The sequence below is a fragment of the Crassostrea angulata genome, chromosome 3 (assembly GCF_025612915.1).
Source record: "Crassostrea angulata isolate pt1a10 chromosome 3, ASM2561291v2, whole genome shotgun sequence".
Classification (NCBI taxonomy): Eukaryota; Metazoa; Mollusca; class Bivalvia; order Ostreida; family Ostreidae; genus Magallana; species Magallana angulata.
This window is the reverse complement of record NC_069113.1, coordinates 53,256,472-53,400,025: the sequence shown is the minus strand read 5'-3', so window position 1 is coordinate 53,400,025 and position 143,554 is coordinate 53,256,472. Positions and strand designations below refer to the sequence as shown.

General features: G+C 35.9%; 15 protein-coding genes and 1 pseudogene across 21 annotated transcripts; 8 read left to right on the top strand and 8 right to left on the bottom strand.

Annotated features, from left to right (window-relative positions):
* Positions 1–20,956: 20,956 nt before the first annotated feature.
* On the bottom strand, positions 20,957–24,588 carry LOC128178681 (uncharacterized). 2 transcript variants are annotated; one of them, XM_052845955.1, is made up of 2 exons: positions 24,411–24,588; positions 20,957–22,514 (listed from the first exon to the last, which is right to left on the bottom strand). In XM_052845955.1, exon 2 carries the CDS (start codon positions 22,503–22,505, stop codon positions 22,032–22,034), a length of 474 nt encoding a protein of 157 aa, XP_052701915.1. In that variant the 5' UTR covers positions 22,506–22,514; positions 24,411–24,588; the 3' UTR covers positions 20,957–22,031. The 2 variants fall into 2 exon arrangements, with proteins under 2 accessions (XP_052701915.1, XP_052701914.1); XM_052845954.1 differs by lacking the exon at positions 24,411–24,588 and adding an exon at positions 22,808–22,925 and having other exon boundaries at positions 20,962–22,514.
* A 10,151-nt stretch (positions 24,589–34,739) lies between these two features.
* LOC128178673 (uncharacterized) lies at positions 34,740–39,067 on the bottom strand. 2 transcript variants are annotated; one of them, XM_052845942.1, is made up of 2 exons: positions 38,993–39,044; positions 34,740–36,793 (listed from the first exon to the last, which is right to left on the bottom strand). In XM_052845942.1, exon 2 carries the CDS (start codon positions 36,751–36,753, stop codon positions 35,677–35,679), a length of 1,077 nt encoding a protein of 358 aa, XP_052701902.1. In that variant the 5' UTR covers positions 36,754–36,793; positions 38,993–39,044; the 3' UTR covers positions 34,740–35,676. The 2 variants fall into 2 exon arrangements, with proteins under 2 accessions (XP_052701902.1, XP_052701901.1); XM_052845941.1 differs by having other exon boundaries at positions 34,741–36,793; positions 38,997–39,067.
* Positions 39,068–40,370: 1,303 nt separating this feature from the next.
* On the bottom strand, positions 40,371–44,418 carry LOC128178676 (uncharacterized). Of its 2 annotated transcripts, XM_052845946.1 has the most exons (3): positions 44,269–44,371; positions 44,035–44,102; positions 40,371–43,044 (listed from the first exon to the last, which is right to left on the bottom strand). In XM_052845946.1, the coding sequence occupies exon 3, from the start codon at positions 42,991–42,993 to the stop codon at positions 42,040–42,042; it is 954 nt and encodes a 317-aa protein (XP_052701906.1). In that variant the 5' UTR covers positions 42,994–43,044; positions 44,035–44,102; positions 44,269–44,371; the 3' UTR covers positions 40,371–42,039. The 2 variants fall into 2 exon arrangements, with proteins under 2 accessions (XP_052701906.1, XP_052701905.1); XM_052845945.1 differs by lacking the exon at positions 44,035–44,102 and having other exon boundaries at positions 40,372–43,044; positions 44,269–44,418.
* A 920-nt stretch (positions 44,419–45,338) lies between these two features.
* LOC128178665 (dolichol kinase-like) lies at positions 45,339–51,667 on the bottom strand. Its single transcript, XM_052845934.1, has 12 exons — positions 51,459–51,667; positions 50,904–51,033; positions 50,362–50,432; positions 50,084–50,224; positions 49,441–49,604; positions 48,842–48,898; positions 48,388–48,582; positions 47,961–48,173; positions 47,466–47,619; positions 47,207–47,317; positions 47,043–47,120; positions 45,339–46,694 (listed from the first exon to the last, which is right to left on the bottom strand). Exons 1-12 carry the CDS (start codon positions 51,565–51,567, stop codon positions 46,549–46,551), a joined length of 1,569 nt encoding a protein of 522 aa, XP_052701894.1. The 5' UTR covers positions 51,568–51,667; the 3' UTR covers positions 45,339–46,548.
* Positions 51,668–52,656: 989 nt separating this feature from the next.
* On the top strand, positions 52,657–58,059 carry LOC128178678 (type I iodothyronine deiodinase-like). The gene is made up of 2 exons (XM_052845949.1): positions 52,657–52,762; positions 56,305–58,059. Exon 2 carries the CDS (start codon positions 56,305–56,307, stop codon positions 57,037–57,039), a length of 735 nt encoding a protein of 244 aa, XP_052701909.1. The 5' UTR covers positions 52,657–52,762; the 3' UTR covers positions 57,040–58,059.
* A 1,321-nt stretch (positions 58,060–59,380) lies between these two features.
* On the bottom strand, positions 59,381–65,368 carry LOC128178660 (uncharacterized). 2 transcript variants are annotated; one of them, XM_052845927.1, is made up of 3 exons: positions 64,816–65,368; positions 62,775–62,889; positions 59,381–61,931 (listed from the first exon to the last, which is right to left on the bottom strand). In XM_052845927.1, exons 2-3 carry the CDS (start codon positions 62,881–62,883, stop codon positions 59,851–59,853), a joined length of 2,190 nt encoding a protein of 729 aa, XP_052701887.1. In that variant the 5' UTR covers positions 62,884–62,889; positions 64,816–65,368; the 3' UTR covers positions 59,381–59,850. The 2 variants fall into 2 exon arrangements, with proteins under 2 accessions (XP_052701887.1, XP_052701888.1); XM_052845928.1 differs by lacking the exon at positions 64,816–65,368 and adding an exon at positions 63,268–63,288.
* Positions 65,369–68,533: 3,165 nt separating this feature from the next.
* Positions 68,534–76,538, top strand: LOC128178674 (guanine nucleotide-binding protein subunit beta-5-like). Its single transcript, XM_052845943.1, has 10 exons — positions 68,534–68,867; positions 69,325–69,461; positions 70,150–70,191; positions 70,311–70,387; positions 70,834–70,960; positions 71,663–71,806; positions 71,914–72,054; positions 72,301–72,397; positions 72,857–73,023; positions 74,634–76,538. The coding sequence occupies exons 1-10, from the start codon at positions 68,747–68,749 to the stop codon at positions 74,643–74,645; spliced, it is 1,065 nt and encodes a 354-aa protein (XP_052701903.1). The 5' UTR covers positions 68,534–68,746; the 3' UTR covers positions 74,646–76,538.
* A 554-nt stretch (positions 76,539–77,092) lies between these two features.
* On the top strand, positions 77,093–82,636 carry LOC128178669 (probable ATP-dependent RNA helicase DDX49). Its single transcript, XM_052845937.1, has 12 exons — positions 77,093–77,300; positions 78,262–78,385; positions 78,592–78,677; positions 78,766–78,887; positions 79,126–79,304; positions 79,472–79,612; positions 79,746–79,898; positions 80,127–80,224; positions 80,615–80,689; positions 81,063–81,151; positions 81,310–81,381; positions 81,864–82,636. The coding sequence occupies exons 1-12, from the start codon at positions 77,144–77,146 to the stop codon at positions 81,960–81,962; spliced, it is 1,395 nt and encodes a 464-aa protein (XP_052701897.1). The 5' UTR covers positions 77,093–77,143; the 3' UTR covers positions 81,963–82,636.
* A 419-nt stretch (positions 82,637–83,055) lies between these two features.
* On the top strand, positions 83,056–92,999 carry LOC128178664 (ATP-dependent Clp protease ATP-binding subunit ClpX-like). The gene is made up of 10 exons (XM_052845932.1): positions 83,056–83,461; positions 85,010–85,243; positions 85,392–85,519; positions 86,098–86,254; positions 87,008–87,169; positions 88,394–88,558; positions 90,265–90,539; positions 90,945–91,223; positions 91,722–91,814; positions 92,175–92,999. The coding sequence occupies exons 1-10, from the start codon at positions 83,377–83,379 to the stop codon at positions 92,340–92,342; spliced, it is 1,746 nt and encodes a 581-aa protein (XP_052701892.1). The 5' UTR covers positions 83,056–83,376; the 3' UTR covers positions 92,343–92,999.
* Positions 93,000–93,034: 35 nt separating this feature from the next.
* On the bottom strand, positions 93,035–96,792 carry LOC128178677 (protein fem-1 homolog B-like). The gene is given in 4 exon segments (XM_052845948.1): positions 93,035–93,299; positions 93,302–93,946; positions 94,459–94,569; positions 96,685–96,792. Coding segments are annotated over 3 exon segments (876 nt in total). The 5' UTR covers positions 94,520–94,569; positions 96,685–96,792; the 3' UTR covers positions 93,035–93,129.
* A 1,672-nt stretch (positions 96,793–98,464) lies between these two features.
* On the top strand, positions 98,465–101,125 carry LOC128178662 (uncharacterized). The gene has a single exon (XM_052845930.1). The coding sequence runs from the start codon at positions 98,606–98,608 to the stop codon at positions 100,670–100,672; it is 2,067 nt and encodes a 688-aa protein (XP_052701890.1). The 5' UTR covers positions 98,465–98,605; the 3' UTR covers positions 100,673–101,125.
* Positions 101,126–102,055: 930 nt separating this feature from the next.
* LOC128178661 (acid-sensing ion channel 1A-like) lies at positions 102,056–110,235 on the top strand. The gene is made up of 10 exons (XM_052845929.1): positions 102,056–103,640; positions 105,946–106,019; positions 107,531–107,694; positions 107,823–107,879; positions 107,986–108,094; positions 108,227–108,299; positions 108,445–108,561; positions 108,663–108,738; positions 108,818–108,948; positions 109,532–110,235. Exons 1-10 carry the CDS (start codon positions 102,832–102,834, stop codon positions 110,100–110,102), a joined length of 2,181 nt encoding a protein of 726 aa, XP_052701889.1. The 5' UTR covers positions 102,056–102,831; the 3' UTR covers positions 110,103–110,235.
* Positions 107,035–114,432, bottom strand: LOC128178680 (UPF0235 protein C15orf40 homolog). 3 transcript variants are annotated; one of them, XM_052845953.1, is made up of 5 exons: positions 114,287–114,432; positions 110,950–111,082; positions 110,537–110,664; positions 110,331–110,441; positions 107,035–107,685 (listed from the first exon to the last, which is right to left on the bottom strand). In XM_052845953.1, exons 1-4 carry the CDS (start codon positions 114,353–114,355, stop codon positions 110,346–110,348), a joined length of 426 nt encoding a protein of 141 aa, XP_052701913.1. In that variant the 5' UTR covers positions 114,356–114,432; the 3' UTR covers positions 107,035–107,685; positions 110,331–110,345. The 3 variants fall into 3 exon arrangements, with proteins under 3 accessions (XP_052701913.1, XP_052701912.1, XP_052701911.1); XM_052845952.1 differs by having other exon boundaries at positions 110,344–110,441; positions 114,169–114,410; XM_052845951.1 differs by having other exon boundaries at positions 114,169–114,409.
* Positions 114,433–114,531: 99 nt separating this feature from the next.
* Positions 114,532–116,255, top strand: LOC128178682 (nuclear receptor 2C2-associated protein-like). The gene is made up of 4 exons (XM_052845957.1): positions 114,532–114,688; positions 114,882–114,972; positions 115,250–115,423; positions 116,136–116,255. The coding sequence occupies exons 1-4, from the start codon at positions 114,651–114,653 to the stop codon at positions 116,253–116,255; spliced, it is 423 nt and encodes a 140-aa protein (XP_052701917.1). The 5' UTR covers positions 114,532–114,650.
* On the bottom strand, positions 115,462–131,984 carry LOC128178679 (uncharacterized). Its single transcript, XM_052845950.1, has 9 exons — positions 131,858–131,984; positions 127,075–127,154; positions 124,858–124,903; positions 123,976–124,047; positions 123,631–123,720; positions 122,972–123,035; positions 122,657–122,708; positions 122,126–122,213; positions 115,462–116,748 (listed from the first exon to the last, which is right to left on the bottom strand). The coding sequence occupies exons 2-9, from the start codon at positions 127,145–127,147 to the stop codon at positions 116,598–116,600; spliced, it is 636 nt and encodes a 211-aa protein (XP_052701910.1). The 5' UTR covers positions 127,148–127,154; positions 131,858–131,984; the 3' UTR covers positions 115,462–116,597.
* Positions 128,691–130,933, top strand: LOC128178666 (uncharacterized; annotated as a pseudogene).
* Positions 131,985–143,554: the final 11,570 nt, after the last annotated feature.

Here is a 143,554-nt window from a genome sequence, read left to right as displayed (position 1 = left end):
AGTAAACGTCATCCTTAAGGCGGCCAATAAAAATATCGGCAAAGTTTTGTGATGAAAACATGTATACTTTAGTTCAACTGGCATGTCCTTTTTAAAAACAATAACAGTCAGTCAAATGCAATATATTTCTAAAATATATATATAACAGTACAATAGTTTATGGTCACAGTGGTCACGTGATATGGCAGTCGCATTGAACAAGCAAATGTACATGTATTTGTGGTTTTGAGGTCATTAAAAAAACTCAATATTGCAAGGGCATATTCATCATTTCAAAATTCACAACTGAATTATAAAATAACTTGATGTTATATTGTAGATTTTGAAAAACGTTGCGAACTTTTTAAGATAAGATTATTTGTTAGTAGATACCGTAATTTATAATGCATATGTTGAATAATTTTGAAGGTCACAGGGTTAATTTCATTAAAAAAATAATTAATTTGTAAGATTTTACAAGGATCTTAGAAGTTTTAAGTTACATAGCATATTTCAAATTCACATGTAAAAGTTTGTCAGGATCACGTAAGTGTATGCCCTTGCAATAAAGTGATATATTTAGGTACTTAGCTTTAAGACATACGATTTTTCATAAAAACAAAAAACAAAAAACAAAAACCCAATGTTTCCTCTTTACACGATGCATACTTATAACAAAATGAAAATAAGACTACATAGGATTCTACTAAAATAATGTTAAACAATATTCATTTATAATCTTCCATTAATCTATGATATTTATTTTTCTTCGCTAAAAAAACTGCATGATAGCCTTCGATGACTTAACTCAATGCATCTTTTGAAGCATATGACGTCATATTTTGTAGAACAGCGAGAACGACATCTCGCTTATTTTTCAGTGTGTATGATATAACGGACATCAAAATTGTAAGTAATATCATTTGTTGTTTTCAATTAAAAGATTAGTTTAAATTAATTTTGCTAATAAATAAATTAATAAGAACTTTCGAGGTTTGTAATACACTGTAATGTCATAATGCACATTCCCCGTACCGTTTGTCTGAACGGAATTTATTGACAGCCTTAACTGTGCTTCGTTGGCGATGAATTTCATTAGAATGTAGTGCATTGTCACATGTAAGAAAAAAAATTGTTTAGTTATTATTATCTTAAAAATCCAAACACCTTAAAATTTAGAACACTTATGTCATCTTCAAATCACGTAATACTTATGAAAATGTGTACTTTGATTAGAAAAATATTAGATTTGGTCGGTCATCCTGAGAAACAACTATAAAAAAAAAATTCATTGTTTACATTATTCTGTTTCTCTTTTGTAAATCCTGCTATTCTTATACTTTTGTATATAATTCTTCTGCACCTCACGTAATATCATATGTTATGAGTGAAAATAAATGAACTTAAACTTGGAGGGAGGGGCCAAGTTTTAAGAAAGGAATAGTTATGAGTTAAAGATTTTTGCCTTTTCATAAAACTAATCAAGCAGCTTTTAATTGCTGTAACATGAACATTTCAGTCGTTGTTTTCGGTCAACCTCAATCGAACACTCTGGACAGTCTGCAGTGACTTCGTCATGAATGAGTGCATTTGGTCTATTTTGTCTAGTCCTTGTAAAAAGTCCGAGCATACGCGTATTCATGATTTCCTATTCACAAAATCACACTACAGTGTCTCGACCGAAGAGAAGTCCGAATTTTAAAGCTTATTCGGTAAATAGCTCATATTTTCGGACAGCGGATGACCTTAAAAAGAAATTGGGTATCTTCTGTGGCGACACCAAGAGAAAAATTTCAAAACTAAAACGAGAAAAAAGAAAAACTGGTGGTGGTAATTTGCCTGCTGATTGTTTTGTGACACCTTTAGAGGACAAGATCCAGTCAATTTTTGGAGAAACTGCGATATCAGGGATAGACGGGGGCATCGACACTCTTATTGTAGACAATGAGCAAAGTTGGTTTCATATAATTTATATTAAGATTATTCAAAGTTTGAAATAATTGATCGTCCAATGCATCATACAAAACAAATACGATAAATTTAGAACATAATGCTACATATTTTAGAATGCGTTCTTTTTAGGAAGACATACTTTCATACAGACCTTAATAAAATGAATTTGATGTCATTGTAACAAACGTGTATTTAATAAAATAAACAAAAGGATTAAACCAAAGGCAAATCATAGGTTGAACATATCCACATCATATGCAAAACTCGCGTATCCTTATATATATTTACGAAGGTAATGATGATGAAATTATATGCACGTACTTTTCTGAATCTAAATTAGTATGTGGTTTATTTCAGGATGACTCCAATGATATGCAAGGAAGATGTGGGCTCATCAGATCAGTAGCCCCAGCAGATGAGGAGTTACCGAAATCATCAGCAAAATTAAACTCTTCTCTGAACGATACACCAACATCAAGTTCTATCAAACCTACATCAACAATCATAAGTGGTAATACTAATTATATATGCATGCATTAGATTTAATTATTTAAAGTATGGTATTCTAATATTGATACCTGCAAGCATATTTATAAACTTTTTGTTACCTTTATTTGTATAACGCAAGTTCAAAGTTTTGTTCAATAAAATTATCAATTACATACGTTTATTATCAAAACCGATTTGGTTTGACTTTGCCTATAGCGTCACGATCATTTCTGTCAGCTACGTCATGCATAAATTATACACGCCGCCGGTGTGAAAAGTTAAACTATATGATTGGTTAACTCCTATTTTTAGGCCGAGTTATCAGTATACGCTTATGCAATGCCAGAGCTGAAGGATTTCTCAGAACAGTTTATTTCCCCTCAATATTATTCATTCAAAATCGACTATCCCGTATGTTTAAATTCTGTGCTAAACTCTCTCTCTCTCTCTCTCTCTCTCTCTCTCTCTCTCTCTCTCTCTCTCTCTCTCTCTCTCTCTCTGTGTGAAAACGGGCGTTAAACCATAGCCTCAAGCTACGGTCCAGAGTACGGCGTTATAAAAAATATAATATTTAAAAGTTGCATGTGCTAAGCGTTCATTTCATGTAAATACCGTAAATGTATAATGCACATGTATTACCTACTAACTTGCCAGTCAAAGTGATAGGTATAAAAACTTCCTCGATTTCTACACCTTTCGATCGGCAATCGACAGTCAATAAAAGTATTGAACGATGGTGTGAAAGAACGAGACGGAAGTGGAGAGTGCAAGGAGGTTTGTACATGTGCGTCTTCATTAGGCAAGTGTCCGATTCGTTTCTCTTCTGTTGCCCTATCACTTTCGGTGAAAATATATATACTAAAATATCCACAAACCATTTACTGCAGATTTCTTTATTTTACCTGTCTCTGAACCCCCGATCACCCGCTCCATACATGAACACTGGTTTGTTTACATACATAAAAAATACAGTTCTTGATCCGCTTTCCGAGTACGGTTAAAGGTTGTTTAATAGGAGAAAGTTTGGGGCGGGTAAAGCTACAATTATTAACAGTAGTAAACTAAATGAAGAATTATTTAAATGGATTATTTGCACAAAATGTGGTATGGTATGATGTAAATATTTTTAAAAAATAGTGTTATTTTTATACGCGGCAAATTGCCGTAAAGTTTTTTTTGTTCATGTAAGTATTGTATGCACTGTAGCTTTATATTTTCTAACCCAAAATTTTTACACAGAGCTACAGTTTTATGTGTTATGTACCGTATGTATTGTTTTATCACAAGTGTACACTTTCGAAAAATAGCCCAATTTCGACAGTCACGAGTACCCATGTGAATTTTTCATTCTCTGATATGTTGTTGTTCTGTCCGTGCATAATTTTGTCTTATTTAACCAGCAGCCAATCAGCGGTAAGCTGAATCCACCAATAAAAAAACTGTGGTTAAGGTGCGGGTATTGTTTATGTATTACGTAGCTGAAAAAGTTGAATGCGACGCGATCGGAAAAGTCAAACCAAATCGGTTTTAGTAATAAGGGGAATGTGCGGCCATCTTGAACATTTGAGGATAAAAATGTAAACACTTCTTGAACTGGCTTGGTTCTGTTCGAAACTGGCAAAAAATGTTGCCAAAAGATAAAAAAGCTTTGAATATGAAGTCTTACATGTCATGCCTTTTTAATCACTTAGAACAATTGTGGAACTGCGCAGCTACATGTACAGACTTATTTTAAAAATCTGAAAAATATGAAGGAGGTTTATTGGTGCCCTCTCTACAACCATTTGTTGAGAAAAAGTCTAAGTTTGACAGTTAAGTTGTAACTGTCTCGAAGTAGGGTGTCCTATTCTTTAGATGGGCTGCCAAAACTATCAATTTCCACAATATATATTTGTCTGTGTTTATGGAGGTACATGAAGATATATTTTCATTAAAATATAACGTATACTAGTACTTTTTTAATTTAAGACAATCACTTTTTGGACCCCTACCCCACTTCTAAAAAGAAGATACTTTAATTTATTACTATAAAACTGAAAAACAACCCATAAAACTAACACAAGACAGGTAAAGAGGTGTATGTGAAATTCAACACGGATTGTTTTGAATTTAGATAACTTTTTTGTATAAAAATATAACGTCAATGTCAATGTGACACAGGAGTTCTAAGTATGGATTTTTCTTGTTCTTAAAAATAGATCCCATGCCGACTGATGAAAATATGATACCCTTTTTTTGAGGCAAAGTAACAACTTACATGTGCAAGATTCAAAGGTTTTTTTTTCTTAACAAATGGTTATAGAGAGGACACCAATGAACCCCCTTCATATTTTTTTCAGATTTTTAAATCTTCAAAATAAGTCTATAGCTGCGCAGTTCGACAGCTGTTTTAAGTGATAAAAAGGCATTGTCCTGTCCTTGTATGCATAATTTACATACAAAACAACACGTAGAATCTAATATTTATTGCCTTTATATTTTTTTAATAGTTTTGGTCAGTTTCGGGCAAAAACAAGCAAGTTCAAGAAATGTTTATATTCTTATCCTTAAATGTACAAAATAGCCACACATCCCTCTGAATAGCAACTTTCTAATTGCTTGCATACAATATATTCATGATTCCTTATCTTTTTCATCATCAAAAAAAAGTATGATTGATATAACGCCATCACTAAAGCTGTTAAAAGTTAAAAAAAAAAAAAGATTCGAGATAGAGAAGAATAAGCTGAAAGTTGAAAAAAAGAGGCTGCATATTGAAGAACAAAGGCTCGTTATTGAACAAACAAGATTGCAGTTGGAGCAAGAGAAACACAGCATAAAACTTCGTTAGCTTGGAATCATTCCAACTGCCTCAGTCACTTCCCAGCAATAAATTTATAACTCAGCTATGAATGCTAATTCTTAAAATTCAAGAAGAATATGTACAAGTTTATATACGACTTTCTGTACGCAAAATGTTTCATACCGTAATGCATGAAATAATAGAAATATGCTGCATAAAATCTGGCTGCGATCAGATGCCTTCTGTTTTCTGTTCCATCATTCAGTGTTCCACGATACACAGTCATTTCCGTCATTAATAAGAATTCTTCTTCTAGATCTTGGACTTTATTATCAATGCAGATATTGTGAAAAAACTGCAGTTACCACTATGATATTGCAGGCTCTTTCAGGCGAGAACTGAAGTGCATCTCCTGGTGTGTTCACACAACAAAACCGCATTTTCCACATTCCAAAACAACTTTCAATGACGTTTCTTGTTCTCGCATGTGCCATATTATAGAAATTTTCTTCGGGGTTGTTAGGTTTAAGACAGGTTTAAGCAAATATGGCCTAATGGGATATCAACTATCACCTTAAAGCCGTCCTCTTGGTATTTTCTTGTTTTCAAAAAGTTGGCAAAGTATATTGTTCCATACAAATTAACCATGGGATGATCCCGGCCATTTAGCTTTTTAAATTAATAAACTTTAATTTGGCATCACAGACAGCCATAGTGTTAATTGACTGATAGTTTTTCATGTTAACAAATACATTTCCATAAAAAGACGGGGACTTAATTCCAACATGTGTCTCGTCTATTGCGCTTATGACATTTGGAAACCCACATGTTTTCTGAGAAATCAAACATGGTATTTGTAATTGCAGTCTCGTTGTTGGGTAACTTAATATATCTTGGGACTTCTTTTTACTAAGGATATAGACACTTCCCTTACAATCCTTGATATGCTAGCTTTACTTATACCACATCTTCGCTAGCCAAGGGTTTTCGGTCCGCTTTGCTCCCCATAAACCCTTGGCGGATTTCATTATGAAAACTCGGTGACAGGCTCCGCTTTATGATTGGCTGCAGCTGCGAGTAGCTGATCCAATCACAGTGCATGTAAATATAAACTTTAAAAGAAAACAATCGAGTACAGTGCTTCTCCAACGATGGTCTAACCAGATCGCTTTAAAACCTACATATATCTATTTTACTGGGATTGAACATGTAGCTCTACATACTTGTCAAGGCTCGCGTGATCAGCATGGGAAGTAAACATGGCAAATGTAGAAGTTGCCTATCCCTTTAGTATATATACGTCCCTGCTTATGGTTATTGCTTTTAAAGATTCAATGATCTTTGTTTTATTTAATATCTTTGGTCCGCAATATTCACGACAGCGATACCTGTTTTTATGGCATGAAAACTTTCATATACATGTAAATCGGCGACTTTCTCACTCTGGTCCTTACAAAACACGATGAATAAAACAATCTGTGCTTTCCCTTCGTTATTACTTAATTCGTATTTAACATGTTTAATAGCATCGTTAATTATGTTCCGACATTCGGTAGTCAGCATGTTTTTAAGTTGTATTAATACTGTAGTGTGTATATAACCCGTTGTTTAATTCGATTAAAATGTAAATATGCAAGGGGCGCAACTCAAGTTGCTCGCTAGATAGCGCCACCACATCACAGAGTTTTCATAATGAAATCCGCCAAGGGTTTACGGGGAGCAAAGTGGACCGAAAACCCTTGGCTAGCGAAGATGCTTATACCATGGAGATCCACAGTAACTGTCTGGAAATTCCAGGTAGCGAACAAACGTAAAGCAGTCGTGACCTGCAGGGATGGTGGCAGCCAATGTGACCTTCTTGTTGGCCTTGTGATATTGTTTTCTATCACCCGGCATATGTCCAGAATCAAATGACGAGGAAGTCTAAACTTTGATATTATTTCACGATCATCTGTGTAATCCAATGAGTTCTTTCTGTCCCTAAATACTCTTTTCTTCGTAAAAGATTCCTACAATTTTTATGGCATAGGCAGCCGCCATATTTAGTTTGTTCCTAAGACATTAATTTACCTTATCTAAAGTTGAGACAGAACTTAGGAATAGTTTAAGATAAAACGAGATTTGTGAAACGGATAAGTAATGAACTTAGGAAAAAGTTCTTTCCTATGATATAACTTAGTCCTAAGTAGGCTTTGTGAAAAAGGCACCGGAGACAAAATCATTTATGCATCTGTTTCACTATATAATGTTTGGAAAATATACATGCCTTTCAAACTATAGGGAAATCATGGCTAGCTTTGTACGTTTTTTTTTTCACATTATAGCATTAAGGAAATCTAGCTGGCCACACTTTTTCACGCTGTTGAGAAACCTATTATTATGGTGGCATATCTCTGCCCCTTCTGTGCAATTTATTTTTCTATCAAATATGTCGACATGCAAGATAGTTATGTCAACATTCAACAAAACTATGTTGACATGCAAAAAAAATCAAATGAGAATTATAAAAAAATCTCAAAAAATCTCAAATATCGCCCACATGTGACATCCAGGAAGCTAGATGCTACTTATTTATGTCGACATGCAACTATATATTATTTATGTTAACATGCGAGATAAATATGTTGACATGCAACTTACTTATGTCGACATGCAAGATAAATATGTTGACATGCAAGATAAATATGTCGACATGCAAAATGCAACTTATTCATGTTAACGTGCAACTTTATTATGTTTACATGCAAGACGAGTATGTTGAAATGCGACACATTTATGTCAACATGCAACTTGAATATGTTCACATGCAACTTTTTAGTTGCATGTCAACATATTTATCTCACATGTGAACATAACTAAGTTGCATGTCAAAATATTATCTTGCATGTCAAGATAACTAAGTTGCATGTTAACATAAATAAGAAGCATGTTAACATAACTAAGTTGCATATCAACATAAATAAGTAATAGTGAACATAATAACTAAGTTGCATGTTGACATCAATAAGTTTCATGTCAACATGTTTATCTTGCATGTTAACATAGATAAGTTGCATGTCGACATAGATAAAAAGCAACTAGCATCTTAGATGTCAGATGTGAGCGATATTTGAGATTTTTTTATAATTCTTATTTGATTGCAATTTTCTTGCATGTTGACATAATTATGTTGTATGTTGACATAACTATCTTGCATGTCAAAATATTTATCTTGTATGTCGACAAATTTGATAGAAAAATAACTTACACGCAGGGGGCAAAGATATGCCGCCATATATTATAGCTTTGAACGTTTGTTTAACACTAAATCTAGCTGGCTCTGCTTTTTCATTCTTTAGGGAAATCTACATGTAGCTTTGCACTTTTTTTTTTACTAATAATACCTGTAGCATTAGGGGTATTCAGCTGGACACGCTTTTTCACGCTAAAATCTTACTGGGCAAGCCTTTTTACAACATACAGAAACCTAGCTTGGCGCGCTTTTCTTCGATGGAAAAATTATGCAAAAGAAATTTAACGCCTTAATTGCTTTTCTCTTGTATCGGCATTTTGCAATGTGTTTCGTACGGAAGCCCTGTGAGGACATTGACTTACTTCTTAATTGTTATGAGCCCTGGAAGAAGATTGTTATGACTTATTTATTTTGACTTAATTACCATTTGATAAGACTGTAATGAATAAATATAACACGTGGCGGTGGCGTACCGTTCGACTTGGACACTGACAATACTAGTTTCAGCGAAGAAGATTGGTTTATATATATAAAGAATATTTTTTATGCACCCGAGACATATATTGGTTTTGAATATTCAATCTGTAATTCCGTCACTGCCATGTGCCAACAAACTTCAACTTTCTTTTAGAATAACTATACAGTAAAATTTTGTATGAAAACCGAAATATTTTTACACCGGTCTTTATTTTTGCCCATTTTGAGGGCCAAAAAAAATATTCTCTACATGAATTTTAATGGGTAAGATTAAAAAACTGTTATCATACTTTAACCTCGAGATTGGTATTCCAGGACATATGTGAATGCATTGTGTTAAAAACAAATTCATCTTATTATTCTTTCAAATTTTTAAAAATCTAGGTTTGCTGACTTTCTCGGGATAAAAAAAGAAGTAACTGTTGTGCTATATATTATCAAAACCGCTTTGGTTGCATTTTTCCTATAGCGTCACGATCATTTCTATCAGCTACGTCATGCATAAATAATACGCGCCGCCGTTGTGAGAACTTTATAATTGGCCAACTCCTTTTCTTAGGCGGAGTTATCAGTACACGCTTATGCAATGCCAGAGCTGAAGGATTTCTCAGAACAGTTCATTTTCCCCCAATATGGAGTCATTATCGACTATCCCCTTTGGTTAAATTCCGTGCAAATCTCTCTCTCTCTCTCTCTCTCTCTCTCTCTCTCTCTCTCTCTCTCTGTAAGCGGGTGTTCAACCATAGTCTCAAGCTACGGTCCAGAGTACGGCGTTTAACAAAATACATGTATATTTAAAAATTGCATGCGCTCCGCGTTCATTCAATGTATATACCGTAAATGTATAATGTACATGTTTTACCTACTAACTCATCAGTCGAAGTGAGATAATGAATTCCTTGATTTCTACACCTTTCGACCGGCAATCGACAGTCAATAAACGAATTGAACCATGATATGAAAGAACTTGAGACGGAAGTGGAAAGCGAAAGGGGTGTACATGTGCGTCTTCATTAGACAAATATCCCTATTGGTTTTTAGCTCACCTGAGCTGAAAGCTCAAGTGAGCTATTCTGATCACATTTTGTCTGTCGTCCGTCTGTCCGTCTGTCCGTCCGTCTGTCTGTCTGTCCGTAAACTTTTCACATTTTCAACATCTTCTCAAGAACTACTTGGCCAATTTCAACCAAACTTGGCACAAATCATCCTTAGGCAAAGGGGATTCAAAGTTGTGAAAATTAAGGGCCACACCCGTTTTCAAGGGGAGATAATTAGAAATTAATGAAAAATTTCGAGAAATTTTCAAAAATCTTCTTCTCAAGAACCAGAAAGCCAGGAAAGCTGAAACTTGTGTGGAAGCATCCTCAGGTAGTGTAGATTCAAAGTTGTGAAATTCATGACCCCCGGGGGTAGGGTGGGGCCACAATGGGGGGTCGAAGTTTTACATAGGAATATATAGAGTAAATCTTTAAAAATCTTCTTCTCAGAAACTAATCAGCCAGGAAAGCTGAAACTTGTGTGGAAGCATCCTCAGGTAGTGTAGATTCAAAGTTGTGAAAATCATAACCCCTGGGGTTAGGTTGGGACCACAATGGGGGGTCGAAGTTTTACATAGGAATATATAGAGTAAATCTTTAAAAATCTTCTTCTCAGAAACTAATCAGCCAGGAAAGCTGAAACTTGTGTGGAAGCATCCTCAGGTAGTGTAGATTCAAAGTTGTGAAAAGGCCCCACCCCCGGGGGTAGGGTGGGGCCACAATGGGGGGGGGGGGTCGAAGTTTTACATAGGAATATATAGAGTAAATCTTTAAAAATCTTCTTCTCAGAAACTAATCAGCCAGGAAAGCTGAAACTTGTGTGGAAGCATCCTCAGGTAGTGTAGATTCAAAGTTGTGAAAATCATAACCCCTGGGGTTAGGTTGGGGCACAATGGGGGGTCGAAGTTTTACATATGAATATATAGAGTAAATCTTTAAAAATCTTCTTCTCAGAAACTAATCAGCCAGGAAAGCTGAAACTTGTGTGGAAGCATCCTCAGGTAGTGTAGATTCAAAGTTGTGAAAATCATGATCCCTGGGGTTAGGTTGGGGCCACAATGGGGGTCAAAGTTTTACATAGGAATATATAGAGTAAATCTTTAAAAATCTTCTTCTCAGTAACTAATCAGCCAGGAATGCTGAAACTTGTGTGGAAGCATCCTCAGGTAGTGTAGATTCAAAGTTGTGAAAATCATGACCCCTGGGGGTAGGGTGAGGCCACATTGGGGGGGGGGGGGGGTGTTAAAATTTTACATAGGAATATATAGAGTAAATCTTTAAAAATCTTCTTCTCAGAAACTAATCAGCCAGGAAAGCTGAAACTTGTGGGAAGTATCCTCAGGTAGTGTAGATTCAAAGTTGTGAAAATCATGACCCCTTGGGGTAGGGTGAGGCCACATGGGGGGGGGGTGTTAAAGTTTTACATAGGAATAAAGAGTAAATCTTTAAAAATCTTCTTCTCAGAAACTAATCAGCAAGATGATTCTTTTTAATTGTTAAGACTTTGGCTCCAGGACAATTCTTCGGCCTCACAAGAAGGTTCAGAGTTTGATGTAGCTAAATATCCCATATATAAACAATTGTAAAGGATCTTTTTGAGAACTGCAATACTCAACATGTGATATGACTATAAAATTGAAGCAAGCAGCTATTTTTTCATTAGAATCTTTTTGTATTACTGTTTTGGGTTATTGCCCTTGATTTATTGATTCTTGATTATTTTAATTAATGCATCCACTGTTAACCAATTAATGTGATGATTATTTTTATACAATAATAAATATTCAATGTATATAAGTTGTTCTGCATAAGTAGTTTTGGGTTAGGCTGGATTGGTTTGTTTATTTTTGATTTCCAATTTTTAGATACTATGAATTATTTTAGGCTGGCACATATATAGGGACAGTGTCTATTGCATTGCAATGAGTGACTGTTTGGGGTTAAACTTGAGCAGGTACGGAGAGATTGAGGGTGTTGACATCGTCTTCGTGTTTTTCTAACCAAAGATTCCGAATGTGTGGTCATTTCTGCCCTGTATCGCATTGATACAAGTGCGCGGTCATACCTGCTTGTATTGGTGGTGGTTGCGGCGGAGCACTAGTGTATGGTCATCCCTGCTGGTGTTCTGGCCTTTCTAGTGCAGTGTGCAGCACTCCCTGCGTTAGGTTGAGCTGTTGGCGCAAGTGTGAGGTCATCCCTGCTTGCATTATCTCTGCTTGCATTAACGTTGGTACCTGTTGAGTTGCGTAGGTGTGCGGTCATCCCTGCCTGCATAACGTATGTGCAGGAGCGGTGATTAAAGTCTGCTCTTGTAAATATTTTCAGCAATCAGGGCTATCCGAGTTCCAAGGGGGAAAAATGGATTTTATTTATACAGGATATACATGTATTAATGTACATTGTCCAGATTGTATTATGACTCCATTAAGCTGACTTTATCATACCTATTGTTCCTCAGGTGAGCGATGTGGCCCATGGGCCTCTTGTTTCTTCAGTTACCCTATCATCTTCGGTGTAAATATATATACTAGAATATCCCCGAACAATTTACTGCAAATTTCTTTATTTTACTTGTCTTTGAACCTCCATACACTGGCGTGGTTTCACTGGTTTGTTTATACATATAAAAATGACAGTTCTCAATCCGCTTCCCGAGTAAGCTAAAGGTTGTTTAGTACGAGAAAGTTTGGGGCAAGACTAACAGTAGTAAACTAAATGAAGAATTATTTAAATGGATTATTTGCACAAAATGTGGTATGATTTGATGTTAATATTTTTAAATAGCGTAATATCGTGCGCCGTAAATTGCAAGTTTTTCGTCAGTATCGTATGCACTGTACATGTAGCTTTTACTAACCCCAATTTCCCTCGTAGAGCTACAGCTATAATTGTACCGTAAATATGTTTTATCACAAGTGAACACAACCTCAATTTCGACACGAGTGAATTTTTCATTCTCTGATAAACTGTTGTTTTGTCCGTGCATAATTTAGTTTTGACCAGCAGCCAATCAGCGGTAAGCTGAATCCACCAATAAAAAAAAATGAATACCAAAAAAAAAAAGGAGTTCTGATATATAATTTTTTTTTTCATTTTTTCTCAACTTTGAATGCATGTATCTAGAGGGTTGAAGGTCCAGTAAACATTTTAAAATTATAAGCTCCCTTCCCTTTTGGAAAATTTAAAATATCAAATTCGCATAGTAAATTAACTGAGAAAAGACATCAGACCCAACGCCAACCTCCAGTAAAAAAATTGTTCCAAGCATTATTTTGGGTAAAATTGTAATAGGCTGTACTTTTAAGAATTATAAATTTTTACTATGCATACATATACAAGTTGGCTTGTACAGGAGAGAAATGAAAAATTAAAATAAAGTTAGAAATAGATCGAAAATAACAAAATGAACAAATAAGTATTAAGAATTAATAAATAACCAGTAAAGAATAAGTATTAACAGTTAAGAAATAAAAATTAACAATTAACTAGCAGGTATTAAGTAATAGGAGGTAAGTATTAAAAATTAATAAATAACAAGTAAGTATTAAATAACAACAAGTAAGTAAGAAGTACATGCAAGAAACAAGAAGTATAATTATACATGTAGCTCAAGTCCTACATATGTACCACAATTTTGATTTGATTGACTCTATGTTATGACGGAAGCATTAGATACATAATGTTATTGGTAGTGTCCATAAAAGGGAGCAGTGAGTGCTAAATTGTTAGGGTTTATGCTATCTAAACATGTGCGGAAAGGAATAACACGGATAGTTTAGTTTAGTTATATTTGCAGCAGTAACAAAATTAATGATCTGAAATGCCCTTGAACAAGTAATGAAACAGAAAATATTTTAGAAACAATGCCATTGAAAAGGTTCTACACACACGAACCAAATATTTGTACTAATCTTTTGTGATGGGTTAATACGTAGTATTTGAGAGCGTCGTTCAATTCAATGAATAATTCCAAAGATTCATAGGGATGAACTGGAATTTGAACATCGGGTTTTATTAAGTTCACAAGTTCTTTTAACTCTTCGCTACAAGTTTCGTTCGTCTTTCCTTACAAATTATATGTACATGTAATACAAACGTTAACATCTTCAGCATTCACAGGTGTTTTAGGGTGTTTGTCCGTCTGTCAATTCAGGCACAAAATTACAAGACATCTGGTTTACCAAAAGGCAGTTCAGCATATCCTCTCTGTGACTGAATTTTATAAGAATTCCTGTGATTTGCTATTCTATCCAAATCAGTATGAAAAGCGTGCATGAAGCAAAGTCACAGACACTCTTCCACAACTGGATTGTCCAAGTTGAACATTCTAGTATCCTTGATATCTTTAAATAGATTAATCAACCAATGAATCCCAAGCTTCTTAAGAACTTCCCACTACGCCTCTTTCTTTGGTTTGACGTACTTTTACCATCGAAAATGTTTAACACCAGCCATAGAGTCATTTGATGGAATCGAAAAAGAGGTTGCAAACAACTATAATAAGGCTTTTATGTTCTGTTCCCCTCTTCATCCGTAAAACTCTTGGAGCACGTTTTACATGATTTTAGCTTGAAATTCAAGAACAGTCTAATCAAATAATAACAATTAATTCATAATGAATAAGTCTTAACAATTAAGAAGTAAGTCAATATGTCCTTCCAGTGCTCATAACAATTAAGAAGTAAGTCAATGTCCTCCTAGGGCTTCCGTAGTTTCGGGTCAATGTGTTACTAATTCTTTTTTTTTTCCCGAAAATCCTAAACACTAAAAAATAGTTAACAAAAAATAAGAAAATAGATATTTTACAGATTTTGGTTGTTAAAAAAGAAAAGAAAAATCATCTCATAGATCCCCGACATTCATTACAATCTTCAGAAATGAACTTTACACGGCGGTACAATGTTTTGTCTTCATATCAACCATCTTCAACCACAATTGGGTCGATTGGCTTTAAGTTTATGACGTATCCACATTATACCGTTTTAAAAAAGATTTAACATGAACTAGTTTTTAACAAATCTTGAGGTACAACGAAGGAATTATCCAAACAATTTAATAAAAAAAATTCAATTTGAAAATTAATGACCCAACAAAAAATAAAAAAGAGCAAATATTATTTTTTTTAAACAACGACATCGTTTGTTTCAAAAATCATTCTTTTACAATCCATCAAATAATTTTAAAAGGTTGATGTAGCATTACACCTAATATTATAATTACCGCCTAAGGAAAAATACCCAATATATTTTACGATTTATATTTATACAATAACTTCACAAAGAATAATGTACCAGTTAAAAATACAAAAGATGAATGAGTTGATACACAAATTTCACAAAGATAATGCACACCATGTGAAATGATATAATAAATTAATTAATTACGCCAAGTGCTTGAGTGACTCTCAGCATACGTAATGACTACGCAATATCACAAGTAATAGTAGGGATCACCGGACAAACAATAGGATTAAACAAATCCTTTGATCTGCTCACGTACACGGCTACCGGGCGGAAGAGGTTATATCCATCAGTGACTCAACGACATCCTAAGACACTGTCTTAGCACATAAAGTCTTATCGCCTTCGTAAATGGGAGGTGTTTGTTGGTATGATGACTGAGAAATATAGACTGACGTAGTCCAACGCTGACGTCATGCACCAAATCACAGACAGCGGATGGGGACAACTACACAGTGTTGTAACACATATAAAACATTACACAACGGCTATTGCATATCAAGTGGAATTGGTTTTTAATTGATTTTGGCGTATCATGTTTCTTGAAATGCACAACACGTGTCGACGTGCATTTGTTCCTTTGAAGACTGAATCCGTTCAATTTTATATAATCCCAGCCTGTTGAATTGATCGACATATAACTGTAATCAACAACACAAAAAGCACTAGATACCTTCTATAAATCCATTGCATTTGATATTCACAAACAATAAAGATATCCAGTCTCACATACGAACTGTCAGTCCACCTGCTACATCTATATGGTATCTTAGGGTCTCTAGGTAATTCACTTTACCACCGTGTCGTAACTGGGGGGTGGCATAGAGGGATGGCTCATGATACTGTCATATGACGGGGGTGGGGCCGTGGGGGAGACGGAATCATCTCTGTGCCTGTTCTCATCCTCCATTCCCTGGCTGGATACAGCTGTGGGCCCAGGTGATGAGTTATAATCATCTAATGGAAGTGTTGGTAAGGTAGATTCGTTCGCGGGAGATGTCGTTGTGGAAGATACAATCGCTGGAGGCGATGGAGTGGGCGGGGTCTGTCTGTTTTGAGGGGGAGGAGCCGGTTGGCTCCGGTTTGGTGCGGTTCTTCTATTACCTCTGCTAGAACACGTGAATAAAATGAACAGAAAAATTCCCACACCAATCAACCAATTATAATTAAACTCCTCTTCATGGTGGGTCGGTGTTTCTCTCGTTGTGACATTGAGAAAGGCGGTGGAATTAACGAATGGATCTGTCGTTATCCGCATGCTTTAGTGGCAGGGGCACAATGTCTCTGTTAGCTGCATACGGATACATGCTGTAAGAATCATCATGATCTAGTTCATATGTCTCAGCCATGTAACACGTCCGTGTATAAATCCTAGATAACAACCTATATTCGTTATTTAATATTTATCATTTGAAACATAAAGCAAAATTTTCTAAATTTCCCCGTTACCTTACAAACATATTTATCGACTTTTAACATCACCTGTTTGAGGACAATGCACGTATAAAGTAGTTAAAATGATGTAACATAATATATAGATGTGCATGTGTAACGCTATGAATTGTACATGTACATTGTATGTATATTTACATTTGCAAATGAATCTTTGTTTTCCTTCGGACTGAAATGTCATATTTTCATTGGATTAAACATGGCACGTGATTGCGTCATATATCTCTATGTAGGTTCTTTGAGGATTAATATTAGGCAATATGACCGTCATTGCCCGCCGCCTCACCTACTCATCCCGATATTTCATATTATTTAACACAGAAATCGTGTTCAGTAAGTCCTTAAAACATTTAGAGTAGTGGCCCTTTGAAATTATTTTTAAAATTAGAGTAGCTGCCCTTTGAATATTGACGTCACATTGTTGTGTCTGGAGCAGAACAAAATAACAGCGTCTAAATTTGCTCAAATCTCTGCAGAGGTTTTAAAATTGAATAGCAACAAAACATTGTAAGTAGTATGGGTGAAGCAAAGATTTTTAAAGAAATAGCGGTGATCTACGCAAAGCCATGTACAAGATCTCGTCCAATTAAACTCATTAAACTCTTCAAAATTATCAATACCATCTTTCAAGTACGCTATTTGTGAATGAATATGTCGCTTGATAGTCCTCGGGAAAACAAAACACTTATTAAGTTAGTTACTGACTCACTTCAAAGGATTCGATCACATGACCAACCAAGTTCATATCCGGTGACCTTTTTAACATTGCTGTTTATTTCTTAAGTATACAGCGTGAGAATAGGATCTTGGTTAGAGAGGAGTTTTATCTTAAATACTGGTACTTCATTAACAGCAAACGAATGGTACCAGAAAGGTATCGACATACTAATTGATATATCAAGTTAATTTAGAGATATCACGTGTCCTGTCAGAATTATTTCGTTTACTGAATTTTACTTCATTAAAAAACAAATTTTATCGTGCACATAGCTTAATACAGTAAGAATTATAAATACAACCCCGCGAAGACCATGCAACGCCCACAGCAGTTTTAATTTAAAATTTTAAGGACGTTAAGGCCGTTTTTAAAAAATCACACACACACTTGTTTAATGTTTAGATAGATCTAAGCTGATAACTGTGGAGTTGACATAAATGTTACTTTGAAATAAACATGGGGAAATAGAAGTTATACTGGGGATTCCTTTGATCAAAGGTATCTCAATCTCAAAGCGTGCAAACCAAGACTTAATTAAACGAAATTATTTTTTTTCAACAAAAGATTTTTTTTTCATTTTCAGTTCACAACCAACAAATGTTTATTTAACAACTGTTGTAGCATGGTAAGTTGCTGACTATTATCTATTATTTTCCTCTGTACAGTTATATGTATTGGACTATACAAAGACATTGCGAATTCCTTTTTAAAAAATGCAACAGAAAAGCCCTCAACAATTAAGGCAGATGACATTGGATACTGTTGTCATTGGTTACTGGAAACAAAAGTCATAATATCACGATGGCCATATGAACATGAAGGTGGCGACATTGCAGAAAAAATACATATGTAATTTTTTTCTGCATTGATCGCTACCTTCATAACCCGCATAAAGCATCAAAGAAAGCATTTTATCACCTATACTCACTTCTTTCTTTTAACAAATTAATAAATTGGTTGAAAAACGTAAGTAAACATCACTAAGTTACTGGTAATGTACATAAGTACGTTAGCTGAAAGAAAGAGCCAAATTGTCTAATGTGGAAAGGACTATATATGATATGGACCTAAAATGGCCCCCTAAAATGAACATCATCATTTTACTATAATTCTTTGTTTTCTCAGTACAGATAACGTTATGTGTGTGATGTGTTTACATGATATTCATTTTGTTTCAAGTGCCCACAATTTAGAAATATGACATTGTAAAGACAACCTTTTCCCGCCATTTTTGCATTTTTAGCATAAACTGCTTGTTTTTAAGCAGTTCTTCCTTCTGAAAACATAGAGCACATGCTTGAACAAACAAAATATTTTAATCAGAGATGTATCTTGCCAAAATTAGTAATTGACAAAAAAATTTTACTTGTTCAAGCATGCGCTCTATATTTCCCATTCGTAAAAAAAATAAGAAAAATGTTAATTTTTTGGCTGATTTTGATTGAATTATAGAAATGACGTCACTTCTAACGTCATATGCTGACAATTAATGCAAATAAATCAATTAAATAGATGAAAAATATAATTATTTTACATCTACTCTTCTAAAAAATAAGTTAATATTTTATTGTACCTGAAACACTTAAAAATGGCGAATTATAGGAGTCAAATTTAACTCCTATCATATATAGTCCTATGACTCTGACATCGTCATGATAATTTAGTGCAGTTCGTGATTTTTGTTAGGTCGCTCTCAGAGTGACTGTTCCCATAGAGCTATGAATCAACTATAAGTTTCCGTGAGAAATATAGGGAATCTTACTCGGTAGAGGTAAATACAATGTATATACATGTACTGGTCAGAACATTTCGTTGCGACAACATGAGTTTATGAGGCTGTGTGGTCAACCAAAAAACCATCAGATCTACCTTAATTCTTTAGATGCTATGTCTTTATGTCAATAAACTGATAAATAAAAGAAATTCCATATAATCTGTGTTGTTTCGGTTTTTATTTATTTTTTAAGTTTTTAATTTTTTAATATATATTTATATGGAGCTCTTCCTTTTAAGAAGGTTAATATAGTGAAAAAATGGCCACGAACATCCAGCCCTCTTAACAGTCGGTGATATTTTAAACAGTGGCAGCCTCAGAAGCACTGCATCATATAAACAGTGGCTGTCTCAGACACACTGCTTCAAATAAATAGTGGCAGTCTCAGACGCACTGCAATATATAAACAGTGGCAGTCTCAGACGCACTGCATCATATAAACAGTGGCTGTCTCAGACACACTGCTTCAAATAAATAGTGGCAGTCTCAGACGCACTGCATCATATAAACAGTGGCAGTCTCAGACGCACTGCATCATATAAACAGTGGCAGTCTCAGACGCACTGCATCTTATAAATAGTGGCAGTCTCAGACGCACTGCATCATATAAACAGTGGCAGTCTCAGACGCACTGCTTCAAATAAATAGTGGCAGTCTCAGACGCACTGCATCATATTAACAGTGGCAGTCTCAGACGCACTGCTTCAAATAAATAGTGGCAGTCTCAGCCAGTCTCAGACACACTGCATCGTATAAACAGTCTGTGGCAGTCTCAGACGCAATGCATCATATAAACAGTGGCAGTCTCAGAAGCACTGCATTATATAAACAGTGGCAGTCTCAGAAGCACTGCATCATATAAACAGTGGCAGTCTCAGACGCACTGCTTCGAATAAATAGTGGCAGTCTCAGACGCACTGCATCATATAAACAGTGGCAGTCTCAGACGCACTGCATCATATAAACAGTGGCAGTCTCAGACGCACTGCATCTTATAAATAGTGGCAGTCTCAGACGCACTGCATCATATAAACAGTGGCAGCCTCAGAAGCACTGCATCATATAAACAGTGGCTGTCTCAGACACACTGCTTCAAATAAATAGTGGCAGTCTCAGACGCACTGCATCATATAAACAGTGGCAGTCTCAGACGCACTGCATCATATAAACAGTGGCAGTCTCAGACGCACTGCATCTTATAAATAGTGGCAGTCTCAGACGCACTGCATCATATAAACAGTGGCAGTCTCAGACGCACTGCTTCAAATAAATAGTGGCAGTCTCAGACGCACTGCATCATATAAACAGTGGCAGTCTCAGACGCACTGCTTCAAATAAATAGTGGCAGTCTCAGCCGATCTCAGACACACTGCATCGTATAAACAGTCTGTGGCAGTCTCAGACGCAATGCATCATATAAACAGTGGCAGTCTCAGAAGCACTGCATTATATAAACAGTGGCAGTCTCAGAAGCACTGCATCATATAAACGGTGGCTGTCTCAGACGCACTGCATCATATTGACAGTGGCAGTCTCAGACGCACTGCTTCAAATAAATAGTGGCAGTCTCAGAAGCACTGAAATATATAAACAGTGGCAGATTCAGACGCACTGCATCATATAAACAGTGGCAGTCTCAGACGCACTGCTTCAAATAAATAGTGGCAGTCTCAGTCGCACTGCATCATATAAACAGTGGCAGTCTCAGACGCACTGCTTCAAATAAATAGTGGCAGTCTCAGACAGTCTCAGAAGCACTGCATCGTATAAACAGTCTGTGGCAGTCTCAGACGCACTGCATCATATTAACAGTGGCAGTCTTAGAAGCACTGCTTCATATAGACACTGGCAGTCTCAGTCGCACTGCATCATAAAAACAGTGGCAGTCTCAGACGCACTGCTTCAAATAAATAGTGGCAGTCTCAGACAGTCTCAGACGCACTGCATCATATAAACAGTGGCAGTCTCAGACGCACTGCTTCAAATGAATAGTGGCAGTCTCAGACAGTCTCAGACGCACTGCATCGTATAAACAGTCTGTGGCAGTCTCAGACGCACTGCATCATATAAACAGTGGCAGTCTCAGACGCACTGCATCATATAAACAGTGGAAGTCTCAGACGCACTGCTTCAAATAAATAGTGGCAGTCTCAGACAGTCTCAGACGCACTGCATCGTATAAACAGTCTGTGGCAGTCTCAGACGCATTGCATCATATAAACAGTGGCAGTCTCAGACGCACTGCTTAATATAAACAGTGGCAGTCTCAGACGCACTGCGTCATATATGTAGAGATTTAATTAAACTTTTTGTATGGCACATATAAACAAAAACATTGCATTTCCAAAACAGAAAACTAAAGGAAGTGTTGTTTGTTTGGCGAATTGACCTGATACACAATTCAGCAGACATAACCAGAACTAATACATATGAGCATCACCTCACGGCTTCCTCATACCAGGTAACTAAAAGGTGGCTGCGGCGGTTTCCTCATAACTGGGGGGTGGATCTCAAGGCTTCCTCATAACAAGGGGGTGGATCTCAAGGCTGCCTCACAACTAGGGAGTGGATATCAAGGCTTCGTCATAACTAGGGGGTGGCTATGACGGTTTCCTCATAACTAGGGACCGGCTTTCTAGGCTTCGTCGTAACTTGGGGTGGATCTCAAGGCTTCCTCATAACAAGTAGGTGGATCTCAAGAATTGCTAACAACTAGTGAGTGGATGTCAAGGCTTCATCGTAACTAGAGGGTAGATCTTAAGGTTTCCTCATAACTAGGGACCGGCTTTCAATGCTTCGTCATAACTAGGGGGTGGCTATGGCGGTTTCGTCATAACTAGGGACCGGCTTTCAAGGCTTCGTCGTAGCTAGGGGGTGGATCTCGAGGGTTCCTTATAACTAAGGGGTGAATCTCAAGGCTTCCTCATAACTAGGGGGTGGATGTGAGGGATCTGTGACAATACTGTCATAAGATGGCGGAAGTGTCATGGTTGTTGGATCTATACGTTGATCGACAATTATGATGGACAGCCGCGATACAGGAATAGTAGGTGGCGTCTCGGCGCTTGAATTTCTTGAGTCACGATTAATTTCCGTGCGTCGACTGAATACACTTGTAATTGTTTCCAAACAGCGCCTAGACCTTGCCTTGCAGACACTACAGTCACAAGAGACAAAGTTCCGGCAACATGAACGATTCCTCAGTCTTTGCCTCGTACGCTCCAATATGTCACAAACAGATCGACTGGCAATGACCATGACAATGATACAGAAGATGATGCCGATCCAGCCCCCGTTCCACAGCCAGTTACTTTCTTCTGGTTGTTGGGTTGCTGGTTCGGTGGTGTTTAGAATATCACTTTTGGTCCGCATGTTGCTAGCCTATTCAGAACAAAAATAGTCGTTTATATTCTGTACTATATGTGAACAAAAATTTCTCTTTCACTAATCACAAATGAATTGCGAAATCTGCCAGATACTCAAAAGAACATAAGCCAAACAAATAAAGAGTTCAGAATTTAAATGTCATATTCAATCATCGTTAATCCTCACGTACACATGTCCTTATATCAACAAGAAACTTACAAGAAAATTAATTCCACATCTCTCCTAACCGTAATGTTTAGCGAGAAAAAAAGATACCGGATTCATAGAGAGTATTGGATGATACTTACCCAGTATGTTATGAAAATGGAGTCCAGAAACCATCGCAGTCTTAGCTTAGCATCAATTTAGCAAGACTTATTTTATACTTATGTACGTGATTTAAATGCCCCGTGTAGGGACTTGTCGGTAATTGTGCAAGTCTTGGTCACCATAAAGTTTTAAATAGGTGCTTGATTAATTTTATTGCAAAGTGAATTTAGGAGAACCTATCCCCACAATTTAGTAAAAATATTTTAAATACCAGGATGACATGTAAACCGATCTTCATTTCAAATATTTGTAGATCATGACCGGATTCTATCCGGAGATATTGTTGGGATGCAAGTGCTTAGAAATTTAGAAGTACAGATACTCAGGCTTAAAATGGGATATACCAATTGGAATCATCTCATATAATGCAAATTATGACATATCTTTGTTTACAGAAAATACGAAAAAAAATATTCAAGCTTAAGAAAGAATAAGATTCGGTAAGAAATGTAAAAAATCTTATTAAAATATTTTCAGTATTTATTCATCATATTTCGGGCAATTTACTTGCCTTTTTCGTCAATTTTTTTCTAAATTTGATTAGTTGTTCTCATAAATGAGACATGCAACATATACTGACATAATTTCATCGCAACAAAGTATCACGGCGGTTACTTTATCAGATTATGTCTTAACAGATGCGATTTGTGCAGCGGAATATGTCGAGATGTTTTAAGGTCTGTGGCTTATATAGGAGGTTGTAGGTATAGCTGCGAGGCAAATAAGAAACATGGCTTACAATGTCTCTCTTCGAGTCAAGTTCAGCTTTGAGCAATAATAATATTTATATCTGTCTTTTTCACCTCATGACTTCCTCATAACTAGGGGGTTGCTGTGAGGGGTCTGTTACAATACTGTATTAAGATAGAGGAAGTGTCATGGACGGGGCAGGGTCGACAATCACTGAAGACAGACGAGGAGCCGTGTCGGTAGGTGGCGCCTCGGTGTTTTTATTTCCGGTGGTACAGATGGACACAGACCACAATTATTTTTCCCTCTTATTCCTTTATACAAAAATAAATCATATAAAAAATCCCACCGGCTCAAATGAGTTCAAATACAGCATACCTATAGAATGACACTAGTCCAGCAACATATCCAAACTACAGGAAAATCAATCGAGAGGGGACTGAGATATGGCCCCTAAAATAACCCCTACCATGAAAAATTCACTTTTACTTTGGAATTTGTGTAAACATTGGCCTCTTTACACCCTATCTATTGCGCCTGTAAAGATAATTTTTCTAAATTTGTTCCTGCCTGTATTTTTTTTCAAACCTTCTTCTTTCCATCCATGCCATAAAAGGAACCAAATTCGACCATTTAGTACCCCTAGGAATTTTTGAAATAATACATACATTTTTAGAATGGAACTACTTGCGTGGTCAATGAGCACGGGGTAAAAATAGTGGTACGTGACCAGATACTTTCAGTGCGTCGACTAAGAGTATTTGTAACCATCCCCCACCAGCGCCTGATCCCTGACTCACAGACATCGCAGACACTTGCTGCCGCTTCACAATTACAACAGTTGCAAGAGCAGATAGGAACACTCACTCACCCAATCCAAACAGCACTTACATAGCACGGTACATCCACAGCACATCACTACCATCAATATGATGCCATATACACTTCCGTTCAGAAAAAAACGAGTCGTCCTCTGATTCTGGGGAATCTGATGGTGTGTTTAGAATATATGTTGTCGTCTCCATGACCCTAGTACTTAGTATGTGGGTAAACAAAAAGGATAAATTACTCTAGCTAACAAATATACTCCAAGGAGATACTGTAAGTAGTATCAGTATGGTGTCCGGATAGGGCCATTTGCGTTAGCGCGACATCGCGTTCAGGTAAACGAGACATCGCGCTAACACACAACACGCCGTCGCGCTAACGCAACTTTGCATAACACGCAGTCGCGCTAACACACAACACGCCGTCGCGCTAACGCAACTTTGCACAACACGCCGTCGCGCTAACACACAACACGCCGTCGCGCTAACGCAACTTTGCATAACACGCCGTCGCGCTAACACACAACACGCCGTCGCGCTAACGCAACTTTGCACAACACGCCGTCGCGCTAACACACAACACGCCGTCGTGCTAACACACAACACGCCGTCGCGCTAACACAACTTTGCATAACACGCCGTCGCGCTAACACACAACACGCCGTCGCGCTAACACAACTTTGCACAACACGCCGTCGCGCTAACGCAACTTTGCAAGTTTCACAGTCTAGTAGGAAGTCGTGTCCGGAAATATCAGACTGCACATGCTTAAAATATGTAGGCATGCACGCAAGCATGGATGAAAAATAAATAAAATGTACTTTGAAATACATATGCACATATATTATTTTCAATTATTATCAATACATATGAATAAAAATATAGTTACTAGTATGTCACTGTATAAGGATATGCTAGAGTGCATATACATTATTAATAAATCTACCAATTGATAAATTTAGCTTAAATATTTGATGTAATTAATTAATTAAGCAATGATAAATTAATAACATGTACATGTCACAAATTCATATTAGGTGCTTTGTATTTTACCAAAGCAAAGAAATTTTAAAATATCAGACTGCACATGCTTAAATATGTAGGCATGCACGCAAGCATGGATGAAAAATAAATAAAATGTACTTTGAAATACATATGCACATATATTATTTTCAATTATTATCAATACATATGAATAAAAATATAGTTACTAGTATGTCACTGTATAAGGATATGCTAGAGTTCATATACATTATTAATAAATCTACCAATTGATAAATTTAGCTTAAATATTTGATGCAATTAATTAATTTAGCAATGATAAATTTATAACATGTACATGTCACAAATTCATATTAGGTGCTCTGTATATTACCAAAGCAAAGAAATTTTAAAATGTAAAATTACAGGTATATAACATGTCACACTGGCGTCGGAAGCAAATTGAAAGTGGGGGCTAGACTGATCCTCAGAAATATTGAGAGAGAAAAACCTAATTCCCAAAATCATGAAAATCCTAATCCGTGGGGGTGGGGGGTTATGCCTTTTACTCCAACTTCTAAATATTTCAAACGTACGTTACGGAACAATTATGTTTCCTGCGAGAAAAAGTGGGGGGGGGGGGGGGGGGCTGAACCCTATATTCTGCTATGTTCCTAATGGTTAGGTATAACTTATCAAAAAAAAAGGGGGGGGGGGGTCCCCCCCCCCGGTTCCGACGCCTATGTGTCATGAATATATTATTGTTGATTTAATGAATTTTATTAAATATTTAAGATAAATGTATCAATTGGTAGATTTTATAATAATTCATATCCTTATACAGTGACACACTAGTAACTATATTTTTATTCATATGCATTGATAATAAATGAAAATAATATATATATTTCAAAGTACATTTTATTTATTTTTCATCCATACTTGCGTGCATGCCTACATATTTAAGCATGCGCAGTCTGATATTTCCGGACACGACTTCCTACTAGACTGTGAAACTTGCAAAGTTGCGTTAGCGCGACGGCGTGTTGTGCAAAGTTGTGTTAGCGCGACGGCGTGTTGTGTGTTAGCGCGACGGCGTGTTATGCAAAGTTGTGTTAGCGCGACGGCGTGTTGTGTGTTAGCGCGACGGCGTGTTGTGCAAAGTTGCGTTAGCGCGACGGCGTGTTGTGCAAATTTGCGTTAGCGCGACGGCGTGTTGTGTGTTAGCGCGACGGCGTGTTATGCAAAGTTGCGTTAGCGCGACGGCGTGTTGTGTGTTAGCGCGACGGCGTGTTGTGTGTTAGCGCGACGGCGTGTTGTGCAAAGTTGCGTTAGCGCGACGGCGTGTTGTGCAAAGTTGCGTTAGCGCGACGGCGTGTTGTACAAAGTTGCGTTAGCGCGACGGCGTGTTGTGTGTTAGCGCGACGGCGTGTTATGCAAAGTTGCGTTAGCGCGACGGCGTGTTGTGTGTTAGCGCGGTGTCTCGTTTACCTGAACGCGATGTCGCGCTAACGCAAATGGCCCTATCCGGACACCATATATCAGGCATGTAGCATCGTTTTTGAAAGTGGGGGGGCCAGACCCATCCAAAAAATCTTGACAAGCAAAAACAATAAAAAAAAAAAAAAAGGAAATTTAAATTTTCCAAAAATCTTAAAAATCCTAATCCGGGGGGGAGGGGGGGGGGGAGTATACTAAACTATCCTTCCCAAAAAAAGATTCTTCCCTACCAAAATTTTCTCCCCTCCAAATCATGATATTTCTTATCCGTGTGTGGGGGGGGGGGGGGGGGGGGGGAGGGGGGAGGTAACTTCAAATTGACTCCTCATCTCCTTATCATCATATCAATTTTTTACTTATTTCCAAAAAAGTGGGGGGGCCAACTCCATTTTAATTAATTTTTTTTATATGTAAATTTTAAAAAATTTGTTGCTGCGAGAAAAAATGGGGGGGGGGGCAGGCCCCCCTGCCCCCCCCCCCCCCTGATGCTACGTGCCTGGGTATTCCGTCAACATGGATGATTCTTCACTTGATCCTATATGTGCTCAAAACATTTTAATCTTACAATCTGATATCACACCATGTACCATGTTGGTACAACAATTGACCAATGTTCGGGAGTTTCGGTCTTTGATCCCCTTGGTGCATGTTTTTTTTTCATGACGCAATTTAGACTAATCAGCTGCTAAAAGGACCAATGTAAAAAATGAATGTTTATTTAAATTTGACAAGTTTTCTTTCATTTAGTTTATGATGGTCTAACGCGCCGTGGTCAGACAGGTTTACCAGTAATAGTTATAAGCCTCAAACTGTCCATTCTGTCAGATATTGAACAGTCCGCGGGCGCGTTAGAGCCGAGGACAATTCTGTCAGAATGGGCATTTAGAGGGCGTTTATTTAACTTAAAACATTTTTATTTCATTGTGTATGAACACCCCTGCTTCGATCATTTATTTGTCTGAAACTATCCAAAAAAAGTTAACAATAAGCATACGGCCAAAATAGATCATTGTGTGATTGGGTATGGACTCGGGCGTATTTAGATATACATGTAAGGGTAGGAATGTTGAAGCAAGGATATAACAATTTTTTGACAAAACTACTCGTGGCAAAGATAAACCGATTCAATATGTTCCTTAACAATATTATCAGCAAAAAGCAAAACTTGATTGAGAGTTATCCCAATACACCACATATAAGTAATAACAACAAAACAAAGAATTTCAAACTTTGTTTCTTGCTTGTAACTCAATATTTGACTTTCAAATTTTGACAAAGCAATAACAATACCCATATTAATCATTCTTTACATTAACAACAAAATTGAAAATTGAAAATTTTGAGCTTCAATCATGTATAGGTCCCTTTAAGTAATGCTGGTCACAAAAATACATAACGATGGCTCAATATGGTTTATGTACGAATAACCAGTATTATGTCAGGTAAAATTGTTCTTTGTGTAAATTTATATTAAAACGGCGTAGATCTTGTATGGTTAGGGAAAGCAGTTTTAGTGTATAAACTCCTTTTTCATCTCTGCATATACATGTATTATTTGGCCCTGAGGATGATCGATTTTGCGCTTCAATTCTTTGTTTCATGTCCTTTGATTTTCGTCGCAATTAAATAGCAAGATGATTTCAAATTAAATTCTGCACAGGTAATTTAAGACTTGTACAGATAAAAACTGAGGTCTGCAGCCAGCTTATGTGATGGTCTTAGGGATAGCTCTGAGCGAATGAAACATAGCGGATGTACCTTTAAGGAATCAATTTTTTCACCTCATGACTTCCTCATAACTAGGGGGTGGCTGTGAGGGGTCTGTAACAATACTATCATAAGACGGAGGAAGTGTCATGGACGGGGAAGGGTCGACAATCACTGAAGACAGACGAGGAGCCGTGTCGGTAGGTGGCGCCTCGGTGTTTGTATTGATTGTACTGTCATTAGTCTCGGTGCGTCGACCAAACGCATTTGTAATTGTTCCCAAGCAGCGCCTGGCCCCTGACTCACAGACACCACAGATGCCACAGACGCAGGAGACTTTGTTCAAACAGCGCTGTACACCCGACTCACAGTCACAGTTGCAGGAGGCGATATCCCGACAAGACAACTCTCTCGTCCGATCCATGAAGCACTTGCATAACCCGCTGCAAAAACAGAACACAAAGACGACAAATACGATGCCAAACAAGCCCTCGCCGTCTGAGTATGTTTCTTCGCCTGCTTCTGGGGTTTCTGATGATGTGTTTAGAATATATGTTGTCGTCTCCATGATTCTAGTCTGTGGGTCAACGAATGGATCATATACTCAAGCTAACGCACACTGCAGCCACCAAACAATTCCGTCACGAAGAACGGGTTTCTCACTTTAAACAATCCAGTATGTTCAGAGAATTGAATGCCATGCTTTGGACAGAAAATTATAGCACAAGGCCGAATCCAGTTCTGGTTCCAGATCTAGTTGCTTTGTTTTGGTCCTAGTGTGCTGGCTTAGCGATGTTAAGGATAACAGTCATGATCCGCATGGCAAAGCCTGCATGGCAATAAGTAAAAACAACAGAAAGGTTAGCATACAATTCGACCTGATATAGATGGAACGGAAATTCTACTTAAGTTGATAAAAAGTGCATACGGTATATAAATAGCGTATGTATGTTTAAGTTCCAGAAATATGTTAATAAAAGTAATGTGATAAACCTGAGTGTCTGCCCTTGGTCAGAGATATAAGTAAAGGTTTACTGCTGACCACAGTGCGTTAGATCATTAGTATGTTCTGATAAGGATGTGAATGCGCAGAGTCCGTGCGTATGAAGTGTTGGTGCTGGAAAGTACTTCGGTAGTGAACTATAGTCTGTTCCAATATATTTATGCAGCACATTTGGACGACGTTTAATAAAAATGCATACACATACAAAAAAAGTATCAATAAAAATACTAATGTGATAGAAGTACACTTACGTAGATTTATACCGAGAAAATCGTTATCACCCGGGTCCCTTTATGTCTGTAGCAATTCAAACATTTTTGAACGTGTATTGAAATATTATAAGCTAGAGATGCGATAAATCTTGGGATTTTTCATTATTGAATAAACATCGAACAAACCTTGAGGTATTTATGAATAACAAATCATTTAATATAATGTGCTATAACAATGTCTTGGGATGGAGTATAGGAGCGCCTCCTCTTTTTACAAAAGAATTAAAATATAAATGCCCGTAGATGTTAAACTGAAATTATTTGCAGCGAAATTTGTGACATAGATGTTTCATAAATTTGATATTAATTATAATTCATTATAAAAAAAGTTACGTAAAAGAAAAATTAAGTAATCAATCCTTCTGCCTTCTCTCTTTACAGAGATGAGTATACCTCTTCCGAGTTCTTTTTATATTGATTATTTGTTAAGATTGGGATAGTGCTCTTATATACAGATTGGGGTACATAATTCCCCACAGGTAGAGTTTGGAACACGCTAGTATATATACCATGGCAATGCCAACGTCAGGCGTACAATTCAAAACTAAGAATATGTTATCATCATACAAAGTCGGGGTAATATTTGACTACCCAATAACTATAGCTCTCGGTAATTAATCACATAGGTATTCTAAAACTTACATCATAATCAGTTGTAACAAACTGAAAGATAAGGAAGGGATTATAATTTTCAATGCCATTTTGTTTTACCGTACATGTATCAATAAGAAATTTACAAACAAGATCAGTCCAACTTTATGATAATAATAATTATAAGATGTTGGCAGATAAAGATACTCAGTTGATAAAACAGCGATGAGATGTCAATTTCCTGTAGCATTACTTACCCTCAGAGCTATCAAAATGGACACCGGAAATCATTGCCATTCTAGGCATCTATTTCGCAAGGTTTATTTCGAACGCAGGCGATTTAAAAGTCCCGTGTTGGGGCTTGTAAGTAATTATATAAGCAGATCTTGATCTCCACCGTGTTTTAAACGTGTATTTGTATGTTTAGTGTGATGAGTGGTGACTGTCCATTCGAGCGAAAACCATTCCCGGTGTGTGTCTGTTAAAGCAGTTCCATTCATGCATCTAAAGGGTGGGGGATCAGAAGTGTAGATACAAAGGGAAACCACAATGTTACACTCATACTCACCATGTTAAAAATAATATATTAGTAATTTTCGCGGGTACAAATAGCTTAAATAAACTCCTGATCAGTTTTTGAACAATGACACTGCGTGAAATAAGAATGAATTTTTATTTGAAATAATTACACTTCCATAATCAACTATCTAAATTAATTATGGTACAGCAAAATAAACATTTATTTTATTTTTATATTGATATAATAGCAGGTTACAACATTTGTGATAATCATTTTAATTTGATTAAAACTGTAAAACAAGAAAAAAGTTTTAAGGATATATTAGGATTTCCCATATTTACTGCCTTGTTCTGAAAATTTGTATTCATATTTCCTAATTATTCAATTCAGCACAATCCAAAGCAATAAAAGCATTGAAGTTAAAAAAAAATGAAATATTCAATATTTTTGTGCGCATAATCATATGTAATAGTATGTTTTAAATTTATAGCTTAATATCTTTAAAAGTGCTAACAATTGACGCAGAGCTTAAAGGGACCTAGACACGATTTTAGATCAAAATTTTAATTTTGATTTTTTATGTATAAAATTGTTTACATGCTCATTTTGAATGATTGACCAAAATTTAAATGTTTGTAGTCAAGTTATAAGAGAGATACAGTGGTAAGAATTCGCTGTTATGTAAACAAAGCTCGTGTCTTTTATTTTTTTTTTACAAATAATGAAAAGTATGGAATTACCATTATCAACTGAAGAAAGCAACATTTGATTGAAACTTATACCAAAAAAAGAAATATGTTAACAATAACAACACTCGAGTTTTGATTACAAAACAAAGAATTTCAAACTCTACATCTTGCTTATAACTCAAAATTTGACTTTCAAATTTTGACAAAGCATTAAAAATACCCATATTAACCATTCTAAACATTAAAATTGGAAAACCAAAATATATTTTTTTTAGCTCAAATCGTGTCTAAGTCCCTTTAAGATTAAACACTGATTACAATTTTGATTGAAATATGAGACTACACATGTAGTTGGTATCTTTGGTTTTAAGTTATCCGTCCTATTTTTTATTCACCTCCCAATCCCCTCATTTGTTCACGCTTTTTTCCAATTACAATGTTCACATTTGCTTAATTAGCAATACCAACTTTCATCATCGCCCGGAGTCTTAACTGCATTTGGTAGGAGCATATCACGTGACCAGAAGTGTTCTTGACAAACCATAGTAATTTCTCGGACCTTAACAATATGTGAATTAAATGCATATCACAAAATATAATTGTTTTGTGTCACGAAACATAGTTCTTTTTATTTACTTTAACAATGAAGTTGGAACACTTTGTTGGACTTTAGATCTCTCTGACAAAGAAAGCTAATTCATCTTGAAAGGTGTATCATTCGGTTGCAATACCAATTTTTAATGTTGTTTGATATACATAAATATTTGGTATAAATTGAAAATCATGACATGAAAAGCACCTGTTCTAGCTTCAACAAACCAAAGGAGATACTCTCTCGGCGTTGTAGTTCAGAGTCAATGACTCATTACGCGAGCGACAGACGACTCTGTTTCACCTCATGGCTTCCTCATAACTAGGAGGTGGCTGTGAGGGGTCTGTAACGATACTGTCATAAGACGGAGGAAGTGTCATGGACGGGGCAGGGTCGACAATCACTGAAAACAGACGAGGAGCCGTATCGGTAGGTGGCGCCTCGATGTTTGTATTTCCTGTGGTACAGTTACTTTCGGTGCGCCGACTAAAAGTATTTGTAATTCTCCCCCAGCATCGCCGCACCCCTGACTGACAGACGTCACAGACACTGCAGACGCAGGAGACCTTGTTCCAACAACGCCAGACAGTTGACTCACAATCACTTAAGCTGCAGGAGATGTTATCACAGCAAGAGCACCCCCTCGTCTGATCCCTAAAACTCGAATGTTTACAGATACACACACAGGAGATGACAATGAAAAATACCATGCCTAACAAAGATCCACTTAAGGAGAACAGTTCATTGTATTCCGGGGTTTCTGATGTGTTAATGTTTAGAATATCGGTGGTCGTCTCCATGTTGCCAACCTGAGGGTTAGAACAGCAATGTTACAACGTATATACTCTGACTAATATAAAAAAGACAATGGTTTGCACATACATTACATGTAAATTCTATGGCTTTAAGAATTAAAATACTAGTAGTATAGGTTTTTTTCATAGTTTTTGTATTACATATACAAAGTATTTTAAATAAAGAAAGAACACAAGACATTATTCAGGCATTTCTCGCTCTCTCTAAACAGAATGATATTCGGGATGTAATACAAAGTAATAGAAAGTTACTTTTTGATCTAAGTACTTACTATTTTTAGCCGTCCTTAACCAATATAAGTACAAAAAAGCATTAACATTCTCTGCGTTATTACGCGTCTTTTAGAGGGTTATTATGTGTTGATTTAAATGCCCTGTGTTAGGATTGGCAATCAAGCGGATCTCTGTTACAAGGCATTTTTTTTCCAATTTGTACGTTTGATTTGTAGAACAAGCGCGCTTTTTAAATATCACTAGACGTCTGATTAGCAACATGACTGTCCATACAAATAGTTAAGGTCAAAATAGTCCGAAATATCTGATGTTTTTCTGGCTTTTTAACGATTTTGACTGTTTAAATTAAAATTCGCCGCCTCCAACTTGAGGCGACATTCTCTGTTTACGAGGTTAATCAAATGTTTTACTCACAACATATTTATAAAACAATGATTTTACTGCATACAAATATTACTCTAATGGGTCCTTACATTCCTGAAAAAGGCAGTTGAACACATTGAAATCTCGCGAGAAAATAGGTCAACAACACCATAATTGTTTATCAGTGTGATTATCAAATTGTGCAGTAAAATTATATTCTAAGCTGTTTTAATTATTGAGTTCAAATTTAAATAAATATATATTTAAATCGAGTCAAGAACGCCGCTTCCACTTTTTTTTCAGTTTTCTTAATGGTGCCAGCTCTGACTTTTTTCGGGAATGTAAAGTATCGCAATCGTTAACAGAGCCAGGAAAACGCCAGATATTTCGGACTAAGGTCTAAATACCTCACTTGCTACCAATGAATATGCCTTGAATTTCTCAGATTGGCCTTTCACACGGTAAGAATGTTAGACGTCAAGAGCTAGGTAAGAGAAGTACAGAGTTATCATTGTTATAAAAAAAGGATTTATTTGCGCTCCTTGGATTCCAAACAAAAAAGAAAAAACTAAAAATATAAGAAATTTTTAAACTGTACATACGTCATCAGAGGTCTACTTGACCGGACGATAAGTATTTTCAGACACTGTGATATTATATGCGTATATATATAATATAAAGACGAAGCGGATATATATATATATATATATATATATATATATATATATATATATATATATATATATATATATATATATATATATATATATATATATAGACACACACACACACAAATGTATAAAGACGAAGGGGATTTCGTATGTCCGGTGACCCAGGTAAATAGGAAAACGAAGTCATTTTGAAATGAATGTCTATCGGAGAAATATGACGTCACGATATTTGTTCTTGCATTGCACGAAAAAATGTTTATTTTCCAAAGAAAAAAACGTACGTTACTCAGAGTGTGCGGATCTAGAGGAGAGTCGGAAGGATAGGGTAGGGGCCTCGGAAAAAAGCTAATTCGACCGAACAAATAGGATTTATTAATTTTTTTATCCGGCCCTTCCACGTTGCCGTATTCAAGAAAGTAAAACTCACCAACTTACAAATTACAGCCGCCTGTTGTTGATAAAGCATCTTATTCGGTGTTCTAGTTTTGAATTGGTTGCGGTGCACCGGGCAACCATACTAGTCGGGAATTCCACTTTTTGAAGATTTGTGCCCAATAACGGACTACAGTAATACAATGATATTGGTGTACACCTGGTACAAAGTGGTTCCTGCTGCATGGCGCTACTAAATTAAGCACTGTGATTAATCTTTCTTTACAAATGAACGAATAGCCAGTACAGAAACAAAATTCTAAAAGACTTCAAAGGTCAGCAATTTGGAGTAATTTTGAGAAACTTTCTTCAAAAATGACGGAAGTACGTTCAAGACATTGCGGCATATGCATCATTCCACAAATCATGATACTTTATTCATCATTCTTCTTAATGACATGCAATCAATTTTGGATATACACAAAATATTGAAAGGAAATGTCACATTGAATTGCGATCTACGATCATCTCCTCGTATAACATTGGCCTGTGTTCAGTTGTCTATTTATGAACCATCGTTACTGCTTACTATCAGTGCATGTGTTTGATATAGAAAGTATAATAATTTTTACCTAGCTCGATACCCGAACTTTCTAAAACGATTAAGTGATATATTATCTATAAATAATACTACTAGGTAGAAGTAGTACTCAATTGCCTCCCAAAACATCAGCTGCACATTAGTTTTTTGTTTTGCATAAGGCCCATGGGCCACATCACTAACCTGAGCAGCAATAGTCATAATGAAATCACATTTATGGAGTCATATACGAAATATCTGGACAATGTAGACAAATAGATTCTTATAAAAAAAAAATTCAAAATTTTCTCAAGATTGTTGAGCCCCTTTTGTAACGGGATAATTTCATAGTATTATCACATATTGAGTATTGCAGTTCATAAGAAGATCATTAAACATATGTTCATATATCTTTAAACACATTCATGTAAATGCACACATTATACTGTAGTATATTGAAAAAACAATGGAGGACCTAGGGTCACTGACGTGCGAGAATCGTCCTCGTTCACAAATGAATCAATAAAACGATCGTTTACTGGTGAGGATGGAGAGGAAATGGGTGATCTTCTAATGTTTGCATTGCTTGTAATGCTGCTAACTCCCACACCAAACACTTCGTCATAACTAGGGGGTGGTAGTGTTGGGTCAGTGACAATACTGTCATAGGAGGGAGGTGGAGGATCATGGGTAGAATATGCACGGTGAGAACTATCGGCATTTGGGAACGAATTGTCAGTTGGTGGCAATGGATCAGAGAAGGACGATGGTGCTCTGGTTGCATCATTGCTTGTAGTGCTGCTATTATCCATGAGTTGAAAATCCTCATAACTAGGAGGTGGCTGCGGGGGATTATTTACAATACTGTCAAAAAGCGCGGGAATTTCCTGAATAGAGTATGCATGTTGATAACTAATGGCATCTTCAGATTCATAGTCAGTGTGTGACAATATAATAGAGTCGGGAGATAGTGATCTAATGTTTGTATTACTTGTAGTACTGCCTCCGTCCATGCGTAGGAACTCCTCATAACTAGGAGGTGGATGAGAGGACGCGGGGACAACGCTGCCATAGGACGGCGGGGGAATATGTGTCGGGGATGGGTGAGAATAGTCCTCGTTCAGGGATGAATGTATTGAATGGTCGTCCAGCAGCAGACGATCGGGGGAAGACGTAACTGTAGGTGGCGCTTCAGTGTGTGCATTGTTCCTGCTATTCCTTCTGTCCCCTTCCCAGTATTCACGTACTCTACTTGCTAGTGCTTCCCTGCCTTGATGGATCCTTTTCAAACAAACACTGCAGTCGCAGGAGACATTATCACAGCATGTACATCTAACAGCGTCAAGAAGGAAGGACTTCATGCATTCACAGACGTTTCTCCCAGCTTTACAGCAGACAATACAAATAAATAACATCAAACCCGAGATGAACAAACTAGCGAGTGTGCTACCTGGGTCATAGTTGTCTTCTGAGGGGACAGTGACGTCCGATATATCGGTTGTTGTTCTGATAGCCATCTCGTAGCTAATCAAATGTGACACATTGGGCTACTCAGACCTGAAATTAAAGAAAACAAGAGAATGTTGTGAAATCTTAAAGGTTTACTTTTTGTGGAATCCTGGGACCCATTTTATCAAAAAGTCTAACATATACCGAAATTTAGGATAGGAGATAAAGCATATACCAACTCAAAGAAAGAGGGGAAAGAAGAACTTAGTAACTGGACAATGGATATAATAGGATATTTCAATGGATGGAATATACAAAGTACAATAACCGTTTAAAAAGTTTTCAAATGTGAAGTAAAAAAACCCATTAGAACTAAGGTGGTTGACGCAAATATTTTTTAAAAGTTTAAACAGTTATGAGGGTGGAACGGCCGTGGCCATTTTTACACTACATGAAAAGAGTTCTGTATAAAGATACTATAGTATAGAATAATATTCAAGTTTGAAAGTTACGTATTATATATATATATATATATATATATATATATATATATATATATATATATATATATATATATATATATATATATATATATATATATATATATATAAATTTTCTTGAGCAAATAATAGCTTTTAACGGTTATATCTAAACAATCAAAGAAGATCTGATGATTTTTTTTACAACCCAGCCTCTTTAATTATGGTAAGAAATGTTAAACCTCAGCCCGACTTCGACATTCTGGCCATCAGCCGACGCTTTGACCATTTGTTACACGACGGATAAACTAGAGGCCCGTGGGTAAGAGAGCTTATGTGAGCAACAGTGTCTTACTCTGAACTTATCCTGAACTAAATTCTATATGGTAGCGTTCAGATATCAACTACAGTACAAAACAATGGAAATATACCGGAGTATTATAATATTTTTTCATACAGGGTACATTTACAAAGATGTTATCATACACTGTGTAAATATTTTAAATTTCAATTCATTATTAATTTTTGGACTTGGATTTTCAGTTTATTAAAACCTAATCTAAAAATACAGGCGCAAACCCGGAGTTTTCTTTAAGGGGAGGGGGTTTGAGGAGAAAATTTGTCGCATGAAGTAAATGTATCTTTGTCTCAAGCCATTATCCAGAGCGGTTTGCGACAATGGAAGTGCATTTAGGCTTGCGGGATTTTTTTTCGGGGGGGGGGGGGGGATTGAGGGCCGCTTAGAGACCCAAAATATGTTCAGGAGTCTAGGGGTAAAGCCTTTAAAAGCTTTTAATTTTTTTCTAAATTTTTGGGAGTTTTTAGAATGAATTAAACAAAACTGTACTTGTATATTGTTTGATATATATTTAGAAATAAATTGCATTTTACGAAGGGTTTCATTCAAATAACAATGTATCTTGTATCTAATATCACGTAAAGACTATTGTTTTTTCTTTGATTTTTTTAAATACAGACCATGCATGTACGAAACACAAAACTATACATAGGAATTCAAATCCCATTTCAAGGCTTTATGAGAAAGAGGAGTCTGAGATGATCCAAATATGTATGATACTGACAGTATTATTTTCAGAAAATTGGCTATAGTTCTTTTAAAAAAATAAGGATGGGATACTATATATTTAAAACAACAAATTATAATTAAAATTATAATAAAACATCTATAGAAAAAATTCGACTTCTTGAATACTGACATCACAAGCTAAGGGTGTAAAGAAATATCCTACTGTTCTTTCAAGGATTGATTCTAGTGTTTGTAGGATACGTAAATTAATGGCCAATGATCTCATAAATATAATTGTTATTAGATATTGATATTAGATAGATTCACACTCTTTCCTTCTTTTCCTACCTCCCTCTTCTTTTTTTCCTCTTTTAAACACCCCCCCCCCCCCCCGGATCAGCCACTCGTATTCTTATAAAATCGTGTCCAAAAATTGAGAATTGGGATAATAATACAAGTCCTTTTTTAATGAAACTTATAAAATAATATGAATTTCATTCTACGAGCATTAAAGTTTGCAAAAATAGCCTTAGGACACATCTTCTTCCCCCGGAGAAAAAAATTATTTCTTGGCGTCCACCGGGAAAACTTTTCTGGATCCGCGCAAGAATGTTCTATATATAAATAGGGCTATGTATCAATAGAAAATCATTAACATTGATCGTACCCTTCTCACTATAAATTACAAATTACTGATTGTATTCGAGGCTGTATGACAAGAGTTTATCTCACATCTTATGACTTTTGTAACTTTTTAATATTTATACAAAAAGATAGGAGCCTGATGGTGATTCTACTTACTTACCCGTGAACTATCCTAACTTAAATGGAGTCCATGATAATTACGTTCATTTCACAACCTATATTGGAAATGGGTTCAATGCCTGGTGCTGTTTGCTTTTCACCTTTTATTCTACGTCAAAGGGTAAACAGACCGAGAAATTTAAAGTCTTACATGTATTTATAAATAATTTGTATAAGTGAGAATATCGTTCGGTGTATAAATTACTATATTTACATTCTACTGTGTTTTTCCATTAAATTCCGTGATGTTTAAATGCCTCTAAATGCAACACCTATTCACTGCGTATGAATTTACGAGTAATTTACAGAAGTAGTTCTCAAACAATTATTTCTATGTTTTAGGTTAAAAAATGCATTTCATGAATGTTGTCAAAACATCATGTTTTATAATTATTCAACAAAAAAGTTGACTTTATTGTTAAAAGCAATATTTCAAGAGTTATTTATCATGGATTATATTTTCATGCTCGTCGATCTCATCTCAACAGTCTATGTGAAAACCAGTTTTAACCGGTTTTACAAAACAGCTGTTCTTGCTGTTACTTATTCACTCCCTCCGTGATCTGCACTTTATATCGATTTATTTAAGTAAACAATTTATTTCTTCAGTAAGGGAATGTAAATATAAGCATTAAATGATTTATTTTTGACGTCGTCGTGTCAATAACTGCCGTCAGGTGAGCAGACAAATTATCATAACGCGCTAACGCGCGTTATTCAATTTGTCTGCTCACCTGACGGCAGTTATTGACACGACGACGTCAAAAATAAATAATTCAATGCTATAGTAAACAAGCAACCAAACCGAATACTCTTTCTGTATTTGTAGCAAAAAAATTAAAGCAATATGAGCTGTATATTTTTGTTTTGTTTTGCTGCGTAAACATGCTAATGTGATAACTGTGTTTATAATAGGATGAATAGAAATCTTTCAATTTTGCCATAATAAAGATTCCTCTACAGTGGAATATATAGCAAATCAATTTTTGTACAGGACGACAATAATGTTATTTTGCTTTAATCAGAGCCACAAAATATGTTTCCCTGATAAGATTACGAACAGAAGTTTTTAATCCAACATTTAATGTGTACACGTTCGTGTGTTAGAACGTCGAAAGACTCAATATATAATTTCTAAGACGAGATGAGATGACATTTGGATGCAATTCCTATCGTATAGTGTAATATCTATATCAAAATAAGGTCATTGCGAATTCGAAACTACGTTTGATGCACTTTGGGCTTCACTTAGAACAGATCAGGCCTTTCAACAGTGCAATATCATTTCAATACTTTTTTCCATATAAATAAATCTGTGTCGCAGAATAGCATTGATGTTCACCAAAATAATTCTGTTTTGCAGTGTGTCCATACAAGGCAATGATTGAGTCAATATACGGAAACATATGAGCTAACATCAATTCACTGTCAAAATTTGTAAACTAAGTTTATAAGTTGTGAACTGTTCTTTGTGGACAGAAAATTAAACAATATTTAGCGCCGTTTTCTGTAAAGCATATAGTTATGGCGATCTTCTATATTCTAGAGGTGGAAACTATAGCTAACACTAAAAATAACCATTTGCGATTGCAAAACATAGTTTTTTCTGATATAGTTTCACGGTTTGTAAAACTGTGATTAACAACACTTTATTATAGTTATCGAATTATAGTTAACAGATGTGAAATTGTCTTTGTCAGCAAAATTTATTGTTAACTTTTATTTACATTTGAATACCATTCTATAGTTTACAGCCATGAAGTATGTTTTTATAGGTGAAAACTGGAATTGTTAGCTGTAGTTTGCTGTTTGGAAACTATAGTTAACAGTCGATAAACCTTATAAATCAACTGTGATATTTTTCAGACTTTGGTGTGCAATAGAAACTTTACAATAAACTAATCGTCCGTTGTTCTGGATATTTAGCAGATACTGAACCCTGACTCAACATGGCACCGACCTATGTTGATTCTACGTATCATCTAGACGTTTGTACATGTGTTGTGTATTAATATTAACAACACAAAAGAATAGACTCATTCTTTTTCAAGACTTGAATACTGATGTTCTTAGTATGAAATATATATTTGTATCGTCGCTGCAAAGCCATTATATACGTTCTAGGTCAGGGGTATGAAACACACATGAAACAGCCCATGAGGCCACAGGGATGTTACATCTCAAGTCATCAATTTCATAATTTAGATTCTTCTTGCCCTAGAGATGCTTCAAATACAAAATGATGAAATAGGGCCTTGTACAGTGTAGTTTTCAAGAAAAAAGTTTAAAAATGTAAAATTTTTAAAGCACGATTTACGTCGCACGACATACGTCGTACAAAGGACGATGTACCATGACGGACAAAGACCAATAGCAAGCAATAGGTCTCGTATGTAGCTAAGGTTACCTAAAAATTGGAAAAGCTTTACAATAAGAGCAATATTTCATGCATTGTAACCAGATATAAGGATAACAGATCCTTTTTTTCTTCCATCCATCTACAGCTAGGGCTTCTAAGAAACACTCGGCTCTCTTTGCTTTATAATCATACCCTATCTCAAGTTTTAAAATTGAATCAAGAATAAAGAAGAAGAAACAAATATGGTAAGTATTTAATAAGCAGCACCGCCTGGTTTGATTTCCTAGATTTGTTAAATAAATCATTGACTTATTAATACATTCATTACAGCATATTTTGGCTTATCGACTCTTTGGCGTGACCATCAAACTTTGGCGTCTTTTATATATAATATATATCTATATTTCTATGCGTGTGTGTGCTTTTAATACGGGCATCTTTTACACATTCAAACCTTATTATGCAAATATTTCTCCGTTTTAATATTACGGATTTAAAAGCATTCATGTAAATGCAGCCTTGTTAAATTGTTACAGTACAATTGAGAACTTAAGGTCACTGATGCGCGAGCATTGTACTCGTTCATAGATGAATATATATAATGATCGTTTCTTTATAAGGATGAAGAGAAGATGAGTGATCTTCTAATGTTTGCATTGCTTCTAGTGCTGCTAACTCCTGTGCCTTACATTTCGTCACAACTAGGGGGTGGTAGTGCGGGGTCAGTGACAACACTGTCATAGGAGGGAGGTGGAGGACCCTGGCTAGAATTTGCACGGTGAGAACTATCGTTATTCGGGAACGAATCGTCAGTTGGTGGCAATGGAACAAAGCAGGAAGATGGTGCTCTGGCTGCATTGCTTGTATGGCTGCTATCATCCATGCGTTGAAAATCCTCATAACAAGATGATGGTTGCGAGGAGTTATTTAAAATACTGTCAAAAAGCACGGGAATTCCCTCAGTAGAATTTGCAAGTTGATAACTAATGGCACTCACAAATGAGTCGTCAGAATCATAGTCATTTTGTGCAGGTATAACAGAGTCAGCAGAAAGTGCTCTTATGATGGCATTGGTGCTGACATCCATGCGCTGAAACTCCTCATAACTAGGAGGTGGACAAGAGGATGCAGTGACAACGCTGCCATAGGATGGCGGGGGGATATGTGTCGGGGATGGGTGAGAATAGTCCTCGTTCAGGGATGAATGTATTGAATGGTCGTCCAGCAGCAAACGATCGGGGGAAGACGTAACTGTAGGTGGCGCTTCAGTGTGTGCATTGTTCCTGCTATTGCTTCTGTACCTTTCCCAGTATTCACGTACTCTACTTGCTAGTGCTTCCCTGCCTTGATGGATCCTTTTCAAACAGCTACTGCAGTCGCAGGAGACATGATCACAGCACGTCAATCTATCAGACACATCATCACAACACGTTAATCTACTCGAGGCATTATCACAGCACGTAGATCTAACACCCTGGAGAAGGGAGGACTTGATGCATTCACAGATGTTTCTACCTGCTTTACAGCAGAAAATACAAATAAGTAACATCACAGCCGAGAGGAGAAAATTAGCGATTGTGCCTTTGGAGTCATCTTTGGAAGAGACGGTAACGTCCGAGATATCAGTTGTTGTTTTCATGTCCACCTCGTGTGTGATGTAATAACTTAATACACAGTGAGGTACTCAGACCTGTAATAAAAGAAAACAAGAGAATGTTGTGAAATCTTTAAGGTACTAGTATCCTATATATGGAACCCTGAGAGCCATTTTATCAGAAAGTCTAACTTACGACGAAGGTAAGGCATATGCCAACTCAAAGAAAGAGGAGAAAAGAGGAACTAGACAATGTAGATTATGGGATATTCATTCATCTTTTTCAAAATTTTGCAAATGTGAAAAAAACCCATTAGAACTAAGTTGATTGACGCCGATATTCCTTTACATTTAAAACAATAATAAGGGCTTCAGTGTTGTTGCCATTTTTAGACTGTATTGCTCTTCTTTCATATGAAGAAAAGCTTTGTAAAAAGATATAAGATAATATTCAAGTTTGAAAGTTACGGGTAAAATATAGGGCTTTTTTACCAAATAGGTTTTAGCAAGGATACCTTTTAAAGATCATATATAAAAAAAATCAAGGTAGATCTGATTTCAATACATCAATAATTTGATACGTGCATCAGTCTTTCACCCCTCATGGGTTATAATTGAAAAAAGAAAAACATTGCTTTATTATACAGTATAATCTGCTTTGTAAAACAAATATTTAGTATAAGCTGCTCTGAAAAAAAAAACATTGCTTTATTACACAGTTTAATCTGGTTTATAAAAAATATTGCTTTATTATGCAGTATAATCTGCTGTGAAAAAGTTTTGCTTTATTAATATACAGTTTAATCTGCTTTGTAAAAAAAAATAGCTTTATTATCAGTATTTCTGCTTTTTAAAAAATTGCTTTTGGATGTAGAGTTCCAGTCTTTGAAACCCCAAATTTTGAATATTCATATCAGAAAGTGTCGAAACTGTTATAAATGGGACAATAAATGCCAGTTCCTTTTAAAAGAGATGTCATAAAATTGAGATGTCATAAAATTTGAGTTCTTCTTTAATACTAATAATAAAATTCCCGAAATTAGGCCTCGGACACCCCCCCCCCTCCCGTAGGAATAAATTATTCACCGGATAACTTTTCTGGATCCGCGCATGCTTGTTCTATATATAAATCCGTGTGCTGTGTGGGTACGTATCTATAGAAGAAAAATAACATTGAGCGGATTCTTCTGTCTATAAATCCCAAATTTCTGATTAAAGGAATTTCAGGCAGTATGACATGGAATATAATTACCTAACATCTTCTGACCTTTGTCATCTTGCATATTTAAACAGAAAGAATCTTAAAGTGATCATACTTACCCGTGAACTATCCAACTAAAAATAGAATCCATGAGAAGTATGTCCATTTCACAACCTATATTTGTTAAAATCGATTTAAATGTCTGCTGCTTTTAATCAACGACAATGGATAAACAGGTCGAGCATTTTAGGTCTTACATGTATAAATACTTTGTGTACGAAAGAAACGACGTTGTAGAAATTACTGTCAATAAGCAACTAAACCTAATACAGTATTTAAAGACAAACAAATAAATTGAAAAAAAAAATGCTATAACACTTATTGCATTTACGTACGTTCGTAGGTTTAGCTTAATTATATGACTCAATATAAAATGTTCTGAGGTATTATGCCATTTGGTTTTTATTTTTATCGTATAGTGTTACATGTATGTCTATAATGAAAGGAGTCATTTCTAAAGTTGAACTCGTTTGTTTGCACTTTCGGTGTTACCAATGTCATGTTGTAAATTTTGAATTAACCGGACGGCAGTAAATAAAAAAAATTACTGCCACCCGGTAAATTCAAAATATACAAACTGTCATGTTGTCAATTTTGTATTTACTGCCACCCGGAAAATTTACAATGTGAACTAAAAACAGATCAGACCAATTTATCAGCGATTCACACAAGTTCATTACGATAATTATGTTCATTCCATATAAATAAATCTGTGTCGCAGAATAACATATGGTCCTTGTCGATGTTCGTCACAAAAATAATCCTTCTTTGCGGTGCCTCCATACAAGGCAATGATCGAGCCAAAATACGGAAACTTTGCAGGATTTTTATAACATATATAAATTATATTAAGTCGTTCGTTCTGGATAGTGAATATTGAATCCTGACATATAGTTACGGTATTTTTGTCGTCGAATGGACTACATGTACATCATTCAAATAAGAAATACGAAGGTTTTCTTGTGTGAATTTTGGAGATAAACAACACAAACGTCTGGATGTTACATACTTACTGGACAGCAAATCAAACAGGATTGTTCATTAGGATAATGTCATAAAAACTGAGAACCACTACGGTAACAATTATAGTATACTTTAAAGTCAAACAAGAGAAGGCAAAATGCAAACATCTTGAAATAGTCATTTTATTCAAAATATATAAGATCAAAGACCCTAAATGACATAAAAAGGAGATAAATTATCTTCTTCATCTGTCAAAAATCACGCATATTCTAAAACGATTATACACATAACAAGAAATTAGTATAGAAACAAATTCTCCATTCAGTTAGATAATTCATCTATATACCGATAATTCAATCAACCTTGAAATGTTGAAATGCATGATTCTTCAACAAACATTCATATTCAATGTTTGTGTTTGGGTTGCTCAAAGTGGACATACAATTGTTTGTTAATATGTAGGTCAAAGTGGACATACAATTGTTTGTCAATATGTAGGTCAAAGTGGACATACAATTGTTTGTCAATATGTAGGTCAAAGTGGACATACAATTGTTTGTCAATATGTAGGTCAAAGTGGACACACAATTGTTTGTCAATATGTAGGTCAAAACGTTACTCACACTTAATACTTCAGTGCAATACTCTCTATGCCCAAAAAATGTAATATTAAATGTGATAAAAGTTCAAGTTGTAACTTGTTCTTGTATAACGACATGAATCATTTTCAAAGCTTTGTGTTGACCACAACTTCTTAAAATGTTTTACATCTACCTATTTTAAATCTTTTGAATATTAACATTTAAATAAACCAATAGCCAATTCCGCCATGCGTTTGGATCTACGTTGCCAAATTACCTTACCCATGCCTTCTGCACCATGAAATAAAAATGGTTAATTCGTATTCATAATACCTTTAGCTGTAAGGAATTCGCCTGGATAGATCATTTCTTGTATGCCTATTTATTACTAAAAAACACAAATATTGCATATTAACCACTTATAATCCATATACAGAGTTCTAATTTATATCATTAATGCCTCACTCATTAAGCTACTTCTATAAAAAAATAAAATAAAAAAAACCTGGCAATGATTGTGTATACGTGCATCATTTCCTATCACTAGTCATGTCTATAGGGACTTCCTTCTCAGTAGGAGATTACTGTACTGCAGGACTAATGACAGAGTAAGATTGTCTACTACTAATGCTGACTATCTGACTATCAGGACATAAAAGTCAGTAAAAGATTGTACATAAACAATGGCACAATATGGATGTCTAGTTATATTGCTGACCATCAGGACTTCAGGGTCAGTAAAAGATTGTACATAAACAATGGCACAATATGGATGTCTACTTCTATTGCTGACTATCAAGACTTCAGGGTCAGTAGAAGATTGTACATAAACAATGGAAGAACGTGGTTGTCTATCTGTGAGGTGGAGGCTTCCAGAAGGGAGGTAACTGTAACAATCCCAGTCACCACCAACCACCGGGGATGTATGGCACCACCAAACACTGCAACAGAGGGAAACAGTTATTACTGGTCACTCAGACAGTACTCACCCACAAGGCACTTAACAGAACTAATGAACATCAAAATAAGCCTTGATAAACAGACAATTACACTGATTGAATCACCACTTTTATTCTGTACAACAACATTTAAGCAATATTTCCTTGCATTGCAACAAGAAAAAATGATAATATATCCCCAAATTAATCATCCCATTCCTTCCCAACGCTTCTAAGAAACACATAGCTTTTTGGTTAGACAATGTATTAATAAATCATATTTTATATGAATTTTAATACCCTTTTGGGGCCGCAAAAATATATGAATCGTTTAAGCAGGATCATACTTACAAATAAGATCTAAAATGTAGAGGAACACAAGCTGAGATATAATGGATGCAACTGTTCCTTCAACAGTTTTCTGACCACCTGAGAATAAAAGTGTAAAAATTACAAACACAAAATAGGAGGGAGCCTGTGGTGATAACACATAATGAACTTTACATTAAACCTACCCAATACTTTATGCTTTCCTATTGCACTGCCCACAACTGAGGCCATAGTATCTCCAATACCAACTGATAATACACCAGCAAAGAGAGGCAACATGTTTGAAAAATCACACCCTGCAAGAAAAAAAGTTCTCAATCTCTTACAATATCATAAAATTGTTAGCACATTAGTTAAAATCAATTGGTTGCCACTGGTTCAAACTGATCATGTGACCATTCCTTGCCAACAATTGCCCTCTGAATCCAATGCTTATCTACATACACTGGAATGTATGGATCCACAGGGGGAGGGAGAAACCACAGAGGAGATAGAGGGGGGTCAGCACCAGCCTCCCTGTGTCCTGGGAACTGAGGAAGACTGAGTAACACCTGTGGAGGAGGGATCCCAGAGGGGGCACCTGTAGTAGTCGCACCGTCTGAAACCAAACACAAATAGTAGCATATCAGTACATTGACTGCTAACGTATAGAAGATAGTCAGCTCAAATATATATCTGAATCTTTTCTAGCCAAGAGTTTTTGAGAAGTATAATGGATGGACAACCTTTTGCTCATTAAGATGATGAATTGAAAAAGCAAACGTTTCATGAAAACATAACATAACAGATTTGAAGACATATAAAACCTTTAACATTGACATGAATAAATCGTTTTAAAAAAAATCTGCTGTACTGTCTTGCTCTCTGTCATTAAAATATAACTAAGTATTGTTTATTGTTAAAACATTACCAAATTCTAGAATACACTGATGCACATACCTCCCCTATTACCAAACACCCCAGGGCCACCCAGGAGGCTGCAAACAAAAGACTGGCGTCAGTGACCAGCCCAGGAACATACACCCCCAGGATAAGGACATGAAACACCTTGCGCAGGCGTGTGGAGCCACTGGAAGTAGTCTTGTTTTGGTTCACCATTGTAATAAACAGGCTTACGAGGACAAGAAAGCCCCACCACAGAATCAGGTTCACCTAGAGATAAAGTTAAAATGTCAAAAAATCATGTCTGGTAAACTGTGAATCTAGTTGGTTAATGATAAAAATGAAATCTGAAAAATTTCTCATACTGTATTTTTGTTGATGATATATAAATGCTTGTTTTTTAATTGTACACTGACATTGAGTGAATGAAGCCTTGTTGTGATTTACAAATATCAGGTGGTCAGTGACCTTTCTCAGCCTTTACCCTGTCTCTGGAGCCTGTCAGGTAATGTGTCACTTCTCTGTACGCCAGTAACGGAGTACCATACAACTTGATTGACAGAGGAACCAGGGCACACATGAAGGCCAGTCCATAGGAGACTGCAAACCTCATCCCTCCACTGTTAACACGGATCACACTCACGAACAGGGTCCCCACTAGAACCCCGGTAAACGCCATCTACAAAAACATCCTATGTCCATCAGCTGTTAATTTCTGCATCTTCACTGGAACAGTTAATGTAAATTACCGTTTAAAGCAACTGCTGATCTTTTGTCAATGGTTAAATCAAGGAATCAAGAATTCCACAAAACTTTAATACTAAAATCAATCATTAGGTAAAGTTAGTAACAAATTATAACTGATTTTTATCATAATTTATGAATAATTAGCAAAAACATTACGTAAGCTGCTATAAGAGACTTGGTTTAACACTGACCAGGGCGATGGAGAGACTTGTTGGTAAGCTGATGATACTGACACCCCTCTGTAGGGCCTACAACTCAGAGATAGCTGCTAACTTATTCAAGGCAGACCACTCCAAAAATCAAAATTAATTGTTGGTGTGCGACTAGTTCTTGCCTAGTACCATTTCTCGCCAGTGCATTGTTACATCTTTTTATCAACACATTAAATTAGAAAAATGATGTAACAATACACTGGCGAGAAATGGTACTTGGCGAGAACTGGTCGCATGCCGGTAGAATAACAAAGCAAGACTGTGAAATGTTTTCTTACCATTTCTAAATTATATACATTTTGTTTTTAAAAAATATTCATCAAATTTCATTAAACAGATTTCTCAAAACTGAAAACCAGATTGTTTAATTCATGAATTTAAAAATAATGTTTACAGCACTGTTTCGAGATGTTTTTGAATATAATATTTGAATAACAGCCAATTTTTGGTCAAATTCAATCACTTAATATCAAAGATGATTAGCATTCACAGCAAATATTTCTGATAATAATGATAATGACCAAAAATTTCACATAACTTGAAATTTCATTTTTAAAGCACCCCTACTGCAAACTCACCTGACACGCAATTACTACAATGGGATACAATGGAATGAAGACGATTTGTAGGCACACAGCCAGCTCCCCTTCTGTGAAGGAGCGGGGGAAAGCCCGGGGAATTCTGCCCAGGAGATGGTAGACCACCACACACAGACACACCAACACCACTTGTTCTGGTCGATCTTCAGGGGGATAAAGAATTAAAGGTCAACATGATGTAATCACAGGCATTTGAGTCAAGTGACTTGACATAAAAAGATTAAATTTAAGGCTAAAAGCAGATTATTTCATGTACTGTATTCATCATAATAATAAACTTTGTACTACATGTACCTCATCCTTCTTTACACAACTTGTAATTGTATGGAACGTTAAAAACAATAGTAAAAATACATCTTATTCCTTAAGCACCCCTAGAAACTATTGATTACATGTACATTTGTTTCAAACATGGCATCTAAATTTGCCAAGTAAAGCATGAATTCAAATAGAACAAAATTAACACCAATGCTTAACAAGCTATCTTTTGAATGATATCTTGTGTAACTCCTGTTGTTAGACTTCTGTCCTAACACTTGATTTTCATTTAACAGCCTCAGGCAACATTTTGGTCCTTAGATTGCGTTGTCCTGTATACAGCTACGTATGGCATTGTTTGTACCTTTGGACATAAAGTCCTCCCTGAACCAGTACAAGAGGCCGGCACAGGTAATCTGAGTGACCGCGGAGGGATTGAATCGAACCAGAACCAGCACCACAATGATATAGGCAAGGATCACAGGTCCACTGTTCACATCCGGCTCTGTTCAAAAGATATTTCTTACACTTTAATTAAATAACATGTGAAAAGCCATCTGTAGATTTCAAATATCATACTACACTTCAGGAGTTAGCCGGCTTGTTTGCTTGTTTTGTGCATGTTTCTTTCAATTAACTCACGGCGTAACAAGTTTGTAGTCAAAGCCATGGGTATCAACAAGCTGCACCACAAACCCGGATCAGATCTACTTCTGAAAACAAGTCAAACGCACACCATTAGAAAACAAATACATCAGTGATAACATAAAAATGAGGTTTAAAATGTTACAATCAATGATTTAAAGATGACTCTGTTTTAGCACATAAGCTCGCTGTTAATCCCTTAAAAGACATTACTTTTTAGCTGTGCTCACCCAAACGGTTGGAATGTAAACCATATTAAAAGCCAATGCTTATTCAAATAAAGACTTTCACTGATGTACATACCCATATTTTGTGCACAAATATCAAGAAATCACCGACAGCACAAAACAAATAGAATAAAAAGTAAATTCAGATTTCTAAAAAGATTTTAATCCAAACAGTGATATATTGCTTCTGTTGGAGTTTAAACAAAAGTCTTTGTAATTCAAGAGCCAATGCTACAAGTATTAAAATTTACTGGTATATTTCACGGACACACAACCCAAAAGAAGGTTTTGGTAAGTCAGTCATGTGTTTACCTGTAGACATTATCCTGTGAGGAGGTCTGTGTTTCCTGAGAGGATGTCCCTGTTTTCTCTGCGGCTTTCCTGCCTATGACTGGGACAATTTGATGGAGGGACATGAGAAGCATCAGACAGATGGAACAACCTGTAAATAAATTATAAGCAGTAAACTTCACAAATAAATGTTCAGTGATTTTTTCCTTTTGTAAAAAAGCTGAGCATGTGTACCTGAAAGCAAAAGAAAACAAAAGCATCCCCACCCCAAAAAGGAAAAACTGTTTTAAATTAACTGTAAAAAATGTATACGAAAGCACATAGTAAGCCACTTTGATTATCTTGATAAAGCTATATAGTTTTTTTAAACTGTATAGTTAAATCATGAGGTTGTTCATGACCTGTTTTAGTGTTTATCCTGTTGGCCGTAACTGGTAACTACCCTGTATATATTACATGTATATAATATATATTATTTAAACCCCTCCTTCTTGATCCGCCACTGTTTCGATATATAAAAACCAAAGGTGATTAAATTTTATAAAGTGACAAGCAGAAGCACACAAAACACCTTACCAAGTATTTTAAAGTGTTTCGTTTCCTCGACGAAGTTCTGGTTCCAGAACAAACAAACATAACTGTAGAAACCAACGACCAGCCCGGTTTCTATTATTCCGGGCTCCATGTCTGCAAAGTCTCAGAATGTGCCAGGTTCAAATTATGAAGGCAGAGACACGAAATCACGCAGAAAATTTACTTTTCATGGAGAATACTGTCCAGCCATTACAACTGGAAGAGGTATTTGAATACTAATTTTCAACTTGTTGGATAAACCTTTACAAATCCGGAAAACAAAAAAATATTTCAAGAGGCCTTTCACAAAAAAGCGTTGCTTCTTTTTTTCATCTCTACAAGAGATGTTATTAAGAATTGATCGTTAATTTTTTTGTTCGTCAAAATAATTATATAAACTATTCGCACAAGTTTACACAACACACTGTAAAAATGCCTGGCTGATAATTAAATTTTCATTCAATGTATATTGATTTTTCCGAAGATTCAATTGTCATGATTGTAGGCCTAATGAACAAAAACTTAAACACGAAATAAATGAAAAAAAATGCACACGAGTAATCACGGAATCATTGGGAATGTCGTCGGCAAAACCATAGACATGAATAACATTGTTATTTATGTTTCTGGCAAAACTTGAGCGAGATGTTTTGAATAATTTTCGGAAAATAATATATTACAGCGCGATGTTGGCCGCTGGCTTAAAAAATAATACCTCGGCCGAAAAAAAAATCGGATGGACGACATGGGAGCTACAGTTCTGTGCGTGTTAAAACACAGTGATGTGTGAACCATGATAACAATTGATCTAAGGTCACAAAATAAAACTTGGTTATAGCAAAGTCCTAAATACATATATCGGTATAGCGAATTTTTGGTAATAATAAATATAGAGAAATCGGTATATCCATGGTTAATCTTCTTCCACCAGTCTACAATTTTTACTAATTGTGGCCTAAAATAAAATACATTCTTATGAAACCTATAATAACCGGCCTGCATGTAAAATTTAATAAATTACATGGAAATAAACTCATTAAAAGTATTATTTCTATAATTGTAGTGCGAACTATTTAAAAAATAATTTGTGATTATGCGTACCACGGTAAGAATTAATCAGAAGTTACAAATGTACATATTGGTGAAATCGTTTATTCGTTTATTAATTGTAAATGACAACTTAACACACCACTTCTAGATCCACGCATGAGAAAATGAAATGGCCTTTAATCCTACCCATGAGATAAAAATACCTGTCCAGTTTATTGATCAGACAGATGTTCGTGGGCACTGTTTAGCCTACACAGGTAAGACATTCGTAGTCTGTTTATTTTCCTTTACTGTACACGTTTTCCAAACTTAAGACCAATATAATGTTCATGACAAATTAGATCTACCTACGGTATCCAGTATTCGTGTGCAGTTAATATTTGATAATAAACAAGATGGCTGGTTAAGACGAGTAGAATGCCTATATAAAGACGGATAAAAGATACTGAGAAACTGGAATATCACAAATCTGATAATTTTCAAAAAAAATCATTCAAAAAATTGTATAATTGATGTTATAGTGATTTGTACCCTTAAAATATGTTCAATACTTGGCGTGTGTGTATTTTAATTGGAGTATACTAAAAAAAAAACTCCACATTATGTCATTTTTTAGAACTTCAACGCCTTATATTTACATTTTCCAGTGTCTTTGCCTGTGATAACACTACGTATCGATTTTGTACTACATAACTCATAAAGGCAAATTGAGGCGCCAGCGGGGTTTGCTTATTTATATTTAATATATAATTGTACGATGGTTAAAAATTATATAAATATAAGTAATAAGAATTCATCCTTTGAATATTATGAGGTGATAATTTCGGTCGGGGCGTGATCAAATCTATCATAAAGCCCTTCGGGCTTTATTGGATTTGATCACGCCCCGACCAAAATTATCACCTCATAATACTCAAAGAATGATTCCTTATTCCTTATTTCTATATGATTATAGAATGGGTCTGTGTTCCATATTCTAGTCATAGTGTAAATAATGTGAAATGGAAACCGTTTGTTAAAATATATATTCAAAACTAAAAATATAGTTGAAATTGTGATACATGTAGTTGTATTACAGCAAATCAAATAGATTTAATTAGAAAATTTAAATTTGAAAATGTATTTTACGACTAAACCAAATCGGTATCTCCCCCCCTCCCACCCATCTTTCTTCATCGACAGAGATAATTGATTAAACTACCCGTGTTGCCCATCTATTAATGACCACATATTTCTTGACAGCATGCTGTTTTCGTGAATCGCTGACTAAACTATACTCTGAATGAACACTCTAATTAGACAGTTACCTGTAGATCTAGGAACTTATCATAAAAATAGCAAAAGTGGCAAAAAATGGCAAATAATCAAAGTGAATCTGATTGGTCAAGCAAAAACCCCAAACCAGTTTTGCAAGCTTACATTTATTTTCGGGGGGGGGGGGTATGTTTACTTGCATGACTGGTATTTGCTAGACGTTTTGAAGTCTAACTCTTGCCTGTATTTTTTATTTATTCACCAATCAAGGGCCCTCAGGGGGCATATACATTAAATAAAAATAATAATATCAGGATTATAACAATAATGAATGAAATAATAGCCTAAGCAGAAGCAAGCGTTTATACTGATATGACAAGTGTTATATTTACATCGACTCAAGCCATGCATGGACCGGGGTCCGCATTTAGCTCTATCACAGTCATCGTAGTTTGCAATGATTTAGTATTTAATGCTTTATATACATGTACTATATAAAGCATTAAAGACTAAATCAATATATAGTGTAGAACCGTACGGTTCTGCTCCAATTGGTGGATCAAAATCATGTGTACACGTATAAATGAAACAAAAATAAAATCGATGAGTTAAATTAAACCACATTCAATAATACAAACATACTCCAGACTGGTGAGGGTTTCCAACATAGTTAATCGAGAAACCTTTATCCTCAGGGTAATCAAACTACGCCCTTCAGAGAGTTAGAATACAGAAAAGGGACACTACATAGCAATGCGTGATATAATCAATACTGAATATTGACTGTGTTTTTTATTTTTGCATTCATCATAGATCTTGTCTTGTCAAGTTTCAAGATTTTTAATAAAAGGAATTTGGCTATGTAATTTGTATGAACTTGAATACATGTAATTATAATTAACGTTAATACATGACATAAATCTGTGTCTTTTTTATCGCTTTTTTTTTATAGCTTTATATGTCAGATAAGTATTAACAAAACGTGTCTGACATATAAAGTATTAACAACACGTGTCTGACATATAAAGTATCAACAATACGTGTCGGAAAAATAAAGTATTAACAATACGTGTCTGACATATAAAGTATTAACAACACGTGTCTGACATATAAAGTATTAACAACACGTGTCTGACATATAAAGTATCAACAATACGTGTCTGACATATAAAGTATTAACAATACGTGTCTGACATATAAAGTATTAACAATACGTGTCGGACAAATAAAGTTTTAACAATACGTGTCTGACATATAAAGTTTTAACAATACACGTCCGACATATAAAGTTTTAACAATACGTGTCTGACATATAAAGTTTTAACAATACACGTCTGACATATAAAGTTTTAACAATACGTGTCTGACATATAAAGTTTTAACAATACACGTCCGACATATAAAGTATCAACAACACGTGTCTGACATATAAAGTTTTAACAATACGGGAGTTGGTTTTATTGACTGTTGCTCATTTTAAAATCAAATATATGTGATTTAGCATGGCAAGTAGTTTCTTATAGCTACATGTATATTTGAGTAATTACGCACGTTTTTTCTAATATGAATTACAAACTGTACGATGCGTATGCATTAGGTATCAGTATTTGAAACATTTCTACAAAATTGTATCTAAGTAATCTTGAACTTCTGCGTAGGAATACATACGACTACCAAATGTATCCAAATTGTTTGTACCATTTAAAATCTGACTATTTTCAAGGTATTTATAAATAATGAAAAATAATGCTCCTGATTACATTACATCGAAATTATTGCTTATTTTAGAGTAATTTAAAGCACTAAGTCTTGTTAGTGGTGATGGTTTGTGCTTAACATTGTTTAACTTCCGGTTTGCCAGAGTAACTGTATATGAAAGTTGATTAAAATAAACTCCCCAAAAAACAACAAATAGTTACTAGTATACATTTCTATGCTTTCTACGCTAGAAATAGTTTCGTCCATCATTTATATGCTTTAACATTTCCTTTTTTCTCTGCGTGTTCAACATCTGTATCCTTTTTATGCCGTTAACAATTTCCAAAGTTACCCTCGTAATGTTCAACATCTGTATCCTTTTTATGCCGTTAACAATTTCCAAAGTTACCCTTGTAATGTTCAACATCTGTATCCTTTTTATGCCGTTAACAATTTCCAAAGTTACCCTCGTAATGTTCAACATCGGTATCCTTTTTATGCCGTTAACAATTTCCAAAGTTACCCTTGTAATGTTCAACATCTGTATCCTTTTTATGCCGTTAACAATTTCCAAAGTTACCCTTGTAATGTTCAACATCTGTTTCCTTTTTATGCCGTTAACAATTTCCAAAGTTACCCTTGTAATGTTCAACATCTGTATCCTTTTTATGCCGTTAACAATTTCCAAAGTTACCCTCGTAATGTTCAACATCTGTATCCCTTTTATGCCGTTAACAATTTCCAAAGTTACCCTCGTAATGTTCAACATCTGTTTCCTTTTTATGCCGTTAACAATTTCCAAAGTTACCCTCGTAATGTTCAACATCTGTATCCTTTTTCATTGTAGATGGCGCGATTCCTGACGATCGTCGCGCGTTCATGTCGTCTGCTTGCGTTTTCTGTCGTTGCGACCTTCATCGCAATTATAGGGAAACACATCCCAGCATTAGATCGAATAGTGATGAGAAACCTTAGGGCAGTCTTAATGGATACCACCCTTAAAGAAGAGGACTGGAAAGATTCCATTTATTCATTTGCTCAGCTAAAGACAATGACCAAAAATAGCATTTACGATGTGTTTCGAGATGCTGAACTGTATCATGACGCGCCAGATGGTGACGTCATCAAAGGGGACCTTTCGAAATCTCGTCTGCTCGAATTTCAGAAAAAAGATCGACCGCTTATTCTCAATTTTGGAAGCTGTACATGACCACCGTTCATGGGAAAGCTTGAGCAATTCAAGAAATTGGTTGCTCGCTTTAGTAACGTGGCCGACTTTTTGATTGTTTATATAGCTGAAGCACATCCAAGCGATGGATGGGCGTTCAAAAAAAATTTTGATATTCATACGCATAAGGGGATTCAAGATCGAATGAAAGCGGTGGACATACTGTTAAAACATCAGCCAAACTGTCCAGTGGTGGTAGACGACATCTCCAATGATATGAACTACAAATACGGAGCAATGCCAGAGCGTCTTTATATTGTTTTGAATGGTAAGATAGTGTACCTGGGGGAAAGGGGACCCCGGGGATACCACGTGGAGGAGGTAGAAGAGTGGCTGACCATAAATACGTCATAGCTTGGGCGACTTTACGTGTGTGGAGAAGACGTTGAATTAAAGTGTCTACAATTCATTTTAAATTCGTATATATCGCGTTGTCTTTGTCACAGGTCAACCAATAAGTATATATGTTCTAAAAGAAAACAAAACAATGTCATAATGTGAGTGTGTAATATGATATATTATTCTATTGTATAATCACAAAGGGCTATTGTTTTCTTTTAGTAGCAATTAGTTGATAAAGATTTAATTATAAGTGGTATCAACACGTCAGCTTCTCTAATCCTCCTCCGTGCACTCTTTGTTTCGGTAAAACTTTAAAAATTTTCAAAAGCAAAATACTTTTTCTATCAATATTTGTGAACATCAATTTTCGCGGTTTTAGTGAAAATCACAGTTCAACTTTCAAGGATACGTACATTTGTATATTGAGCCTAACATGTTATTAGAAATTGCACTTCGGTGAACATTTTGTTTCGTGGATCAACTGAACAACGAAACCCACGAAAATTGGTATTCAACAGATATCGATAAAGCAACAGAAGCCTTTATCATTACACTGAATTTATTTGTGTTGTGTTATAAATTTTGCTCCTTTTTGGGTATAACGTATTTGTATATAGGTATACATTACAATTTTTGTGTATAATCATTGGAGTCCTTTCCTGATGTCTCGCCATACCGTGTGAGTTCATCATCAATGACAGCGTTTATGAAGTCGTCCTCAAAAATGTCCGAAAACGGGGACAGGCTGATCGTCACAAGCTGTCATCGATGTGAACTTTCATGATATGGGGTGTACATCTTTAGTTCCTAATGAATTGATTCCAAATAGCATTTTAGTTTCTTTTTTGTTATACATGAAGTACATAAAAAAATGTCAAGATTTTTTAAAATGAATATTTTATGGTCATATTATTTTTGTATTAATAAGTCTGAAATGAAAATCGCTTTACCTATAACATGATACATTGTATTTTAAAAAAAAACAACCAGAAATTGCATCACAATTACAAATAAAATCAAAGTACTGAAGAACTGACGGGAGTTGATTTTGTCGATGTTTATTTATTTTAAAATCAATGATATGTTATTTTGCATGACAAGTACATGTATACGTAGTTTGTAATTTGAATTACGCATATTTTTATAATATAAATTTTTGAACTTTTTCGACTAGAATGTCGAGAAACCTCCATATGAATCATTTTAAATAATGTTTAAAGATAAAATTAATTCCATCAAACTATGTATCAGTGGTAGAAATATTTCTCGAAAATTGTATGGATCCAAGCAATATTGAACTCTAGTCTCGTTCAACCAAACGCTCAGCTGACACCGTAAATCTCCGACAAGGGTTTACGGAGACAGCCGAGCGTCGAGTTGAACAAGACTATATTGAACTCTGGCGTAGGAATACATACAACTACAAAAAATATTTAAATTGTTCGTACCATTTAAAATCTGACTATTTTTAAGGTATTTGTAAATAAGTTTCCTTGAAAAACAATGCTTTAGCATACATTACATCGAATTCATTAATTATTTTCAAGAACTAAGTCTTGTCAGGAGCAATGATTTGTGCTGAGGTCCAAACACTGTTTCACTTTCGGTTTGTCCGAGTGACTGCATAGGAGAGTTGATTAAAAATCAACTCCCAAAAATCACTGTTATTAAAATCAAAAATAATAATTCCTCATCCTTAAGTGTTGAAATGATCAGCAACGCTTTCAACTAAAAAATATTTTCTTGTAAAAACCTTGGTTTTGTAGATAAGCAGGTGGTTGGTTTACAAAATACAGACAACCATGTCCTCTTTGACTTTTATTTTAAAAATCTATATGAACTGAAGTTCAAATATGAAATGAAAGAGAGGCTGAAGGAATAATACATCTATGAAGCAGAGGTAGTTATGACGAAACAGTGTCACTTAATATAGTATATTCGACTTAAAATATACGGTTACTCTTCAAATTAGGATAGTAAGTTCGATAGGATTTGTAAATATGTACATACATTTTATACTAGTCTTATATATACATATCTTCAGTTTTTAACGATAACGATAAATCCTTCATCTGTTTTAAATAATACCAGGACACATGTATAAGACCTAACACAAAAGTTTATAAATAAAAATCCACCGATGTTGCTGCTGTTTGATTGAAGAAGCACTATAAATTAGGAGTGACAGAAATAAGGGGATGGGCTGGGTGTTTTGCCTATAGGGGTTGTAGGTATACCTATAGAAGCAGGAGACAGTCAGTTGCTTGAACACACCCACTGCAGGGTTATATTTCTTCTGGGTGCTATTCTTCTAAAGGTCTACAATCAGAACTATTTTTTCACTGTCTAACAAAATTATAAATAAAAACATGATATATTCAAAATGGTACAAATTATCCGCAGACTTATTGGGAAATCGGAATTCTTGAGGTGGTAGTTTTCAATTATACCTGTAATATGATTACATGTACTAGTTTATAGATTTTTACTGTTCTTCTTGTGTATATATAATTTTCTTATATAAATGCTTAAATGAACGACTGATCACCTGTCACTGCTTTGTTAGTCCTATGTCTAAATGACTAATGACTTTGTTAAAAAGGTGACTAAATATGAAGATTTGAAGACTATGGTCCCATATATACAATCTGTACAAAATCAGTAGAAATAGTCATGAGTATTCTACAGTAAGTAGCACTTAGCTCTCAGTCTAAATTACACAAAACTGGTACACCTGTAATCGTCACTGTCATGGCAGCTCACGTGTTTATTCCCTTGGTCTGTATAGACCTGTGTTTATATTTACAAGGAGTTTTACCACACTCAGACGGCAGTGTCCACCGTCCCAAAGCTCACGGGGCGCCGCTGTTCGGAGTAACCATTGCTGGTTATAGGTTGGGACTCTATAGATTCCGCAGGGATCTGATATGGTTTACCGGGCATGTTATAATCCTGTGGGGGTACGGGCGGGGCCTCGTCTTCGTCCGAGTCGTCATACTCCTCACCGTCAGAAACAGGAACAGTGGGGGGACTCGGAAGTGGGTCTGACGCCGGTGACGTAGGAGGGGAGGGTAACGGATCGTCCGTATCGGGCACCTGCGGGAAATCTTCCGGTTCCGATGGATCGTAGCGGTATCCGTCGTCAAGGCCCGGCTCCCTCACGATGTACGTCCCCTCGTAGTCGTCGTCCTCCAGGAGCGGGGGTGGGGTCTGTACCAGCTCCAGCTCCTCGTTCTCGTTCCTTTCATTCTCGACCTCGAAGTCCTCCATCGGGTCGTCTATCTGCACAGTTGTTGAGTTAACAGAGTCATTGTCAGGCGGCCTACAGTCGTCTTCGTTCTCTGTCGGTATTTGCTCTGTAACAGTTGCGTCTGTTGATAGCTGCTCGGTCACGTTTTTAGTCTGGTCCGGAACAGAGTTTTCTTGATCATTAAAATCAATTAAATTGTCGTTTTGACACACATTATTGGTTTCCTCCAACGCTTCCTCTGTTAGGCTTGAAGAAGCCTGTTCCGGTTCCTCTAGTTCCGGTACCTCTTGTTCCGTAATGGTGTCTTGGACTGGCACGTCATAAGCGGGAGGCGGAACTTCCTCTTCTTTATCTAATTGTTCGCTTTCTTGTTTTGGTTCAGCGTTTACTTCCTCCGCCTCTACAGGGGGTGGCGGAATTTCCTCTTCGTCTTTCTCAGTTTTAGATTCTGACTTTTCGTGTGCTGTCTCGGTGAGTATAACATTATCGCCATCTTCTTTATCTGTTTTGACGTCAATCTCTTCAGTAACTTTTTCTTCGGTTACCATCTCCTGTTGCGCGGTTGCTGAATCTCTCTGAATGGATTCCATTGCATTAGATTCTATCGCGTCACTGTGGACGATGACTGTGTTGCAGTTGGTGGTTTCATTGGTCTCCATTTCGATCCTGTTGTACTGGACCTCGCTTGCCGGTACCACGGGGCACACAGCTATGGTTTTGTCCTCCTTTGGTGCCTCTTTCTGGTTTTCCGCTGCGGTGTTTATCTGTTCGTTCTCTACGGCAAACGTGACACATGTTTTATTCTTTGAGTCGGCTTTCTGTTCTTCCTTGGACTTTTCACTCTTGTCTTCTATTCCTTTGTCTACGTTCTTCTGCATGTTGGTTTTATTATGTCGGTAAACGAGAAATATAATCTTTACTGTTAAGCAGAGAAGTGCGAGCACGCTGCAACAGAATAGAGTGATGGTGTCCCTTCCCCAGTCGTAGAAGAGAGTTTGCCATTTCCAGATTAGTCCGCAGCAAGTCGCTAGCCAGGGGATGTAGGGGAGCAGAATGTACCTTGTGTAACGGTCGATCACAAACACGTCCAACCAGAACCAAGCCAGCTCCAGTAGCGCCATTGCTCCGAGCAGGGCAAGGAAAAGGATCTCATCGGGCACCCCTACCTCGTACCTCAGCACAACGCCGAGATTCAAGAACATCACAACTGTCTGCCAGGCGGAGATAAATCCCAGTCCATTCTGAACCAGGAATCTTACGACCCATATTTCACTCTGGGTCTCCTCTTGAATGAGCACCGCAAAGTTGTTGAAGAGTTGTTTTAGCGACGTGTAGAAGCTGATGTACATCGTGACCGGAAGTGAGAATACGATGATAAAGGATGCCACCGTGTACCCCCAGTTCCACAGATATAGCCATAGCACCACCGCCAAATTATTGGCCACCAGAAGACCGTAGACCCGCGGGGGAGTGAGGGAGAGAAGATAGATACTTCTACCGCCTTTTGTTTTACGGCAGATTGTCGTGATACCGTACAGAATGAGAACCAGTTCAAGCGCAAAAACAATGTACCAGATGAAGAAGATGGGCCAGGGTGGATTTATCATTAGTGGAAACATCCGGGATACATCGCCGGTGGATCTGTTGAATATTCCTGAAAATGGAGAATGCATTATTTTATTTTTGGTGACATTTTAAGTCTACTGGGTTCATTTTAGAAAATAAATTTCATTAGCTGATGGTAATTTACCAGATTCTTGTAATGGAATTCACAACGTATATACGTGATGGATGAGTGTAATTACAGCGGGAGTAAGGGAGTGTGTGCACTTCATTAAAATTGTTATGTAATTTTGAACAGAGAACCGCAATTAACATTCTCGGATGTGTGCAAGCCTACATCGAAAGATTACACTGGGCAACTGATAATCGTCATCACTGGAAACTAATAAGTTCGGTTTGTCAATCACAGCCATTGTCGGTGGACCAACTTGGCAGGTCTTCCATCATTAAGGGCTAGATTTACATTGACATAAAACTATTTACAAGAAATAAAAGTCAGAACAGATGCTTGTCTGGATCTATCCAAAACAAACCCAACTTCTGTTTCAAGATAAAAGAAAACTTGATGTTATTTTACAACGTTTGAAAGAAGTTGGTAACTCTGTGTGTTGCAGTATTCCTTAGAAATGATGAAACGATTTAGGTACATGGGCGTGAATTGGATAGAATTTTTCAATAAAAAATATTTCTGTATTGAAGAAATTGGCGATATTTCCTGTGGAGTGTGAATCCTTTCGTCTGTTTTGATTGCTGAGGCTGTTTATCGTCTGCTACCGAATGATAGGACATTATCGAGCGTTGCGATATGACGCCGCACCAGCCGGCAGTATAAGCAGACTATAGCTCATCTTGTTAACTCAACTTACATAGTTCTCGGGGTCTTTAACTGGACATCTGTACCAATTATAAAAGTATTTCCGTAATAGCATTTTACCTAGCTCTTTCCCAAAATATTTGTTCAGTATGGAGAGCGCTGTCATTGCTGCAAACAGGAAAAAGGCGGTGAAGATGAGTGCAATTCTCCCAGACTTATTTGTTGCCATGGTGATCTACAAAAAAATTATAAAAATATAAAGTTTTTTTGAGATTTGAGCAATACACAGCATCCAAGTCCCTGCCAAGAATAAAGTTTTGAGAACATTGTATAGCGTGTGTGCTCCCTTGGTATAAATCAGCTTCGATCAGCTTCAATTACGTGTAACTTAAGGTTCGTTAAAGAATTTAGTATTTTTTGCTAATCTAATTTACACACAAGTGGTATGTTCAAGCTCTACGCCAGAGATTTCATAAGATTCCCACCAGCTATTATCGCTATCTTGACAGTGATTCAAAAGTCCTCTCATTTGTTTTTCTTTATTTTCCTTTCTGTTATCGTATGAAGATTGACAACAGATACAGAAGCTGATATCGGCTGTCTTATCGTTTACCCTGCGGTGACCTCATAGAGGGCGTCATGACCCCCACGGTGACCTCAAAATGGACTTCACGGGAGGCAAGGCAGACAAACACTTTTATCCTCCGGCATGTTAATCAGTAAGCCCTTGTTAACGAGCTCATGTCCATAAACAAGCAGCTATTGCGTAATCTGCACTCATGGTCTGCGAGTCTGCGACACGGTTTGAACTGGATTAACTGTGTACATGTACGATCTGCCCATCCTATTGTCTTTGTAAAGCATGGCAACGAGAGAGAGGCGAAGCGTCAGGAAACAATTAGGGCTACTACAGATTGTACCATATTATGCATATAAATCTTATTAAAAATCAAGATCTAAGAGGGAAGTCTAGAGGAGCCCCTTCCCCTGAACTGTACTCGGCACGTAGATGGCTTTGTCGATCAAGTCCATTGTTCCTCTGAAGTTTGAAGTATATATATTACAGTGTAATCCCGTGATCATTACATTACATCGACACATCAAGGTCTGGTTTAACAAGTACTTTACATGCTTCTGTCGATAAACTCTAATGTACTGTGAATTCTGCTCATTATTTTATCTCTCACTTGCGGCATGTTTGGATCATTCAATCTGAATTGCAAATCCCGAAATGAAAAAAGAAGAAGAAACATTCAGACTTCCATTTACCCAGCAGGGGGTGGCTGGGCGAGGGGGAGATGAAAAGAAGAAGATTGATGGGGAAAAAATACACACTAGGGGGGAGAAAATGCCCCAGGGGGCCTCTACTGATTTTTACCTCTAAAACGTATGTGATATACATCTGTATACTCTTACTTTATAATATTAAAACAGTGAAGTAGATGCACAGAACGCTCTACATAAAGCAATTTGTTTTATCTTATATTTATGTTTTAAATACTGAGAGAGGAGCATGAGATAAACAGAAAAAACAGCACATGTGAATATTGCTATCTAATAGGGAAAACAGTATCATTCAAGCACAACTCTAAACTCCTACTTTAAAAGCAAGTAAGGCTTTAGGAAGCTGTGGGCCAAGCAGTGAATCAGTCAGTCAGCTTGTGATCAAATATCCAGCACGACATTTTTTTCTGACACGATTGCCAATATTTTTGTTTGTAATGGAAACCGGCACATGTTGAAGGGGCACAGTACTATCTAAGATTGGTCTGCGATAGGTTTCAATGAGTCACGAGATCCGCTCACGATCAACCGATAAATTTCTTTTCTTCATCATTATGAGACTTATCGATAAACTATTACTCAAAAAATAGAATTTGCTGTTGGAACCCTCGTTAATTTTCCCTCGCTTTCCTCCAGAATTCGAGCGAAGTGACGCAGGAATGCAAAACTTTATGCCACCAAGCGAGATTTGAACTCGCGGAAAAGAAAATAACACAATAAGATGGCCAGAATCTCCATCGATGTGTGTTTACATTTTCTTAAATATTTACCAAAGGTCGTTCTTTAACGCTAAAGACTGTCATTAAGCAGAAAACATTCACAAATCCACATCCCTAAATGATAAATATTAATACTACATCATATAAACAGTACCCACCTTTTTTCCCGTCAGCAAACTTCAACAAAACTTCACAAAGAAAGCCCCTCCACCGTTTCCTTATCTTTGACTAAAAATAACTTCTATGAGGTCGAAGCGCATTGGTGGAGCATCTTGAAGCCTCTCAATATGCTGAAGGGTGATTATAAATTCAGATTGGGCATAAGTTTTTATCGCGACTCTGGGTTTATCACGCCGGGGAGAGGAGAGCACATAGACTCCGCTACTGCAGCTGCAAAAACGCTACGGAATAGCGATATAATGTAGGGGCCGTCAACCAGGGGCTCTATCTGTTCATCTACGTGCTGTGCTCACTGTGTCCAAGATATAGATCGATTTTTTCGGAAGTTGTACTTTTTTTTGGCCATGGACATCATTCTCAACTCCTTCATTTAATTGAGAATCCGTTTGTAAACAAGTGTTGAGAGAAGCCCGCATCGTCAGAATATCACTTACAGCTCGGATTCGTTTTGAAATACGAAGAAAGATCTCAATCTCAGATTTTGTTTGATACTGTCTGCAGCTACATTATAAGTACATTGCATTAAAATGATCTGGGCTTATGTTCAAATGAGCTAGCTCTCAGAATGGAGTCGGAATTAGACGCTAACTTCATGTCGCTTGCAAGGGTTCATGAGACTTTATTTTACGCTATATAACGTCAATTTCGACGGATTCGACGTACTAAAGTGTATGTTAAGATCTAATGTAATGCCTATGGATGTGTGAAGTTCAAGATATAATTTCTTTCAGTTGTGCTTTATAACAATAGCTTTGTTTGATATCTTGTATCGGGGCTTTAATGTTTGGTAAACACAATGAAAACTCATGTTTTAATTCGTTATTTTCTGTGATATATTTGAAGAAAATAGTAACAAATCTTGGAAATTTCACTTTAAATAAAGAATACCGACAGTTTCTCCAAAAACAGCATTTAACAAGCTCTTCTTCAAAAGATACTCTGGGGTCATTTTCTAGATCAGATTGACCCCGACTTAAGATGCCACATAATTCTGATAATTCTTGAATCCAAGCAAGTCAAATGCTCGAACATCTGAACCATTCATTTGGACTTTTCTTAAAATGTTTGAGTTTTTATCTGCATGTTTATGTTGCAAATTCATATATCCAACAAATACATGTAGTTTTTTTTTAGTTCTTGTCACATAATTGTCAAGAATATGGACTACAGACCCACTCTATTAATAATCGTTCGTGAATTTGTAAGAAATAATATGCTATTTAGAGATTTTAAATATAAACACCTGTTCGTATATTTTCTTTTTAAGTACATGTTATGAACTTATGTATTTTTTTTTTTTGGCCATGGACATCATTCGCGATAAAAACTTATGATATTTTCATGATATATAGTTAAGGAACGATGTTTGTCACATTGCGTTAATCCGTCCTCTACTTTATGCAAATATCCATATCTTCTTTGCACATGTTCTTGATATTAATTTAATGCAATGAATAACAGGGTATCCATTTCTTTCCAAAGATAGATTATAGACCCACCCCTCCCTTTCCACCCACAGTTATTAAAACAATGAATTTACAAGGAATTTCGATTTCTGAAAATTTCTTAAAGCTGCTTGGTCCGATCTTATATCAAATTTTATGCACGCTTTTAAACGATGGCTATGCTTAGTATATGTATAATAATAGACATTGCAGTAGTTTTACCCGTCAATTATGCCAAATTTCAATGAAGAAAAATACGTACAAAATTTGCTAAACAAAACAAACGACATAAAAAGGTACCGCGTTATTTCGCCTCATGTTAAATTTCACCCCTGACGACGAGACGGGTATGGCTGTATTACGAATTTGACATCGCTTTAAATAAAGGTCGAAATGATCAGACAAATCACAAATAAACATGTGTACGTTTTGTTTGCTAATATTTCTAAAGTTTTCTTTCTTTACAGTCGATGCATAGCATGCGGGTTGAATAACCCCAATCATTCGAGGGACGAAACCAAGCGGTTTCCTTTTCTAAACATTCCCGTGATGCATTTTGGTTTGTTTTTTCGTTTGCCCAAAGAGAAATTATTTTATTTACTTTGAATATTTCTAACTTTGAAAGGGGACTGATTCTGCTGGTGTAAATAGGAGAAAGTCCATAACTTTCTAAGATAAATGATTTGTATGAAAAAAATTTGATACTGTAATTGCAAAAAAATCGGACCAAGCAGCTTTAAATTACGTGAATTCATGATTTCCAAACACAATTGCCTATCTTCATGTGTACCAAAAATGCATAGATAGGGGTGGTGCTGTTTCTATTTTTTCCTTTTTTCTACGTTAAGAATCTGTGTATCATACATGCAGTTATATAATTCATATCTAGTATATATGAGATGTGTGTAGTATAAAGAAGATGGGGAAATAAGATGGCGCAACTGCCCATTTGGTTTAGTCCTAAAATACAATTTCAAATCTAACATTTTTTTCAATTTAAAATATTTGATATGTTATAATACAAGTTCACAAAAGGGTAATTTCTAACTATATTCAGTTTGAAATATTTCAAAAAAACGACGAGAAAAAAAAATATATCGTAAAGTTTTGGTGGTATGGAATCCACAACATAAAAACCCAAGTTCTATAAAGTTACCTAATGTCTGGTGCTCTTTTTTTTTCTTTTTTTTTTTTATCTTTTATTGTCCTAATGTCTGGTGCTCTAACCACTGAGCCATTTCATTCACAACAAAGTGCGTTGTTTAAATGCTAAAAGAGACGTTGACCACGAATTTACGGACTTGTATTATTTTTCTAAAACGTTCAATTGTTGAGCTACAAAATGTCATTTTTGAAGTATATTGGGTCATCTCTCCACATTTTTATTTATTAAAATCGGTTTAAATTCCATTAAACCGCATTAAGACTATAACAAAAATATGGAGCTCAGACCCACTCTATAAAAGAAAAGGCATTAAAGTTATAAAAATGACATAATTTGGAGGTTGTGACACGCATACGCCAGTTTTAATCAACCTATTTCAAGTGTTTAAAATATTTAAGGGTTGCAAACCGATGTTACGTTACATACACATTGTTTTTAATTATTTTTAAAATTTTTCATCAGATGTTATGATATTTTAATTTGGCAGTATCTAATCATTCCTCATATGGGCATTTTACACGCCTTATTCCCCCATTTTCTTTAAGGAAGAAAAGCTTGAATAATTTTTAATACCTTTTTATATTATCCCTTTCCTCTACCAACGAAAGCAGTGCATAAATATTCGACTTCGTGAACGAAGGGAGGTTTTGTTTGCCCTAATGTGTGTGTGTGGGGGGGGGGGGGGGATTTTCAGTGCCGGTTTTTTAGAGGTTAAGGTTCAGAGGTAGGGGGCACCAAGAAAAATAAAATTCCTGAATGCCGCCTGGCTGAGAATATGAAGTACAGTATATAGATATATACGTATATATCAATTCATTCTCGTGAGACAAATCATTAATTGAGAGGAAGGAGTGTTATCATGGTTATTATCCGCATCCTGCGCCGGATTATAATAAAGCAAGGGAAAAGTATTTTAAAAATAACAAAGCCACCAATTACGGAAATGAGAAGGCGATTTCAATTTCTAAAATTGTTATATGAAAGTTCGGTTTGATTAAAACATTAACGTTATATGCTAAAATAAAGTCAAGTTACCCCCCCCCCCCCCCCTATAATCCGGAAAAATGTATCCTACCATATTTCATTCTAATTTTATTCCGTCTTTTGACATTGATTTGTTTACATCCCATTAGCATGAACTGATGTATTTGACTTAAGTTTAAGGTCTTTCATCAAGCAATGCATATATTTTTGCATATTTCTTGATTAGTTCGACACACAGTCCAAATTCACGCGATCCGTCCTCGACCGCAAAGGAAAAGTGTACACTTCCGGGTATAAACATAAGTGTTGGGGAAAATGGCAACGGAGGCTCTGAGGATTGATGGAAGTCAAGACACGGTGGATGCGCTGAGCGCAGAGGCCGCCAACCTCAAGAAGAAGCTGGAGGAGGAGAAAGCTAAGCTGGCAGACATGGACAGTAAGTGATAAACATTGCCCGATGGTGTGGTCACTCGATGAGGGTCCCCAGGAAATGTCATTCAATGTCAGATAAAGGGGAAGTAAATAGCTACTGTGAAAGGGAAAACTTGTCGCTGTATAAGTTTTTGTGGTCTCACTTTGTCGAATGAAACTTTGATAAACATGTAAGGATGAAAGTAATAAACAAAACAAAAGTTTCACAGCAATGATAAAAGTATAGCTTTAATTTGTCATGAACAAGATTTTTATAATGAAAAAAAAACCAGCAAATAATTAACATATGAATAAAAACTGCAATACAGAAGATCATATGACTGTTAATTAAGTATCTGCGAGAGAGTAAATTTGGGTGTATTAATTGATACTTAATATTAAAAAAGAATGATATTTTAATTGAATCTATGTACATTTTTATGATGTAAATGATGCTATTAATAATCATTATAATTTTATAGTGGGTGAAGTTACAAAGAAGATAGAAAACATGACACAATTCAACATGAAAGCCAGAAAAGTGTTAAAGGGACACCATGGGAAGGTTTTATGTATGGATTGGTCTAAAGATAAACGTCATATTGTCAGTTCATCTCAGGTATGGTATTACAAATTGTGTACAATCATGGAGATAGATTTTGCATTAGCTTGTATGGTATTGTGTCTGTGTCTTCTGACAATAGTACAAACACCCTAACACTTGTACATATATTTGATATGCAAGTTTGTAAAGTCTACTATTTCAATGTGAATGATTTACCGGTAATTCTGGTTCAAACACGTACTGGTAATTTTATTGGCTAAACAAATTCTTATATGCATGTATCATACATTAAACGTAACTTGCCTACATCACAATATGAGGCACTTGCAAAACATATTAATCCACTTGATGTTATGTTTAAATTTTGTACAAATAAATGTTCTTTTACTTAAAATGGGCCTTATTTTTAGATTTTAGGCAGAGAAATTTAGGAAGAGTAAATTACACATGTATAAGGAATGAATTTGATTTTTCTACACATGTCGTATGAGTATAACATAACTTTGGACAGTTTATCGCTTCACGGTTTATAAAGCTTGAGCTGCCCCAAGTTATGTTATATCCTAAATAACATAGGTAGAAATTAAATTTTGCATATATGTATAATTTGCAGTGTATAATATAATTCATCATGTATGTGTATTTGATTGCTTAATGTACATGTGAATATATTTTTTTGAATAATTGTAAAATGGAAGATTTATTGACTGGATTACTCACTTCTTGTTTACACTTATTCCAGGATGGAAAGATGCTAGTGTGGGATGCATTTACAACAAACAAGGTACATTTACTTCACATTGACTTATAGGCTTGCCTTTCTCATCTCTGACAAACAAATCGGTGTGTTTTTATTTTTGTAAATTGTATTTATTTTTTATGATCTAAATTGATAACAAACAGGAACATGCTGTAACCATGCCAACAACATGGGTGATGGCTTGCTCATACGGACCAACTGGAGATGTGGTGGCTTGTGGGTAAGTATAATTGTTCATTGTATCAAATTGTTCACATGAATTATGATGGACTTATTAGTAAGAAAGCTTCATACTGACTCCAGTGGGGAATGAAGCGGGGCCCTCTAGCTTACAAATCTAGCACTCTACAAAACAAAGCTAGAGGATTACCCAACAAACTAGAGCAAGTAGAAATGCCATATTACTAATACCAGGCACGTAGCATCGGGGGGGGCCAGGGGGGGGGGGGCAGGGAAGAATTTTGTTTTGGAAGTATAGTTGAGTCTACCCCCCCCCCCCCCCCCCCCCCCCCCATGGAATAGGATTTTGAAGATTTTTGGAAAATTTTAAATTTCCCTTTTTTTGCTTGTCAAGATTTTTTAAATGGGTCTGGCCCCCCCACTTTCAAAAACGATACTACGTGCCTGAATACTGCCACTGTGATGTGTATAACCCTTTCATTACAGAGGCCTGGACAATAAATGCACGATTTATCCACTGTGTTTGGATGATGACCCAGCGACTAAGAAACGAGCAGTGGCTACCCATACTAGTTACCTGTCCTGTTGTACCTTCACCACCTCAGACAAACAGGTGAGATAGTCACAAGTAATACAAATAGGTGAGAGAGTCACACCTCAGACAAACAGGTGTATAGTCACAGATCAGACAAACAGGTGAGATAGTCACTGCTCAGTCAAACAGGTTAGACAGTTACAGCTCAGACAAACAGGTGAGATTATTAAAGCTGAGACAAACAGGTGAGATAGTCACTGCTTTGACAAACAGGTGAGAGAGTCACACCTCAGACAAACAGGTGATATAGTCACAGCTCAGACAAACAGGTGAGATAGTCACAGCTCAGGCAAACAGTTGAGGTAGTCACATCTCAAACAAGTGAGATAATCACAGCTCAGTCAACAGATGAGATAGTCACATCTCAAACAAGTGAGATAGTCAGAGCTGAGATAGTCACATCTCAAACAAGTGAGATAATTACAGATGAAACATTAACCACCTACACTAACAGGTAAAATTTCACATTTTATAATTCACTTCAATAGATAGGTAGCATAAAACAGCAGCTTTTGCATGCACAAATTATGATCACAAACAGGTCAAACATGCATCTCTTCAGACAAACTTATTCTGGAAGAGCTTTAGAGCTGGCCATAAAGTGTATTTAAGACATGCAACTTTTTTAAGTTAGTAGAAGTGTTCATGCATAACATACACGTCTTATTTCATTTTCTGATTACATTTCATACTTAACGGTAATTCATTTGTTCTAATCAGATATTAACAGGAAGTGGTGACAGTACTTGTGCATTATGGGATGTGGAGAGTGGCCAGTTAATACAGAGTTTCCATGGCCACGCTGGTGATGTCATGAGCATTGACCTCTCACCTTCAGAGACAGGAAACATGTTTGTGTCAGGGGTAAGCTATCATTGAAATGGACTTCTAAACAGATTGGTGTGCCTCTCAGCAGATCTATGTTGAAATTTTGTGTTTGTTACTTGTACAAATTGTTCTGCTCCACACAGGGTTGTGACAAAGTGGCCAATGTCTGGGACATGAGAACAGGAGAATGTGTACAGATGTTTGAGGGCCATGATTCCGACATCAACAGCGTCAGGTTCTATCCAAGCGGGGATGCTTTTGCCACAGGATCTGATGATGCCACAGTATGTTTATACAGATGTTTATATTCTTATCGAAATGTTACAGCTTATATAATGATATCTACCCAGGTTCATACTATGAGGAAATTTAAATGTGTAATTTTTTTTTCATTTTGAGCTAGAAAGTTATATTATTTTTAATAATGTTAATTCAAATTATCATTTGATAACAGTTTTAAATTTTATCATTCTGGTATTTTTTTGGAAAGTTTTGAAATTTGCTCAGATGTGCTGAACGATCTATTACAGTGCAGGTTGTTTGACCTTCGGGCGGATAGAGAGGTCAACTGTTACAAGAAGGAGAGTCTTATATTTGGCTGTAACTCCGTAGATTTCTCTGTCAGTGGTATGTAGAAGATTCAGAGAGATTATCAAATTTAAAATCGTTGAATTTTACTTTTAATGGTATTCCAGTAATGGCAAAAATGTTCTCAGATATTACCAGTGTTCTATTCAATGATAAAAATTTTTGTGGACCATGGCTCTGTAGATGTGTAATTTACATGTAGTTAACTCTTTTCTCCTCCAAAATTCATCAGTGTTGAACTCAATGCTTTTAAAACAGGTGGTATTCTCCTTGCTATCATTAACCTCAATGTTAAACAGGTCATGTTATTCTAACAATCAATAAACATCATGTGAAACAGTCTATATTCACATTACCATCATGAATGTTTTAACCTAACTAAGCCATCTTCTTTACCAACATAAACTTATTGTTATCATGGTCATTTTCTTCACAAGAGTATTACTTGTAGTTACCAGTATTATCGTTTTCATCAGTGCTTCTCTTGTTGTTATCTAGGACGTCTTCTGTTTGGTGGCTACAACGACTACACCGTCAACATCTGGGACGTGCTGAAGGGCCACCGCGTCTCTATACTGTACGCCCACGAGAACCGGGTCAGCTGTCTAGGCGTGTCCCCCGATGGTACCGCTCTCTGTACAGGAAGCTGGGACTACACACTAAAGGTACACCACACACACACCTACATGTACCACATAAAGCTGACTACACAATGAAGCTACACCACAGACACCTACATATAACGCATAAAGCTGACTACACACTGAAGGTACACCACACACACCTACATGTACCACATAAAGCTGACTTCACACTGAAGGAACACCACAGACACACCTACATGTACCACATAAAGCTGACTAAACACTGAAGGTACACCACACACACCTACATGTACAACATAAAGCTGACTTCACACTGAAGGTACACCACAGACACACCTACATGTACCACACAAAGCTGACTACACACTGAAGGTACACCACACACACCTACATGTACCACATAATGCTGACTACACACTGAAGGTACACCACAGACACACCTACATGTACCACACAAAGCTGACTACACACTGAAGATACACCACACACACCTACAAGTACCACACAAAGCTGACTACACACTGAAGGTACACCACAAACACCTACATGTACCACATAAAGCTGACTACACACTGAAGGTACACCACACAGACACACCTACATCTACCACATAAAGCTGACTACACACTGAAGGTACACCACAGACACACCTACATGTAATACATAAAGCTGACTACACACTGAAGGTACACCACACACACCTACATGTACCACATAAAGCTGACTACACACTGAAGGTACACTACACACACACCTACATGTACCACATAAAGCTGACTACACACTGAAGGTACACCACACACACACCTACATGTACCACATAAAGCTGACTACACACTGAAGGTACACCACAGACACACCTACATGTACCACATAATGCTGACTACACACTGAAGGTACACCACAGACACACCTACATGTAATACATAAAGCTGACTACACACTGAAGGTACACCACACACACCTACATGTACCACATAAAGCTGACTACACACTGAAGGTACACCACACAGACACACCTACATGTAATACATAAAGCTGACTACACACTGAAGGTACACCACAGACACACCTACATGTACCACATAATGCTGACTACACACTGAAGGTACACCACTGACACACCTGCACATACCACATAATGGGGATTAAAATGGGCTGACTACAGCTTGCTACAAAACTTACAGATACTATCCAGCAAATTTGTATTCTTGATGTTCATCAAAAATACATGTACCGTTCTGTTGAGACTCTTATTGTATGGCTTTAGATAAACAATATCTATTGATTTGGGGCTACCATATTGATTGGGATATAATAGTATTGTTATGTGGTAAAACAGGTAATGCAATAAATACTGTGTATAGAGATTTATCTCAGAGTTTATTATTGAATTACCCAGTAGCTACAGTTTAATTAACTCTCAATGATTATTTTAAATGTAAATTTACATTGTTTTAATTTTCATATTAAAATGATATATTGTACCAATAGTTGACTCATGGTATTGGTTGATGCAAGGGATTTGCAGTCCAAGAGAAGTGATATTTACACTTCTAAAGGCGGTAAATCCTTGTTACAACCTCATCAAGAGTCAGTAGCTGGGTGTTTCTACAGAAGAGAGCAGCCTTCTCAAAGATAACCTTGAATCTTTTCTATTTCTTTTCCAGATTTGGGCATAACGAATATCTTTCATTAAGTGAAATCCTGAACTAGTTCGGTAGAAATCCTTCACCTGTCTCAAGCAGAGGGCACATGCACTCTCTATCATGGAGTGATTATTAAACTGTGTGAAATGAAGTACAAGTACTGTTTTATGAAATTTAGTTGTAGATTTTTACTTTTGTGTAATAGGATGCACCATTTATAGTTGTTGAAAAAACAAGTTGTACTATATATTGTATATTACACTGAATAACTGAGAGGAGATAGTGAATATATGACAGAAATTTGTTGTGTATGAGAGAATTCTAGACTTGTGTAGAGAAGAGGAATCCATGAATTTTCTCTTTCTTCTTGTCCAGCAGACAATTACTTTACTACATTGTTTCTTTTTGGATCTGGTAATGAAATCCAGGCTCAGCTTATAAATGTCAAACAACCTCTGATATATACAGTTTATATGAAAGAGGAACACTAAAAATTTGACCAAATACCTGTCTGTTTCCTGCAAGTTTTATTTGTGGGGTATTTGTCTATTCTTATGTCTATTCTTCTGTTTATTATGACCAAAATTATGTAAAAGAGAGACATGAAGAAACAATCTCTTTGGGAGTATGGGTGATTAACAGGGTTAACTTTATTTACTGGTATCTTCTTGTTCGATAAGTGCGGCACATGTATATGGATGGAGGAATGAATTTTTTGCTGCATTTAGTTGATCTGTCTTTAGTCATGCCATTAATATGCATGATAGCTGTTCAAGTCTTTTATTATTTAATTTTTTCCTTGGGTATACATGTATATACACAGCTCTTTCAGTTAAACATTTAGATTGAATTACAGTTACTGTTAAAATTTAGAAGGAAAAAGAACTCACAAAAATGTTCTGACTTCCCCAGCTCTCCTTGACCCTCCAGCCTCCCAACTTCTACATCGACTCATTTCTTTATATCAAAATCCATGTAGAATTAAGTTTTTACAACTAAATTACATGTATCTAATTAACTTAAGTCATAAATCCACTTTATATTTTACAGATTGTTATTTTAATTTAGCATAGTAGCCTTTGTTAATTCTTTGCACATTTTACTAGATCTTTTAATTTTGTTATTTTTTTTACGGTGCTATATGTTTATAGATATGTTAATTACTTATATATGTATGTGTTCTAACCCTAGTCTTATAATTTTTTAATACTAATGTGCAATATACAATTGAAATGGTGTGCATTATATTCAATATACATGGGTTTTTGTAACCCAAATTACACGTCAGTTTTATTGATATTGTTGAGATTAAATGAATTATTAACTTTTGGTCAAGATTGGCAAGAGGGAAATAATTTAGACTGTAAGTCCTGTAATCATGGTATTAGATAGGCTGACTCCTGCACTGTAACAATTTTACAGCTATTTAGCTGTTTAATATATAATTGTAACTTGTTAACATTACATATACCTCTACTTTCAAACTTTTTGAATTTTAATTCATAAATCTATTAACAGCTACATGTATTTGAATTTGGATTTATATCAAAATTAAACAATCATTGAATTTTGTAAATGCTGATAAATATATGTTTAATCATTAAATTTCTCCCTAAATTGTTCTAGGTAATAAAATGCATGTATATATTTGTTTCTTTTATAATTGTGCCCCCATTATGAGCTAAATTTTAATATTTAAGATTCTATTAATGAAATCTATGATTTTTAAGGATGATGTTTTAACCTTTTTTCATGTAGGAAAATTGCACAAAAATTTATATGCCTACAAGTTATTATCGATCCATTGAAATCTGTTACATTATATTGCCATGGGGTTAAGTTGTTGAAATGTACTTATATCTGTGTATTGGTTATGACTTCATTGTTAGCGAAAACAATCTCTAATAAATGTATGGTTAAAATGTATCGCTGTTGCATTATTTTAAAATTAGATAATGAAATATTTCATACATTAGATAAAACAAATTAATTTGTGTCTGTAGGTCCACTTCAGGTGTTACATTAAATACTAATTTAGTAGGCGCGTCGGAATGGGGGAGGGGCGCTGATAATTTAAGTCTTCAATTACTTCAGACGCCACTGCATTATTAGGGATTTTAACACTAAATATAGAATATATTCTTATTTTAAAAAAAGTGCTCTATAATAAAAGATCCTAGGTATTATATAGTACGGATCATTTTATCAACTCAGAAATAATTTTAGTTCACAGCAAAACACAATTGAGCATTATAATATAATCTCTTAAATTATGCATTTTTGATGATAAAAATAAGTTTATTGACAGCACAGTCAAGAATAATCAGTATATCATCATTAAACAAGAACAAGAGCAAAAACAAATTTTTAAACGTAGAGATGTTTCATTGAAGTAATCCCGGATATTTGTATCACTTGTGAAGGTTTTGTCTTTTATCTTCTTATTTTCGTGGTCACTCTTGCGTTTAAAACGAATAAAAAATATTACCTTAAGAATAAGCTTATAATTTACATTGACAATATATGTCAGCATGGCAAGTGGATCATCATCAAGTAAACAGAAACCGAGTTCTGGAGAACATTTTGAGAAACTAGGACTGAACGAATGGCTATGGACACAGTGTCATAATATGGGCCTTCGTCAGCCCACTCCTATTCAAGTCAATTGTATCCCGCCAATTTTAGAAGGTATATGCACAGGCACCTGAAATTTTATCAATCAGTCGCTTAATAAGTCATATATCGAAAAATTCTACCCCTACTATATATAAATACACAAGGTGTGCAACGCCATTTTGACCCCCTCGTCAATTCAGGCTTCGATTTGCCACATAAATCAGATATGCCTACCGGTTTGCGTGTAACATTGAGTTCAAATATGATATTTCTCACTATACGTTTCGTCCTTATGTTTAAATCCAACGCATTGATAATGCTATCAACTAAAATTCACGCAGACTTTGAATTTCGTCCCGAGGCTCGATAGCCATCAGCTGACGTCACGAAATTTCAACTCCGCGCTGAATGATCTAACACATAAACTTTTTAAAACGTATGTTAAGTAAAATGAGGATAACAAACAACACAGTGTTTTGGTTTCTTTAGTGCCTCTGATCTTAGTTTGTCAATGAAATAAATTTATAATTATTGTTTTGAAAATTTTATGTATTAGATCATTCAGCGCGGAGTTGAAATTTCGTGACGTCAGCTGATGGCTATCGAGCCTCGGGACGAAATTCAAAGTCTGCGTGAATTTTAGTTGATAGCATTATCAATGCGTTGGATTTAAACATAAGGACGAAACGTATAGTGAGAAATATCATATTTGAACTCAATGTTACACGCAAACCGGTAGGCATATCTGATTTATGTGGCAAATCGAAGCCTGAATTGACGAGGGGGTCAAAATGGCGTTGCACACCTTGTGTATTTATATATAGTAGGGGTAGAATTTTTCGATAAATGACTTATTAAGCGACTGATTGATAAAAATTCAGGTGCCTGTGGTATATGATAATGATTTAGCTGTAGGTGTTTACTATATCTAGCATTTTAGCCGAGTTTGGCACTTCTATCTTACCCCAACTCTTTACAGTCAGCACTAAAGAATGTCAATGATAACGGACTTGACCTCATTTTTCTTTTTTAGGAAAAGACTGCATCGGATGTGCTAAGACAGGGAGTGGTAAGACTGCAGCGTTTGCCTTGCCCATTCTGCAGAAACTCTCGGAGGACCCCTTTGGCATATTTGCTCTGGTTCTAACTCCTACAAGGTAAACTGTCTATTGTATAACTGTGTTGAGAATAACATACCTACCCTGTAATATTTTCAGCGAAATTTGTTGAAATTGAAAAATTTTGACTGATGTCTTCAGAAGAGAGTAAAAAAATTTCAGTCTCAGTGAATATAGCCGAGATTAGATAGGTAACAAAACTGTACTTTTTTCTTGCCAAATATGTCAGTTTTTTTCTTTTGTAGAGAACTGGCCTTTCAGATTGCAGAGCAGTTTAATGTTCTTGGTAAACCAATAAATGTGAGAGTCACTGTAATTACAGGGGGATTAGGTAAGTAAATTAAATTATAAGAATGGAGGGTGTGTTTGTTTGACGAGCTATGTTATTGTAGGTACATGTACATTTGTCATCTTTTTAGATATGATGCAGCAGGGCATTGATCTTCAAGTAAAACCCCACATTGTAATCTCAACCCCTGGACGACTCGCTGATCATTTGCAGAGTTGCGATACGTTCAGCTTACGTAAAATCAAGTTTCTTGTAAGTTGATCAACAATTACTTTTCTTTCCAATTTTATACAATTTAACAACATTTTTAGAGCAAATGTTCATATTTTCTGAAGTAGTTTTTCTACAGCATAAACTGCCTTAAGTTACTTGTATGTAAAATCATATGATATATACCAGTAAGCTTATATTTATATCATTTCTTATAAAATCCCAATAATAGCAGTGTAGATATTTGTCTTGTTTCAAATATTTTTGTATTCTAATCAAGGTTTTGGATGAAGCGGATCGTCTGATCGAGGATGACTTTGGTGAGCAGCTGGAGACCATATTTAAGGTCCTCCCTAAGAAACGACAGACGCTGCTGTTCAGTGCTACAATGACAAAGCACCTAAAGGATTTACAAGATGTTGCCATGAATAAACCTTTCTTCTGGCAGCAAAAGTCTGAGTATGTAGAGTTTTACCTGCCCCTGTTCTCTTTTAAATGAGGATATTTGTGTGTTTCATTGCATTAGGGTAAAATTTACGCTTCATTTCATAGATATAACATGCATCAGTTTATTTCCTGTTTAAAAAAAACAAGACAGATGATGATATTACTTGTCCTTCTTTAAGGGTTGCAACTGTTGAGGGATTAAAGCAGTATTATGTTCTGATGCCAGCGGATATAAAGGATGCATACCTTATGCAGATTCTAGACAAATATACAGAAATAAACAAGAAAAGTTCTATAATGATCTTCACCAATACATGCAAGTAAGTTATCAAAAACTCATTAGTAGTAACATAATGACAATGCTCAATTTGTAAAGTAAGCAAACGTTTGATTGATTCTACTAGTGGTGTAAGATAACAATACAATAAAACATCCCCACAATAACTGTTGTAGGTACACACAGATCTTAGGGATGGTTTGCACACAGCTAGGACTCCCATGTGTTGTGCTACACTCCATGATTCGTCAGAAGGAGAGGTTAGCAGCTTTAGCCAAATTTAAATCCAACCAAATCAACATCCTGATAGCAACTGACGTAGCCAGCAGGTATCACACACATTTATTGTATCTGTAAAATGTCAAGTCTTATAGAAGGGTGATGTAGATATTATTACCAAATATAGATATATTACCACATAAAACCAAATGAAAATCAGAATGGTACTTGTGATCATGTATGACTTGTCTATATGCTGTAAACATCAGCTCACTGTTTTATTCTTTGCTAAATGATATGATGACTTGATGAATAATTTTGGGGATATTTTTTTCTAGAGGTTTGGACATTCCCACAGTAGACTTAATTATCAACCACAATGTTCCCAACAAACCCAAGGACTACGTGCACAGAGTGGGACGAACAGCCAGAGCTGGTAAGTCCAGTAAAACATGTGATGCATGAGTGAAACACATGTCCATAAGGTGGTCACGATATGAGAGCCATTCTGACCCAGATAAGGAAACAACACTAAAATATCAAAGAGATGATGCTCATCTCTAATATCTACATGTAGCTTACATTTATAACACATAGGTATATATGAAATATTTACATCATTATCTGAAATACTAAATTTCCTTCAGATTGTATTAGAACATACATGTATACCCTATGTTCATGAAGCTGTGTTTGACATAAGACATTAACCGTAACAGGGTGTATTATACAATGACTTTTAGTCTTATTGTGTACTTCAAAATCAGTTGATGAAAAACTAGGTACTAAACAGAGCTGAATTTATGAATGAAATTTTTGTTTTTAGGTCGCTGTGGAACTGCTATAACTTTGGTTACTCAGTTTGATGTTCGCCTCGTACATGCCATTGAGGAGTTTGTTAGTAAGTGTCAGTTTAATACACGGTGTACAGGGTTATTTTCACCCCGTGTAATTTTCGCCCTTTTACAATTGCAAACAGTTTTGCCCTGTCTTGAAATTGCCCAGATGCAGTTGTGTTAACAGAGATATTATTTGTAATGTGGAGTTTGCCCAGTTTTAAATTCGCCCTCTGACAACGAGGGCAAAAGGGGCGAAAATAAAACGGGGGCGAATTTTTCCCTCTATACAGTATGTTTGTTAGGATTGTTTTTATAGTTGGTTTTTGGTTTGGATATATGGCTTCCAGCTCTTTGATGTCAATATTGTATCATATCAGAAATTCATGAACAATTATTAGATCTATTGCTGTACATTGACTTATCTTCATAATTTAGATTCCAAGATGGAAGAATATGACACAAAAGAAAAAGATGTAATGAAAATACTGGTTGAAGTAGCAACTGCTAAAAGAGAGGCAGAAATTGTAAGTAGTATTTGTGTGCAAGAAATGGGATTAATATAGGGATTCTTTGACTTTGGAGGAAAGGGGATTTTTTCTGGTCCTTGAAGGTATGTGCCTCTTTAATGTAAATTTTATGAAACTTTACGATAGTAGTAAATGATTTTTGATTTATTTTTCAGAGACTTGATGAACGTGACTTCGGAGTCCAGAAAGAGATCAACAAAAGGAAGAAATTGTTGATGGAAGGAAAGGTACACATCTGTTTGATTCAATGTCTGTTGCTGGAAAATGGTCAATAAAACAGTTCTTTACCTACACAAGTTTGAGTGGTATGGAACTCTATGTTAATACATGTATTACCATAATTGACCTATGAACAAAAGCTTTTTATGAGGTGGGGTAGGAGGGTTCAGAAGATGTAATTACAATCAGCTGTGCATGGTTTACTTTAATACATGTATGCTAGTAATACCCATGAATTGTATATAATATATACTGTATATTAGTACATTTGTAATACACATGTATTGAATACTCGTATAACTTGTATACATGTATAACTGGCCAGGCTCTTGATGCTAGTGATGTGCATGCGATGGATATAAATTCAGGACATGTATATACTAGTGATACACCTGTATTGAATATACGTTTTTATTTTTTACATGTATAACTGTTATACATATAATTTATCTATGGTTTAAATTTTATATAATTTATGCATCATTGATAGGACCCCGACGAGGAAGCCAGAAAGAAACAGAAATATGTCAGAGAGAAAAACCAGGAAAAGAAAAACAAAAGGACACAAAAACCCAAATCTAAAACCTGATGCCCTCATATGAAGGCTTCAGTGACCAGTGCAATATCAGCTCCCCAATTCCTGGCAACTATGGACTCATCTCATCTGTTGATTGTTAGCACACAGTGACTGGCAATTTCTTGAGAAAAAATATTTGTATAAGTACACATTGCAGATCCATACGTTGTGTGACTGTATAGAAAATTTTTTAAAATTCCAGAGCATGGTATGACTATAAGATACTGAGAATCTGTATAAATGAACAGAAACTATTGAGTAGAATATTAAAAATATTAAAATAACTTTGGATATGAGGTAAATTTATTTTCAAGTTTGTAATCAACATGTAAATGAGGATGCAGTAAAACACCCTTATGTGCCATGGACCGGCGAATTTGCTTTGTTATGTATGTAATTCATTATATACGTTAGCTTCACAATATGTTTAAATCCCAAGATGAATGAAAACCACTTCGCTATAAGCATCAATTCGTTATAAGTGTGTTCGCTATAAACATGTTTTACTGTATATTGAATACATCAGTTACATGTACATGGTTTACATGTATTGTATATGTATTTTAGGAGGAATAAGATGGTCTTTATTATTGGTGTGCATTTGTATGTAAATACATTTGTAATATAATTTGTTGTTTATTTTTATCTGTTCAAGAATCTTTTCCCAAATATAAATTTGACTTGCAGTGTTATTATGATTTTATAGATACCCTGCACTTCTTTTATAACCAAGAGTACAGAACTATAACAGAAACAATAATTTATTACCAAATAATTGTTTACTTTTACAAAAGAACTTTGTTGAATAAGACATATATGGACATATATGCTAAAATTGAAGTTGATATCAATATCTATAACTTTGAAATAGTTTAACAAGTATCTAAAATAAAAATAAGTGAGAATAATTATAATGATTAATTTTTTAACTTTTTGTATCAATTACAAATCATTAATTATTTACAGTAAAATTCGGAAAATTTTTACTCAGAACATCTTAATTTTATTCAACAGTTTTACTTCACGTTCGAAATTGTTTAGTACTGCCCTATTTGCAGGACAATTGTTTACGATCGGGATCGGAAATAGTGTGATTTCAAGCGTGTACTTGATCATGATTAAGAAGAGCTTGGCAAAACTCGGTCACCGTCAATGCCAATAAGGAATAGGCCTTGACATTTATTGTTTATATTTTGTTTTTGATGAAAGGGTTAAGAACAATTCTGCATTTAAGATAGTTGCATATTTATTTATATAGTTATAGTCGTTTGGGCCTGTCGTGTATTGTTTAAGAGTTGAAGAACCAGCATAGATGACACGTTCGTCGTACATGATTGCAGTAGCCTAGTTGTATAATTGACTGGATCGGTTTGGACGAAACAGGAACCCCTAGATGTTAAAACTATACATTGTTTTGTGTTAAATTATGTCGCTGGCATTAAGATGTGGGGTCAGAAGTAGTGTTCGAGCCCTTTCTGGGAAGTCCTGTAGATGCCTGGCCTCAGTCACAAGTAGGTCATTATTTACGTTTTAATTACACAATTATATCCCCACGGAACAAAGTAATGTTATCAAAGCTACAAAAGCAGTTAAAACTTTGAAAAAAGTCTTGTATTGACAAAATCTTTGACAACTTTATTTATTATTTAGATATTCAACTTTACACAAACTTATATAATTAGTATGTTCTATATTTACCATGTTTACATTACATCATGGTTTGGAAAAGAACTGTTTCACAATGGTTGTTGTTCTGTTCCTTTCTTGACAAATCGATATGCTTTGTGAAAAATGGCATTCAATTGGCTGTACACTAAAACTTCACAACAAACTATATTTATCTTCTGTATAAGAGTGGTTATCCTTGCATCACATTTTGTTAAATTGTTCAATATTTATGCACTAAAAATTATTTGAAGTGAAGTAATGGTAAATTTAAAAAGGCCATAATGTGAAAAAGTTTATAAATAACATATGATCATGATGACAATATATTGCAATATGTTTATACTTGTAAACTGTCAACATCATTAATAGTTTATATGCTTGCATAACATTGTTTTGTAGTGTAATATGTGTAGTGGAAATGTTTGTAGATGCAATAAAACTTATAAGAGTCAATTCTATTAAACTGCAATTGATTGTCCTCACAGTTATCGGTTGAAGGTATACATTATATAAATAGTGCCTGTTAGGGAGGGTAACAGTTGAAATTGACACCCCGAGAAAACCATTGTCAACCAACTGTTATCCTCCCAAACAGGCACTATTTATTTTGTTATACTGAATGTCTTCTGCTTTTATATAGGAACAACGTGAATTCTACAGCGAACTGTACGTGCATAATTTTCGAGCATGTAACAATTTGTGTAATGTTACCCGTTGCTAAGTGCATTGCTAACACTGAGGGTAATAGAACGGATTATGAACTGCATCTTAACCAATCAGATTTCAGTATTTAACATGAAAGTATAACAATAGAAAATGTTCTTTGTTGCAGTAAAACACTTATTATTGATCATTTGGACAATAGCTAGTGTATCGTCTTTATTGCCAATAAACAGTGACAAAAAATGGAAGTTGGGGCAAATTAAAGCAGGTTTATTTTTTGACTTGTATGTTCTTTAGACAACTTTAAAAAACCTAGATGCCCTTCACTGGTAACCCCTTCACTATACATAAATATCCCATAATAGTTTGGGTTTTTTTTAATATCACAACAATTGCCAATTACATGTTTATTTTTTCCCCATATCAATGAATATGTTAAAAAATACAAATATAAGGACCCTAGTTCTGAATCATAAGTCAAGTGCTCTAAGTGAGGCTGCTAGCTTCAGAAGTTCAGACCTGTCTTAAGGATCTAAGTAGAACAAGATCCTACTTTATGTAACTTGATATTTTATTAGACAATATGTTATATGGTATAGGAAAACTGAAAAAATGGAGCTATTATGATGTGATAAACAGTGTGATATAATCTAGACAGCAAATTTAAAGCACAGAACATTATAAAATGTGGCATATTAAAAACAAATTCTTTAAATCATTCTTTGTAGATGGTGTAGCAGCACAGTATAAAAACAAGGTTTTGATTCAACCAAGGCAATGTCAAGAACAACAAAGAACTTTTCATGTGGCTGCATCTCTCCAGTCTAAAGATGGCAGCGGTGATGATGGAACTGGAGGGGAGGGTGGGGCGTCGGGTCAGGGACCCAGCAGCTACGGGGGAGAAGAAAAAAGGGTCAGACCCTGCTCGAACTGTGGCGAGGCACTTCAAATTGACTCCAAGGGTAAATCTGTTAGATATATGAATGCACTAACGGCCAGTAACTGGTCATTATTCAATATGAACTTCATTGATTTCATGTTAATTGCCTCTTTAAAAACAAATGTTTGATTATCATTTTCTATATTAAATCATATTCTTTTCATTTCAAGTGATGATCAATGGGTTCGTCAAATGTGATAATTGTAAGCAGATGTTGATGGTTTCGGAGGATCAAGCCGACCCGGAGGTCGCTGAAACAGAAGAGGAGGACACAGGGTATATCCCCACCCCAAAGGAGGTACTTACACACCACATGAAGTATTCATGTAGGTCGTCAGTATATATACAGTGTAATATTATACTGCTCAATGTCTAAAAGATATATTTTAATCTAAAACTTGAAAATAAACCATCTATCAATAATAAGCTGCTCTTTAAAATAAGCCTCTTTCTTCATACTTAAAACTTAAAACTTTTTATGAATATCTCATATTCATTAGCTTATATTACAAGTGTTCTTCTTAAGTATCTTGATATGATGATGGTACATTTGTTTATAATAAGGTAATGTTTCCCCACTCTCTTTCCCCTCAGACCCCACTCTCTTTCCCCTCAGATTTACAGGTTTTGGAGTATATCAATAATATATGTATGATGGTACCAGTATATTGATTCAAAGTAAAAGAATGTCTTTCCCCCCTCCTCAGATTCCCAGGTCTTAGAGTATCTTAATACATGTGATACCAGTATGATGGTACATTGTTCATAGTACTAGAATGGTTTTAACTCTCTTTTACTCCACAGATTTATAGGTTATTGAATATCTTAATATTATTATGGTAAATTTATTTATAGTAATTGCTCTCTCCCCTTTAGATTCACCGGTTCCTGGACGAGCACGTGATTGGTCAGGAGCTGGCCAAGAAAAGTCTGGCAGTGGCCGCCTACAACCACTACAAGAGAGTGCGGTGGTGCAGAACCAGCTCTCAGTCCGGTCAAACCAAGACCAGACTAGGGGAGAATCTCTTCGCAGGTAATCAATGACATTGAATATTATGTTGGTATTCAAACTGTTTAGAGGGTTATTTTGCACTGTTTTTTTTCCCTCTTCTTCACCTGCAAATGGGATCATCCCATTTTGAATTCCCTCAGACACTGTTAGATATACAGTAAAACACGGTTATAGCGAACACGTTTATAATGAATTGACGCTTACAGCGAAGTGATTTTCATTCCCCATGACTATATTACATGTTGTAGACTTGACGGATATAACGAATTACGCTTATAACAAGGCAAAATCGCCCGTCCCTGGCAGTTCGTTATAACCGTGTTTTACTGTAGATACTATTACATGTACATTTATTTTAAATTAACACTTATTTTTAAAAATTCATGAATTTGTCCAGTCTTAAAACATCACCCGCTGACAAAAAGGGCAAATGTGGTAGAAATAAAATGGGGGTAAATATTTCCCTGTATACAGTACTGTAGTATCTATTTGCTGTTTAAGACCTATGCTTTATAACTTGAAAAAAAACAAACAGCACTAAAACCAGTGGATGACTCACATCAAAAGACAATGAATTGTTTACAATGGCAAATGGATGACCTCTCTTGATATAGATTTGTTTGGTATACTTCTCTCCTCAAATTTCAACTGGTGCTAGGCCCCGGCTCAAATGTTTTACAAACATTTCTTTTATAAAACTTGTTTTTACCTATTTAAATTTTGTGAAATACTAGATTTATAATGAACATTGAAAATCAATGGTTGGTTTATCAGAATCCCTGGAAGCAGCCATCAGGGGCCATGCCTCCAGCTCCCTGGGGTTCAACACTCACCACCAGGAGGAAAATGACCCCCCAATGATGTCCCCCGACACAGACCCTAAAAAGATCACCCTACAGAAAAGCAATGTGTTGTTACTGGGACCCACTGGATCAGGTAACTCAACCAAGAGCTCAGGAAATTTTAATGTTTAGAATAATTAAAGTTGTACTAGGATATTTCATGCATACATGTAAACTCACCGATTTACGCGGAAGCCTAACGCTTTTTAGCTTTGTCTCAAGCCTATTGGTTTTATTAAAAAATCTACCACTTTTCTTCAAAATATGTACATTGTTTTGATAGATGGCCATTTTGGAAGCCATTGTGGTCAAAAAATCTTGTCGGGTTTGAAATTAGCGTGTGACTTTGAATCGGAGGCACACAAACGCTTTTTCGGGTGATTGACAAGTTTTCAAGCATGTGTTTTACATTGAACGATGAAAGAAGTCACTTCCCATGATAACATTAGTTACAAGACATGTCAATATAATCATCGCAAAGAAAAAGAAGCTTTACAATTCCACACTGGCTTTAATGATGACCGAATATATCTTTCAACTTGGCCATAACAGTAAACTTGACTCTCAGTTAAAGCATGTAAACATCGTTTTGATATTGAAAAAGAATATAGTCTAAGAACTTCCTACAAGTTCTTAATTCTCTTATATTTTAAATTTTGGCAACTTAACCTTATTCTTGAACGAAGGCAATTGTCAATGTCTTTGCACTCAAATATTTTATCCCTGTAATCAGTATGATGGTAAATGCATGCAAACATTTTTATTGCATATGTTAATATCACAAAATTTGATTTTCAAAAGTCGTATATTTTAGTTGATATTTTAATTACTCATCAAAAACCCTTACTTCATATGTAGTACATAAAAATCTATGCTTTGAAATATATGCGAAAAAGGCTGTGCGAAATGCTACCGCTTTTCGGTACAAAATCTACCTATTTTTCATCACTGGAGGTTAACATGTATGTTTCATGTAAAAAAAAAAAAAAAGACTTCTTTAGAATAGTTGTAGATATAAAACTATGGTATTGAACATTGAATCCATTCAATTAATGTATATCAGTACTGTATCTGATCTCTAATTTTTTCTTAAGAATTCAAAGACATTCCTTTATGTTTATTACCACTGAAATGTACATGGTATATGTACAGTTTAAAGTACATTTAACAAACTTTTCTTATAAGCTACTTTTTATTTATATGCTCCTATCATCTATGTGATAAAGTAATATAAATTTTTGCATCAACTTTTTGTTTTTTCAAAAAATTTAAAAATTTCAATAACAGTGAAATAATGGACAATTTGTCTGATTTTCAGGGAAGACGTTGATGGTGAAGCGGCTGGCGGAGTGTCTGGATGTTCCGTTTGCGATGTGTGACTGTACGTCGATCACGGCTGCTGGTTATGTGGGTGAGGATGTAGAGTCCGTTATCTACAGACTCCTGGAGAATGCCGAGTTTGATGTGGACAAGTGTCAACAAGGTGAGAATCATATCTTATGTTGTTCACCAAAGGAGCACTTACAGGATTTTTTTATCAAACAAAGTGTGTCATTTTATTTGCTGTAAATTAGGGTTATAAATCAAGAAGTGGACTTTAGGTTATTTCATGTGGTGAAATATCGTAGTCCAAAAATTGTGTTTGAACATATTGAAGAAAGAGTTACACGTACATATGATGACTATAAAAAAATCAATGAGACATTTCCAAAATGATACTAAGAATTAATTTAACATCTAAATTCTTTCAAGCAATTTATATAAAATATGAAAATCTATTTATATAAAATATGAAAATTAAATGCAAATATCTTTATGATAATTATACCCCCCGCAAACGAAGTTTGGGGGGGTATATAGGAATCACCTTGTCCGTCTGTCCGTCTGTCCGTTGTCAGTCCGTCCGTCTGTCTGTTCGATTTGTGTCCGGTCCATATCTTTCTTATGGAGAAACATTAGAAGTTCTTACTTCACACAAAGATTGCTTATGACCTAAGGGTGTGTCTTGACCTTGAACCAAGGTCATTCGGTCAAGGTCACTGGCAGAAAAAGTGCAAAATTCGTGTCTGGTCCATATCTTTCTTATGGAGAAACATTAGAAGTTCTTACTATACACAAAGATTGCTTATGAACTAAGGGTGTGTCATGACCTTGAACCAAGGTCATTCGGACAAGGTCAAGGTCACCAACAGAAAAAGTGCAAAATTCGTGTCCGGTCAATATCTTTCTTATAGAGAAACATTGGAAGTTTTTACTTCACACAAAGATTGCTTATGACCTAAGGGTGTGTCATGACCTTAACTCAAGGTCATTTGGGCAAGGTCAAGGTCACTGACAGAAAAAGTGCAAAATTCGTGTCCAGTCCATATCTTTTTTATGGAGAAACATTAGAAGTTCTTACTTCACACAAAGATTGCTTATGACCTAAGGGTGTGTCATGACCTTGACCCAAGGTCATTTGGTCAAGGTCAAGGTCAATGGCAGAAAAAATGCAAAGTTCTTGTCTGGTCCATATCTTTCTTATGGAGAAACATTGGAAACATTGGAAGATTGCTTATGACCTAAGGATGTGTCATGACCTTCACCCAAGGTCATTTTGGCAAGGCCAAGGTCACTTGCAGAAAAGTGTAAAACTCGTGTCCAGTCCATATCTTTCTAATGGACAAGTATTGGAAGTTCTTAATTCACATCTAGAATGCTTATAACCTGAGAGTGTGTCATGACCTTGACCAAAGGTCAATTGAGGAAGTTCAAGGTCATTGTTTAAAAAAAAATCGGGCTCAGTATACCAATAATTCAAAATGTTTATATTAAGTGGCTGCTTGACATGTGGAATTTCGTTTGATTCGAGTCATGTTTGTAAACATGAGGATGCAAATCAAATGTCCTCATGCATTAACAGTTAACTTGAACTGAAATGGAATTTAAAGAATACAAATTGGTTTGTGTACTCATATAAGCATTAACAGTTTTAAAAAATAGAGCAGTTGTTGTTTATAGAATATGGATGTTGAAATAGATTCATCCAATATTTCTATAATAGAAAAAAACCATGAGTTGTGATTTTTTCTTAGCGGGGGGTATCAATTGTGAGCTTGCTCACAGTACCTCTAGTTATTAGGTTTTTTATGTAAAATTGTTCTTTTAAATGAGCCAGTTTTAATATATTTTTTATTATAACTTCTACAGGTATTGTATATCTGGATGAGGTGGATAAAATCCGAAGTATTGTACCAGGGAATTCCTCAAGGGGAGTGAACTCTTCCCGTGACGTGGGAGGTGAAGGGGTTCAGCAGGCATTCCTTAAACTCTTAGAATCCAACGTTGTCAATGTGACGGAAAAAATGGGGAAACGAAACGCTCATGAAACCACATATCAAGTGGATACCACCAATATTTTATTTATAGCATCTGGGGCATTTACAGGAATCACCGATCTCATACAAGGCAGAACTAATCTAAAGGTACAGTAGATGGTCAAACATGTCTACACAGAGCTTTTTGTCTCTCTTGGTAGGGGTAAAATAAACACACACATATGATTGACATTGCAGTTTAGATAACTGTTACTTTACGTTTGATTATATATATGTCATATATCTTGCATAATCCTAATAATTCTTGAATGATTTTAATAGACAACCAAATTGCAAAAGAAATTTAGATGAAGTAGAACTAAGATAAATATATGGAGAGGATTTATATAAAGCAATGCCTGCCATCGCATCTGTTTATGTGATATATTGCATTATAAAATATTGTTTAAATTAAGATAAATATGCCACTTTTCCTTCTCATTATGAGGTAATTTTAATTTCAAATTGTGTTTATTACATGACAGACTACATTCTATGTACTTGTTTTTGCAGAACTTTGGTTTCGGTGTTCACAATGACAAAGCTATCCTACATGAGGAAGAGGAGAGAACTCTGTCAGACATAGAACAGTTAAACCTCAAGTATGACCGACTCCTGGGTCAGGTGGAGACGGAAGACGTAGTGAAGTTTGGACTGATCCCCGAGTTTGTGGGGCGGTTCCACATAGTGGTACCCCTACACAGTCTTAATGAGGACCACCTAGTGAAAATCCTAACAGAAACCAAGAACTCCCTGATAGCCCAGAAGGAGTTCCTGCTGGCCTATGACGAGGTATGGAATCTTTCTGTTTCTGAGCTTATTTCTATCAACAAGTTCAACTACAGCTCTTGGCATCTACATTTTTTGTATTTCTAAAATAATCTCAATGGTAGTGTATATAAATGCATCCTCCAATGCTATCTCGGAGCCTTTTGTTTCGCTGTCATAATGCCTAAATTTGACTTTGACAATTTAATATTACCATGATTAATTTAAAGTAGAAAGAAAAGGTCTAGGTCATTGGGTTTACTGTATTTGGTCAACAAAACAACATCTTTGTCCAACCCTTTTATTTTGCAAAAGGAACATTTTTTTTTCTATAAATATATCTGCTTAAGGATAATATTTTCATTAAACTTCATAAAAAGATATGTATGAGTAAGAGCAATTCAGCTGTATTAGATCTTAACCTCAACCCTCTGTTTGACCTTGAACATCAGTTACTAATAGCCGTTATTAAAAAAAAACTTGCCATAGAGTATGTTTACAATGTGTCAATAATTTTTGCAGTGTCAGCTGATATTCACAGACAGTGCCTTAAGGGCAATTGCACAGAAAGCCATCAAGAAAAAGACGGGGGCAAGAGGAATTCACCATATACTGGTAAACAAAATCATATATTTTATCATTTTGATAAACAAAAGTGCTCATATATTTGTAAGTATATTTAAAGAGACTGGATGGTCAACAATTTAACCGTCAGAGCCAGCTAAAATTTTAAGACACGATATGTTAAGCTTTAAACTATTATTTATTTATTTATTTATTATTACATATATTAGTAAAGTAATAATCAATGTTTGAACTATTTAATTTAGACATTTTCCTATATTTTTACCTAGAGATCAATACAGTCTAAAAATGGCCACTACCATTGACCCCTCTTAAGACCCCTAGATAATTGAAAATCCATAGGGTCACCTTACATCATATTATACCCTCTGTTTACTGTATTTGATACAGGAGGAGGTTCTACTGACGCCCATGTACGAGGTTCCCAGTATGCCTGACGTGGAGAAAGTCATCATTACTGCTGACACAGTCAACAAGAAAGAACCTCCCACATATATACGACGTGAAAATATTGACGAACCTGTCAAACGACCCATTCAGGCCAGCGGATTAGCGTGAGGAGGAAAGATGTTAGTGGGGATTTGTTCAGATATTCCAGTGAGTGATCATGTGATGAAGGGAGTCTATCTGTGAAAGAGACCGGTCAAGTTATTGAGATACTGTGTGTGTTGGTTTTGGTGAGAATCCAGACTCCTAATTGTTTGTGATGTTTTATTTATCAGAAAAAATGTCACTTACATCTATGGAGACATTCTGTACAGTACGTGAGAGAGAAAGAAAGGAGGGAGAGAGAGAGGTTTGTTTGAATGGATGGAGAGAGAGAGGGGGTGAGAGAGAGAATTTTAATTTGTGAATTTATCTTCAATATGATATTCAACTTAGTTATATTCTGAAGCAACTCCTGGATAAAGGAAACCACTGAGCTGTGACAAGTGTCAAATGTAAACATCACTTCACCGAGTTTTCTGTGTATTCCAATATTGTTACCTTGAGCTATGATGCATATTTGAAACCCAATCAAAATAGAATAGATCTGCTAGATATGAATTTAAATGGAAAATTTGCATTAACAGGTAACTACTGCATATATTAACTGAATTTGAGATCTTGATTCACAGTTTTTAAATTGATCAGTGCATTGTACTGCAACCCTCAGAAATGGCATGATTTTCTTGTTATATGCATTTTCTGATAATAAAGATAATTTGAAAGTAATCTGTAAGATTTTTTTTTTAGAAATGAGAGCTTCATTTTGTTTTCTTTAAATTTTTTACTCATAAAAAGGTTCAAAACAAGCATGGAAAACAAGGAACTTTGAAACAAAAACTGGTCAAATCAAAGACCATCAAGCGTAAGGTAATGGTGAATCAAGTTTGGGCATGGAATTTTGTTCAATCTCTGTTCCAGTTTTACTCCTCCCATTGCTTTCCTTATAGTTTTTCTGCATAGTATTTTTAAACTCATTGGTTGACTGTTGAATTTTACCACACATTGCAATGACGGGTTTGAACACGAGGGAGGGAGTGACTTCACCCAGGGACGGTCATTCTGGAGGTCATACCCTGCCTCCAGCAACAGACGAACACTTCCCGTGTCGTTTTGTGTAGCTAGTGTCTGTAGCGGCGTGCCTTTTCCAATCAAGGCTATATTGTTGGAGATGCAGCCTGCTTTGATGGCGGCGCTGATCAGGGTGTTGTCGGCGTGAATGCAGGCGTAGTGGAGGATAGAACAGCCCAATACGTCCGTGTGACGGACATCGGCGCCATTCTCAATCAAATATCTCACCAAATCAACGTTCTTTCCTAAAACAGCGCGAAGAAGTGGTGTCGTCTGCTCCAAGTCTCTGTGATTGACGTCAGCACCGCGCGTGACGAGATAAGCGGCCGCCTGATACTGGTTGCCAAGACACGCCCAGTGTAGCGGCGTCCGTTTTTGGCAGGGGTCACAGAAATTCACTGATGTTCCGATGTCTACTAGATATCTAACTATTTCCATTTGACCCTCGTAAGCTGCTGCGCCAAGCGCACTCGCGCCCTCCCAGCGTACGTGTCGATGTGTGACAACATTTTTGTCCACCCCGGCGGATATCAACTGTTGGACTTCGCTCTTGTTTCCATAGAGTATGGCTTCAAAGATGAGGGAATGGGGGTCTTGTCTTCTTGCTAAAAATATAGAAAAATATAAGTATTTTGTAAGTTACTTTAAATAACCTAACGGTGGAACCTACTAGATATTTCGAGTTATGATTCATCAGTATATTTGTACTCGACGTCAGCAGATATTGTCAGCCAGTGCACACCTTAGCAATGTGAAACACTAATTCTTAAAACAGAATGGAAGCGACTCAAATTACATAACGTGCATGATCTTTTTTTGTATAAAATTTCACTTTTAAAACACCAGTCTTTAAATATTTTCCTCTCTGAGAAAATATAGATCTATTCATAAGTCTCTTTACCCCGTAGTTAAACTTTAAATTTTGTTAAATTTCCAATAACTCTAAACAAGGGATTACGTGATTCAAAAACTAGAGTTCACTGTACTTTGTTTTATGTCCTTAAAAAACACACAAAGAAACCTCTAGACGTAAATGACCTGAGACCGTCAACATATGTACTTTGATGGGCCCCGGGGGTGGGACTCGGTACCTATGGGCGGGATAGCCGTCACTTACCGTACTGCCTGGTGAAGCGGTCGGGGCACAGCTGACCGTTTACAACGTTGAGCCAGTACATGACCCCTCTCTCTCTGTTTCCGCGTGTTTACCCGTTACACCATGTGTTTCCTTTAAAAATCAAAGCACCGACTGTTTACATTGTTTGGTCACGCCTGATTGCGTCTTTACTGATCCAGAAAACGGCTGTTTAGGGCTTAATGTACTTAAGTTGTGGGGTTTTTTTATTACAATGGTATCTTATTTAAGGTACCTCACTTCATCTAGGTGTATACTTTTGAAGACTGTTGACACGTCACAAGAATGTTTCGTTAAATTGTTTGCATCGACCAATTTATTTGTATGTCGTCATAGCACAGTGGTTGTTCGTACAGTGTATTTACTGAATTAACATTTTGAAAATATATGTTTTTTTTCCTAAAATTGAACATTTTTTCGCCTATTTAACCTGTATATTTCCAGCCCATTTCATGTGATATATCACATTTTATGGTGGTATCCACGGTCCCCAAATCCCTAAATCATATGACAAGGCTATCCCATACCCACCCATTTACACTATATACCCCTATTTCATTGCTCAAACAGGCACGTAGCATCGTTTTTGAAAGTGGGGGCCCAGTCTCGGAAATCCTAATCCGTTTGGGGGGGGGGGGGGGTATACCTCTTTAAATTCAATTTCACTGCTTATTTCCTTATTTTCAATTCAATTTTTTACATGGACCCATAAAAGCGAGGGGGCCAACGCCATGTTAATTCAATTTCTTGTATGTAAATTCAAGAAAAATCTTCACTCTGCAAAAAAGTGGGGGCCAGCCCCCCCCCCCCCCTCCATTTGATGCTTTGTGCCTGTCAAACATGTAATTCAATTCTTGTCCATACTGTCCTTAGTGTCGTGTGTATTAATGCCAATACAACGTATTTTTGTACTTTATACCCTTATGAAAAAATAATTCGTAAATTTGTATACCTTTAAAAAGATTACTGTATTGATTATAATACAGGCCTATAACAAAACATATTTGTACATGTAGATGTAGTTTATATATATAGCAAAAAATTTTCGTGCACTTTGTGCACACCCACGGCAAGTGCATTCTAACACGTCACTGGCGTCGGAAGCAAATTGAAAGTGGGGGGGCTAGACCAATCCTCAGAAATATTGAGAAAAAAGTAATTCCCAAAATCAAGGAAATCCTCATCCGGGGGGGGGGGGGGGGGGGGGGGGGATTATACCTATACTTCCAAAAGAAAAAAAAACATACTTACCCAATTTTTTCCCCCAAAATCATGAAATTCCTAATCCGTGGGGGAGGGGGGCAAGTATGCTTCTGAATCCAACCTCAATCTTTCAAGGTAAATTTAGGAACAATAATCTTTCCTGCGAGAAAAAGTGGGGGGGGGGGGGCTGAACCCTCCATCATGCTATGTTTCTAATGGTTAAGTATAAATTTGCGAAAAAAGTGGGGGGGGGGGGGGGGGGGCTAAGCCCCCTCTAGCCCCCCGGTTCAGTCAGCGACAGGATTAAATATGAATTAACATTAAAAGTCTTAAGTTTGTACACATAAAACATACATTAAAACTTTTATGAAAACTGTAAATTGAACCGTCGGTATAATGGCTATAAAATGGGTTTAGAAAAAAGGATTTTCTAAAAACAAAAAAAAAAACGACAACAAAAACCATAACGCATAACAAGTGTAAACAATGTTACGTAACTGGACGTGTGTGCAGTCGTCAACATTCAATCCATGCACATCCAGATGCACGCGCCGTCCACAAGATAAAATAGAAATAAGAGACGACCAGACCACCAGCCAGAATACGTTATCTAATTTAATAGTGTTCCAAAACCAAGTATGTATACCAAAAGTGACCCCTGCTTAGTGAGCACACGCATTAGGCTATGCCTCAGTACAACAAGATCTAGAACGAGCAACCAAGACTAGATGTGGAGCGCCTCAAGAACAATGATATAAAAATAAAGTTTAATGACTGCGCGAGAAAGAAATTACAGGAACACAGTGAAGATCTGTACTTTGTCCGTCATATACTTTGTTACTCACCAAAAAATATCAATGTAAAAAAATAATCTATCTGAAATAATTTTAGTTATACATGTCATAAGTAAATGAAAAAGAACATAAATAAATTTAAGAAAAACGCCACTATGTCCATGTTAACTTAAATATATATGACTATTGTACATATGTAATACTATAGTACCTGTCTGCATCGCTGTATGTTGGTAGGGTCACTTTCTCTAGTCCCCCTCTCTCTATGACCGATGAACGATATATCTCACTATCTATGACGGCACTACAGAAAATGGGTCAGCATCACGTACAAACTAGGCCGTGTGAGTCATTGGTGAGGGGTTTTTGGATTATAGACTAGACAAACTTATTTGTTTAATGTATATATTATGTATGTATGCATACATATATAGATATATATATATATGTAGTTACCCACCCACCCATCTGATAATGACCATGAAGCTGATTTATTTTTTACTGATTCATTCCGTTCACAATTAAACAGTACTGAGATTAAATAAATAAAAAGTACTCTCTCTCTCTCTCTCTGAAAAAGTTGACGATGTCAGAACTAAAATATGCATGAGTTTATTAATATCTCTAACTAACTGCCCATGCAACATTTGCGATGTAAACAAAGACCCATGACGAAAACTTTGAGGAAGGGAGAAAGAGGGGGAGGGGTTTTTTGATCTGAAACTTCACAAAATTGGGTCTTCGGACGCCCCGACCGATTTTCCGTTATCTCAACTAATAACATAACCTCAAACCTTATGAGGTCAGTTGATATCTCTTACTCTAGATTTTATACACGTGTGTTTATATATAGATCATAGCAATACGCCAAATTCACAAGAATGAGCTAAACGTAGTTTAAGTTTTAATGTCGATAAACTATGTTAATCGATTGTTGAAGCAATATGAGCTGCATTTTCATGTTGAATTTTTTTTTACTTAAATGTTCTTTTCTACTGAAATGACAAAAACATCATGGTTTTTAAATTTCTGTTAGCCATATTTTTGAGGAAAAAGCCGTTAAGAAGCCTTATTTGGAGCAAAATTGAATTATTGTCATCCTGTACAAAAATTGATTTGCTATATATTCCTTAGAAGAGAAATATTTCGGCTCCTTTGACAAAAATTAATGATTTTTTCAAATCTTATTTATCATAAAAGTTTAAGTCATAAGCAGACTTATTATACTGTACTAGCAGGTTTTTGCAGCAAAATAAAATTCTAAAAAAAATACAGCTCATATTGCTTTAACCGTAGTTTAAGGGCAAATCTACATTATGTGTAGTTATAGTAATCTATATTTCACATCTGTAAACCATATAGAACTTAATTTATATAACGCGATCATCTAGAAGTGTAAAACAACAATTACATAGTACATGTAATACTGAACCAGATTCCTGAGTAGTGCACTGTATGACACTTGCGGTATTCTTATCTTGAAGCATACCCCGCATACATGTTTGAAAATCTATGGCACGCCAAATTCACATTTGATAAATTAGGCAACTATAGTTTACGAACCGCAAACTATAGTTTACCATCCGTTAACTATAATTAACGATCCGTCAACTATAGTTTTCACCTAAAAAACTATAAAACTCTCCTAATATTACCTTATGCACTGGCGTCGGAAGCAAATTGAAAGTGGGGGGGGGGGGGGGAAGCTAGACTGATCCTCAGAAATATTGAGAGAAAAAAACCTAATTCCCCAAATCAAAATCATGAAAATCCTAATCCGGGGAGGGGGGGGGGGGGGGGGGGAGTAAACCTATACTTCCAAAACAAAAATTCTTTCCGGCCATAACATTTTTTCCCCAAATCATGAAAATCCTAATCCGGGGGGGGGGGGGGGGGGGGGCTTTCAGGTGCGTCTAAAAGAAATCGGATCGACGACCTGAGTGTCAGGTCGTTCCGTCTGGGTGTTTTTTTTTTATTCTGTGTATGTGTCTTTTTTTTCTTTTAGTTTTTCGGTACAAATACAAAAATATCACAACGTCGGTTCTAAGGAAGACAACTCCTCTTCATAACGTAACTTTCATTTTGTAAGTTGTACTTTCTATTTGTCAGAACAATGAAACCGTGCGCTAAAAATGGCCGTGAATGTATTCAATGACACTCGATTTTACAGACTGAACGTAAAGCTTGATTTATCAGAATGCTACATCGAGGAACCTAATGAAAGAAGTCCGCCCACTGTGTCCGAATGGAGCAGACTAGGAGCTGAATTCTCGTCATGGGTAAGGAAAAACGTTCTGTATTCGGAGACTCGGAACAGTGCCACACCACCCAGCGGCTGTACTTCGATCAGTGACTATGATGGCCAAATTGATATTCATAGTGGACTGGCTCTCTGTTTCGTGTTGGTTGTACTGACAACACTAGTGACACCGATGATAATAGCCAAAATATTGGATTTCTGTGATAGGAAAGTTGTAAAAACTGAGAAAGCCGATACACACGATGAACCATCTACAGAGGATCAAACTGTCATCGTCGGCACGGCTCAGACATCTGAGACACAGCCCGGTAACGTTCAATTGTACAACGTCCAGTACCACCCCAGTCATAACACCCTCGTCACCGGTTGTGATCTTCCTTCGTTCTTGAAGAGGACAGTTGACTGCCTGTTCCAGGAACTTGACAAACTGCTGATAGAGAAAAACTCCGGTCAGTCTGACGGACCCCTGCACAGCACTGTGACGTCATCTGTCCGTCTGCCCCGGCGCCCAGTCCTAAGGACTACGGGGAGACGTAGTAGTTCCCCTTTACGAAGTTCGCGTGACACGGCTGAAGATTCCACTGAAACTTTTGCTCTGAGAGAGTTCCAGCAACATGTAATCTACAACAATGTCTGTACACACACGCTCCAACCCGAGTCTCTCGCACAATCTCTACAAGGAGACAACAAAAGGTTATATGAATTTTGCACTAGTACCTGTACCGTAAACTTTGAACAGTTGACCCTGTCAAATTTCATTGTGAACTACACCGTGCACCTTTTGGACAAAGTTCTTAAAACAATGAGTCCTTACCATGGTCTTAGGTACGTCTCGTATTCTCCAACCGGAAGTGTGCGGAAAGGAACGAAAGTTGGCACCGCGAACCAAAGTGACGTTTCTTTCCTGTTCCAGTGCTCAGACATTGTGCTGTCGTCTGCCATCAACAATAGAACCAACTCTGACATTCCGCCGGGAAAACTTGTAATAATTGCCATTGACAACGAAAACCATGAGGTTCCATCCAAACTCCTAAAAACGTACAAAGACAAGAAATGCATTTCTCCACAAGAATTTCTAAACGCCGCCTGTGAATTGACCGAAATTGCTCTTCAGAAACTGTACAAAGAGGGCAGGCCTATGATTGACCGTTTGCCGTTCAGAATACAAAGAGCCTCCTCTCCGGGGCTTTACTTGTCGCTGGACACTAGAAATGTGGTAGGTTTCCATTGCTCCGACATCAGAGTCCAACTCATCCCCTCCCTGCTGCTGAGCACTAACAAGTCGATAGACCCAGTCAACCTGTACGCCGTTCCCACGTGGTCAAACGTTGACGTTAAACGCAAGGTGGCGCCTCGAGATCGCTACGCCACTCAGCCACTGCAAGCCACATCACATGACTTATACTGGAGCATGTCATTTGGGGAGTTAGAGCATTTCTTTTTTAGCAAGATGGACCAGAAATGTGCTTATAGCGGAGTCCTTGGCTGTCATAAGACAGTCATCCAGATTCTGAAGTTTCTGTTTGCACCGCAGTCCAGAAAGACTTTACTGAGCCGAGGTGAGGTGTCCTCCTACATGATAGAGACTGTAGTCAGTTATATGCTGGTGGAGAGTAGAGCCGAGCAGTGGACCATGGACCAAATCTCGGCCCGGGTCTCCGACGCCGTTCACTTTCTGAAGAGAGCTCTCCAAAATGGCCGCCTCCCCAACTTCTACATCAATAACCCACATCTGGCGGACGAGTCTGACTTTTTGAAACACGTGAAGTTCTTGTTTCCGGGGAGACAGGAGAATTTGTTGGCGGACAGTAGCGATGATATGGTCAGTAAGATGCTGCATTTCCTGGACAGCCGACTCACGGAATACAACCTGAGCGACTGTATCAAGTCGGAGTACTCCGAGGATATGTGGGAGTATGAATATTTTGTGTACCTATGATGACGATGCAGGGACTACTTTTTACTTAATATATGTGATACAATCAAAATATTTATTTTTTGCTGCAATCGATCTGACATTTTTTGCGTTTTGCTTTTCTTGCCTCTGTGTTCGAATTTGTAGCACTTTTTACTCAGATTTGTTACGTTTTGCTCTGATGTGCTATTTCCGAGTCTTTTGTGTAGATAATATTTACTGTTCAACTGATATTTTCAAAGCAATTTCGTCAATATTCTTACAAATACATTTCAATTAAAGAGCATTGGACTGATTTGCAAATATTGAATAACTTGCTCTCATTTTGAAGAAACAGGTTTTTCTCAGTAATTTAGAGAATCAACATGCATAAAAACCATGCAGACAGGACTTGTTTATGTGTTTGTGATGTTTATTTATTTTCATTTCAATTTATACATGGGGTATATCAAGTTAACATAAACCGAACTAAGTTCATTTGTATTCTTATGTTAGAATTACCAACAAACCAATACGTTTTTATCGCTTTACACATTTTTCTCCCTTACTAAAACGCAAAAAGTTTTGATATAAACAGCATTAGAGTCAATAAGTATTTATTTGAAGACATCAAGTAAGTTAAGGTAGCAAGGGACAGTTTCGAATAAAGTACCCGTCAATATTTTTGTAAAATTGAGAGTTGCTGTACTTGAAGGCTTATGAGTGTCGCTAGAATTCATGAAATGATTTTTAATGATTATCATTAGTTAGAGGGGTGTCTCTTGTTGAAATTGATATGCAATATGTAGGCCCCTTATGTTAGGTACATGAGAATCAGAAGTAAAATGCGAAACCTGCGGCTATGACTGTTGTGCTGACTTTACACAGTGAAATTGCAAGTTACAGACGGGAGGTAAAATAACACGAAAAGTAGGTGGATGGGACATTGAAAACTATACACCGGTAAGTTTGTGACATGTGATAGAACAACATGCACGCGGTACGGAAGGTCAACCCTCTGCAGGGAATTAGCTGGGGGAGGTCTAAAAAGCTGAAAAATCACGAAAAATTAGCAAAATATGAAAGGGTCAAAATCTCATAAAAACCAGTATGTAGAGAATTTTACAGGTTTTGATTAGTAATTTTCTTCAGAAATTGGTGATTGGCCTTATAAAGAGTGAATTAAAGGTATTTGTGCTGAATGGGAACTGAGGAAATTCTAGTTACAGAGTTCCGAAAACATGCATCCCTTGGCTACAATGAATTGTATCAAAAAAACTGTCCCCTGCCACCTAAGTTAGTTTCCTTAATATCTGATTATCGTTGAGAACATCCCAACGTTCAAATCACGTATCATTTTTGATATATCCGAAAACTAAAGTTTTGGTTTAACGAAAAACCGTGTTAAACATTAACAAATCTTCTGTACACCTGAGTTGTGTGGAGTTGCTTATTGATACGAGGAGAATTTTGTACTTGGCGATGTTTAGGAGGGCTCTGATGGTCATTTTACGGTCCATCCGCTGGTTTAAATCTCTTATCATCAATAATTCAACCGTTCACTCTTAGTCGCCGCTATAACGAGAACGGTACCAATCTCTCTGGAATATCGATTGCAAAACTATCCTAGTGCCTACGCTACTTATATTTTGATTTTGTAATCGTTTCATATGCACGTAACCGCGCTTGTTTTGTGATATTTATAAAAATGCATGAGTTTTTCCATTGTTCATATTACAGAAGGAGAAATGTGAACAATTGAGGTGCGATTGCCGTTTATACATAGAGAAATTTAAACTCCTGGTTGATAAACTTTTACTGGTTTTTTCTCATTACGAGGAACCGACCAAAGAACGACACAGACAATGGAGCAGCAAAATGAAAAGCTTTATCATTTCTCTTTTGGACTAAACATTATTTCATTTTTTTGTTCACATTTTAATTATCACTCTCTCTTTCGGGACTGATATAAAAGCAGATCGTTTTTGGATTGAACATTATAACAATAGGATATATAAAGCCAGACTTAGAGGTGGACATTTAAAGCGGCGCGCACCCGACAGGTATCAAAAAGCATACCAAAACATTTTTTGGAAGAGCGGTTGACTGGACGCAGAAAGTTTAACCATTCTGATTTCATCGCAAGAATTTGATTTACCTGAATGTGGCACCGTCAGTTTGTGTGACAGGGGACAAGTGAGATTATGGGGGACGAGGACTCGTACAGCGCGTGGAAGGACAGGTGCGATAGATATTTCACCTCCATCTCAGAGTCAGAGAGTGTCAGGAACGGGAATTATGAAAAGAACAGGCACATGAAAAAATGGAGGACGCTTCGTGACATCACAAGTGATGAGCTCACCAAATCGGACGCCACCTCAAATTTTGACCGGGCCAGGCTGTGGCTTCCCGCCGTGGACATTCATGGACTTGGGATTGCGGGAACAACTACTCACGTGTTGGAAACATCCATATGGATAATTATTTCTTGTGTTGCTTTCAGTGGATTCGTATTCCTTGTGTACCTGAACTTTTCAGTTTACTATCTGCAGTCCTCTAGCTTTCGAACTGAGCAAGTTGGTGCCAGGATATCCGAGGCACCTGTTATAACTGTGTGCAATAAGAACAAACTGCGTTTCTCTGTGGTGGCGTCCGCTGGCGACAGATTCCGTGATCTCCTTGTTCCCATGACAACTACTTCCATGCTGTCACCATCTCTTACAAAAAATGGAACCGACGCAATAAAATCCACCTCATTTCAAACTTTTCTCAGAAATGTCGTAGACAAAGAAAAATATGACAAACTGATGTCAGAGATAGATTTTTCTTTCGAGCCTTATTCCTCAATGACGTCACAAAACGATTGGTACAGTGTCTACAGAACAAGTCTCCGATATGGCTTCCGGATTTTAGAACAGGCCGTGAGACCAAATAGGGAGGAGCAGTGGAAGTTCGGCCATCAGGCTAACAAGACCCTAGTACAGTGTCTGTATAATGGAAGGCCCTGTCTTCAGTAAGTGGCTTGATCCTTGAATATAACAGCCAAACACAATTAACACCATCTATTTTACTTGATCCTTGAATATAACAGCCAAACACAATGAACACCATCTATTTTACTTCTTACATGTACAATATACATACCTAAAAGTTGCATATAATGAAGATCAATTTACTTATTATAAATGTATCTAAAAACGGGTGACAACCATTTGGCAAAATGTATCATTTTATACCATTTTTGATATATTTCTAGCGCATGCGTTTTGCACGTTGTTTGTTTCAATATATTGTCCTTTACAAAAATTTAGATTATTGAGAATCAAAATTTGTATATTGTCAGTTGTCATGTAGAAATTTCTCAATACTAGTAATCTAAATTTTTGTAAAGGACAATATTTTACTCTGCGACTACCCTCCCATAGTACCGGTACATCTATAAAACCGCAAATTGCCCTGTTGGCAGATATAAATGGGAAGCTTAAATTTACATAAACATTAATGTTTTTTTTTAATTGGCCGAATATTACACTGAATTTAAGTTTCAGAAGTTCAAGTGATAAAAAAATTCAATATACACGTGTATAAGGGCCATAGAATTGTGCATTATTTCACAGGGTAACCGTGGCTAGAAATGAATTTCGTCTTAAATTGACTTCAATATTATTTTGTGTTGATGCACGCTCTAACTTTATCTTATTTCAATACGTTTTTATTGCAACTGGCCCAAGATCTAGGGAAAGAGAAACATAAATTCACTGTCAAAATTATGTAATCATTTGCTGTAGACACTTCGATAACAGAGATTTAAATGAAAAATCATTTAATATCATTGCATATAACACTAGCAATTGTTGGTGTGACGTGTGTTGGGGAACTTGAACCTTGATATTGCACAATGTGTAGACAACAACAAACAGAGAGCCAGCAGGTGCGTGGGGGACCGGCCCGCCCTGTGTTACGTAATGGGGTCCCTTGATCCGGCGTGTAACAGTACAACATTGTACGTTATTAAGAATTACCCATCTTGATCATAATGTTTTCCATTTATAGATAAATTAATCATAACAATAATCACCAGCCTAATGCTCCCTAAGACCTGTGTGAATACTGTGTTACACCGTACGACAGCTGAGGGCCGACTTAGCGACTCTTACCCTCGCTTAGTCTCTTACATCACTCCTTTACGTGCGATTTCTGCCACTTGACTCACTTGACTTGACTAATCCAAAGATTAATATATATATAAAACAGTACTGAACCTCTTCCGAGCTTTAAGTAACAATTATACAAAAAATGGTCGACCCAATTGTGTAGGGAAACTGTGTCATATTAATACTTGCATATAATACTACTTATGTACGGACTATTGATATAAATAACGGATAACAAATTACCGAATTTCATATTTACGCTCTATTATATACTTATATTTTTAGGGTCTTCCGTTTTCAACGGAAGACCCTCTTGTTATTCTATTGTTTCTTTTTCATTATTATTATTTTTCTTTTTCTTTATTTTTCTGACTTTTTCAAAGCTTAATATCTCAAAAAGTTTTCAACAGATTTACATGAAACTTTCAGGGATTATGAAGCATTATTGTGCCTCAAAGTTTTAAAATTTTCAACTACAACGTCACTTCCGTTTTTACGTTACGTCAATTTTTAAATTTTAAAAAAGTAATTTTGTCCAGGGCGTTTTTCAAAAACGGTTCAAGATAAAGACTTGGAATTTTCTGTGTTGAAGCAATGATCGTTTTTATTTGGACATAAGACTGGAAATTAGTTTCCGTCACTTCCGGTCTAAACCGGAAGTGTTTTAAAATTTTCGAATTTTCGAATTTTTCGTTTTAATTTAAAATGTTTATGAGGTTTGTAGAGTTTGTTATGCTGAACACGAATCTGAAATCCGTTTGAAAATCGGACGATGCATTACAGAGATATCGGGGGTTAAAAATTGATTTTTCCGGAAATTTTGATTCCGCGTCCTTGGTTTAAAAAATAGCGTAATGTTCAAAGTAAAATTAACTCGTACCAAAAATAATCGCTAAGTCGTACTTGAACAGATTCGGATTTTTTTTGTTAAGTCGTTCTTGAAATCAGAAAGGTTTATGTTAATTCGTACTTAAAATCATTCGGATTTTGTTAAGTCGTACCAGGAATAATTCGATTTTTACATCTTTTTATTTTAGTTACTCTTGTGATTGGTTTAAGAGCTCTGCTTCTTACAGAACTTCCAGCTTTACTTCCGACATTAACGGAAGACCCACTCGTTGCTTTGCAACGAGCTTTGCTCTAGTGTTATTTACATTTGTACAGAGACGTTTTAGAGATTGTTGATGAGGAGCATGGACGATGTTTTATGATATCTCCATCTGTAACAAAGGAAATGGGTACGTGTGTTTGACATAAGAGATATTATCATGCTGGTTGTGAACCACTATAAAACAGCATGTAGTTATCATACAAAATCATTGACTGGATATTCCAGATACCAATCATACAATTCCAAGAACTCTATAACAAAGCAGATAGTAATGATTCAAGTTTGTAACCGCTATAACATAGCAGTTAGTAATAATTCAAGTTTGTGACGGCTATAACAAAGCAGACATTAATGGTTCAAGTTCAGGGCCGCTATAACATAGCAGTAGGTAACAATTCAAGTTCACGACCACTGTTACATAGGAGTTAGTAATTATTCAAGTTTATGACTGCCTTAACATTGCAGTCAGTAATAATTCAAGTTTATGACCGCCTTAACATTGCAATCAGTAATAATTCAAGTTTGTGATTGCTTTAACTTAGCAGTCAGTAATAATTCAAGTCTGTGACTGCTATTACATAGCATTCATTAATAATTCAAGTTTGTGACCGCTATAACATAGCATTCATTAATAATTCAAGTTTGTGATCGCTATTACATAGCATTCAGAAATAATTCAAGTTTATGACTGCTATAACATAGCAGTTAGTTATAATTCAAGTCCAGAATTGCTATAGCAGGGCAGTTAGTATTCAAACATAGCAGTTAATATTAATTCAAGTTTGTGAATGCTATAACATAGCAGTAATAGTTCATGATCATTAAAACATAGCAGTTACTAATTCTGGAAGATAGTAAACATATAAATTCAGGACTTCTATACCACAGCAGATAAAGATAATTAAAATTCATGTATCATTAAATACAACAATGACCTCTACACAGCAGCAAACAATTTCATATGCATCATTATGAACATATTCGAGCCAAGCACTTTTAGTAGTATCACTGCTGCTATTCTAATGTCCAGACAATAGTCATATTGTATATTCAAGTATATAGAAAAAAAATTGAAACCATGATGATTAAATAGTCTCAATCATTTCACTCAATAACCAGTTACTTTAGGACATCAATCTTCATAAAATTTATAAAAGAGAACTTTTATTCATGTTAAGCCATTTTATTACTGGACTGAACAACTTCAGGTATTCACCATTGTCAACACTGACTCAGAAGCTCCATAAAGTTACACACTCAGTGTACAAAACAGCAAAATCCTGGGCAAACACTACTCTTTGATACACTATATAATGTATGCTTTTCATTTTTGATATCTTTATGAACATTTTCATAATGTAAATACACATATTTGATTGAAATACAAATCGTATTATAATGAGTTATTCGCCACTTACAAAAAACATTCTCATCTTTAAAAAGCTGTTTAAAAAATCTGCCATCATTCATCCAAGTACATTGTATAACCAAAAACATAATATTTATCTAAGTACACAAACAGCAAAAGGGGCCAAACAGAAAGATTATAAAGAGTTTTGTGTTTAGGAGGAACACTATTTGTACAAGAAGTCGGCACTATTCGTCCTGTGTTAAACTGATCACTTCTTCTGTCTGTAGGCAAGATTGAGCTGAGACTGAACATTGAGCCCGATGAGTACATCGATGTATTGAGTCCTGAGCATGGGGCTGTTATATTTATCCACACACAGAAATTCAACCTCAGGGACGGTCAACAATACATGCTGGCCCCCGGATCAAGTTATATCATCGACCTACAAAAAGTGAGTATAACTTAATTTGACATAATTTGTAAATTTAAGTAAAAGCTGTTAACTGAGAATCTAATATTTGGAAAAACTCAAGCAATACCAATAAAAAAACATAATTTTGAAGTATTTTTTTTCTACAGATTGTCAAAACAAAGAAACTTCAGGACTGCATAGACAGACAGAGTTACAATAGGAAGGTAAAAGGAAATAGAGAAATCATGAAGATAGGCAATCTTTATAAACTAGAATAACTATTTTTCTAATGCTATATGTTTTTTTGTTTTTTTATTGTTTTTTTTTTAGAAATGCTTGTCTGACTGCATAGACCATTTCTCACAGACATACTGTAAATGCCGACAGAATTTTGAAAGTGACAATGCTGATAGATGCAGAATCAATGTTCAATTTGAATGTAAGGGTATTAGGATGATATTAACTGAAACAAATTCAATTTTAAAATACTGGTTCATGTAATACTTATGTATATCTGTTCCAAAATACAAATGTTCTAGCATTGTCCAAAAAACTTTCTCTCCGTTTGCAGTTGTGTGTTCCGCTGCTCTATCATATTTAGCCTCAAGTGGAGAGCTACCTTGTTCATGTCCACTGCCATGCAGGTATATATATATTTACAAAAACACAAGTTGAAATTGTATGAACATAAAAGTGATAGTTAATCTATGGCGTGTTAAAATTTGTTGTTTCAGTAAAAGTTTGTTAAGCTACAAGGTTTTATATCATTCAGTGATTTATGTTTTATAGCACAAGCAGTATTGATACTACAGTAACTTCCCTACCCTGGCCTTCTGCTGGGAACCTGAAGCACGAGCAGAAATACTTACAGAACCAGGGACTAGTTATGACTGACAGTCAGTTCAGGTACCAAGAAGGGTACAAAGAGCCCCTGTTTCTTTACCTGAGTATAGATATGCACCATTGCAATAGTTTCATGAGGATCATAAAGTAATGTTGTTTTCCAGGTCCTCAATGATAAAGGTGTCCTTGGATTTCTCTAATGCCAAAGAAACAAGTCTGACGGAGGAAAACACATCCACAGTAAGTTAAAAGAGAGAGAGAGAGAGAGAGAGAGAGAGAGAATTTATCTATTCATCTATGATTTTTTCCGTATTTATAGTTGTTGCAACTGCTTGCTAACATTGGAGGTGTGTCCTCCCTGCTGATTGGCATGTCAATCATCTCTGTTCTGGAGGTCCTGTGGCTGACCATCAGGGCATGCCTTGTGAGTTGTGTGGAGTCTTATCAAAGGTAACAAGAGATGTTTGTAAAACACATATGCCCCCTTTCCTTGGAAACATCTGCTAAGAAAATGAACCGAAACTGCAAATAATTGAAACCTCTGCAAAGAAAATGAACAGAAACTACAAATAATTGAAATTTTTATAAGTCCAAGGCACATAACTCTGTCAAAAATGCTTGATCGTACCCAATGTTAACTTGACCTACATATTATTATGAATAATCTGTATACCAAATTTCCTTTAAGTAAGTACAAGCTCTGCAAAGAAAAAGAACGGACACTGCAAATAATTGGAATTTTTCTAAGTTCAAGGGGCATAACTCTCTTGAAAATTGTTTAATCATACCCAAAATCAAACTTGACCTAGATATTATTATGATAAACCTGTATACCAAATTTCATTTCAATAAGTGCATCCTCTGTGAAGAAAATGAGCTGAAATGCAAATAATTGGAATTTTTCGACGTCCACGTCTCTGTTGAAAATTGCTCGATCGTACATGAAAATCAAACTTGACCTAGATATAGTTATGATTAATCTGTATACCAAATCTAGAAGTTTTGAATGATATTGTAAATTCATCCATCTCAGGAAACAGAGACAGGATAAAAACATCGAGAAGCTGTCAGACTCCGACTTCACTTCTATTACGTGGGCAGCACAGAAAGAACGACTGAGATATGAAGCACAGCACAAGGAGGAAATGATTGGCAGGAAAGGACTCTGGTCCCAGGAACCAATCAGAAGAAACAGTGGAAGATGTCAGGCTCTGAGGCCCATCCCAGAGGAGAGCAAATCCACAAACACCTTCAGTGTCAAACACTCCTCAACCAAAATGGGAGGGCAGCCACAACACGGGATGTTTACAAAGTACACCCCATACAACAGGTACCCAAGTCAACCCACCATTGTAAACACCATTAAACCTGAAGACCAGGCCAAAGGAAACGAGTTCCCTTTGTTCCATTCTCTGGACCAAGCAAGTGGGCCCCGATGTTCTACACCGGAGAACAAGGAGAGTCGTGCACCTCATCTACTTCACATGGACTCGGACGCCCGACACTACCCCGAGAGAGGGAGGATCATCTCCCCGGCAGATGCCATTCAAATGTACGGTCCGTCCGCACGAAAATACTATGTCAGTGAACCATATAACATATAACTTTCTACATGATGCATATATATCCAAGGGTATCCTATAGGCAACTGTAGGTAACAGAGTTTGGTTTTCTTACAAATTATATGAATATGCTTTAAAGTTTGCTTTTTTTTTAATTATGCCAAACATTGTGTTTTGTGGGTTTTGTTTTACAACCACAGTATTTATGTAAAATAAATTCTTCAAAAAAGAAAGACTGATTGATTTTAAATCTATAGTGTATTACCTTGCCTTATATGCGTACAGTCACTGATCATTCCGCATCTGAGTTCTTATTTGGGTCAGAACTTCCTCTACACCCTTCCCATGAATCAGCAGGGTCTTACAGCGAGACTTTGAGCCCTGCTCAAAAAAATTCATTTTAAGAATTAAACAAAATATACAATATAAGCTGCTAGTTAAAAAGAGAATACTGGTAAGCAATATCTCATAGCTACCTTTTCTAATACCACATCAGACTTTCTAACTCCCAGTGTCTTCGACATGAATTTTAGTAGTTCTGCATTTGCTTCACCATCAACAGGGGGCGCTGATATCTGGACTCCCACACTTTCCTCCGAGATATCTTCAATCAACATACCAATATTTGTCACAAACATTTAATCTTTGATTTTGTGGATTAACTTATTGATTACAAAAAAATTCCCGACAGAAAAAAAAATTGTTTATAAACTTATGTTAATCGCATATTAATCGAAAAAGCTATATGGAGGTTCTAATATATATTCTTTAAAGGTGTCTGAAAACGTTTTCAGTAAATCAAGTGTAACCACAACAGATATTGTAACACAAGAATGAGATCTAGATCTGCCAATGCCGAAGAACAATAGCATGATAATGCTTTTAATACCAGTGATTGCATTCTGCCTGGCTCCCGGCTTGGCTAAGATGTTAACCGACACTGTACCGTCCTTGTTCTGATGAACTGGTTGTGTGTCATGCCTGGCTCCCTTACCCAATCCAGCTTCTTTGGATTCATCTTTCTGTTAATTATTCATAAGATAGACTATAATTATGATAGATTGTTTTATACTGTTTACAGTCATTTGTAAGCAAAAGAAACTCTTAAAAATTGGATTATATATGACAGAGCAAATCTTAATCAGGTCCAGTCCTACTGATATCACTAGATTTAGCTACATAGCTTGAATTACCTATATAGCTTTAGTTACCTACCTGAAGTAGGTATATTTAGCTACTTTTATGCAATTTTGCTTAAGCCTTTTTATGTTAAACATACAAAAAGTTGCAAGTGACAACCTATATCATTACTGTGTAGTTAAAAAAACAACAACCCCTAATTGAAATAGGTAAAGCATCAATGCTTTTCAGGAGATTTAAGCAAAATATGAATTTCTATTGTTTGAGCAACTGGAGACAACCTTGTGTGCGATGAGGCATGAATAAATGTGACTACTTGAAGAGTGTGCTGAATTATTACCAATCAATTAAAATGTTAATCAGACTTGTTCTTCTTTGTTTGTTCCATTAAGTAGGAGCTATTTCGTAACAAATAAAGATATATAATTATAGTTTTAAAACTTTCAGAACTTTTGACTCCAATGGTGCTGAAAAAGCAACATTTTCAAGACTGACTTTTTTTTATGAATCATATTCAGTACACAGTTGAAAGCTATTGCTATACCTAAATGCAACTTTAGGTTAAAAAAAAATATGCCAATTTGAGAAAAAAATATGATCGAGGAGCTAAATCTAAACAAGAGGCCCAGGGGCCACATCGCTCACCTGAGCAACAATTGCCTTAATTCTGATCAAATTAGCATTACAGTATCAAAATATCTTGACAACTGAGTACAGTAGATCTTGCTTAAAAAAAATTGAAAATCTGCCAATTTTTATCCACCTCTTATTTTTTGGTAAATACCAAGCCACTTTTGTTGTTGTACCTCTAAGATTTTTCTCTATTCCTATATTTCCCCCCCCCCCCCCTCCATTTCGTGGCCCCACTATTCTCTAGGGAATCATGGTTTCATCAAACTTAAATCTACCTTTAATCTCATAACCTGTGCTTTCACACTAAGTACTGAGTTTTGGACCAAAAACTTTCCCAGAATAGTTTTAAAGATTTTCTATATATATTCCTATGTAAAAATTCAAACCGCCATCACAGTCCCGCCCTACCACTAGGGACTGTGATTTTGCAAACTTGAATTTACACTACCCGAGGATGCCTCTACACAAGTTTAAGCTTTTCTGGCCAAATAGTCTTTAAAAAGAAGATTTTGAAAGATTTTCTCTATATATTCCTTAGTAAAATTTCATCCCCCATTGTGGCCTCACCCTACCCCTGGACTATTATTTAAACAAACTTGAATCTATATGATCTGGGGATGCCTCCACTCAAATTTGGGCTTTCCTGGCCTAATACTTTTGAGAAGAAGACTTTTAAAGATTTTCTCTATATATAAAAATGTATCCCCCATTGTGGCCCCGCCCTACCCCCAGGGACCATGATTTGAACAAACTTGAATCTACATTATCTGAGGATGGTTACACACAAATTTGAGATTTCTTGGCCAAATAGTTATTAAAAGAAATTTTTTAAAAGATTTTCTCTATATACTCTTATGTAAAACTTGATCCCCCAATTGTGGTCCCATCCTACCCCATGGGGACTATGATTTGAAGAAACGTGAATCTACACTACCTGAGGATGCTTCCATTTTAATTTGAGCTTTTCTGGCCAAATAGTTTTTGAGAAGAGGATTTTTAAAGATTTTCTCTATATATTCCTATTTAAAACACGATCCCCCAATTATGGCCCCACCCTACCCCCGGGGACCATGATTTGAACAAACGTGAATCTACACTACCTGAGGATGCCTCCACACAAGTTTAAGCTTTTCCGGCTGAAAAGTTTTTGAGAAGAAGATTTTTGAAAAATACCAACAAATTTTTAATAATTTTCAATTATCTCCCCTTTAAAAAGGGCGTGGCCCTTCATTTGAACAAACTTGAATCCACTTCTCCTAGTGGTGCTTTGTGCCAAATTTTGGTTGAAATCTGTCCAGTGGTTCTTGAGAAGAAGATGAAAATGTGAAAAGTTAACAACGACGACGATGACAACGACGACGACAACGACGGACAAATTGTGATAAAAAAAGCTCACTTCAGCCTTTGGCTCAGGTGAGCTAAAAAAGTTATATATGTAGGTAATTCAAGCTATGTAGCTTAATCGATAGTTACTATATTTAGAAATCCGAAATATCTAATGCGTGTAAAATATCAAAATTGTCATAAAAGCTAGAAAACACCTGATATTTCGGACTACTAAATACAGTAAAACTTGGTTATAGCGAAGGATTTACTTCGTTATATCCGCAATTCGTTATATCCGTATAACGAATTCTTAACAATAACTATAGCGAATTCACTACATATTTGTTTACTTTCACAAGACTTTAACTTATACGAATTGAGGCTTAGAATAAAAAAATATTACTTTGAAACCTATAATGATCGGATTGTGAGTTCGAAAAATTTATATGAAAATAAATTTATTCAAAACATTTTGTTAAATAGTAGTGCAAATTTCATTAAACTGAAATAATTTTTTTGGTTGTAACACGCTCTCTGATTGGCTAAAAAATTATCTTATATCATATAAAGAATGTTGCCTACGTCATAGTAAGACTAACGTCAAAAACGTATCAATACGCCTGACGTTAAGTTTGAATTTTGTACAATTTCACGTCATTTTAAAGATCAAATGACCTTTTTTATCAACAATGAAGAGTAAAAAAAATTCAATTATAAGTAATGAATTCAATATTTATTAGTTTTATACGATATAAAATGGTTTGAAACAGTTTACGCTTTTTTATAAACTGCTTTGTGGTTTTACTGTAAAGTGATTGTACTTGGCCTGTTGCTATATATTTATCTTGTTTATAAAAACAAATTTTCAAAGCAAAGCAACATTTGCGTATACTATAATTCAAAAGATAAAAAACATTCTCATAACATGCAGCCAGGTTGTTTCTAATGGAGTGCACACTGAAGATAAAACTTGTAATCTAACACTAACACAACTTAGAATTAACGTTACCTGTTTTTTCTTCGGCATAAAGTTCGAAGTGTGATAGGAAAGATCTTGAATCCAACAACTACCCTTATCTATGTTAAGTCTGAAAGATGGTAAAAACTTTGCACCATTAACACTTAACTGCATTCGATACCATCCAAGAACGAAACGAATCACCATCAGAGTTCGTCTTCTCTACTTTCGTATTCATTACAAGCTCCCCAAAGAGAAGACCAATAGATCTAAACAAGGCAGCTTGTACCGAGTATTGTATTCAACAAATATCGGTCTTGTACAATAAAAATATAGATTTGGGGTAACAACAAACTTCAATATATATATATATATATAAAATGTAATTTGTATTTTGTTTTGATTTACGCTATTTGATATATTGGAGAAAAGGTTATTGAAACTGACGACCGCATTACTATTTATTGATCGAGGTTTCCTGCGCGTTTGAATTTTGTTTACTAACGTTACTGCATCAGGATTCTACGCAGAACATGTCAGGCTGTTTAACTAACAAAGACTCCGGTTTAAGGTATTTCAATTACATTCAAGATTCTAAATTATAGGTATTTTAATCTTAAAATTTATGGTATAGATAGTTACAATGCGTCGATAAGGTAAAACGTTATTTTTTTTCGAGGAAATTCGGTTTCTCATGTGTATCTTACTTGATTATCTTTGAAAAATTGCCTTCATCCGCAATCAAACTCTAAAATTATCTGCAGAGTGAGTTCAGTACTTAGGAGAGCAATCAAAGAGTTTGGACCAAAACATTTAGTTGATGAGAAAGAAGATACTTGCTGGAATTCAGATCAGGTATTTACATTTACTCTTAGCCATTTTTGTTTTGACACATGACCAAGGGAGGGGGGGGGGGGGGGGGGGGGCAGATGATCATTGTGTTTTCTCTCCAACCACCTGTTTAACTATTATCAGACTTCAAGTATATGAACACAAACTCCTGCTTACATTCGTTATTTTGAGATAATTTTAAATTGGTGCTAACAGCTTTTTAAAAAAAAAAATTTGCATGTCATTACGTTTAACATTGCCCATCGTTTATAATTATGCTATGTCATTTTCAATTACTAAGGGATCTCCACAATGGATTGAGGTCAACTTGGACTCATTGTCTAACATAGAGGAAATTCAAATCCGATTCCAGGGTGGGTTTGCAGGGAAGGACTGCTGTCTACAGATGACAGATGAAAATAATGCAAATCATCACATCATGGACTTCTATCCAGAGGATGTCAACTCTTTACAAATATCCTTTTAACAAACCAATAACTATATGTAGAACACTATTTTTCATTGTCAGATTAATTCTTTTACTTTAAGTTTCACCATATTTACAAAACATATGATTTCAATCTAATTAAAATTAGAACTCTCATCCACTCCCACATTTTAATATCCAACAGAATTCCAATAAGGGTCACATCAGAGTGACAAATCAGTTAACCAATGAAGTCACATGTCTCAATTTTTTAGGCGAGTGTTTAGAACTTCCCTGCTTTTTTATTGTCATATGGAGAATGACTAAGGTGTTCAATGTGAAAGAAAACAAAAATGATGCAGTCCATAACAACACGGAAAACATCCATTTAGTAATGCATGCATTATATTTAAACTTTCTTTCATATAATACAAAAAGACAGCTGAGGGGAAAGATATCATTCACAAATTTTATCAAATGAAACTAAAACTTAACACAGAGAGGATAGGCTGTATAAGTAAAGCAACGTATTGTAAACTTGGGAGTAGATGGAAGTTGTAATTTTAATTAAATTGATACGATCTATCAGTATGACATCAATTGATAAAACTTAAGTGACGTACAAATATTGCACAAAGTCAAAACATGATAAAAAGTCTCAATAAGCCACATCATTTCATCCAATAGTTAAGACTTAAAGGAATCTTGTGTCAAAAATTAATTGTCAATGTCCAAAATTTACACTCCTTAACAAGGTTACAGCTTCAAACTACCCAAAGTTGCATCCCTGAAGAAATTTAAAATAATATTTAATAATAGTACAGATTTTTTTGGGAGAATAACAATATATGAATTAAAGGTTCTTGGAGCTCCAATATAAAAAGAAAAGTTGTAAATTATATAAAGAACAAATATTGATACATGTATTATGATTGCAATAAAATTTTCAGGGTCATACCACAGAACTGTAATGTCTTTGTTATTAATGCCATTTTCGGCATGCCTGCAGTCTATAGATCAATCTGATATTGATTCGCTAATTGCAAAGCGTGAGTAAACACTGCTACAAGTAAATGTTTACATTGACATCAAAGGACAACACTGGGATATTCAGATTCATTCTCACAATGTCCTTTAATGAATACTTCCTCAAGCATTCGGGGGGGGGGGGGGGGGGGGGGTTCTTCTGGAATTTCAACTGTCAGTAATTATTCTGTTGGTTTTATATTTGGAGGACTTCCCCGAGCTTGAGCACCAGTTCTTGGAGCTGCTGGTTCTCAGCCCAGTGAACTCCACTGCCCACGATCAGTCCCTGTAGAATAGCACGTGTGATAGAAATCATTTTCAGCTGCTGGTCCAACTCCTCACACAGACTACAATGTAGAATGCAGAACATTGTGGTTAAGTCAATACCATATTATGGGATTCTACTTAATGAACTGACTTGTTCAGAAGTTTTGAATATATTGACACCACACAGTGACACTAAATTTATTCTGCAACTGAAAGAAGATTTAATTTTCAAAATGAACAATGTAAATTAAAGTACATAAAATATTCAAATAAAAAGAGTCAATTTGGCTGCTATGGTCACACAAGTTTATACACTTTATTTTGCTTTATAGTACTGTCCAAATTTTTGAAAGGTATGGTTGTCAAACCCTTAGCCTTTTTTAGTTTTAAAACGTTATCCTCTCCTTCAAAGTATAATCTGTAATCTAGACATTATTTTTATTGAAATGCTAAAAACATTTTGTTTTGTTACTCCTGCATTAACACAGCAATTGCCAAGATAGATACAATCAATAATCCATAATAGCTGCCTCAGAGATATTGGGGATATTCTGGCCAGCAAAAATCACAATAAAAATCTATACAAAACAAGATATCTGTGAGCCAATGCTCACTAGTGATACCCCCGCTCTGATGTGAATATGCAAAATAAGCAAAGTCGACATTTAACAGAAAGCTGGCATCCGATTGGTACAGAAATATATCCCACTATATGGCATGCCTAAACAAATAGTGCGTTAAAATTTCAAGCATCTGCGATAAATAGCTGCTGAGAAATCTTTGAGAAAAAGGACGAGTGCACTTATGGGCCCCGGTGTCATATAATATTTTGAACCCCGCGATATATTGAACCCGGGTTCAATATTTTATGGCCACGATATTTTGAACCCCCCTCTATTTTTCATTGGTATTGGAGAGGGGGTTCAAAATATTATGGCTGCGATATATTGAACCCCCTACCTTTTTCCAATTCCCATTGGATAGGGGGTTCAAAATATTATGGCCGCGATATTTTGAACCCCCCTCTATTTTTCATTGCTATTGGAGAGGGGGTTCAAAATATTATGGCCACAATATTTTGAACCCCCTCTATTTTTCCAATTCCCATTGGAGAGGGGGTTCAAAATATTATGGCCGCGATATTTTGAACCCCCCTCTATTTTTCATTGCTTTTGAAGAGGGGGTTCAAAATATTATGGCTGCGATAAATTGAACCCCCTACCTATTTTCAATTCCCATTGGAGAGGGGTTCAAAATATTATGGCTGCGATATATTGAACCCCCTGCCTTTTTCCAATTCCCATTGGAGAGGGGGTTCAAAATATTATGGCCGCGATATTTTGAACCCCCTACCGTTTCCAATTCCCATTGGATAGGGGGTTCAAAATATTATGGCTGCGATATTTTGAACCCCCCTCTATTTTTCATTGCTTTTGGAGAGGGGTTCAAAATATTATGGCCGCGATATTTTGAATCCCCTCTATTTTTCATTGATTTTGGAGAGGGGGTTCAAAATGTAATGGCTGCGATATACATGTATTGAACCCCCTACCTATTTCCAATTCCCATATATATCGCAGCCATAATATTTTGAACCCCTTCTCCAAAGGGAATATTTGAACCCCTTCTCCAATAGCAATGAAAAATTAAGGGGGGTTCAAATTATCGCGGCCATAATATTTTGAACCCCCTCTCCAATAGCAATAAAAAATGGAGGGGGGTTCATAGTAACGCATCCATAATTTATATTTTGAACCCCCTCTCCAAAGGGAATTGGAAATAGGCAGGGGGTTCAATATATCGCAGCCATAATATTTTGAACCCCCTCTCCAAAGGAAATTGGAAACAGTAGGGGGTTCAATATGTCGCAGCCATTATAGCATTGAATGATTTATTTTTGACGTCGTCGTGTCAATAACTGCCGTCAGGTGAGCAGACAAATTGAATAACGCGCGTAAGCGCGTTATGATAATTTGTCTGCTCACCTGACGGCAGTTATTGACACGACGACGTCAAAAATAAATCATTCAATGCTTATATTTACATTTCCTTACGGAAGAAATCAATTGTTTACTTAAATTAATCGATATAAAGTGCAGACCACGGAGGGAGTGAATAAGTAACAGCAAAAACAGCTGTTTTGTAAAACCGGTTTAAACTGGTTTTCACCATAGACTGTTGAGATGAGATCGACGAGCATGAAAATATAATCCATGATAAATAACTCTTGAAATGTTTCTTTTAACAATAAAGTCATTTTTTTTTGTTGAATAATTATAAAACATGGTGTTTTGACAACATTCATGAAACGCATTTTTAACCGATAACATAGAAATCACTGTTTGAGAACTACTTATGTAAATTACTCGTAAATTCATACGCAGTGAATAGGTGTTGCATTTAGAGGCATTTAAACATCACGGAATGTAATGGGAAAAGACAGTAGAATGTAAATGTAATATTTTGAACCCCCTCTCCAACGGAAATTGGAAACAGTAGGGGGTTCAATATATCGCAGCCATAATATTTTGAACCCCCTCTCCAATGGAAATTGGAAATAGGTAGGGGGTTCAATATATCGCAGCCATAATATTTTGAACCCCCTCTCCAAAAGGAATTGGAAACAATAATATTTTGAACCCCCTCTCCAATAGCAAAAAAAAATGGAGGGAGATTCAAAATAATGCAGCCATAATATTTTGAACCCCCTCTCCGATGGAAATTGGAAATAGGTAGGCGGTTCAATATATATCGCAGCCATAGTATTTTGAACCCCCTCTCCAATAGGAATTGGAAATAGGTAGGGGGTTCAATATATTGCAGCCATAATATTTTGAACCCCCTCTTCAAAGGGAATATTTGAACCCCTTCTCCAATAGCAATGAAAAATTGATGGGGGTTCAAATTATCACAGCCATAATATTTTGAACCCCCTCTCCAAAGGAAATTGGAAACAGTAGGGGGTTCAATATATCGCAGCCATAATATTTTGAACCCCCTCTCCAATAGCAATAAAAAATGGAGGGGGGTTCAAAATATCGCAGCCATAATATTTTGAACCCCCTCCCCAAAGGGAATTGGAAATAGGTAGGGGGTTCAATATATCGCAGCCATAATATTTTGAACCCCCTCTCCAAAGGAAATTCGAAACAGTAGGGGGTTCAAAATATCGCGGCCATAATATTTTGAACCCCCTCTCCAAGAGCAATGAAAATTCGAGAGGGTTTCAAAATATCGCGACCATAATATTTTGAACCCGGGGTTCAATATTTTATGGGGGGGTTCAATATATCGCAGCGATATTTTGAACCCGGGTTCATAATATCGCATAATATATTGAACCCGGGTTCAATATTTCGTGGTATCAAAATATTATATGACACCGGTTTAAAGTGAAAAAATGAAGATTCAAATTAAGCATATTTTTCCCCCATACATTATCTATTGATATCTATTCCATAAGAATTAACAAGTTTAAGCACTGAATTTATTGTATATAAAAAGCACGAAGCTATAAAACATAGTAGGGGTCAGCAGACATTCGTGATTTTGTATAGTAAATAGAGGACGGACATTCATTTCAAAGCCTTTGTTTACTGTCAGCCTAACCGAGTACAAACTTGTGGAAAAGACAAAATACGCATTATACATTTAGAAAACTCCTGTGAAAGTAAGAAGTTTGTACTACATTAGGCTGGTACCTAAAAAATGAAAAACGTATGAAAATTTCAAGGTTTTTCCTATAGCAAGCGAAAGTTATTACCTGCGTGATCCATGTTTGAACCCACGCATGGAATAAATTATTTCAAAAAATCACGTGGGTTCTATCCAGGTAAACGTTCGTCAAATGTGCTCACTGTAAAACTGATACGTTTTAAATCACTTTCCATCATCTTTGTATGGTCAGGAATGTTTGTTTGGTCACTATGGTAATATGCTACTTCAAAGCTTTATTCTATTTTTTTTTTCACACGTAAAATAATGCATAAAGTATAATTCTGCAAATGCGCCAATCGATCCACCAACAGAATAATGTTGATTTAAATGTCTCCTCCCTCTGATAAAAATAGACACAATTCAAGTAGGTTCGGATCGTTTTTCCGGATATAGATTATTTATAGGGATTTAAAAATCCTCAATTTTTAAAACTGTATGCTAATTTTGGTAAATTTAAATGTGCATATAAATCAGAAGTATCCATCAGAGCTTAACTATTACGAGAAAAAAGCAATTTGTTGATATTTTCTACATAAAAACGGCACTGAAAAAGGGCCCATTCTCTATAGCGTAAGTGCACTTGTTCTTTGTTTGAAAATTTTGGCTAAAATAAACAAAGTACTCATTTAACAGGAAGTTGACGTCCTTTTGGTACAAAAATATAGCCTTCAATATGGCATGCCAAAACAAATAGTGTGTTAAAATTTCAAGCATCTGCGATAAATAGTTGCTGAGAAATCTTTGACGGAAATTTGTTTGAAAATTTTGGCTTAAAATAAACAAAGTACTCATTAAACAGGAAATTGACGTCTGATTGGTACAAAAATACATCCCACCATATAGCATGCCTATACAAATACTGTGTAAAAATTTCAAGCATCTGCGATAAACAGTTGCTGAGAATTCTTTGATGAAAATTTGATTGAAAATTTTGGTTAAAAAATAAGCAAAGTCGTCATTTAACAGGAAGTTGACGTCCGAATGGTACAAAAATATATCCCACGATATGGCATGCCTTAACAAACACTGTGTAAAAATTTCAAGCATCTGCGATAAATAGTTGCTGAGATAAATGCAACAGAAATTTTTGTTACGGACGGACAGACAGACAGACAGACAGACACACAAGGGTAAAACAGTATACCCCCTCTCCTTCGGAGCTGGGGTATAATAATGAAAACAACAGATAATGGGACATTACTAAGAAAATACAGATAGAGATGGATTGATCATGTCGGAAGAAAGCCTAAAAACAATAACACAAGAGTGGCACTAAGATGGACCCCAGCAGGAAAAAGGAGAAAAGACTGACCAAGAACAACATAAAGGCAAACTAATGAAAAGGAACTCAGACATGAACCTTACCTGGGGAGAGGTGTAAAAGAGGGACAAGAATAGAAAAGAATGAAAATCCCTTGTCCTTAACCAGCCTGTGCCTTTGGGTGCAACAAGGACTAGGTCAGAAGGTATATGTAGGCAGCATATTTCCAAAATATTAAAATACATGTACATGTAAATTCATAGAAAAAGTGTAAATTTGTGCAACTATTTCTAACAGTGCGCTGGAGACTAAAATACCTCAACATGTGACCTGCAGCAGAAATATTGAATAGATTAAAAGGTAAATGACTGTGTTACTTATTCCCAATCAATAACTCATATTTCTATCCAGGACTGAAAGTATGCAGGCTTAATTAAACAATCTGCAGAATTTCATTTTGGAATTTCAATATACTCTACCTCTGAGTTTCTTGATCATTGATCTTTTTTGTATTTTCTTGCTTCTCTTTTAATTCTTTGAGCAATTGTCTGTTTTCTACCAATATATCTGGGGAAAAAAGTCCAATTTATTAATATAAATAAAACACCTAATTTTTGCTTAAAAACATTAATTTCTGAAATAAGACGATTTTTATGACATCGTTTTTTACTACATTGTAATTTTCAGGCTTCCAATTTTTACATTTGAGCAAGTCAGAATTTCTGTTTACTTGCCCTTAGGGCAAGTGGATTGAAAATTCAATGTCTATCCTGGGTTACATTTCTCTTTCAACCTCATGCAAACAACTTTACAGAACAGATAAGACAATCCTTTATCAATAGATACATCTGTATTTTGCCTACAATGTGTGGACACAAACCACACCAAACTATAAAATGTCAACTCTTCTATAGAGTAAAGTGTGAAAATATAAAGATATTAAAACTAAGTCTTGATAAAACAAAGTGAATGAATTAAAAGCCTCTCTAAATTTAAATTCAAAATCTAACCTCTGTTTTCTTTCTTCACATGGTCAAGTTCTTCTTGATATTTTGTGCAATCCTGAAGAATTAACAACAAATCCTCTTTAATGCATTCATTTAAAAACTCAAACATTTTACTTTGAATCAAACTTACACACACTGCTATGTAAATTTTCACTGAGATTGACAAATTTTATTTATAAATTTTTGTACCAGCTCAAAAATAATTGGCTTTCACCCTCACCTTATCAAAAACAATCATGTCTCCAACCAAATGCATCTTTACTTACACAAAGACTTGGTGCTTTAACCACCAAAATCTGAACTTGACAATCAACAAACCTTAAGAGTTCTCATGATATCGGACACAAGTGTGCACTGTCTCTCCAACAAGTTTTCCAGATACCTGTAAACAAAAACATCAGTGAAAGACTATATGCATCTCCAGCAGACTTTAGAACCACATCAACGCAACAGGCTATGTACACCATGTTTCATATTATTAACATATGTACACTGCTAAAATACATTCAGCAACTATTATTCACACTGGCACAAAAAACAAAGCATTCAATATCAGGCCAGCTTTAAAAATCTTTTAAAAATATTTTAAAATTTTTTTTTTTTATGTGTTCAATTTTTGTAAAATCTGAAAACAAATCAATTAAAGAAAATCGTACTCAGACCCAGTACTTTGTGTCAGACAATCAGCAGAGGGCAAACATTTTTTAAAAAGTGGCTTAAGTCAACAAATCTGCTATCCCAGATACATTAAGTAAAATACATGTACAAATGTATAGGGAAAATATATTGGAAAAAGATATTAAGTAATATTTACTATAAAGATTTGGTCTGACAGAACGTTACCGAAAAAGGAAATAACTACCAGTAGTTGTAGGTAAAATTGATTTGTTACCCATTTTATTGACTTATATATGGAAATAAAATTAATCATCCTCAAGAACAAAACATTGAATATCCGCCAATTATAGCGAACTTACGCCTGTTCTGGTGTATGGAATAGAACATCCCCTCCCCCTCTTTCTGGTTGATTGAACAGCTCTGATATAATGGCCTCACTCCTTTCCAGTCTATTAATTTAAAAATCAAATTACCAATATTATTAAGTTTCATGAATATGAATCAACTTCTGACAAATGAGTCTTTTTCATACATATCAGTAAAGTATACAAAGCTATGACAATGTTAACTACCGAGCCGTGTGTCTCTTACAGGAAAGATGTGAGAAGAATTTTATACAAACTGTAACTTTTCATCAAAATTAGAAATTACAACACTTATGGTAAAAAGATCATGCTAAAACTCTGTCTTGTTAAACTACTTGCCTCTTTCTGACAAGGTTTACTCTTTCCTTGTACATGGTCTGCTCAAACAAATCATCAAGTCCATGGGAAACTCTGGATATAATAAAAATATATTATTACACATAAAAATTTTCAGAGATAAACAAAAACAGAGGCCCAGGTGCCACGTCGCTCACCTTAGCCTCAACAGCTAGAACTCAGATCAATCAGCTTTATAGTATAAAATATAAAAATTTATCTTGACAATGAGATAAAGTATTCATATTTTTTTCAACAATTTCTTATGTTAATCACTAACTTAATCATAGAGCCCTTTTTGTTGTTTCAGCTTTAGGGAGCAAGATTTTCAAAGATTTTTATGTAAAAATTTAATCATTGTAGCCTCACCCTACTGTCATGATCATGATTTTAGCAAATTTGAATCAATGCTACCTGAGGATGCTTCTACACTAGTTTTCAACTTTTCTAGCCAAATGATTATTGAAAAGATTTTTTTTATCCAATTTAAAAATGTGGCCCAACCCTAACCCTGGGAATCATGATTTGAACAACATCTAAACTCACAACCTGAAGATGCTTCCACAAAAGTTTCAGCTTTTCTGGCAAACTGATTTTGAGAAAATTCTTTAAAAATGCCAATTGAATAAATCAATACGGTAGTTTAAAATTATCTCCTGCTGAAAGAGGGCAAGGCCCTTCATTTTTGCAAACATGAATCCCATTTATACAGTACCTAGGATGTTTAGTGCCAAGTTAGGTTAAAATGGGTCCTGTGGTTCTGGATAAGAAGTTGAAAATGTGAAAAGTTTACAGAGACTCTAAGAAAAGCTCATTTGAGCTTTCAGCTAAGGTAAGTTAAAAATAACAGGGAGAATGAGTTTGAGTTATTACGGTAAATCTTACTTGTCTTTTAAATCTTTCTTGGAAATCTCCCCCAACTCCACAGAGCCTAAAATAATTAGAAATATAAATGTCCACACATTTCATTCTATTTAAAAATTTCCAAATACCATATATATTTTATATTGGTACAAAAGACTTTGTTCCATTTTTTTTTCAATCAAATGTTGTGGTGGTCACAATAGAGAGAGAGCTTGCATCACCTGTGCACACTACTTCATTTTATTGGCTAACACTCAGACAGTGCACATATTATTCTGACCTATGACCTATGACATAGTACACAATATCGATTATACAAGACAAATGGGTATGAACAGTTCCCAGAACACATATATTATAAACATTGGGTTTGAAAAACAATACATGTATTTCCTTCTTTCTGTGTGCATACATGTCTTAGCCGTAGTTGTGTCAGAATCCCTAATTATGATTTATCCTGGCTGAGACGTTATGCGCCTCAATGTTTTGCTCTTATATCAGCCTGAAATATCTCATATTAGTTTAACAGTTTTCTTTCATTGCTGTCAATCTTAAACATGTTTATTTTTTACAGCTATAGAAGGCATGCATATTAATTCTTTGTGCACATATTCATGGACTTTACCAGCATATCATTTACAATTTTGTTACCAATTTGTACATACATGTATATATTAGAGCACATGTTTAGGAGTGAAACATTACAACAAAAGACATGTCAGTGTGTAATAGAATAGGAGCCAACCATCTCAAAGTAGTGAAACATCATATGTTCACACTACAGTATGTAAAATGTCATGAACATAATACTGAGTGAATATCATGGTTAAAAAGTTGACCAGTCATTGATTTGTTACTAGACACTGATATTTAAAAGTCAAAGACTCCCTCACTGGTATGGCCAGGGCTTCGTTGAAGATTATAACAGCTAGCCTAGCCACTAGGTCGTAGATAGGTCTATTGAACAGACAGCTAGGTTAGCCACTAGGTCGTAGATAGGTCTATTGAACGGACAGCAAGGTTAGCCACTAGGTCGTAGATAGGTCTATTGAACAGACAGCTAGGTTAGCCACTAGGTCGTAGATAGGTCTATTGAACGGACAGCAAGGTTAGCCACTAGGTCGTAGATAGGTCTATTGAACAGACAGCTAGGTTAGCCACTAGGTCGTAGATAGGTCTATTGAACGGACAGCAAGGTTAGCCACTAGGTCGTAGATAGGTCTATTGAACAGACAGCTAGCCTAGCCACTAGGTCTTGATAGGTCAATTGAACAGACAGCTAGCCTAGCCACTAGGTCGTAGATAGGTCAATTGAACAGACAGCTAGCCTAGCCACTAGGTCGTAGACAGGTCTATTGAACAGACAGCTAGCCTAGCCACTAGGTCGTAGATAAGTCTATTGAACAGACAGCTAGCCTAGCCACTAGGTCGTAGATAGGTCTATTAAACGGACAGCTAGGTTAGCCATTAGGTCGTAGATAGGTCTATTAAACGGACAACTAGCCTAGCCACTAGGTCGTAGATAGGTCTATTGAACGGACAGCTTGGTTAGCTGCTAGGTCTCCTGCTTTAAAGCTAAAATATTCGACTAAAGACTAATAACATTGACATAATTTTTTATTTCAAGCACAAATATACATGATAAAATTCATTATAACTTATATGACAGAATCGTAACTAAGGTAGCCATCTTAATTTTGATGCATAGCATAAAATATTTTGGCTATGAATATTTATGCAGAGGCTAGGTAAACCATTCAACAGGAGAGCTCCTACACAGGAGCCCTGATCTTGAACGCAGCCCTGCTGTTGAACATTTGTAAATTGTTTATATCATATATAAACAGGTTGGGACCAATCGCCCAAATGGGATATAATAGCCAGTTTTGGTTATAAAATACCAAATGGGATATAAATTTTAAGTGCAAAAAATCAAAATTTTTGATTTTTAAATTTTTGATATAAATCCGCATTATTAGGGGATCAATCTCTGTAACAGTACGGTTCCAGAAAAAGTTGAAATTTCAAAATCAAAATTTTTTTTATTTTTTGTACTTCAAATTTTTATCTCATAAGGGCTATATCCCAAACGGGTTATTATATCCCATCTGGGCGATTGGTCCTAACCTGATAAATAAAAGTCTTTGCAATGAACAAGTGATAATTGATCAGACTTGATCAAAATTAAATGGTAAAGATAGTTGGAAGAATCAAATCTTAATTTATAACAGCTTCTACCTGCATTGATCTGAATTTGATGATTTTCTATTTCTTCTTGTATCCAAATCTCTTCATCTGCAGCCGATGCCATGACTTGGCTATGGAAAATATAAACAATATTATTTAAGAACAAATTATGATAAAAAACAGTTGATTTCTTCCTTTTCACATACACATTAGCTTTTGTCAGTTTATGAGTTTGCCTTTGCCTACCCATTTGAAAACTCACCCAAATGCCTTATAGCATTTGTTAAGGGTCAGGAACAATAAAAATATCTGATTACTTTCAGGAAAAAAAATAATAGCGAGCGCAGCTCGCCGGCGCGCAGCGCTGGCGCGAAGCGAGCTCTACCAGCAAGGCGTGTGTGAATAGAAAATTCGGACTAGTTGCACATTCATTCAACGGATTTTTTTGGCGTCAGTAAATCGGACCAGTAATGCCTTGTTTTAATCGTCCCAGTAATTCCCTATAAATATGGTTTCCCATTTCACACTCTCACGAGAACAAGATAAAAGACTATGTACATAATGCATTGTAAATAAAATAATTCCATTACGTAAGACTAACAGAGTTGTCGTTCCTTCGAGTGACGTCACAATGGATTTCTTGCACATTGATCCCACAGAATTTTTCGGAGTCAGTAAATTTCGACCCACAATGCAATTTATCAATGTCGGACGATCTCACTAGACTTGATTCCTTCTCGCGAGAATCAAAGTTAAACTTTTGAGAAACAGATAAATTGTGTAATTTCAAGAATATCATGCTTATTAAGTAAACAAAACAGTATATTTCACTTAGTTTTTTTTTCAGGGTTTTTTTCAAAGAGACAGACGACACTTGATCGACGTGAACTTTGACGTCACAATAAAGGGAAATTACTCTAAGTAGTTATTGTAAATCTGCTGAAATATAAATACCAAAATCTTCTCAAAATCTTGCAAAGCTAACGAATGGGGGCATTTTTTTTTTAAATAGGAAATAAAACAGTTGTAACTTGCTCTCATTTGGATGAATGCTCACATTTATTTTATTCACTATATATTTACAGTAATTTCCAGGAATGTTTTTTAAAAGGGAGCGCGGCAGCATCATTCAAAAAATATTTACAAGCAAAATGAAAAAGAAATTCTCAAAATCAGGGAAATTCTAATCCGGGTAAGGAATGGTGAGTGCGTAGTATGCATTTAGCTCTTTAACTGCTCAACGGTATCTTTGTTTTCACATTTATTACATCCTCCCCGGGGGGGGGGGGGGGGGGGGGGGGGGTCCAAAACCGTTTTTCTTATATGATCAGCAATTTTTTTTGTACGTAAATTACATTTTTTTTTAACGGGGGAGGGGGGACTCTATGATAAGTCAATTTTTTATATGTACTAAGTTTAAGAAAAATGTCTGCTACAAGAAAAGAGGAAATAAACTGCAATAAACATTATGTTAAAATCTTTATTATTCAACAACATTGTATCTGAGATAAATTATATTTAAATAAATAAACAATCTTATAAATTCTGAATAATGAAAATTTACTAGAAAAAAAGGCATGTTTATATTTTATTTTGCATTCAAATTCAGTTACGTTGATATGGTTGAAGGTCCTATAGTCGTGCGTGCCCTGTAGTCGTGGGCCATCTTGTTTGTTGTCGTATTTGGTCACGTGCCAAAATATTACGTCATAAACGGCTGATTTTGAAAGGTTGATACCAAGTGCGTATAAACAGAAACGAAGAGTTAAATATGCGGAATAAACAGGTAGGAAATTATACAAACATATATTTTATGTAAAATATCCGCCATTTTGTTAATACCAAATTTACTATTTATAAAAATGCATGTTTACTGGGTTGAAGCGTACATTCCAGACATGAAAGGCACATGGCTAATTAGCATATCCAAATGTAGAGGTCACAATGTGTATCGATTGTTTCTACAGGCCAAACATTTTAATTGTTGGGTTATGAAAATGTTCATATTCCTTACATTTTTTGTAGACGTAATTATAACGCAGGAATAAATTTAATTGAGAGAGGGGCTAAAAACAATAATTTAAATTGAGGGAAAAACACTTTTATACCTTTAATTTGAATTAAAAAATATTTGAATTTTTATTTACTATACAAAAAAGAAATTATTTGAATGAATTTACATTTTAATCAGGAAATATTTGTCCAGTTTAAATCTATAAGAAATGTTCAATATTATTTTCATTGAATAGAATAATTCCTTTGTATTAAGAAGAAAAATTAAAAAGTCAAATTAAAGATCCCTTTTCATATTTTTAGATCCCAAAGAAAAAACCCAAAATTAAATTCAGACAGTACAGTCCAACTCGACTCATAAATGCATATCTAGCTGTCAAAGAAAAAGGGACAAGTGTCCGCAAAGCTGCAAAGCAGTATAATGTCCCAACCCAAACTCTTCGCGACAGAGTCAAAGGGAAGGTAGACCTGGAGAAGGTAACTATGGGGCCAGCACCATTGCTTGGACAAGAAGAGGAGGCTATGCTTGTTTCGCATTTGAAAGCAATGGCCTCATTTGGTTATGGGTATACCCGAAAAGAGGTGACCAATATGGCATCTGACTATGCCATTCAGCTACACAAGAGAACCAAGCAGCAGAAACCTCTCACATTAAAATGGTTTAGAGGGTTCATGAAGCGTTGGCCAGATCTGAAGGTTGTTAAGCCACGGGCATTGGAGTATCAACGCGCAAAATCATCGAATCCAGGAAATGTACAACGATACTTTGTTGAACTGTCGTCGATCCTCACAAAGTACAACTTATTTGATAAGCCCCATAGAATTTTTAATGTGGACGAGAAGGGGATCACACTCAACCATGCACCTCCTCATGTGGTATCCGGCACTAGAGACACGCCACAAGCTGTAACAACAGGAAAATCCTCTACGGTTACCATTCTGGGATGTGGTAGTGCCTCTGGGGTTGCCATTCCACCATATTTTGTCTTTCCTGGTATGCGGATGAGGTCCGAGTTGATGGAAGGCTCAACACCTGGAGCAGCTGGTGATGTCACAGAGAGTGGATGGTCAAACTCTGTTATATTTCTTCAGTATTTACAGAGCCACTTTGTTCATTATGTTCCTGGTGGACTCGATGAACCAGTTCTGCTGCTATTAGATGGACATAGGTCTCACGTTTCAGTTGCAGCTGTTGAATGGGCAAAGGAACACAATATCGTGTTGCATGTTTTGCCAGCGCACACTAGTCATATTCTTCAGCCCATGGATGTTGGTTGCTATGGCCCTTTACAGAAAATTTATAACAATTTGTGCCACCAAAAGACGAGAGCAACATCAACAGTAATCACCAAACAGGATATCTGTGCCCTAGCATGCCAGGCATACAGCAAAGCTTTATCAGCTCAAAATCTTCAGTCTGCCTTCCGCAAGTGTGGAATTTATCCTTTTAATGCTGATGTGGTGCCAGCAGAAGCTCTTGCCCCTTCTTCGGTATTGACTCAAAGGAACGAGGAAGAAGACAAGAGCGACTCTGATTTGGATGCAGATGAAAACAACAACAGTCAGGATTTTTTTGCAGAGCGAACTAGAGAGCTTGTTCGTATAAAATCAGAGGGATTAAAGGCCAAAAAAGAACGCAAAACCTTGAGCAAGATTACATCAGGCAGAGCAATTACTGAGCCGGAGGTATCAGCGAAAATTATGGAACATGTTTCAGCAGCAGCAGCTCCAAAACAAAGAAAAAACATAAAAAATCAGACACTCTCTACCACCTCTACGAAGAATGGTAAAAGTCCAAAGTGTGGAAACAAGAAGAGGAAAACATCTCCTCAAACAAAAGGTCATTCACAGGAACCTGGACCCTCCAATGTGCAGCCAATTGACAACACATCTTCAAGGCAATACTTCCTATCCGAAGACTCTGAGGACGTCTCTATTTCGGAGGAAGAATTGTGTTGTATCTGTAAAATGTTCACCCCACATGCTGTTCGAAATAGCACATCCCTTATTTTTGTAAAGTGGGTACAGTGTGACAAATGTAGACATTGGGTGCACTTAAATTACTGCACTGACATCAGAGTAGTCCGGATAGGGGATCACTATCTATGCCCTCACTGTAAATAGAGTAGAATTTAAGTTTCAAATTTGTGTATACCTTGGTCTTGATAAATTAATGTGATTCTTAAGATAGTATCAAATATCTGTTATCTTGAAATACAAATTAACCTGTATATGACTGTATCATAAGTTGTGAAATGATGAAATTCACCAAGATTATGAAACATAATTTATTTAACTTATTGTTAAATTTTCATAGCATTTGTTGGAATATGTTGATATTTAAGAATATATTTGATATGTTATTTGTGACATCAAAATGAAAAAGTTACCAACTACACAAAATTTACTTTTCTTGTCCTCATTTTTGCTTACATATCCGGGTGCACGACTACTGGTTCCAAACAAAGATGGCGACCATAATTCCTCGCTTCGTTTCGGCCTCGATAATTAGCTGTTTAAAGCACTTTAATGTATTTTAGATACACAGAAAATCAGAATACAGTTCAGTAAGTTTAATTATCTTGACAAATAATCCTTAATTTAATTTAACCGCTCAATAAATCAGATTATTTCTTAAGCGCACGACTACTGGGCACACGAGGATACTTTTATTTTTATTGATTTATCATAATTCATTATTTGATCACATGCTGCGCTCGCCCCAACGGTCGCACCGTAAAACATATTATAGATATTGCAAATCGCTACTCAATTCATATAATGTAAACAGACTTTCTATATCTGCATTTAGAAAACTCACAATATTGTTAGGCCTAGAAGTTGACGTCTTCGCGGTGATGTTTACATTTTTATTTCCCGCCACAGGTAAGGATATTTCCTGTCTGTTAAACCATATCGTACAACCCGCAGAATTCCGGAAAGTGAAGCTCTCTCTCTCTCTCTCTCCACACTTGCGCCTAATTAAATTGAGCATACCGTATTTAATATTTAATGAATTTGTACCTATATTTCGCGTGAAAGACCTGTTGTATCAGTTTTAATTGGGGGGTGGGGGGTGGGGGGTTGTCAATATGTTTTGGATGAGCCCCCCCCCCCACCCCCGCCCCCCCCCCCCCCACTTTAAAAAACAATTTGCTACGTGCTTGCCGTGGCAATCTTTTTTAAATTAGATATATGAAAACAATTTTTTCTTTACATAATTAGCTATATATTAAAGTGTGTTTATAAGTACGTCTGTCTTAGTTGCTTGAGAGTATCTTATTCATAGACAAGCATCAACAAAATATTGTTAAACCTTCTTGCATTGAAAACCAATTATAATTATAACATATACATACCCTTTTTAAACCTATTTTTAAAGTATGATATCATTTCAATAATAATAATAGACATCACAAAAATGTTTACTGCATAGTGTAAACAGATAGCCATGCTATGACCTTGAATTGCTAGTATTACATAATGGTCACTATGATATTTATGTGTACCTAGATGCTGCGCACTGAATGCTGTTAATGATAATTGACAGAATGAACTCTGTGACTCTTGTAGCAATGCGTAGTATTCCTAAATGATGTTATGAAACCAGGTCATAATACGGGCAGAATAATATCCAAATTGAGAGTTTAACAACATGTGACCTATTTGGCGATTCTGTGTCTGCAACGAATGCTCTAGTATTCTATATTGAGTCATGTATTGTGTATTCTATATATTAACCTTTGTAACCTTTTATGCCGTGTATGAATGAACGTATTGTGAGTAAGTGATGCCTCATACTAGGTGGGGGGGCTCCGAGACCCAGGACTCGGAGACCCACATCCTGCATCCAGACTCTTTGATTGGCAGTTTTGACGGTTTTGTTACTTTATTTAGGAATAAAATATTAATCTTAATTTTGAACACTAAATGTTCACTCATGATCGTCGTATATGGGCCGAACTAGTCAAAACTGTCCATCATAAGTAAAATGTTATATATACCCATGTAAAAATGATGTTGAACAGATTTAAATAGATCCCGCATATAGATAGAGAGATACCGCTTATAGAGATAGATTCTGAGACTCATGATTTGGGCTGCTATTAGCTGATGTAATTGTAACTATACGATCACGCTTAATAAAACCGAAGAGAAAGAAATACTGGACTTGTCATCACTAAGTTTGAGCTGACCCTCAATTGGATCCGTAAGACGGAAGGCTTACATGAACTTTCTTGGTGCCCGTGACCAGGACTTAGCGAAGTTCAAAACAGAATAAGGTAAGAACCATTTCTATATGTCTCTTATAGCTATCTCGAAGTAAACAACTTTGTCTAAGCAACCAATATGGCAACAGGTGATGGGTTTTATAAAAAAGAACTTAGAAATCAAATGGAGCAATTAGAAAAACAATTCGCGGGGTTGGGTCAGAACAAAGAAAATAAAGGGCAAGAAACAGGTCAAAATTCTTCAGAAAACGAACAGATTAAACAAAATACTTTTGAAACATATCATGATGCTAGGCCGTATGAAACTCGTGAACCTCGACACCGAGTCCCAGATCAGGATGATGAAAAAGATTTTTTTATTGGTCAAGTTAAAGCTATAACAGCCGCACTCTCAGTGCCCCTATCTTCTGTGATAACTCCTTTTGAGGGAGATGCTCAAAAATTTAAACAGTGGATAAAGGAAGTTGAAAAGTACAGTGTTATGTCTGGGAAACAAGGTCATGAGATCCCCATGCTTGCATACATAACGAGTAAGGGTTCAGTTGGGGATTATATTAAAAGGTATTTAGATGAAACAGATGCGTCTGAAGAAATCCCATCTTGGAACGATCTTAAGGAATCCCTTAAAAATAGATTTGCAGAAATAACAGATCCCCAACACGCGTTAGCAGTAATGCGTAAGACTCGACAACATTCAAATGAAAGTGTTCAGTTGTTCGCCGAGAGACTATTGCAAATCGCGGAAGACGCTTACAGTAATGACAGACTAAAAGACCCTTTGATACAACAACAGTTAGTAGATATCTTTTGTGACGGGTTGACATTCGACTACCTCAGAATGAAAATTTTGCGAGAAAACCCTAAAGATTTAGAATCCGCAATTCAAATAGCAATGCGAGAACAAAATCTGAGACAGAGGCTAGCGATAAGAGGGTCAAATATGACAGAAATTGTACAAAGTAATGACAACAGACGAGCTCTTTCAAATTTTGATACTACTCTTCCCTTATTAAAGGATAGAGCAGATAATCTTACCTCAATAGAAACAAGGCATGTAGAACCAATGGAAACTGACCATACGCGAAATAGTAGGTGTTTTAAATGCAAACAGACGGGTCATAGGGCTCGATTTTGTCCTCAAAATAAACCCCAAGTTAGGTCTCAGCCTCAAATGAATAAACGACTCAGTCAAAACAAACCCGTCCATAATATAGAGCAGAGACCCCGTTCACCTGTGGAATGTTGGAATTGTGGTAAAGTAGGTCATGTGCGTGCAGATTGTTGGAGCTCGCATATGTATCAAAGAGCGCAGCAAAATCGGGGCAGACCATCAAATCGTCAAGGCCGAACATATGAATTTAGCGACCAAATAAATAAGGGACCGTCTCAAAATTTCAAATCGCGCTCTTATTTTGACAAACAAAAACAGGAAAACTAAGACGTTCTTCCTTCGTTGAAGCCCGAAGAAAGAACTTTAAACAAAGACCTACATATGAAGTTAATTTTACTAACAACCCCAGCAGCTGTTTATTAAAAGTAGGTAAAAATAAATTTAGAGCTTTGGTAGATACAGGTGCAGCCGTATCTCTAATTAGTAAGAAAATGTATGAAAATCTATTTCCCCGCCCCAAGTTGTTTAATAATGACATCCCCTCTTTACAAGCAGCAAATGGCAATTCTTTAATTGCGATAGGGTATGTAAATATTTCCTTTAAGATTTCAGGATTAACTTTAGACCACAAACTTTATGTGACAAAGGGACTCAACCGAAACATGATTCTCGGTCGTGATTGGCTCAAGAAAAACAATGTTCGTTTATACTTTGATCTTGGACTCATGCGTATTGATGGCAAAGTATACGCGGAACTTAAAGAAGATTTACACATCTCAACTATTGTAAGAACTCCTAAGAAACTTATTATGAGACCAAACACGGTGACTGTATTCTATGGAAAAATAAATAACAATTTTCCTCTGGAAAAAAGTGACTTGGTTGAAGTGAACAGCATAGACAATAACTGCATTATGGAAGACCCAGGACTATATTTAAAAGACGCCGTTTGTATAGTTCGGAAGGATAAGAAAGTTCCAATGATCTTCGTTAACCAAACTAACAAAAATTATAAAATTCCAAGAGGCTACATAGTAGGACGAATTACCGCATTAAAACAGAAGGAAATCTCAGAAATACAGACTACTCAAGACACAAAAGAAGAAATTGATGTACCTAGAAGATTTGAACACTCAATCAAAAGACTTGTGAGCAAAAACAATGATTTATTTGCAAAGAAAGACAGTGACCTTGGAGTGACTGATACTGTTAAAATGAAGATAGAAACTGGAGATCACCACCCAATAAAGAACAGACCCTACCGTGTACCCTTAAATAAAAGACAGATAATTGACAAGGCCATACTGGAAATGATGGACGCAAAGATAATTGAGAGATCACAATCGCCTTGGTCATTTCCCTTAGTAGTGGTGAAGAAAAAGGACGGATCAGACCGGATGTGCGTTGACTTTAGAAGCTTGAATAAGATAGTGAAACCCGTATCATTCCCGCTACCGTTGATTGATGACATCCTATGTTTACTAGGTAAGGCAAAATATTTCACTGCACTAGACTTAAAGAGTGGATATTGGCAAGTGAAATTAGAAGATTCAAGTAAAGAAAAAACGGCCTTTGCATGTCACAAAGGACTATTCCAATTCAACCGTATGCCATTTGGGTTGAGTAATGCACCGGCAGTCTTTCAAGAGCTGATGAACATAGTTCTTCAAGGACAAGAGGAGTTTGCCATCGCATACCTGGATGACATTCTTATATTCTCAGAGACACCGGAAGATCATCTTCGGCATATTCAAGACGTTTTCAACCGCCTAAGGAAGCATGGACTTAAAATGAAGCTAAAGAAATGTAGTTTCTTCAAGGAACAGACAGAATATCTTGGTTTCATCATTGATGAACATGGCGTTACACCTGATCCAAAGAAAGTCGAAGCTATAAGAAAGTTACCAGCGCCCACTACAGTCCGAGAAGTTCGTGGCTTTATAGGTATGTGTAGTTATTACAGGAGATTTATACCGAACTTCTCTAAGATTGCGGAACCATTGATTGACTTAACCAGAAAATATGCAAGGTTCAAATGGACACCATGTTGCCAAAAAGCGTTTGACTTTATTAAAGAAAGTTTAACGGTAGTGCCTTTACTAGCATATCCAGATACTAATAAGCCGTACATCCTGTACACCGATGCCAGCGACAATTGTATTGGAGCGTGCCTTACTCAAAAGACAGATGAGGGAGAAGATAAGCCAATATATTACTTATCACACAAGCTGAGTAAAACTCAAGAAAAGTGGTCAACCATAGAAAAGGAGGCATTTGCAATCCATTACGCCCTTCAGAAGTTAGACCATTATTTACACGGTGCTCAGTTTACTATAAGAACAGACCATAAGCCGCTCAAGTATATCTTAGAATCTCCAATGCAAAACAAGAAAATTCAACTATGGGCATTAAGTATTGCAGGATATAACTGTAAGGTAGAGTACATAGAAGGAAGATTTAACTGCTGTGCAGATCTCTTATCCAGATTACCGACAGTCAACCTCGAGTGTGAAGAGGAAGAACAATCAGAGCATGATGAACCAGATGTTAAGGACAATTTCTTTGAAGTGAACGTACTTAACTCCAATGCCTTTTCGCCTAAGAGATTGGCCAGATGTGAAGTTAATCAACACGACGAATTGGTCAAACCCTTTATTAATCTACCAGAAGAAATCAACATCAAAGAAAGTCAACAACACGATGAGCAGATTAAGAAACTGAAGAATCGGTTAAATAAAGGAACAGCAACGGCAACCGAAGAAAAGAAGTTTTTGGAAATTGATGGTTTAATGTACTATCTTTCAGATGGAGACTCAGAAGGCCCAAAACTTCGCCGGTATGTACCTCGTGAGTTAGAACTTTTAGTAGTGCAGCAATATCATGTGGGACTTGGACATATGGGAGTGGACAAAACATATGACGTAATTAGACAAAAGTACTACATACCAAATTTGTACAAAAGGTTATACTCTTATATAGAAGGATGTGTAGTATGCCAAACGAGGAGCAATAAGAAAAATCAACCTCCACTTCAAGAGACAGATATACCACCTTTTCCAATGGCTAAAGTAGGACTTGATCTATCAGGACCATATCCAACATCTTTGTCGGGAAACAAGTACATAGTTTCTTTTATTGACATTTACTCTGGTTGGCCAGAAGCTTTTCCCGTTCCTGATAAGTCGGCTGACAACATAGTACATCTTATCTTAGAAGAAATATATCCAAGATATGGCTGTCCTCTTCAAATCCTCACAGACAACGGAACAGAAAATGTGAATAAGAAAGTGGAAGAAACTTTAAAAGAATTGAATATCAACCATATCAAAACATCTTATTACAGCCCTCAAGGTAATGGTAAAGTAGAACGATTTCATAGAACTCTACATGACGTGATGGCTAAGAAAACAACAGACAACGCTCAAACATGGGATATTCATCTTAATCAGACGTTGGCAGCCATTCGTTTCCATCCTAACGATTCGTCAAAGTTTTCTCCATATTACCTTATGTACAACAGAGATGTCGTATTACCTCTTGATACGTTAATGAAACCTCGAAGGAGATATGCGGGAGAAGATCAACACAAGATCGCCCTTCAAGAACAACATAAAGCTTTCCTGCTAGTACATCGTAATATGAAGGAAGCCAAGAAAAAACAGAAAGCTCAGGCAGATAAGAAAAGCAAAGATGAAAATTTTCAGGTAGGTGATCCTGTCTACCTTAAGAACAACAGAAGACAAAATAAGTTAGATAAAAAGTGGCTACCATATTATCGAATCATAGAACAGAAAGGACCAGTTAGTTTCGTGGTGAGAGACCAATTGACTGGATTAACCACCAAATGCCATGCACGACAATTAAGACTGGCAGACATTTCGCACTGGCCCCTTTCATCAACTACTGAAGATGGTGTAAGAACTCTAAGAAAAACTAACTATGTGGTGCCACCGGAAGATGAATCGTCGTCAGAAAATGAAGACATGCAACCAGAACCATTGGAAAGAGCTATACAGTCCAAACAATGGGAAAGAGAAGGATCATCAGACGAAGAGGATATTCCCCTAGCAGAACTTCAAAGACGTATAAGAGCTAAGAAGATCATGGATGATCAGCAGTATAAACACGAGAATGATCAGATCGTAGATTCAGAATCGGATGAGACCAATGAGTCAAAACAATTTGATGAAAATAGTGGTCAAGACTATGAAATACCCTTAGATAACCCAAATGTACCCTTAGATGAAAATATGGAAATAGATGAAATAGTCCCTAAAGTAGGTCGAGGCTTCAAACCAATCCCTAAACCGCGTAAATCAATCCCTAAGCCCTGTAGAGAAAATAGCAAACAAGAGTATGTGTTGGCTATTATGAAGGAACTAACCAAATTAATAAACTAAATAAGTTATATTATTGTATAATGTAGATGTAAATAATCTTGAATAAGCTTAGCTTTGTATATATAGCACGCTTTTAAAAAGATATGACAGGATGACCCCCTGTGACATAAAACACATATTGAGATTCGCCGACTAGCAAACGCGGACTCAGCACCTCGGTTATTTGTATGTATATGCGGAGTTAAAGAGATTTAACATATACTCGAAATACATGAAACAGCGTCTAAGTAAAGAAACTGTATGACTAATTTTTTAAAGTGATTTAAGATATTGGTAAAAACAATCAAATTGGCGATTTACATCTTGAGTATGGGACAAGGTTGATCAGGTTTTCATGGTTTAATCTTAAGACAAAATATATTAATTTAAAAGTTTTCCCTATGAATACACTTATGGCGGAATTGCCAGTTATTAATTTGCAACCCAGAAAATTCTCATCTTGGGTGGGAAGCCCCTGGTTTTATTTGTGTTTAACTCTGGCAGTAACAATAATGATAGGACTTTGTATTTAGAAACGTAAAACTATTAAAAAAATGGGGTGGTATATGTTGTGGTGGTTGCTGGACAGGTTGTCGAAAAAGGGGTAGTGACGGAGATAAGAAAGGTTCTTCCAATGACACTGTATTTTGTTGTGTGAATCCAAAGAAATGGACCTCTAGTGACATTATTGAACTTGAACCAATCCAGAAAGACACTAGGATCCAAGAGAAACCCCGACGAAGCGGAAGAATCGTAACTCGCAAATTGACCAGTAACACGGGGACAATTTCGACTAAACTAGCACAACAATTTCTTGGAGAGGAGGAAAATGAAGACTATCCATGGACCAAATACTATCGACCGGACCCAGAGCTGGCACGTAAATACCTGGAAGAGAAGGCCGCGATGTCTACGCAACAGAGGAACGCAGGAGACGCTCCGCGAGAAGTCGCCTCGCCATCCGCGCCGACCCTCTATCCACGGGTGCCGATGATGGATGAATAATTGAGCTACAGCCGCGAAGAAGTTGTGTATTCCTTATGAAAGGATTGTGAAATTTAGCGAAAATTAAAAAAATGTGAAATGTGTAAAGTAGAAATGTGCGTTATCTTGTGCTAATGTAAATCTTGTATTTGTTGATTCACTCTGGAGAAATTCAGGAAGAAACCGATGGACTCCGAACTTATGACGCGAACCTCGCCCCTAGGAAGGAAGAGATATTTTTGTGAACTTATAAGCATGCACTGACTTTGTATAGATATGTGACATCAAGCTTAACCATACTTAGTATTACTTTGATGATGAATTACGATTATATTCAACTATGGTTATTTCATCTTGGTCATTATTATCATACTTTATTCATTATTGTTTTCATAATTGTAATGCGATATAATCAAGCTATATGATTTTATGAACATGTATACATCCTGGGTATAGATTTGTTTTTATAGATGAATGGTGTTCCAAGCCGGAGGTGGAAACATGTCACTTGTTACTATCTCTTAACATAGATGTTCTGACTGGTATGTCACTAGGAAGTTCGTCTGATCAAGGGTAGATCAAGGACGCTTTCCTATTCCGGGCGCCAGGCATGAGAAATCTCCCTTCGGGATATTTCTTTTGTTTGGGGGACGTATGTAAACAGATAGCCATGCTATGACCTTGAATTGCTAGTATTACATAATGGTCACTATGATATTTATGTGTACCTAGATGCTGCGCACTGAATGCTGTTAATGATAATTGACAGAATGAACTCTGTGACTCTTGTAGCAATGCGTAGTATTCCTAAATGATGTTATGAAACCAGGTCATAATACGGGCAGAATAATATCCAAATTGAGAGTTTAACAACATGTGACCTATTTGGCGATTCTGTGTCTGCAACGAATGCTCTAGTATTCTATATTGAGTCATGTATTGTGTATTCTATATATTAACCTTTGTAACCTTTTATGCCGTGTATGAATGAACGTATTGTGAGTAAGTGATGCCTCATACTAGGTGGGGGGGGCTCCGAGACCCAGGACTCGGAGACCCACATCCTGCATCCAGACTCTTTGATTGGCAGTTTTGACGGTTTTGTTACTTTATTTAGGAATAAAATATTAATCTTAATTTTGAACACTAAATGTTCACTCATGATCGTCGTATATGGGCCGAACTAGTCAAAACTGTCCATCATAAGTAAAATGTTATATATACCCATGTAAAAATGATGTTGAACAGATTTAAATAGATCCCGCATATAGATAGAGAGATACCGCTTATAGAGATAGATTCTGAGACTCATGATTTGGGCTGCTATTAGCTTATGTAATTGTAACTATACGATCACGCTTAATAAAACCGCTTGAGAAAGAAATACTGGACTTGTCATCCATAAGCTTGAGCTGACCCTCAATAGGATCCTGTAAGACAGAAGGCTTACAATAGTATTAATTTTAATACCACCAGGAGTTGCAGTCTCTGTCACAACTTACCGTAACATTCTACTCCAGACATTTTTGTGGGTTTTTTTTTACTAAAGCAACGATAGTTTCCTACAGTTTCAACTTTCATATATAGAATGAAAGGATATTCGTAGAATAAAATAACCATCTAAATATATTAATAATATTATCATGGAATGTACTCGTATAAAACATCCCCCAATCAATGTAACAACGGGCATGGGTTTCAATTGGGTAACCCCGCCACTATTTCAGAGCGCGTGAAAGCACCCAGTGACTTTCATTTTTTTTTTTTTAGATATACACGTACTTAGACAAGACTATCCTGCAGACAGGACGAGGCTAGCGCATCGGAGGAAAAATGTCGTCTTATCATCCAAAAATACGGTATATGAACAACTGATATATAATATAGGTCGTGTATTTTCAAATGACTTAACTTGATATTTTATATACAATAACATCCGATATTATAAGCTACACTCATGAAAATAATCAATCACTAAAAAAGATTGTACAAGTTCTTTTTTTTAAAAAAAATACATCATCAGATTATGTCTGAAATTAAATGACGAAAAATCTAAAGGTTGTAGAATTTAGAAAATTCGTATACAATTAAATAACATAAATGAAAAAACAAAAATGAAATAAAAACTGTTAAATTCCGTCATAAAAATGAAATTCATGAGTATGTGTTTATCATTTGTTTCTCATTGTAGACAATGGAAGTACGTCAATTCTTAGTATCAGTGTTTGGATATGCTTTCAGTTTTTCACACTTTATGGTCGTATTTCCGTATTGACAGTTAAGGAGAAGTACCAGTACATACATGTATTACTCCTTTGTCCGCCATTATATCAGAAATTAAGATTCATATGTACAAAGGATTTTATCGTGTATAGCCTGTTTTTATCTTGCTTATCATGGTAATCCTGGCAATATTATATCATTAATGTCACACAGAAGATTGTATTATTCGCTGTCAACATGATTAGAGAAAGTATGACTTAGTTTTAGTTCAATGACAATCAACATATTTGACGAGTTGAAGACCAGACACGGGGGTAACCAGATGCACACGAGACCACAGTTGTACATGTACTGGTAGACCTTTACTGGGCCATCTAGTAGTATCTATATTATACTGATCATCTAGTAGTATCTATTACGTTTTATTTTGCACACCATGAGCTTTTATGTTCAGATACGAACTCGTGTACAAACATTTTTTTACCGAGATATCATCTGATTAAGGTTGAATGTCCCTCTGATAAGAGAGATAACTTCTGTAGAAAATAATATCATCTTGTTTTTGTTAACTCACAATCATTAAGGCATGTTACAAAAAAGGAGGTGGTGATGGGTCCCAAATTATGTTGGAAGGCGATCGCTTATTTAAATTCGAATATAGATAAAGAAAATTTGAACGGAACGAACTGAACCCAAGGATTCTTTTGAAGCAGGGAGCAAAAAAGTAAAGAAAACTTTTACAAAATATTACAAGAAGTGTATCATAATAATAAAGTATTTATGAGGCAATATCTACGTGTCTATTCCTCCCCCCCCCCCCCAAGATGGATTAATTTTTTTTAAAAATATAACTTAATTTTATGTACTAGTTCAGTACATGTACAGTACATGTTTGATGTTTTAGGCCAGAGAATATTTGGATGGAATATTTTTATTTCTCTATTTATAGCTCGTTCACAGTTCTGAACGAATTATAATTGGGAAAAATGTGACCAAGACAATTACAAATTCTAGTTATAATCGTTTGAAACTTATTACATTTCAAATGTTTAAAATTGAATAAGGCTTTTCTATTCTGAGTGAGCAGATATGGGAAAACAAAATTGAAAAAAACCCAAACCAATATCATATTTGATTCCAGACATTATATGCCTATATTGAGATCATACCAATTACTGGAAGATTATTCACTTGATCCCCTTTTTGTGTTAAAACAAAATGCTCTGGTTTACATTTTTAGGATTCTTAAATATATGGATCCATTTACTATTATCTTATCCAAATTTAAAAACAGAAAATCTTTTCTGAAAATTCAGAAACTATGGCAATTTACCATGCACTGTATGTAAACCTTCAATAGTCTATGATAAAGAAAGATAACTCTTGCTGATTGAAGCAATTTTGTTGCAAATCAATACAACAAAGTGCTATTCTGAACTAAAATGCAGCGCTTCAAAATGTTTTGTAATATGAATTGAAAATGTATATAACTATACTAGCGGAAAAAAGAAACTGTGCATTATTCAATATATGAAAAAACATTTAAAAATTACAATGAACAAATTTTATTTTTTGTAATATACTGTTAA

Bases quoted from the DNA above. Each gene is read 5' to 3' on its own strand.
- LOC128178681 (XM_052845955.1), bottom strand. From the start codon at position 22,505: ATGCGGACCAAAAGTGATATTCTAAACACCACCGAACCAGCAACCCAA.
- LOC128178673 (XM_052845941.1), bottom strand. From the start codon at position 36,753: ATGGCTATCAGAACAACAACCGATATATCGGACGTCACTGTCCCCTCA.
- LOC128178676 (XM_052845945.1), bottom strand. From the start codon at position 42,993: ATGAAAACAACAACTGATATCTCGGACGTTACCGTCTCTTCCAAAGAT.
- LOC128178661 (XM_052845929.1), top strand. From the start codon at position 102,832: ATGGGGGACGAGGACTCGTACAGCGCGTGGAAGGACAGGTGCGATAGA. The intron at 103,641-105,945 runs GTAAGTGGCTTG...ACATTTGTACAG, and splicing joins AATGGAAGGCCCTGTCTTCA to AGACGTTTTAGAGATTGTTG. The intron at 108,562-108,662 runs GTACCAAGAAGG...GTTGTTTTCCAG, and splicing joins ATGACTGACAGTCAGTTCAG to GTCCTCAATGATAAAGGTGT.
- LOC128178662 (XM_052845930.1), top strand. From the start codon at position 98,606: ATGGCCGTGAATGTATTCAATGACACTCGATTTTACAGACTGAACGTA.
- LOC128178679 (XM_052845950.1), bottom strand. From the start codon at position 127,147: ATGGCATCGGCTGCAGATGAAGAGATTTGGATACAAGAAGAAATAGAA. The intron at 124,048-124,857 runs GTAAGATTTACC...TATTATATCCAG, and splicing joins AAGAAAGATTTAAAAGACAA to AGTTTCCCATGGACTTGATG. The intron at 123,721-123,975 runs GCAAGTAGTTTA...TTAAATTAATAG, and splicing joins GTAAACCTTGTCAGAAAGAG to ACTGGAAAGGAGTGAGGCCA.
- LOC128178660 (XM_052845927.1), bottom strand. From the start codon at position 62,883: ATGGCAACAAATAAGTCTGGGAGAATTGCACTCATCTTCACCGCCTTT. The intron at 61,932-62,774 runs GTAAAATGCTAT...CTCCATTTTCAG, and splicing joins ATATTTTGGGAAAGAGCTAG to GAATATTCAACAGATCCACC.
- LOC128178674 (XM_052845943.1), top strand. From the start codon at position 68,747: ATGGCAACGGAGGCTCTGAGGATTGATGGAAGTCAAGACACGGTGGAT. The intron at 70,192-70,310 runs GTACATTTACTT...GATAACAAACAG, and splicing joins ATGCATTTACAACAAACAAG to GAACATGCTGTAACCATGCC. The intron at 71,807-71,913 runs GTAAGCTATCAT...TGCTCCACACAG, and splicing joins GAAACATGTTTGTGTCAGGG to GGTTGTGACAAAGTGGCCAA.
- LOC128178664 (XM_052845932.1), top strand. From the start codon at position 83,377: ATGTCGCTGGCATTAAGATGTGGGGTCAGAAGTAGTGTTCGAGCCCTT. The intron at 88,559-90,264 runs GTGAGAATCATA...TAACTTCTACAG, and splicing joins TGTGGACAAGTGTCAACAAG to GTATTGTATATCTGGATGAG. The intron at 91,224-91,721 runs GTATGGAATCTT...TAATTTTTGCAG, and splicing joins TCCTGCTGGCCTATGACGAG to TGTCAGCTGATATTCACAGA.
- LOC128178682 (XM_052845957.1), top strand. From the start codon at position 114,651: ATGTCAGGCTGTTTAACTAACAAAGACTCCGGTTTAAG. The intron at 114,689-114,881 runs GTATTTCAATTA...AATTATCTGCAG, and splicing joins AACAAAGACTCCGGTTTAAG to AGTGAGTTCAGTACTTAGGA. The intron at 114,973-115,249 runs GTATTTACATTT...TCAATTACTAAG, and splicing joins CTTGCTGGAATTCAGATCAG to GGATCTCCACAATGGATTGA.
- LOC128178669 (XM_052845937.1), top strand. From the start codon at position 77,144: ATGGCAAGTGGATCATCATCAAGTAAACAGAAACCGAGTTCTGGAGAA. The intron at 79,613-79,745 runs GTAAGTTATCAA...TAACTGTTGTAG, and splicing joins ATCTTCACCAATACATGCAA to GTACACACAGATCTTAGGGA. The intron at 81,382-81,863 runs GTACACATCTGT...CATCATTGATAG, and splicing joins AATTGTTGATGGAAGGAAAG to GACCCCGACGAGGAAGCCAG.
- LOC128178665 (XM_052845934.1), bottom strand. From the start codon at position 51,567: ATGGAGCCCGGAATAATAGAAACCGGGCTGGTCGTTGGTTTCTACAGT. The intron at 51,034-51,458 runs GTAAGGTGTTTT...ATTTATTTACAG, and splicing joins GAAACACTTTAAAATACTTG to GTTGTTCCATCTGTCTGATG. The intron at 48,899-49,440 runs GTGAGTTTGCAG...TCTGAGTTGTAG, and splicing joins TTGTAGTAATTGCGTGTCAG to GCCCTACAGAGGGGTGTCAG.
- LOC128178680 (XM_052845952.1), bottom strand. From the start codon at position 114,324: ATGGTGATTCGTTTCGTTCTTGGATGGTATCGAATGCAGTTAAGTGTT. The intron at 111,083-114,168 runs GTAACGTTAATT...AATAATTAACAG, and splicing joins TTATGCCGAAGAAAAAACAG to AAAGATGAATCCAAAGAAGC. The intron at 110,442-110,536 runs GTAGCTATGAGA...TTTTTTGAGCAG, and splicing joins CTGATGTGGTATTAGAAAAG to GGCTCAAAGTCTCGCTGTAA.